Source organism: Festucalex cinctus, chromosome 2 (assembly GCF_051991245.1).
Source record: "Festucalex cinctus isolate MCC-2025b chromosome 2, RoL_Fcin_1.0, whole genome shotgun sequence".
Classification (NCBI taxonomy): domain Eukaryota; kingdom Metazoa; phylum Chordata; class Actinopteri; order Syngnathiformes; family Syngnathidae; genus Festucalex; species Festucalex cinctus.
The window spans coordinates 31,844,068-31,988,246 of record NC_135412.1 but is presented as its reverse complement, the minus strand read 5'-3'; the positions used below and the strand labels follow the sequence as shown (position 1 = coordinate 31,988,246).

At 39.8% G+C, this 144,179-nt stretch overlaps 5 protein-coding genes and 1 long non-coding RNA gene across 9 annotated transcripts in view; 3 read left to right on the top strand and 3 right to left on the bottom strand.

Moving 5' to 3' along the window:
* The window catches only part of ccdc30 (coiled-coil domain containing 30), a 22,055-nt gene extending 10,136 nt beyond the window's left edge, over positions 1-11,919 (bottom strand). For 2 of the 3 annotated variants that reach the window (XM_077514607.1, XM_077514608.1), the window contains exons 1-16: positions 11,816-11,919; positions 11,011-11,195; positions 8,677-8,859; positions 8,204-8,324; positions 7,686-7,876; positions 6,258-6,332; positions 5,680-5,836; positions 5,422-5,493; positions 4,637-4,752; positions 3,860-3,981; positions 3,589-3,781; positions 3,292-3,390; positions 2,285-2,413; positions 2,049-2,186; positions 1,524-1,702; positions 1,164-1,407 (exon numbers count right to left, since the gene is read on the bottom strand). In XM_077514607.1, coding sequence (XP_077370733.1) covers positions 1,164-1,407; positions 1,524-1,702; positions 2,049-2,186; positions 2,285-2,413; positions 3,292-3,390; positions 3,589-3,781; positions 3,860-3,981; positions 4,637-4,752; positions 5,422-5,493; positions 5,680-5,836; positions 6,258-6,332; positions 7,686-7,876; positions 8,204-8,324; positions 8,677-8,859; positions 11,011-11,025 — 2,034 coding nt within the window. In that variant the 5' untranslated portion in view covers positions 11,026-11,195; positions 11,816-11,919. The remainder of the gene's footprint in view (positions 1-1,163; positions 1,408-1,523; positions 1,703-2,048; positions 2,187-2,284; positions 2,414-3,291; positions 3,391-3,588; positions 3,782-3,859; positions 3,982-4,636; positions 4,753-5,421; positions 5,494-5,679; positions 5,837-6,257; positions 6,333-7,685; positions 7,877-8,203; positions 8,325-8,676; positions 8,860-11,010; positions 11,196-11,815) is intronic. The other variant, XM_077514609.1, reaches the window with a different exon arrangement.
* Positions 11,050-18,034, top strand: LOC144014580 (epithelial membrane protein 3-like). Its single transcript, XM_077514617.1, has 7 exons — positions 11,050-11,083; positions 13,864-13,914; positions 15,670-15,904; positions 16,703-16,791; positions 16,881-16,983; positions 17,075-17,215; positions 17,383-18,034. The coding sequence occupies exons 4-7, from the start codon at positions 16,714-16,716 to the stop codon at positions 17,556-17,558; spliced, it is 498 nt and encodes a 165-aa protein (XP_077370743.1). The 5' UTR covers positions 11,050-11,083; positions 13,864-13,914; positions 15,670-15,904; positions 16,703-16,713; the 3' UTR covers positions 17,559-18,034.
* A 1,210-nt stretch (positions 18,035-19,244) lies between these two features.
* zmynd12 (zinc finger, MYND-type containing 12) lies at positions 19,245-29,911 on the top strand. The gene is made up of 8 exons (XM_077514616.1): positions 19,245-19,551; positions 22,593-22,722; positions 25,027-25,198; positions 25,271-25,440; positions 25,519-25,641; positions 25,714-25,807; positions 26,591-26,736; positions 29,618-29,911. Exons 1-8 carry the CDS (start codon positions 19,412-19,414, stop codon positions 29,738-29,740), a joined length of 1,098 nt encoding a protein of 365 aa, XP_077370742.1. The 5' UTR covers positions 19,245-19,411; the 3' UTR covers positions 29,741-29,911.
* Positions 29,912-35,518: 5,607 nt separating this feature from the next.
* rimkla (ribosomal modification protein rimK-like family member A) lies at positions 35,519-56,132 on the bottom strand. Its single transcript, XM_077514606.1, has 5 exons — positions 55,394-56,132; positions 44,418-44,648; positions 42,117-42,203; positions 40,669-40,872; positions 35,519-36,264 (listed from the first exon to the last, which is right to left on the bottom strand). Exons 1-5 carry the CDS (start codon positions 55,554-55,556, stop codon positions 35,762-35,764), a joined length of 1,188 nt encoding a protein of 395 aa, XP_077370732.1. The 5' UTR covers positions 55,557-56,132; the 3' UTR covers positions 35,519-35,761.
* A 4,924-nt stretch (positions 56,133-61,056) lies between these two features.
* LOC144014574 (forkhead box protein J3-like) lies at positions 61,057-143,953 on the top strand. 2 transcript variants are annotated; one of them, XM_077514604.1, is made up of 12 exons: positions 61,057-61,359; positions 77,847-78,347; positions 101,652-101,726; positions 103,915-103,998; positions 118,933-119,038; positions 125,990-126,132; positions 128,972-129,185; positions 132,988-133,212; positions 134,511-134,612; positions 139,619-139,873; positions 140,181-140,309; positions 140,562-143,953. In XM_077514604.1, the coding sequence occupies exons 2-12, from the start codon at positions 77,964-77,966 to the stop codon at positions 140,678-140,680; spliced, it is 1,836 nt and encodes a 611-aa protein (XP_077370730.1). In that variant the 5' UTR covers positions 61,057-61,359; positions 77,847-77,963; the 3' UTR covers positions 140,681-143,953. The 2 variants fall into 2 exon arrangements, with proteins under 2 accessions (XP_077370730.1, XP_077370731.1); XM_077514605.1 differs by lacking the exon at positions 61,057-61,359 and adding an exon at positions 63,901-64,017.
* Positions 112,323-116,432, bottom strand: LOC144014573 (uncharacterized). The gene is made up of 8 exons (XR_013282500.1): positions 116,007-116,432; positions 115,256-115,397; positions 115,053-115,130; positions 114,909-114,979; positions 114,743-114,794; positions 114,566-114,628; positions 113,950-114,129; positions 112,323-112,625 (listed from the first exon to the last, which is right to left on the bottom strand). It is a non-coding gene; the product is annotated as an uncharacterized LOC144014573 (long non-coding RNA).
* Positions 143,954-144,179: the final 226 nt, after the last annotated feature.

Genomic DNA, 144,179 nt, shown 5'->3' with positions numbered 1-144,179 from the left:
TATTTTTTTTCCTGTTTTTCTGAATACTGTATCTTTTTTTTCTGTTTTACTGAATACTTTTTTCTGTCATAAAAAAAAAAAAATATTCAAAAATAAATAAATAAATAATTACTCCGAAAAACAGGGGGAAAAAATTATTCCAAAAAACAGAAAAAAAATATATTCCAAAAAACAGAGCACCAACTTCTGGTTTTCAGAGTAATTTTTTTGGCCCTCTGAACTCCAAATGACTTGTTGCAGACCACTGACCTAGTATATACAACTGGATAGCCGATAGCCCATACACGGCAGTGCAAGCCGTTGAAGACACAGGGCGGCGATCTTGTTACTCCCACGTCGCGAGCAGACTACTGAACTATATGGTATACGTACAGATGAGACATACAGTATACAGCTCGTAGGCAGTTAGTATAAGGCCGGATGCGGGATGGGGGGTTTGTGCCGTGGTGATCACTATTTTTTTTTTAACAAAATGGAACAAAACACCCACCCCGCCTCCGGCCTTACACTAACTGCCTACGAGCTACATATGTTTCATCTGTACGTATAGCATATAGTTTATACAGTAGTCTGCTTGCGAGGTGGGAGTAACAATTTGGCCGCCCTGTGACTTCAATGGCTTGCACTGGCATGTATGTATGGTCTATCGGCTATCCAGTCATACATACAGGTCAGTGGTCTGCAACAGGTCACTTGGAGTTCAGAGGTCCAAAAAAATTACTCTGAAAAACAGAAGTTGGTGCTCTGTTTTTTGGAATAATTTTTCTTTGGTTTTTTTTGAATAATTTTTTCTGTTTTTCTGAATAATATCCCCCCCCTGTTTTTCTGAGTTTTTTTTCCCCCATTTTTCAGAATAATTTTTTCCCCCGTTTTTTGGATTTTTTTTTTTATGACAGAAAAAAACATTCTGTAAAACAGGAAAAAAATATTCAGTATAACAGAAAAAAAAAATTCAGAAAACAGAAAAAAAATTACTCAAAAAAACTAAGCCCCCCCCAAAAAAAAAATGTCAGAAAAACAGTTTAGTGTAGTATTCAGTTCATCAAGTACTGTATAAAACATGCTGGAATATCAATGTGGATCTGTTTATCATCTGATATGAATCGTTCAATATTGTATCAAAATAACTATCAGCTTTGGCGGAGGAAAATCAATACAATTACCTGATCCAAGCATTTGTCTTTGGTCTTCTCCACTGAACCAAAACCTGGGTCTAACTGGGGTGACTTCAAGTTGCTGCTAAGTGCTTCATTAGCCAAATGGACAGGTCCCTGATGCTGCTGCAGTTGTTGTATCTCAAGCTCCAGTTTCTCTCTTTCCCCTTCAACCTCCAGCTTCTTCTGGATGCTGTCGCTCAGCTTGGCCTGCAGCTCAGCAGTCTGCCGCTGCTCAGAGGCCATCTCATCTCTGGGAAAGCCAATATATATAAAGCCAAACAAAAAAGCTTTGGTGGGACATCCTGTCATGTACCAGTAATTTCTCTCCTTTCAGCATTTCCGAGCCATACCTCAAATTCCACCAACCTGAGTGTGTTGTGTTGTGTCTGAAGGCTACTTAGTTCTTTGGTCAGCCGGTCAGCCTGCTCCTGTAGCTGCTCCACCTGTATTCTGTTATCGTGCAGGTCCCTTTGGGTATTATTACTGTTTTTGTGATGTTCCACCTCACTCTGGAGTCGACGGTGAGCTCGCTCCATCTGGGCTATCTGAAAGATATATTAAAGCGTGGTAATTAAATATATATTATGTTAATTATTGAATGCAAATGCTGAGTTGATTGTTTTAAAAGAACCTTGTCTGTACTCAATCATAAATTAGGATGTGAATCTTAGCACAGAATGATATGGCAATCCTAGTGTCCATTTATTAGTTTATAAAAAAAAATTAAATTGGAGGAAGCGCCAGGAAACAGGTTATGCTGTGCTCATGCAACCCTCTGATGAAAAATGGGTTGATTATAAGTTTATGTGGTAGGCTATGTTCTACTGCAGTTCCTTGCAAAAATAGAAAAGCCCACTCTAGTCTACTGTACGAAGACAACAGCTGGCAAACCTTCTCCTCGAGAACAGCCTTTTCCCCTTTGACTTGGTTGAGACCCTTGATAAGAGTTTTCCCTTGTTGGCATTCAGTCGTGAGACTGTTAACCTCAAGTCTTAACTTCTTCAGCTCTCTCTCACCGATCTGCAAAGCCTTGTTTAGAATAAGAAGATGTGTAGTTCTTGTTTCAATTTTTACAAGGTAGGGAAAAAAATCAAACACATACAATTAAGCGATGTAACGTGTGATACCTCCTTGTCTTTTTTTAAGGCAGCCTGAGCTGCACTGAGGTCGAGCTCTAGTTGTTTCCTCCAGTCCTTCTCCTCTGTCAGCCGAGCTTCCAGCAAAGCCATTCTTTCTGAGCCACTGTCCCGTAGGTGCTTGACATACAGCAACAAAGGAGCATGACTCATATATGCTTTCGTTTTTTTACAATGTTAACTTTTCTGCACTAAACTGCCACATGCAGGGTAATTCAGAGTCTTGTCTTGATTCAAACCTTAGTTTCCATAACTTTATGTGAGTGGGTAATTGACAATTATTGGTTCGACTTTTAACCTTTAATTACAAGTCAGTTCATCACTTTTTACACAAATGTTTACCAGAGGTGGGTAAGCCAGATCCAGAAAGTAAAAACCCAGTTTGGCTTTAGTCACAGGAGGTTCTACTTGAATGATTGGTAAGTAACTTGTTTACCTGCTGGTTGATTAGATGCACCTGTGGCTAAAGCCAAACTGTGGCAGGGTTTTTACTTTCTGGACCTGGATTACCCACCTCTGATGTTTACCTGTTGTCCCTCCATTAAACTTTGTGGTGGGATGGGGCAGAAGATGACCCTGTTGTATTTTGGACTTGGATCCAGGATTCATTTTTATGTAACATTTTTTTTTTTTTTTACATTGTCCACAATTTTTCAGTAAATTATATATTTTTAAAAATTTTTATTTTATTTTATTTATTTATTTATTTTTGCAGAAGTGTCCTGTACAGAAAAACAACCAAATACACTGTACATACACTCAAAGCATGCAAGTGTAAAATATCAGCATAAAAATGATAGTTGTTACAGGTACTCAAAATGAAATTGGAAACTGATCAATTAAAATAAGCCCTTAGTCATGTCTTGCTTTAAATGTTAAGGTTTCATATGTTTTTGCACTATGTTCTAATCAGAAAGGAAAGTATATTTAAAAGCCTCAATGGGACTCATTCTACCTCTTTTGTACCTGTTATCACACAGACATTTGGTGTTTCTTACCATCTGTAAGAAGGACTCTGTGGTTTTGACCTCTTCGCCATTCTTTAACAGCTTTTCTTGAGTTTCCTGCTTCTTCAGCTCTGCCTCGAGGTTTTTGATCTGCATGATCAGTTCACATCTATTACTGACCCTGCAAGGAAAAGGCCCTAAACTCCAACCTAAACTCCCTCACAGTGACTAAAGGACTTGCATTACTTGATGTCTGGAAACCTGACTTCCATTAATTCCATCAAAATATTAACCATAATTATAACAATACACAGTATTTTGCAGGGAGGATTTAAAGGACATTATTACCCGTCGATGTAGTCCCTCCAGTTCTCCGTCATGTCGAAGCCTCTCCTCCTTGCTGGCATTCTGGGCCTCGCCAAGCAAAGCCTCCAGCTCCTCGTTCCTTTCCTCCAGCTCCTCCTGCTCCTTGCGTAGTCTTTGGAGTTGACGCTCCAGCTCTCTCACCTGAACTAGTCTGTCCTCGATCACTGCATGACAGCTGACACAGAATGATGATAGGATGAGTCAGTATAATACTATTGACAGATAGACTGTTGTTAAAGAGTTCATTTTTTACCGTTTGTGAGTTGAATCAGATTCTTTAGTTGAAAAACCAGACATGTACAGTTCAATGCAACTGTTGTTTTGCCTGACATCCTCTTTCAGGAAAGCATCTTGGTCTGTGACTCTTGCTTCCAGCTGGGCAAACACAATCACAAGATGCTGTATAATCTCAATTTAACTGGGGATTGACAACGGTGCAGGAGGACTTCGAACCAGTGTAACTAGCCGACAGTGGCATATTGTTAAGATATATGTTTGTACACAATGAGGATGTTGAAAATTTTGACGCTTTGTAACGGAATGGACGACGAATAATTACCCTTCGATCCCCCGAGGTTATTACAACTGCGCTCTAGTGTTGAAGATAAATATACCCGCAAATGCAACACAGGTGTTTGTTGATTATTATTTTATATATATATATATATATATATATATATATATATATATATATATATATATATATATATATATATATATATATATATATATATATATATATATATATATATATATATATATATATATATATATATATATATATATATATATATATATATTGAAGATTTATAATAATAAACTTACGTTTGTGTGAATGCCACAGGTGTAAACTCTTTTAATTTCTGTCTGCTTCAGGAGCTGATATATCAATTATTTAGTTGGTATTGACAATATTGTTGAATTTCCAGGAAAACCAGGTTTTCAGGGGTGATTCCAAAGTCAGTTTGCCAGGCGCTTTAGGCCTTAATGGGTTAAATGGACTTAAAATACAGTATAAAATAATGCTAACCTGCTCAAGAAGACTTTTCTTCTCAGACTCTAAAGAGCACACCATCTCCCTCAGACTTCGGTTGTCAGCATCTAGTCTGTCACTTTGCTCTTTGGCCCGTTGCAGCTTCATCATATCTGGAAAAAAAATTACATCACTATGAACATAGCAAGGGTAATTCAAATGAACCAATGTTTGTTCCCCCCGCCCAAAAATTTAGTTCCAGGACTGGTATCATCCATCCATTTTATTCCACTTATCTGGAGTGGGGTTGAGGGATACAGACATAGTCTTACAAGCATGTCCTGGGTTGTAACTTGTCCCCCTGGGCCTCATGCTCCCCATGGGACGTGCTCAGAACACTTCACCAGGGAGGCGTTCAGGAGGAATCCTAAATACTGTAGATGCCCTATATCTATATGGCTCATATGGCTCTCATATGGCTCTTCTTGATGCGGTGATGCACCAGCTTTACTCTAAGTTTGTAGTTTGGATTGGGAATACCAGTATAACTTTTGTAATACCACTCCTGGAATTTTTCTGACATACCTTGAATAGTACATATTAGACTGTAGACATACAGTATTACTTTGATAATATTAATTATTTACAAAATCAAAGAATAACCCCCCAAAAAAATGGTTCGCCTTCTAGTAACATTCAGATTAAATATTAAACTTTCATGAACACAAACTGTACAGTATAAAACAATTAAGCACCAGATCAATGACAAATACTTTAGCATAAATACATATTTATCTTGCCGCGGTAGCTGAACGTCAGTCACAAAATGTTTACAATCTCACCGCACTGTTTCAGTTTGTCCACTTCTTTCTTCAGAATGTCTAGTTCTTGGAGTGTCTCCTGAAGCTCAGACCCTGAGATTAAAACATTTTAGTTTGTAAGGTACAAATACACTTCTTTTGCTTGCTGATGACTATAGACACAAAACAGTTATAAATAGAAGCAGCCTGGAGAAAGGTAAATTTGCTCAGTGGCTGTACAATCCGCACGACCACACATGGTGACCTGCAATTAATATAGATTGAGTATTTGCAACACACCACAGGGGTCTAGGCTGTTGCTTTTAGCCACATCCAGCTCATTGTTGAGCCTTCGGATTTCCTGATGAGCCATCTCCAGCCTGCTCGATGCCTCCTCCAAGTCACGCTCCAGCCGCCGGCGTTCATTTTGCTCATAGCACAGCTCCTCACTGTGTGCCTGTTGTTGGACGAGACAGGCATTGACAACAGGTGGATTAGACATTAGGCTTGGGAGGAGATTAAGTGTGTGTTGTTGTCAGAGACATGCATTTTGAAGATTGAGTTGAGTTCATCTTCACTGCACGCCTGTAAAGTAGTGAAGGCCATCACATAACATGTTAGAATTCAACTGCACAAGTGCAACAACAAACAGTTCTCATGCTGGCGATTCAGACGTGCCCCTGCAGCCCATCAGTTTCCATCACTTACAAAATACCCCACAATTACGTGTTAGTGAGAAAACCATTACTGTGGTCATGCAGGTGCCAGTAGTAACAAGCAATGCCACAGTGAAGTAAGCCACAGAAGCTACTGGTCACATGGGTGTTTTAAATCATACGTATGTTAGTTGAGTTAGTTAGTCTTGAGGGGGAACCTACAGGGGTAATATTGTTTTTGTTCTGAGCAGACCTGCGCAACCCAAACAGCTTCTTCCATGGAGTCTGGGATGAACCCTGCTAAGACCAAAGACCAACATGTACAGCTGCACGCCAAACAATAAATACAATTAAAAGATTACAAAAGAAACCCGAGGGAGGTTCCACACTGGTTTCTTTGTCCAGCAGAAGACGTTCGCTAAATTCACGAGGTATCTGCGCCTGACCACATTGATCAAAAACATGTGCTTTAACCTGATTCTCAACATACCCACTTAAAGAATCCAAATTATGTTCGAATGCTGAGAAATTATGTTGGAGAGCCTCAAGACAACAGAATATTGTATGAAGTAGGGGTGTGAATTGCCTAGTACCTAACGATTCGATTCGTATCACGATTCACAGGTCAAGATTCGATTCGATACCGATTAATCCCGATACAAATTTATGTCGATTGTTGCAATATTTTAAATTCAAATTTAGAAAAAACTAATCGGTAAACTTGTACAGTATAAGATTTGGATGACAATGTATTATTTATTTATCTGAAACTTCAGTCTTATACAGATGGTAATCTGTTTCATGTTAGAACAGCATTGAAATAAAATATTAAGGCTTAATGTTCATTAATATAATATTCTTCCATGCTTAAGGTGTGAACCCTAACCCAAAGTAAGACGTTTTGTTGAATATTTTTCCATTAAAAATGGAAGTTTAAAAATCGATTCAGCCGCCTATTGAATCGATTCAAGAATTGCAATATCGCGATATATTGCCGAATCGATTTTTTTTTAACACCCCTGGTATGAAGATTAATAAAAAATAAAAAATAAATAAAAAAAATTTTTTTTGAAATTTGTTCCAAGCAAAAGGTGTGACTATATTTAAATGTCTTTTTTTACTCAAGACTAGAATAGGCCCCAGAAGACTGCTACATTTGTGTGGTGGCTACACATCCACTCATTGGTCAAAGATGTTTACTTTAACCATAAACTTGACATACACTTCTACCCACTTACAGAGATTAACAAGTAATTGTGAATTGAAATTGAGTGTGTGATCGCTGAGAGATGTTGAAATGCAAAAAACAAAAAAAAAGTTTAGGAATAGAAATGATGGTAAATACATAATCACACATCGCAGACATTTTAAGATTTAATGCAAAAATGCTCCAATCTGATGAGACCCTTAAGAGAATTACAGTGAAATGGTGACATCTGGTTGCATGAGTTGAGTTCTTATCTTTGGTTGTCAAGGCTCCATTACTTCAAAACTGATTTCTTCTAAATGGTACTTCTATTATGCACCATAAAAATAAGCTGATGACAACAATAATGTCTTCGTGCCTGACAACTGTGTGTGCGTGTGTGTAAGAGACTCACTAAATATAAAGGCCATAAGCAAAACTAGTAAGTAGTGTGTGTTCTTCACCTGTATTGGGACATCCTTTACGTTGCTAGACAAACTCTGCCTTTCCAGCCTTCTCTCGGCAGCCTCGAGCCTCTCCAGGAGTGTTGCCCTCTCCACCAGTAGGTAAGCCACTTGTTCACTGGGGCTGCTCAAGCCTATCTCGCCAAGGTCTTCCTGTGCCAACATCTCTGCCAGCTCTTTGCTCTGAATCTCTAGAAGGTTTTGTCGAACGGGACTGAGAACTAAGACTCTTGGGTATAGTTTTTTGTAAACTGCTCACTAAATGTTTGAATGAAATATGTAATTAATTTGTTGCATATTTATTCAGCTCATAGCTAGAGAACAGCAAGTTCTGCAAATATTAATGAAACACTAAACATTTGGACACATGCATTCAAAAATTCAGTCAAGGACAAATGTAGTTAAACTGTGAAGGTTTTAAGCGTATTTTCAAGCCCATCCAGACAATTCACCTGGAAGCTGACTATCCCTAACATTTTTTTGTAAATAGTGCATGTTCACCAAATGAATGGTCGCACCTTGTTGCTGTCTGATATGATGGAGCTCTTGTTGCAGTTGTTCATTGTCTCTTTCATAGCCAGCAGTTATGCACTCACGCTGCTGCAGCAGACCACGGATATGCGCAACATAGTTGTCCACCTCACAAACAAAAAGACAAATTTCAAAAGTATCAAAAGCAGTCACTAAAAGCAGACAGCTTACCAATTGAGATCATTTAGTAAATCTGTAGCAGCAAATAAATAAACAAAACATGTACCCACAGGAAGAGGTAGGTACTGGTCGGGGAGATCAGACTCATCACTGTTGGGACAAGCGTGTCAGTCCTCCCTCTTGCTGAAATGGAACAGAGGACTGTCCCTCTTGTGGTCCAGTCAGCGATGAGTCTGATCTCTCATACCAGTATCTACTTCTTCCACTGGGTTTGCACTTCAAAGCCTGAACAACTAGACTGAGAATGAACCTAACAGTAACAATGTAAGAAGAGTCTCACCTCCTTCATCTCGTTGGCCTGCTGGGAGCGCAAAGTACGCAGCTCCTGGGCAGACAGCTGCAGCTCGGCTTCAGTGTCGAGGAGCCGCCGCCAAAGGTGGTGCTGGCGCTCCTCCGGACTGGCCCCTGGTGGCAAACCATCCTTCTGGAGCCGTGCAGATATCAGGTCCAGCTCCGTATGTACCTGAGGACGAAGGACAAAGCTGATTTCAGGATTCTTTCACCTAACTTTAAAAAAAAAAAAGTACATAATGCTGGATAAAAGCTAATGCAATAACTTGGAATTGTCTAGTTTTGTATGTGCATGATTTAAATAGTGAATCACGATTTACAAATTCACCCTTTTTTTCTGTGGAATTTATCTTCAGCTAACCACTGACAAACTCAGCTTATTGCATTTTCTTTGCACTTTTGATTACACCCTAAGACAGCAAATGATGCCACCCAAAGTTCTGTGTAATTGAAAAATAGTAACTGGGGTTAGTGATAAAGTTGACTCAGAATTCTAAAACCTCTGTATATTGGGTAGGAGCTAAGTTTAACCCAAGTTGTTAGTGGAAGAAGTTACTTGTATTTTTGCAATGTCTGCTTGTTTTTCCTCTGCCAAATGGCTATAAAAAAAATAAAAAAAAAATAAAAAAACCTCGAGCAAGCAAAAAGCATGCAACTGACAGAGGTCTCGTTATTGCTTGACAATTGCTATTTTATGGGTTGTTAATCAGAGACATACTGTACACAGGGCTGAACCTTTACATTTGACTACTCATTCGCCTACTGATGATGAATCAGTATCAGGAGCAACTGGGGGGTCAGTATCTTGCTAAAGATACTTCAACGTGGCCACAATGGGATGGATTGAACCCACAACGGGGTTGGGAGACAACCACTCTACCACTGAGCCACACATTAAATAACCCTTAAAGCCATTCATTTTCAAGGGTAATGTACATATATATATATATATATATATATATATATATATATATATATATATATATATATATATATATATATATATATATATATATATATATATATATATATATATATATATATATATATATGTATATATATATATATATATATATGTATATATATGTATATATATATATATATATATATATATATATATATATTTCAATAAGATTAATCACCTTACAATTAAAAATTTATTAATTAATTAAAAAGGCTTGTTTATCAACATTTTTTTGCCCACCAAATTTGACCAGTACCTGTTATGTGTGAATTCTTTCAACATTTAATGTTATGAGGACGTCTTCAACATTTTTTGATCCACTGCACGCTCTCATGATCCTTCTCTTTTTCGAAACAGTTAATTGCGTAATTTAAAACGGAAAAGAAAATGACCCCAATATTTTGACATTAACATATATTCTGAATGTCAGACATAAACATTTATTAAATGCGTTACTTTAACACATGTCGTTACAGTGTATTTATTGCTCAAATACTACCTGCTACCTTTAACGTAACCATCCACTGTCAGCTGAAGGATCATCTGTTGTCAAAATTAATAGTGTCATTAATCTGCATTAATTCATACATGATTGTGATAATTTTTTTTGTGATTAATAAATTCATCAACACTTTACGTTTGACAGCACTAATTAAAATGCAAGTGTTTTGTTGTATGTATACATTTTAACCTATTAAGCAGCTATAAACAGTTTTAGGAGGATGCCTTTGTCATTTACTGATGCCTTTTTGCTATTCACGCTAGGGCTTGGTCCTAATCTTCACAAATAGTGGGGGGTTACTGTACTGTATATTACGTACATCCTGGAGGGGGAAAAAAAAAAAAAAAAGTGTCCAACAACAAGGCTGTCAGTCTTGTGGGGAGCTGGCTCCAGGGAGTACATAGGTGATGACTACAACTTCAGAATGGCGTGCCAACACTAAACACCTGTTGTTGAACTCAATACTGTACTTCACAGGCCGCGTAACTCGAGCTGGCCCCTCATGAGGTCCCAGGAATGGCCAGTGACATGTAGCATATTGTCACAAGCTGTGTATCAGATCTCAGGGGCTTGTTGTACTTAAACACTACACAAATGATTCTATATTACCGGAGGAAGGAACCAAATGACAAAATAATATTTTCAAGAGCAGCCAAAAGATAACTATAGTAGTGACCAAGAATACAGGAGTTAACCATAAGGTCCTAGCGGGTGGTGATATTCTTAACAATCGTAAGCAGATGCAATGAGTGTCACAAAAGCTGAATCAGTTATGGGCATTACAACAGAGTGCATGTCATAAGGACAGAAACAAACCAGAGCAGGCTGTGAAAGGCAGGCACAGTTGAAATGTTTACCTCTTTGTGGTCCATGGTGATACATTAAGTTGTATGGAGCAGCATCTGACAGGGATGGAGCGTGGCTTCTGTGGTAGGAGGGAGTGCGGGTCGGGGAACAAGATGGCGATGTTTCCTTGCAAGTTATAGTGTCATGTTCCAAAGTTCTTTTCAAAATTCCTCTTCTGTCCCATCGTTGCTGCAGACTAGAGTATATGAAACATTAATGTAGGACTATGCAGTCCAAAAATCTGTGATCCTTGTTAAAGAGGACTTGATCCAATGCAATGCTTAAAAAGATTGAGATTAGTCCTGACAGATCGACTGAAATGCTGAAGTAGGATTAATACCCAAATGATGTGATAAAGGCAACATGTATTGAAAGTCCTCATTTATTATTATGCAATTTTTGCAACTAATATGGGTTTAAATAGCTTGATTTACTTAAATTTTCAGAATGTCTGACGAGGAGGAACAATTTGGGTTTTTTTTTTTTCTTCCCAGCAAACTAACACCACTGCATTCCTTTTGCCCACGGAAGCTCAGCCAAGAGCTTCATATCCTAAAATCATATTTTAAAACGTAAGTTTGGTTTAATGTAGTACTGTACACGCATTCGGTGTCTGGTTAAGTGCTAGCAAGACTGTAAAGTGAGTTCCAAAGTTTGAATGCTGAGCTAAAGCTAACCCAGCTAACGCTAGTCACAGTAGTCAGACTCTCCTCTCTGGAGTCGGGCTGGCGACCGCCGTGGTAACAGAACACTTGTAAAATAAACACAACACTTGGGAGCCGTGTTTTGCTCGCTGATGTGAAACGTTTTACTCACCCTTCAGCGACAACTTAGAAGCGCAAACGGTTGACGACACGCGTGCTAACGTGAAGCGAAGTCAACTGGCTTCCACGAGCACCTTGGCAACGGAGCGTACCATTATGAACTTGCCGGAGGGGTACCCCTTTTGTCATAGAACACTTTGTTTGTTTGTTTGTTTGTTTGTTTGTTTGTTTGTTTGTTTGTTTGTTTTGTTAAAAACAACAACAAAATGAGTACGGCGTAGCATGGCAAAAATAAAATAAATCAAAACGGGATATACAAGGTGGGCCAAAAGTGGGACTTTATGAACTGATTTAGTTAAGGAAGGGAAGAAGGTCCAATGAATGAATTTGTAGGATGAAAGGGGCACAACGCCAGTTTTAGGGTCGCCAACACAACACATTCGCATTGTAATAAATAAATAAATAAATAAATAAATAAATATAAATGAAATAAAATGCTTTATTAAAGTGTATACATGGGGAATTGAAAGTTTGGGCACCACCTATTTTGCATAAAAAAGCCAAGGGAATAAAAAGTTGTATTTTAACCTTATTGGTCCACATAGATCTTGTTTCCAAAATGCTTCAGGTTTGTCTGTATGTTCATCTGCGAATTAAAACACTGATTTTTGTGGTGAGGTAGTATCTTCTGATTACTCTTCCATGAAGACCATATTTGTACAAGTATCTCTTTATAGTGGAATACAGTTGTGTAGCACAACTCCTCTGTCTGCCAGATATTTCTGGAAGGATCGTGTAGTCAAGCATGTTTTGACTTGCTCTTCTCACAATCCTGTGAGTTTTTCTGTCTGATATTTTTTTGGCCTTCCAGTTCTTGCATTAACTTCCATCGTTCCTGATGACTGCCATTTCTTTATTACATTCCGAACAAAGGATATTGGCATCTGAAAATGCTTCTTTGTTATCGTCTTATAGCCTTCTCCTGCTTTGTGAGAGTCAATTATTTTCAGTTTCAATGTTCAGTTGTTCATGTAGGCTTTTCCTGACATTTCCCCCCCTTTAATCTTCACTGATTGTTAGGGCAAAGTCAGATGAGTCTGAGCGTTTAAAGCCTTTGAGATTGACATCACCCTTTTTTTTTTTTCCAAGCAATGATTGTGAACAAATTTGACATTTTCAGGTCTCAGATTTCCAAAGGGGAAATACATGCTAAAAACTCTGCAGAGTGCCCAAACCTTTGGAAACGCCATTATTATTATTATTATTATTATTATTATTATTATTATTATTATTATTATTATTATTATTATTATTATTTTATTTTTTAAATTTATTTATTTATTTTTTATTTTCTGTTATTTTAAAAGTGTAATGATGGAAATAAAATCTAACTTTTTAAAAACATGTTAGAAGAATGTCTCATTTGTAATTTGATGCATTTTTTAGATTTTTCCATCTTTCCTTAGCTTATTTATGCACAATAATACACATTTCTACTTGGGGTGCCCAAACTTTCGATCCCCACTGTCGCCTACAGTAGTAGCCTACCTAATTAAATTTTGACCCAGTGATGAGCCATCAGCCTAATTTGCCAGCCAGCCAGCCTAAACACTATCAGAGACTCACCTGCATTTATAACCTAAATTATAATATTTGCTCCATTAAACTGCACTAATTTCATCATAGAGTACCGTGGGAAATTGTGAATTTTCCCGTGTTTGGAAATTACATCTTCACCCATCTGTTCTAGTGACAGGCAGAATAATTAAATGATTTTAGATGGCAGATGGCTTGTACAAGGAACAATTAAGCCACCTAACAGATTACTGGTAATAATTTTGTGTTCAAATAAATAGGCCCAGCTTCCACACCGAGTAAGTACATTTGCGAGTAATTTGAAGATCTTTATTCTTACTTTTTTGTGTTGTGTTCGATGATATAAGTTTTGGAAATACTGCACAGTGGGGCTGCTTATTACCGTTGATTTCTCTTTTTTTTTTCAAATTTTTTTTTTTATTTGATTGTTTTGTATTTGTGGCCTCAAAGTGTTTTTCACACAAATATTTGTACTAATTATGACTTTACTATTGTACTATACAGATATGATCAGGTTACGTCGCTGCTGAAAGGGACCTATGTCGTTTCAATCAGGTGAGTGTGCATTGCTGTGTCTGTAGTTTGACTGTTGTATCATTTTCCTTTTCATTTTGTAGTCATTAGACACAAGCTTATGGGTTGATTTGGACATAATGTTTCATGAGTTTTATGAGCTGCTGTACCTCAAGTGACCCTGCTGCTATGTGGTAGATACTGGAGTACAGTTTAAACATATGCTGTGCATGGTTCGTCCCTCCTAAATGTCCTACATCATGTGACCACTGTGACCACAGCGTGTTCAGCATACAGCATACGGTTGAGCTGAGTATACAGTATTTCAATATTTGTAATTATTTGATATATTTTATTGATTGCATTTGGATTTTATTCAACTTATTTAAGTCAATTATATAATGTAAAAATATAGTGTTAGATATTATTTTAATTATTTTATGTACTTATGTTGCTCCCCAGTTTATTAATAATAAAGTGCTCTAAAATTAAAGGGGGAGTTGGCAGGGATTTTTTTGGTTTTGTTTTATTTTTTTAAGAAACCACCGCAACAGAGGAAGAACAACCTATCAGACATAATGTGGGACCGGCGAGATGTCATTGATTTGCCGTGCCTTCTCAGGCACATGCTGATCGCCGACACACTCCGACAGCCGCACACTGACTTAAGGCCTCAGTATGCTTCTGCGAGAGGCTCGCGTGGAGGCGTCACGTCGGAGCTCCGCTCGTGCGTTTGCCTTCCGACTTGTACACATCTGTGTCTGCTGGAGTTTCACACCAAGTCCCGCTGTCGCTATGGCTGGGACGCCACAGAGTGGCGATTCCTGTGCATTTTATGACGGATTCAGGAAGTTCAATTTAATTCAGAAACACGAAACAAAGCCGGGGGGAGAGTAAGTTCATCACCGTGGCAATTAATTATTGCCAATTTGCACCGGTGTCGGCCGTAAACTCGCCAAAACACAACAGCCATGCGCTTAGCGAACACAGTTTTGTTTTGTTTTTTTAAGTTATTGTTGTTTTCCGCCTCTCGTCCCAGGCACATATCCACATGCACAACCGTGGTCTCCGAGCAGGAAGTCGATTTGCGCCGCCATTAGCCTTCACGGAAACTAATTGGGCGGGGGGCGGGGAGAGAGAGAGAGAGAAAAAAAAGAAAAAACGCCATCGAACGGACCAATCAGAAGCGAGCTACGCCCCGCCATCTACGGCGTTCAAGGATTGGCGACGTGTGCACCGCAGCCAGCCACGAGCGACGCGGCACTTAAAATTCATGATCATCAACGTGAGAGCAAACGTGGAGGCAGAAATTAGGCTTTAGCTTGGGTTTCAGGAGCTTTGCTGACTATTTTGTGATATCTACTTCTGGAAAACAAAACAAATACCCATCCCTCATTTGCCAAAAGCTGGGCAGAAGTACAGCCAAGAAACCTCAGGTAACTCAGATGATTCAGAATCAATGCAGAATTAGCATTCTGTGGTTACAACTACACACGTTCATAGTTGCACACTAAATGAAGTGAATTACGGTAATTTAACACTGTAACCTCCCCCTTGAATGTACTTTGCAATATAAATATTTACATTGATGGAAAAAAAAAAAGATTACCTTTGATTGTGGGTCATGGGCATGGGAAAATGTGGGTACACAACATGAGGTAAATTATTTATCAACCAGTTGTAGCAGAATGTACTGTATACAGTAGATTGAGCATGATACCCACTGGACACTATTCTAAATTGACTCTTGTGTTTTTGTGTCATTTCTACATGCTGCCAACGGGTGTGTTGAGCAAGAGTCTTTTTTTAGAGGGAGGTTGCGTTGTCCTGTGGTGTAGACCGAGGCGGAGAAAAAGGGAGCTCTGTTGTGCGCAGAGGAAATGGGCGTTTGCCTTGGAAAATTTGGATGGAGTGAGTGGGAAAAGAAAATGGGCGTGGCAAGCCCAGAAATTAGAGGACCACCTACTAGACACAAGATCACAACAGAGAAGCTGCTCTAGCGGTCTGATTTAGAGCAAGAGCAATAATCAGGGTAAGAACGCATGGTTTTGTTTTTAAAATCTTTTATGGAATGTTGTTTGTACAACTTGCCACATTGATTGATTGATTTATTGAATCAAGGGGCACTACTTTTGTTACTTTAATCTATGTCATTAAAATCCCAAATTGTATTCCCCATTAAATTAACGTTTAATAATCATTTAGTTTTCCTGCATGTTTATTTCTTACAGTGAACTTTTTCATCCCATTACTATTTTTCTGTCCGTTTCAGCCATATTATCACCTTCCATTCCTGTTCCTTTGATGGATGAAATTAGTGTAATGACATAATTTCACCCACCACCCACTCAGAGTGGCCTCTCCTACGATAAAAATCTGCACAAACAATTTCATCCAGTCAGAAATTCTTTTTTCTCTTTATATTTTCTCCTACTTTTTATTTTGTTTTGTGCAAAGAAAACCAAAGACATCTATGTCCAGGTTTAATCAAACCCAAATATAAGTCCACTCAGAGGGGTGGAGGGTGAACTGGGTAAATATTTTGGCCTCGCGTAGAGTTCTATGGCCCTGCCACAGGTTGGCCAACTCACACTCCACCCACATTGAAGTTACAGCAATGAGTGATTATATTGCACTATTTCCTGCGTAGATCTGTACAACCACTCACTATGTTCATTTCTTCACACTTTCCAGTTAATGTTTTTTGCAAAACAGGAATGTCCCTAAACTGCTATTTACTGCAGAACCAACAGACCCGCTAACTTGGTCACACTTGTGCATGCCGAATGCATTTCTCTGCTTGTTGTCATTGATACTATGCTGTTTGCAGACAAAAACAAAATGGCCCTCCTTCTCATGTTTGTGACTTTGCTGCATCTCGTCACCCTGGCCATGCTGTTCATCGCTACCATGGAGAAGGTCAATGTCACAATGCCACAATGTCAATGAGTGTTGATGAACCAAGTTTTGTAAAACCCATCCAATCTTTTTTTTTTTTTTTTTTTAAGTCCTGGTGGGTGTGGGATGAGATGGAGAACTCAGATCTGTGGTACAATTGTCGATACGACAACATCTCAGGAACTTGGTTGTGCGCGTCTTCCAAAGAAACTGGTAACAATATTTTGTTGACCTTGTTCATTAAAAATAAATAAATAAATGGTTTACACAAAACAAAAACAAAAAATCTCTTTGGGTCTCTTAGAGTGGCTTCACGCAGTTCAGGTCTTGATGGTCCTCTCGGTGGTCTTCTCCTCGGTTTCCTTTCTGGTCTTCCTCGGTCAACTTTTCACCATGTCCAAGGGTGGACTCTTTTACTTCACTGGGCTGTGTCAAGTGTTTGCAGGTAAACGTGGAGAGATTGTGTATTTCTTGTACAAATCAAGAATGCTGGCATTTTTCACTTCCACAAAGTGGACAGTTGATTAGTATTTGGTTGAAAACAGCAGCTACTGACCAAACTGCTCAACAGGAGTAAAAATATACTTTACTCATATCGATATCTTTTTTCAGGCCTGACAGCTTTGTCTGCAGTACTCATCTACACATTACACAACAAAGAAATCCTCCAGGACAACAGAGAAGTGACTTCAGGACACTTTGGCTACTGCTTCATCCTAGCCTGGGTGTGTGTGCCTCTCCTGTTGTGCAGCGGCATCATTTACGTCCACTTGCGCAAGAAAGAGTGAACACGCAAAGTCAGCAATAATGGAAAGTACTGACTGGTCACAAATCTGTATTTTTTGCTTTCTGTGCTTTGGTCAATGGAATTTTATTTCTGTGATGTAAATGATAAATTAAGAGTCTATTTTGTTAGCAGAGGATTGTATTCCTCAAAATGTACTCTACAGGAGAGCAGAAGACAAAGAAGAAGTTTGAAATGCTGTATTTTCTTTTATGATAGGTTTTCCATTGATGCAGATACCAATGTGAAAATAACTCATATGTAGTAGTACACACTTTAGAAAGATGCATGCAAATATCTATTTTTATACCTGGATATATATATTTTTTTTAACTGTAGTAATAAATATCGGGCGGCACGGTAGTCGAGTGGTTAGCACGTCCGCTTCCCAGTTCTGAGGTCTCCGGTTCGAGTCCAGGCTCGGACCTTCCTGGGTGGAGTTTGCATGTTCTCCCCGTGCCTGCGTGGGTCTTCTCCGGGTACTCCGGTCTCCTCCCACATTCCAAAGACATGCATGGCAGGTTAATTGGGCGCTCTGAATTGCCCCTAGGTGTGCGTGTGAGTGTGGATGGTTGTTCGTCTCTGTGTGCCCTGCAATTGGTTGGCAACCAGTTCAGGGTGTCCCCCGCCTACTGCCCAGAGCCAGCTGAGATAGGCGCCAGCAGCCCCCGCGACCCTTGTGAGGAATAAGCGGTCAAGAAAATGGATGGATAATAAATATCGTTCAAAGAAACATAATGTCGTTAGTGTTTCCTTTTGACGATGCATCACCACAGTTAAGGCCCAAAGTAAATATAGAATAAGCTCATTTTGATATAATCACAAGAAGGAATAATACAATTTCTAGACATAATGGATAGGGGAAAAAATGTAACGATGCTAGCAGAGTGGTACATAAAACATCGTAGTCATTCTCAGATTCCATGCAAATCTATGAAATTTATACTGTAAGTTATTATTATTATTATTATTATTATTATTATTATCATCATCATCATCATCATCATCATCATCATCATCATCATCATCATCATTATTATTATTATTATTATTATTATTATTATTATTATTATTATTATTATTATTATTATTATTATGAAGGGCACGGTGGATGAGTGGTTAGCACGTCCGCCTCTCAGTACTGAGGACTTGAGTTCCTGGGTGGAGTTTGCATGTTCTGCCTGTGTGGGTCTTCTCCGGGTACTCCGGTCTCCTCCCACATTCCAAAGACATGCACGGCAGGTTGATTTGGGCGCTCCGAATTGTCCCTAGGTGTGATTGTGAGTATGAGTGGTTGTTCGTCTCTGTGTGCCCTGCGATTGGCTGGCAACCAGTCCAGGGTGTCCCCTGCCTCCTGCCCAGAGCCAGCTGAGATAGGCTCCAGCACCCCCCCCCCCACCCCCCCTTGTTGTGAGGAATAAGCGGTCAAGAAAATGGATGGATGGATGGATGGATGGATGGATGGATGGATATTATTAAGAAGAAGAAGAAGGAAAATGGAGTAGGACAACAGAGGGAGAAAGCATCAGTTGGAGCAGGAAACCAGAATCAGACAGTGACACAATAAAGTGTTGAGGAGTGTTGATCGTTACCACGACGACCTCAGACAACGCGCGCATTGGTGGCCTGTTCAAATACACAACAAAGAACACGCATATTGTGATGACGTCAAACACGACAGCATTGTGGATTCACTGAAGCAGATAAAGCCGCTAACACAAACCGGCATCATAAACAAAAGGAATATAATTCGACATCGCATTAACCATTTCCCTAGTTCATTTCGGAAATTTAGGTTGAACTCGGGGATCTCTAAATTGTTGATGTGCGGACGTGTTTTGGGGTCCTGAACGAATCATGGAGTCCAAAACGCAAGACGTCCTACCTTCGACCGAGATCATCCCCCTCGCCTTGCCCAAAAGAACCGAAAAGTTGTGTGAACTATGTCAGAAACGAGCATACTTGCAATGCGCCAGGTGTCGAGTCACCTTCTACTGGTAAGACCAGCAACTATCCGAACATCATCACGACATATAGTGCCTGAAAGCGACACGAGTACAAATTCAGAAAATATCTTTAGAGAGTGGTTGGAATTTTTCTAATGTTTTGATCGTATTTTTATTTAGTTAGTTTACTTATGTGACGCAGTTAAAGACACAATGAATTATTCTGCTCTGTGCTTCCAGCTCAGGCTGATTGTGTAAGTAACGTAACGAAGACGATTAGGGGACATGCACTGGACAGTAAAAATAAACAATAAAAAAATAAATACAAAATAAATAAAAATAAAATGATCTACTTCGTTACATTGCAAGACTGACGCCACAGGCACCCTAGGGTTTGTGACACTAGGTGGCAGTGTTGTCCACGTGGAGACCTTCGCGTCATGTGACTGTCGTTGCCAGAAAACAACTGGAAATGAAATTAGCACATTTTTTTGTTATTCATGTGACTGCTTGCCTCGCTGAGTTTTATGCTGGCCAACACCACACCCGAATGTAAAAGTCTGACCATAAACAAATTAAATGCGAACATGTAAATACATGTGTGAGGTCAGAGCTTTGTGTATTTGTTCGGACTTGTACAACGTTGGCAATTCTACAAATAAAAGTGTTATGAAAAGCACAAACATTTAACCCTATAACTCAGTCATAATAGTAATTTGTTGGATCATTGCGTCATATTTTTTCAAAGATTTACTGTTGCCCTTTGGAGGATATAAAAACTTAAGTGGGACCTTCGTGCCCCACCCCTGCTTGAGTTGTAGCCAGTTGTTATGATGCCCTGGAGTGTTTCCTGTATCCACTGCTGTGATGGACCAAACACAGAGGTCAAATTTCACAAAAGGAGGTTAAAAACAAGCCTATTTGAGAACACATGAGTAGAAAGTATTGCTTTCAAATATAGTACAGAGATACCTAAAAAAATTACTTGCTACTAATATGCAGTGAACGCATCACACCACACCAAACTCAAACACACGCTGTGGACAGTGATGAAATGCTTTATAGCTACGCATTGTTTTTATATTTAGCTTGGAAATGACAGAGCTGTAATTACTTTTCCACTTTATGTGTGCCTCAGGCTTGTCAGTAGCACAAACTTTCTGTCCTTATTTTTACAACTATGACCCAAATAAATATTCTATTGTATGCTGAGTTTACATCAAGTCTGCCAGTACCACAGATGGAGGACACCTGCACAGTCTTGAGTGCTGTCAGCAAACGTTGCTATTGCAAAGATAGTATTCAGTTTTGACTGGGCCTGTTATGAATTATCAGTGTTTCCTGTTGTGAATGCAGTGTTGAATAAGTATGCTGCATGCCGCATCTCGATGTTTTTCAAGTTTACCTTGAAGGATGAACTCTTGAGACTTTTCAGTGATTCACAGTTCTATCCCATTTGACATTGTTTAAGTTAAACTGCATTGCCCTTGTTAGGGCAGATTAGGAGTTACTTTTGGATGTGACGTGGCTAAAGTATTTTGCCTGCTGGCTTCTTCTTCTGTCTCCGGCACAAAGACCGCAGCCCATGTGCTCCGCCAGTGGAAAGAAACACGAGATGCCAAGGCTAGTTGCAGCAGTCTGAAGAAAATTACAGCAGCCGTTCGGCAAAAGCATGCAATTTACTATGATGATACATCTAAAAATGACTCGGTGACTCATACTTCGGGACTCTTGAAGGGGACATTTTATGCAAAATCTTTAATAGCGTTTTTTTTTGTTTTTTTTGTATGAAGTCAGGTGTCCCAGCAAATGTCATTTTAACAACCAAGTTAATCTTTTGTTATCATCTCATTTCAGTCAGTTCTGCCACCTGCTTTCCTGTTCCATATCCTGGTTGTCCATCCATCCATCCATTTTCTTGACCGCTTACTCCTCACAAGGGTCGCGGGGGCTGCTGGCGCCTATCTCAGCTGGCTCTGGGCAGTAGGCGGGGGACACCCTGGACTGGTTGCCAACCAATCGCAGGGCACACAGAGACGAACAACCATCCACACTCACACGCACACCTAGGGACAATTCAGAGCGCCCAATTAACCTGCCATGCATGTCTTTGGAATGTGGGAGGAGACCGGAGAACCCGGAGAAGACCCACGCGGGCACGGGGAGAACATGCAAACTCCACCCAGGAAGGCCGGAGCACAGTATATATATATATACAGTGTATATATATATACAGTATATATATATATATGTATATATATATATATATATATATATATATATATATATATATATATATATATATATATATATATATATATATATATATATATATATATATATTCCAGGGTGTCCCCCGCCTACTGCCCAGAGCCAGCTGAGATAGGCGCCAGCACCCCTCGCGACCCTTGTGAGGAATAAGCGGTCAAGAAGATGGATGGATGGATATATCACTTGCTTGACACAGGGCCTAAATATTGGCTAATTTAATTAAAAATAGGGTTTGTAAAGTGTCCTATAATTCACCAAATATCCTGTTACACCACTACAAACTACCCGAATCTGGTTGCCCAGCATGGCGCATACCAGCCTGCTGAATTCCCCAAAATGCTCAATAGGGCTTGAATCCGCAGGAAAATCCCATTTTTACGCCAGAGGGCACATGTGCTGTGTATGAAAATAGAGCCCTGGTTTCAAGTCATTTGAGGAGAGTTAAAAGGGGAGTTTGCAGTTTGTGTGCACCATGTCCGATGAAGAAATCGAAGGCATGGCCTATAAAGTCTTAATCATTTGCCTCGCACTCGAGCACACTTCGGTCACCGGCATGCACCTGCAGCCTCTCGCTAACGTATTAGTTGGGCTTCAGGAGATTTTCTGACTATTTTGAAAAATCCACCTGCACCTTCATAAATGCATGCCCATATGAATAGACATAGTGAGGTTTGCAGCTCGAGTCATTTGAGGAGGTTGGGGGAGAGCGATTATTGAGGCAAAGCTAAAAACCGCAATCTCCCTCTTTAAAATGAACCTTGAGTCATGTTGTACAACCCTAACCTGCAGGTCTCCTCTCCTGGTTTTCTTTCACTCGACAGTGATGAGGAGCACCAGCAATCTGACTGGATTGGAATCCACAAGAGGATATGCCAGTTGCTCGTTCCCATTCGCACCCCATCGCTTTTTAGTATGCAGCGTGCCCGCCGCATTGAAAATCTACTCAAAACGGTGAGGCCATAACATGCACCTTGGAATGTGATCTGATGCCAAGTAAAAGTATTACATCCCTCGGCCATGAAAAATGTGGTATCTCCTGCCAGAAATTAGTTTTCTGTTTTTCCCTACAGGCTACAGTAAGATCACTGTAGAGTTTAAAAATCATGCACACACGCTTTTCTTCACCTCTGTCCAGTACTGTGGAACCAGTAAATGTCTCCTCACTACTTTCTCTTGAATTTTCTGTTTACCAATTAGTGAAAGTTGTAAGGTCATTGCACAAATCATTGTTGATATTTCTTTGATGGTTCATACACCTGTAGGTAGACACTTTATAACACAAATCATACATTTTAATACTATAATGTGATTTCCATTGTTCGTAATATTTGTTTTAATTACCCTCAAAAATAGAACAATTGGTAAAGTATATTATTATACATTGGTTTTATTATATTTGCAATCCTGAAGATTTTCTTTTGTTTTGGTTGATTTGTGAGCCAGCTCAAATTTGTGTTGAGAAAGAAATGAAATCAGCTTGAAAAGTTGAACATTTTTGTGACAGCTTGTCTGTAAGATTTTATTTATTTATTTATTTATTTATTTATTTAGCACTCCTGCAGCAGCCAACATTAATTTCACTCCCAGCCATTTTTACTGTAGCAACTCCCTTTGCTCCTGGCTGTTTTACTGGATTTTGTCTGATTTTGCAAGGGGCACAAAATATTGTGTTGTTATAAAAACATGGAACCTACCAAAATAAAGATTATATACCATAAGAAAGATTCTTTCATCAGGAAAAAAAATGTGTATTTCTATCATTTTCCATCTTGCAGCAATTAGCATTAGAATATAGCAAGTTTCATCATTATTCCCAAATCTGCTTAGAACTGTGGTGAAATCAGCTTGTTTTAACATGGCCCTGGTTGATCGCGTATAATCTGCTGCCACCTGCTGGCAGTTTTTGTAATAACTACCATTGCTTCAACTGTTCTCTGCAGGAGAAAGGCTGCATCAAAGCCTTTTTTCTCTATGCTCTAGCATAAAAACCCCATAAACATATAAATAAATAAATAAATAAATAAATAAATAAATATGTCTTTGGGACACATAAAACATTTAAAATAGAACATATTTATATATTTTTGGGAGCAAATGAATTAAAACACACTTTGTGCGCGTTGTCTTGTCCGTATGTACTGTTGAACTTAAATATCCTTCTATTCTCTGAACCAGTTATCCTCACTAGGGTCGCTGGTGTGCTGGAGCCTATCCCACCAACCAGTAAGAGTCAGGATACACCCTGAACTAGTCGCCAGCCAATCTCAGACTGTTGAAGTAATCATGCTGTACTATCAACAGTTTTTTTTTTCTTTAAATAGAAAACCTGTTCTCAATGCAATCAAAATGTATTCAGGCCACCTTCTATTGCTTTCACTTTTTTTTTTTTTTTTTTTCTCGGTCTCAACCTTATGCTAAAATCCATCTATCCATTTTCTGCGGTCGTACTGCTTACTCTGCAAATTAAATTAAATGAGAGATAATGAATGGATGTGATAAACACTGACAAAAGGTTTATGGTGGCTGCCTCCTTTCATAACTTGAGCTGAAGTGAGGTTGACTTGTATCGCTCTGTCTCCCACGAGCTGTACCAGACCTGTTTACGACCATAACATTCTCCATGAAAGACTTTAAAGCTCATTTCGATGCAGAAGATACAGTTATGTACTACCACAAACTCTGCTATCACAACAATATTTTGACACACGACATTATAGTGTAGTGATTACTACTGTAGTGACTCCAGCAGTCACTTCTTAACCTGAAACTACTTCTTAAGGTAGATAAATATGTTAGAGGAATTGTTTGAAAAAGTCACCTACACGAGTCACAAAATCCAAGTATTTGGGCATCTAGTTAGACCAAATACTTACATTTAAAACTCATATTGATACACTCAAAAGTAACGAAAAAAAAATGTATTAATGATATTAACTCCAACAAAAAGAAACACAATTCCTGCAAAAGTAAGTACCCAAAAGAAGCAATCATTGCCACATATAAAACTTTACTTCGCTATCTTGCAAAATGACAAAAATTGATTGAGCCCAATCGAGTTCTCAGTGTCTCAAATGAATTAGAGTACCGTCAAATTCTTGTTTGTCCTTAGCGTGTGCGATAGGCTGCCGACCAACCAAAGAGGTACATGCCTCTCGTCCAAAAGTCAGCTGGAACAGGCCCTTGCTCACCCGGCACCCGAATGAGTACTATAAAATAACTTGATGGATGATAAATTGAATTGTATCTCCTGTGCAGAAAGAGCTGATTGAGATTTGTAGGTTGGTGGCGGAGAGCAAGCTGTCTGAGGGGAAGCACGAAGAGGCTGTGCCTGCCGCCCAGGCCTGCCTGCGCTGTTCCGTCGACGTGTACGGCCCCAACACCGTCCAGCTGGTGCCTGCTTACCTGCTGCTAGCTGATGCCAACATGGGTGAGGAGTGCCACCCCTGCTCGTCTCTCGTCTTATACGCCACGTTTGTATTTGTGTGATTGTGCCACTCAGGCATGGGTAATGTGGCCCTGGTGGCGGAGCTCCTGTCCCAAGCGGAGTGGGCGGTGTTGAAGAGTCCGGAATGTGGCTATTCTGTCCACCACCGGCTGCACAGGAGCATGGGCTGCCTCCACACGGCTACGGGTCACTTTGAGGCAGCTCTTTTTCACTTTGCAAACGATGTGCGTGTCGTGTAAACTCAGTCGATGCACATGTTCCATCCTTTTCATGTGAAGCTTTATGTCTGACATGTTTTTAAGATCTATTTTGCTAGTGAGGAGTACGGCCTGGACAGCACCGTGTTGTGTGGCGGTTACTTCCTCATGGCTGATGTGTTTGTCAAAAAGGGGGAGCCTTCTATTGTTCATTCCTTGTACACAGAGGTGATATATAAGCCAAATATGATCAAATTCTGTTCATTTACCTTACAAGTAAATCCGAATGTTTCTCCTTAGGTGGCAGAGACTTGGCACTCTCACCTGGCCAAACTCCTGCAGAGCCACATCCAAATTTTACAGAAGAACCCCGACATGCTGGAGCCTTCATTTGGTGCGTCAACGATGCTCATATGAGTTAAGACAACATTTATTTACTCATGTTTTGTCAAATAGGTTCTGTAGATGGCTCATTGAAGTGGGAAAATTGTTCGTACATGTGAGTGGTTGTTTTGTTTGTCTGTATGTGGACTGACTACCATTACGCCCAAAAGTCAGCTGGGAGCCATAGAGGATATGTGGCAAAAAAAAAAAAAAAGTAATTAAACTGCTCTGTATTAAATATAGAATTCACATAATTAAGAAATAAAAATAGCTTGAAATAATGCTACGTGATGCAAACTAGAGAAAAACAGATACTTAAGTTGTGAATAACACACAAATTGGATCCATACACGGCCAATGAAATTCGGCATACGACATCACAATAACGACACTCCTCTTGCTAACCAACTTCATTGACGTATCACTGAAAAAGAAGGTCAACAGGACTAAATTTAGCTGAGCCGACTTGCTGTGCAACCGGAAGGCTAAAGCTTAGCAGCTTCACGGCACGCATGCTACGAGACCGCCGCTGACACATCTTCGGCTGTGCGGCATCCGTGCTACTAGCCTCTGTCACAGTTGCTGTCCTACATACTGTATGACGCTAAGCTTATTAGCTGCCATACCAGTGGATGCTTCACACAAGAGCACAGCTCAAGGCCCAAAGGGGAACCCCCCCACCAATATGAAACATATATGATTTTTTTAAAGATACATACATATATATATATATATATATATATATGGTGTACAATGCTAAAGTGAATCTCTATCATCCTTCCTTTATAACCAGATAAAGGTCAGCAAGTGGAAGTGGACAAAATTCTGAGGACCATTTTAGTGTTTGAGCAGCACGAAAGCCGAAATGAACCCGCTCACGTGGCTCTGGTTGCCCACTCCTTGGCCATGCTCTCCTTCCTGGGTGGGGATGCCACCAAGGTGAGTCGCCTGCCAAGGTTAGCGGGAGTCAACATACTACTAACACAGTGACACAGTGTCCTATTTACCCCGTGGCGTACTTCCTTACTCGGCCGTCTCCATGTGAGATTATCTGTGATTGTTAAAGCTTTAAGATGAAGTGGGGATTTAGTCGAAGCTGCACTGTGATGTGCACGTTGGGTACACTCTTTTATTATTATTATTATTATTATTATTATTATTATTATTATTATTATTATTATTATTATTATTATTGTTGTGGTACAGAGAGTTTATTTGAATATTTTAGTTTTGATTTAGTTGTTTATTGACATGGAACATTCCATGAAGTTGTTGAATGTTTTTGTAACTGCAAGCTAGAATCCTAACAAAATGAGTCATGCAAATGCAAACATAAATCATGTGAGTTGCATTTCTTGAATTCAGTTGCTGAAATAAATTGTATCCAAAATATTCAAATTTATTGAGATTGAATTCGCTTTTTAGCACGTCCGCTTCCCAGTTCTGAGGTCTCCGGTTCGAGTCCAGGCTCGGACCTTCCTGGGTGGAGTTTGCATGTTCTCCCCGTGACCGCGTGGGTCTTCTCCGGGTACTCCGGTCTCCTCCCACATTCCAAAGACATGCATGGCAGGTTAATTGGGCGCTCCGAATTGTCCCTAGGTGTGCGTGTGAGTGTGGATGGTTGTTCGTCTCTGTGTGCCCTGCGATTGGTTGGCAACCAGTCCAGGGTGTCCCCCGCCTACTGCCCAGAGCCAGCTGAGATAGGCGCCAGCAGCCCCCGCGACCCTTGTGAGGAATAAGCGGTCAAGAAAATGGATGGATGGATGAATTCGCTTTTGAATTGGCTTTCATTAGATTGTAGTTGTACCGATTTAAGTGTCCAGTGACGTAGGAAGGAAATTGTTTGTCTGCTAAATGAGGACGTCCACAGAGCTCAGCACACGTTAGAAGTGTCTTGACCGGTCAGCTGACGTTTACACCTTAGAAAACCTTGTCTGCATTTCTAATTTGCCATTAAGCTTAAGTAGTGTCTGGTACATCTTGCACGTAAGGATAGATGCCAGCCACACAAATAGAACACCTACACTTATGTGTTTGTTGGCTATTACACACTTTGCTTTAGTGTGATTTACTGGGAATTTAGGGTAATTTAAGAGTAAGGTAAAACATATTGTTTTGTTATTAGTCAACATCCATGTGAAATCGATTGATCTCTTCAACCCAAAAGCGAGGGCACTACACTACTTTTATTAATTGCTCCATTTTATTTTGCTCTTCACTCAAGTGGTGGCATATGCAAAGCTTGCTGAGTCATTCTCCCGTCACGTGTGTGACATTTTCAGGACTATTCTGTTTTTCTTCCGGGCTTCAAGCTTAGGCAATAATTAAATTTGAGACCTAAGAAATTATAGTATATTTATTGTGCTGACTATATCATCAGCATATATAAAAAGTTTAACTGATGATGCTTAAATTGAATTTTGTGAACAATATTTAAGATCCCTACAGCCAACCTTCAATTTTGCAAATGTCTTGTTTATTTCCATAAATTCCCATTAATTTGCATAAAGTCACAACTTTTCCAACATTGAAAATCCCCAGAATTTTGCAACCCTACAAGCTACTTTGTTTCAAAGGCGTGTATAGGGATGAAGGGGTGCACCCACTCCAACAAAATGCTGGCATGTATGTGACCAAAAGGGTTGGGAAAGTTTTTTTAATTTTTTTTTTTATAAATTTTTATTTTTTTTAAATAAATGTTATTAAAACACACCCACACACACGATTGAAGAAATAGTTACAGGGAGTCCTTGAGTTACATCAGAGTTCGTGCCTACGAGTCGAATTTCCCCATTAAAGTCAATATTTACATCCAAAATAATTTGCATAAAAAAATCAAAAATACATTAAAATAAAAAAATAAGATGCTGTCCAACTGTCCGATTGAAACCCAAGTATTTTCCGATGTTCGTTGGTGCCTCCTTTCTGCGATCTTTTTATGATGTCCAGCTTCATTTTCATGGTAATTGCTTTTTTTTTTTTTGTCTGGACCAACATTGATGGAAAACGTAGCTTTCTTCTTTGGGGTTATGATGTGGGAAAAAAGAAGGAGAAAAAGCCAAAGATACTCCCACAAGTGCACAAGCGCTAGCACTAGCTAAGGGCTAAATAGCGGACAAGGGGAAAGCACTGCAGGCTATATGCTGGACGATGAGCCAAAATGGTGGACGGGGCGTATCGTTGTAAAGTCGAAACGCCTTAGGTCGAGTGTGCCTTAACTCGAGGACACCCTGTATTTGAATACAATTGTGCCACAGGTCTCAGTCTTCTTTCCACATCTCTTATTGCTCCGAGGGAAAAAAAAAAAAAAAAAGAGGACATGCTACTGTGCTATAATGACCACTTTCCTCCTTTCCAAGTCATAATGTGTGATGACAATGTTGGTCCGAGTGGGACTTCAGACGCCACGGTCACAGTTTTCCTCCATTTGTGGACTGCGGTGCAGGATCTGTCATTTGAAAAGTATAGTGTAGCGAAAAGTGATGCAATCAGATTGAGGATTAAGCTCCGAATTTTACTGTACACTGAATGCCCCACAGACGTTTGAATCCTGAATTCTGTTTGTGTGTCTGTCTCCATCCATCCATCCATCCATCCATCCATCCATCCATCCATCCATCCCAGTGGTGTACATTAGTATAACAAACAACCAAACATACATAACTAGCTGAGCAGGTCGTGTCATCTGAAGGGTAAAAAGTGGGCTGAGCAAAGCAGGCCGGGTCGGATTGCAGCTGATATTACATAAATCAGCTTTCTCTTTCCCGAGTGTGACAGCTGCTGTTGCTGCTGCTTGTCTTTGTGTGTGTGCGTGTGTCAGGCACTGGGATTTGGACGCATGGCGCTGGAAGCGAGCCAGCTGATACCAAACCATGACCTGACAGAGCCCATCCGGGCTCTGCTGCAGCTGCTGAGTAAAGACCCGCAGCTGACTTCCGCCTAGCCCCTACAGCTGACCCACTCAATTCATTTACCCACATTGTCAAGAGTTCTGTGATATATTGTATTCACTTGTTTTTCCTTGCAAAACTGGTCATTTTTTCCCCTTGATTTTGTATTCATGTATCTTATTCAGTACATGATTTATGGTAATTAAAACGTAACATTTCATTCATTGGTGATGTGTATTGTATTTTACCGAGCATTTTGCATGTGTCTCTGAAATTGTTTTCATCCTGTCAATATGGCGTACCACCCACTTTTTAGCATTATGTGTAGTTGTAGTTGGATGTTGTCAAACTTATGTTCCCTTTTGTGAAATCAAAATTTTTTAAAGAAAAAATATTTTGCTGTTTGCATATACATTATCTGCCTGTGCCTGTAGTTAATTTATTAAAGGGGAAGTCTACCATAAACATTTCTTGACAATATGTTGTATATGAAGCCCCACTGGTCTAAATATGGTATTGTGGTTAATATTGTGTTAGTAGAATATGAGCTAAGCAGCAAAATCCAGCAGTTTTTCTATCAGAAGGCGGCCATTTTGCCACTTGCGGTCGACTGAAGATGACATCACAGTTGCTTGGTCTCAGGTAACAACCAATCACAGCTCAGCAGGTGATGGCAAAATGGCCGCCTTCTGATAGAAAACTGCTGAATTTTCCTGCTTAACTCTATTAACTCTAATTCTGCTAACAATATTAACCAGAATACCATATTTAGACTAATGGGGCTGCATAGAGCATAATATTGCCAATATTTTTTTTTGTGTTGACTTCCTCTTTAAATAAAAAGGGGCTTGAAAAATATGCATGTCTAAAAGCAAAATATCCACTTACTACAAAGATAATGAAGTTCAATAAAAAAAAAAAATCTCGCATGATATTGCCAAGTCTCATGGCACCTTGTTATAGTATTGAGTCATACACGTTTGACTATAGTACCAAATATCATGTGAATATTTATTTAAAAGATGTAAATCCACATCACTGGATATTTTTTTTCTAGCAGGCGTTTTCATATTTGCAAACAATTGTTTTGATAGTATGTAGTGAAAAAAAGTGAAAGCGAAGTGAAAACAGGAGGGACATTTTTTTTGGTTCTGAATAATGACTTGTCTTTATTTTCATCTAAAAAAAAAAACAAAAGAAAAAGAAAGAGGGAATTATTTACACCATTTGGAACATTAGTTAACAACTTTTGAGAGCCTTTTGTTGAACACTTTGAGTATGATAAACAGTAAGTCACGGTGAGGGCGTTCGCTTTACATCACGTACCAGTGTAGCACTTCCCAACATCAAACGACCTTTAGCTCATCTTATGCTGCATTCGAGGATGGTCGGAAGTCGGACTTTTCCGAGTTCAAACCAGGAAGTGTGTACGGGAACGCCCCCTTGAACTCGGAAACTCCATTTGAGATGTCGGAAGAAGAAAAAAAGGACCCCGACTTCACCGGCGGACTACAATGTGACGTCACACTGAATGGCAAAACACAATTTACTCGAGTATAAAACTAGATAGCTTTCTTCATTCATAAATATTTTACATAACTCCACGTAACACAACGTACGTGGCAGTATGCCGCTATCTTGCTGTATGAAATTATACGGTCAACTTCTTAACTGTATGGAATGCTCATGAAATAAGATCAAACAATAAATAAAGCTAAATTGCAAAAAGGTAAGTTCTCTAGAGGTAAAAATGAGATTTGAGGACCAAAATAAAAACAATTTATCACTATCCGCCATTTTGGTTGTTTACATTTGCCTCGAACGCTTTCAGGTTGGAACTGGGAAAAAAAACAACAACTCGGATATATCCGACTTTCGACCGTCCTCAAATGCAGCAATAAGTCAGTATTTGTAGACGCTACACACCAACACAAGCGTGTCACCCAAGCATAAACATTGCATTGTTGTAAACCAAACAGTTCAACTCCAGACAGCTATTAATTCCTCCCAATTATTTACATGTAATCATCATCCTGCCACTATGTACTCATATTAGTACTAAATTTATACAGCATGTTTTTTTGGCATTCGGATTCATTTTGAGGAGGCAGTAAAACAATGCAAACGTGGATTTCCTCATATTCCCTTTTTCTCTCTCTTTTTGTTTGTTTGTGCCAAATACACATATTCATCTGTTGGAATGGAATAGTTAACCTTGTGCTCTGCAGTACACCGTGTCCTGACACACACTCTTGAGCCCTAAATGATTGATAAACTAGCCACAATTTCAGTTCACATATATTCTGTCTGCTGGAACTGGCAAAAGAAAGTGGAAAAGACATCTAAACAATGTTATGCTTGAAAATGTTTTCTAATTTCAATGTTTTTCACACCAGTAAACATTCATGGCCTTGATGATTGTGAGGAGGCAATGGTTTGTACCATTATGAAGGATCCTGATAACTTGTAGTGTTATTTAAAGCAGTGGTGGTGAAAATACAGCCGGTGGGCCAAATTATTATAAAAATAAAACATCACAAATGCTCACAATCTATAAAAACAAATCTAGCTTATCTAAAATATACCATCAATTGAAACAAATCATAATCATCCTACTGTAACCAGTGATTCTCAACTGGTGGATGCATGGGGACCCAAAAGTGGGCCACGGAACCATTATGGTCGGGTCACGGTACCGACAAATGTTTTGAAATTATACGTGGCACATACTGTAAGAATTATGTGTAGGGATGGGCGAGTACCGATACCAGGTATTGGTATCGGGGCGATACCAGCCTTTTTTCAAGTACTCGAGTACTCGTGACGCAGACGAGTACAAGCGACCGATGGCAGAGGGGGAAGACGTTAAGTGAGTCCTCCTTGCTTGTAACTGGCGCTAGCTTGCAGCGTTTTTTTCACCAAAACTTCACCGGTTTGGAAATACTTCAAAATTGTGAATCTTAAACTAAAAGAGCATTTTTGTGTTTTATTTTGAGTGTTAAGACTATTTAAGAGTGACTGTGGTGGGTTCTTTTTTGTAAAAATTAAAGGAAATATATTTGTTTAAAAATATCTTTTAGTGATTTTTTTTATTTGTCAAAATGTACTACTGGTTTTCTTTTTTCCTTTCTAAAATGTGCTACTGGTATCAGCAGTTGGTATCGGTTTCGTTGAGTACTGAGGATCTGAGTATCGGTATCGGTCTGAAAAAAAAGTGGTACCGAACATCCCTAATTACGTGACACAATCAGTGTGCATCCCAAGTCAGTGTAGGCCTTTATTTCAGAAATAATTTTGACAGGCATGTGCCTTAATTGTGACAGGAAAAAGGTGGTGCTATTAAAATCTTTCAACACTACCTTTTGCTCATTCCCAGCATTCGACGAATAAAAAAGAACTTTGGCCAGTCCATGAATCATTTTGCCATTAATTGCATCAAGATATGATTAGCTTACTTGTCAATGAAGGATATGCGCTACCATTTGATGTAAACAATGTGGAATGATATGGGCGACATCACAAATCCAAATCAAGAGGACAACAACAAGTGGAGAGAGTAGACTCGTACATGTGCGATGATGTGAGTCGTTCGTGGACGACATCACAGTAGTGTGTGTGTGTGTTGTGATGGAGGGCTTGGGGGTATGCTGGGTTTCCTGGTGTCTCATGAGTTGTTAGCTTTGGCTACACTCCACAAACTTGCTCCCACCCCCTAACCATGAAAAAAAAATATATATATCAGGCTTCACATCAGCTTTGCGTTTTTTTTGTTTTGTTTTTTTAACACATAATTAGTTCACACAAACCACTTGTTTTGTCTTAAAAAAAAAAAAGCATAAATTAGGAATAAAACCAGGAACAATACAGAAGAAGCAAGGGGGAAAAGTGCATGTTAGCCATGATATCCACCACATCTTGCGATACTTTTTCCTCATTGTTGCTTGAGTCATGTTTTTGTCTTGTCTTTTTAGATATGTCTGGTATTTGAAGGTTAGATCCAGGCTGCTTCCCTGAGTTATCGACAAAACGCACAACAATGTCAACACCAAGGGCTACTTTAGTGGAACAAAGTCGCAATTTGATCGCCGCTGATCTAAATCCCTGAAAAATTCATGGGGGGGAAAACAAACAAGAATTGAAAGTATATTCTATTTTGTGTTTGTTGTATATGAAGTTTTTTTTAATTTTTTTTTTTAACAAAAATAATAGATAGTGAAATGAACACCATAATAGCAATTATCACCAAAGTTACATTTAAAAGCACAACAGGGAACTAGCGGGAAGCACAGCAGGTGTGTGAGGTGCAGCATCCTGCCTGATATGTGTTGTATATATTCGTTTTTCTCCAACAATTGTGTGTCATTCTGTGGCAGTGACAGGTCACTTGTTCTTGAGGTATATTTTCTCTTGTAAGGACAAAAAAAAAAGGAAACAAATGCATCTGTTCATCATAAAGTGCTAAACACGAGGGAATTTTTCAAACTTGGCAGACGGCTGCTGCTGGTACAGCTAATTAAAGACACTACATACAAAAACAAAAAGCTCTGCAAATATTTTCAAAATTACAAACAGACAAGCATACTTTATGTACTACTTGAAGCGACTTCAACGTGAGAGTTAAATGCTTTTTGTGTCTTGGGCTTTACATACCATGTGTAAATAGTTCTTGTTTCTTCACTTACACTTTGTTGCGCATGTTGTGCTAAATTGAACGCAAGTAGAAAATGCAGCTGTAAGGGCTGGTGGGGGTGGGAGGGGGTAAACTTCCCTTTTAGACACATTATACATATAACAAGCTCATAAAATTCTAATTTGTGGAATTTTATTTTAGGGCGAGCAAGGCATTCTCTGCTAGTCCAAACACTATCTGAGACACTGACCTACAGATACTTTTTTTTTTTTTAAAGGAGAAGTCAACCTTAAACATTTCCTGACAATAATATGTTATATGTGACCTCACTAGTCAAATTCATTCTGATTAATATTATTTGTGGAATATGAGTTATGAAGTAAAATCCAGCCTTTTTTATCCTTCTCAGGGGGCGGCCATTTTGCCATTTGCTGTGTACTGAAGATGGTGACAGTTGCTCAGGACTCAGGCAACAACCAATCACAGCTCACCTGCTTTTTGAAGCTGAGCTGTGATTGGCTGTTACCTGAGCAACTGTGATGTCATTTTCACGCGACAGTAAGTGGCAAAATGGCCGCTTTCTGATATCGATAACAACTGCTGGATTTTGCTGCTTAACTCATATTCCACTAAAGCAATATTAACCACAATACCAGAGGGGTTGCACAGAACATATTATTGTCAAGGTTTTTTTTTTTTTTTTTTTTACTTCCCCTTTTGTGTCCAATCAGATTTCAGTTGCTATGGCAACCTTATCTGCCTTCACAATCTGTACTGCTGGGTGATGTAGCTCGAATTGTACTAGCATTGGGAATGTTTCTTGAAACAAATTCGCAATGTGTTTGCATGATCATCATCATCATCATCATCTTTAATTCAAGAGTTGATGCAGTACTGTACAATATTTTGGTGAGTACCCCACAAAATGCTTTATTTCCAGTACAGTATTTTAATTTGTTTTTGTCTGTTTAGAATGATGGGTACTGCGTGGTGAGTTCATAATGGCTTTGTAGATTAGTAACCCTCCCCCCCAAAAAATGGTGACCTCGATGAAATTGACCAATATTGCGGGTGGGCGAAAAGTGATGCAACACTGTATTTCTCTCCAAAACACTTGGGAAAACTACAAACTACTTTATTCCACCATATGTGACTCATGTCCCCCCCCCCCCCCCCCCCCCAAATAACCCCCCCAAAAAAATGCAAGGCTTGGGTTAACGCACACTCGAAGCCCATTAGTATGTTAGAACCAAGCAGAAGCAGAGAAAATACTCGAATTAGCCCTTAGGACTGAAAGGGAGTCAGGGGAGCAGCCTCAGATCTTTTGGAGTGAGCTAGTATGAGAAAGAATTTCTGTTTTTGCATTCATCCACATGTATTTGGAAAAGGAATGTGTGTGCGTGTGTGAGTGTGTGTTTGCTGGTGCGCACAGGCGGCTTGCATCTCACTCAGTCAATAGCTTGATCTCGTTGGCGAGCAGCGTATTGAAGTTGTAGGCCGGGTCGGGGAGGTCCGAGCCGGAGGCTTGGCATGGGGGCGACTGGGAGGGCTCGGCCAGCTCGGGGTCGCTCTCGCTGGAAGTGGAGCCCACGCTCATGTTGCACACGGCCTCGGGCAAGGAGCCCCCGACGGCGGGCACAGGGCACACCTCGGGCTCGCTGCTGGTCTCGCTGGTGCTCGACACCACCGACAGCAAGGACATCTTGCGGGTGAGGCGGTTGGGGAGCATGGACAGGGCGTAGTCGGCGACGATGCCCGCCACGTCCATGCCGCACGCCTGGTCGAAGGCGATGAAGCCCACGTTGGCGTTGGCCTCGCACACCACAAAGGAGCCGTTGTTGAGCTGCAGGAGATCGATGCCGCACACGTCCATGCCCAGGATGTTTGACACCTCTGTGGCCAGCTGCTTGCCCTGCTCGCTCAATGGGCACATCATACCCACGCCACCTGGATGTCAGCAATAAAGAAATACATGATAATACATGATTTTTTTACCTCCAAGGATGCCCACTTTTATGCCTTTCTGTTCATCTTATAGTCTCTATCTGTGTTGCAACATGGTGGTGCGGCCATTTTTAAGTCAAGACGCCGAAACAACAGCTCACTATTTTATTTTAATAACCCTGATCTAATAGCCAGGGCGGCACGGTAGTCGAGTGGTTAGCACGTCCGCTTCCCAGTTCTGAGGTCTCCGGTTCGAGTCCAGGCTCGGACCTTCCTGGGTGGAGTTTGCATGTTCTCCCCGTGCCCGCGTGGGTCTTCTCCGGGTACTCCGGTCTCCTCCCACATTCCAAAGACATGCATGGCAGGTTAATTGGGCGCTCCGAATTGTCCCTAGGTGTGCGTGTGAGTGTGGATGGTTGTTCGTCTGTGTGTCCTGCGATTGGTTGGCAACCAGTCCAGGGTGTCCCCCGCCTACTGCCCAGAGCCAGCTGAGATAGGCGCCAGCACCCCCCGTGACCCTTGTGAGGAATAAGCGGTCAAGAAAATGGATGGATGGATGGATGATCTAATAGCCTGTGGAAGTTTTAAATTATATGCTACTAATGTCTCTGATTAATTTAACAACTGTGTTTTGATTTTGTTTTTTGTTTTGTTGTTGTTGTTGTTGTGATGGTCAAGAGGAAATGAATGATGACAAACAAAACTGGAAATGAGTGAGTACATGTGTCTCTATCATGACAATTGTTTAAATATTAGCTGTTAGACTGGGGAACAATTTTGGGGGAAAAAAAATCTGTTGACTGAAATTTTTGTGCTGATTAAAACTAAATGTGGCATTCTGATTCCAAAATTGCAGTTAGTTTATTTTTCTATCACGCCAAGTTTTTTTCTCATTTTCTCATTTCTTCATTATTTTTCATGTGCATAATACCTTTAAAACATTTTTTTTCCACTTGATGTCATCACCTGTGCTGAGGAAATAGGTAACAACCAATCACGGCTCACCTGTTTTATGGGTTTGGTCAACAAACTGAGCCATGAATGGTCGTTAGTCGTTGCCTGTTTCTTCAGCACAGGTTATGTCATCTTCAGTCGACAGTAAGGAGAAAAAAATGTTTTTAAAGGTATTAATTGTTAATGAAAAATAATGAAGTTATTACATTAACAAAATATTAGACAAATAGACAAAATATTATGTTCTTACTGTTGAAAATTCCTCAGAGTCAAGTATCCCTTTAGCTGCCAAATGTAACTCAACAGAAAATGTGTTCCCCATTCTTATTGTTGAGTGAGGAAGGTTAAAAATTGTGCCCACTTTCAACAATTATTTACCATATTTAAGTTTTCATATACCAACTAAGTATTTCTACACTTGTATGACTGACTACATGACTTGTTTGTTAACTCATTCCCTCCCAGCCATTTTCACAGAAGCAGTCCCGTTCGCTTCCGGCTGTTTTACTGGATTTTGACTGATTTTGCAAGGCCCATAGAATATTGTGTTCTATTGCTATAAAAGCATGGAACCAATCAAAAGAAAGATTAAAGTCTCTTCTTTCATCAGGAAAAAAAGTATGTTTCTATCTGTTACCGTTTTGCAGCAATTAGCATTAGAAGATAGATGTTTCATCAGTTTTCACAAATCTATTCAAAATTGTAAGTAATTGAGCTTTTTTTTCTACATGACCCTGGTTGATCTTCTTTGCTCTGCTGCCACCTGCTAGCCGTTTGTGTAATAACTACCATTTCTGCAAACGTTCTTTGCAGTTGAGAGGCTGCATCAAAGCCTTCTGTATGCTGTAGCATAAAAAAACAAAAAAAAAACAACAACAACAACGTATAAATACGTCTTTGGGACACTTAGAACATTTAAAAAAACGTATTTTCACGTTATTGGGAGCAAATGAGTTAAGAATCTTAAAAACATCACAAATGACATCTTAAAAAAAAAAATAATAATAATAATCTTAAAAATATCACTGAGAAAAATCACCTGTATAACTTAGCAAAAGTAAACTTGAACAGATTAACAATTTCCGATCAAATTGAAAGTTGCCCAGAATGGATTGTGTTTAAAATGTAAGATTCTGCTGTGTACTCAAAACTATGAGACAAGAGGATTGATGTAAAATAAATGTAGGGTCATTTAGAACTTATATCGAATGTCACCAGATCCTCATGCAGTCAACAAAATGTCTCATGTAAACACTAATAAACTGATGACAAATGGCCCAAATATGTCACAGCACATTACGACTCCGACTGGACTCCAAACTCTCCTCGCTCTGACAGTGTAAATCACTTGCATAGCTAAGAGGCAGCATCTTGTGGGTAGATTCCGTCTTGTTGATCTGGCCTTGCCTCCAAAAAACATACAATCAAACAGATGGATCATCATGCTTGATACAACAATTGGAAGGATGGTATGACTGTTTCTTATTGTCTTCATAGGAATGCTGAGAGGCAGCTGGTAAATAATTCGATTTGGCACTGATGCAGTCACTGAACAAAATCAGATCAATATTCACCAAGCCTGAACAATAATCAGAACGGGAGAGTTTTCTCCAAGTACATTTTTTTAAACAAATATTTGACTGTGTGAATAATCGATTCTAACAATTAATTTGTTGGTTGTTGACTTTTCCGACCCCTCGGGCGACTATTTTGGAAAAAAAACTACAAACAAGTGAGTTTGAATTCACGCTAAGAAACAAACAACATGAGCCAAAACATTTTGATAGTTTGCTATACACAGAGATAACAATTGAAGGACATACTGTATAATATTGCCTACCTCTCCCAGAACTATGTCACAATTCACAACTCCAAATAGAACCCAGTGCATTATATAAAGTAGCCACGCTTTGCTTGAGGCAACATACAGAGAAGATCTGAAATGGAAAAAAGTGCCAAGTCTTATGGGCTTGCCTTCTTGAAAACACAGAAAAGGTTCCCATATTGGAGCCGGAGGAGAAGCGTAAATAAAAATCCATCATCGTGGCAACTGAACAAAATGAGAACAAATGGGATATTCTTTTTAATTGATCTGTGTTCAGAAATCTAACTCGACTTCAGCTGTACCACTGACAAAGGCACTGAGACATGTCAGAGTAGCGAGTGACTGTGTCCACATGACACTGCTGGGAACATTTTGTTGCTGTTGCTCCCAAAGCGGTTGAGAAAATAACAGAATGAAGATGATCATATGCTATCAAAAACAATGCATTGCTAATTTTTGGTGTTGGTGCATTTAATATAAGAGGACCATGCATGTCGGATTGCTTTTGTGGAGAACATTCAGCGTAGCAGAGCATCTCGGGCAAAGGCGCAAAGTTGAATCACCAGCACAGGAATTGCCTTCAGTCTCTCCTTGACTTCAGCCTCTATCAGAGTTTCAGGAGTACTGCAATTCCGGCTGATAAGAGAGAAGTTGAGGCATGTGGATAAGTCATTTGCACAGAATGCACTGCGCACCAGCAAGCCGTGATACTTAAAACTCCTACACTTGTGGCAGAACTCCACTCTAAAACCACTTCGTGCCATGCATTGTTTTGTGTCAGAGAACCAATGCCTCATTCTTGGATACGCTGATTCTCTTTGCAGCAGCTGTCCCAGTCATAAGTCCATTAAGTCAACAGCATTTCATTTGGCAACGATGCAGATGTGGTCCTCAAGACACCCTTTGTATATGTATCTTGAATTTTTGTCCTTGTTATTAATGAGCACAAACAACGATAAGACACAAACCTAGCTGAATTCACCATGAACTGGGAAGAATGACTTTAAATTTAGATGCAGACCAACCTCCAGCTCTGACTGTAACAGGGTCTGAGTGCCTCTGATTCTGGGATACATCCATCTATCCTCTAGCACCCACAATGGTTGCCCCAAAATCAACAGGAAGTGCCCCAAAATTGAACAGGAAGTGACACAGAAGTGCGCCAAAATCAGTAGGAAGTGACCCGTAAGTGCCCCAAAATTAACAGGAAGTGCCCCAATTTGAACAGAAAATAACCCTTAAGTGCCCCAAAATCAACAGGAAGTGATCCGAAAGTACCACAGAATCACAAAGAAGTGCCCCAAATTGAACAAGAAATGACCCTTGAATGCCCCAAAATCAAAAAGAAGTTTCCCACTGTCCATTTTTCTCATTCCAAAAACCCACAGCTTTCTTAACACTTGGGAATAGACTTTACCAGGTAGTGGAGGAGTGGCCAGTCCCAAACGAAACTTGAAGTACCGGTACTCTGACTAAATCTCATGTCCCCTTGGATTGTGGGGATCCTCAATTCTTTTCCACAGATAACATAAGAACAGTGGAGGATACCTTTTAGAACTGGTCTAGTGCTCTATCATCGCATTGCTGCTGGTACAAGAACATTTGGAAACTGTTGGTTGAAAGCCTACCTAGGGAGCAGTTGCTCTGCATACGTCCGTCGGTGGAGCAGCGTAGCATGGAGCCAATGACCCGGCCGCCCACCAAGACCACGCGTACATCACGCCCATGAGACTCTTTTACATACTCCTGAAACAAGTAGGGGGTGTCATGACGGATCAAGTGGCACAGGTCAGTCAGGTGGTGTTTGTCCCGTGCCAAGAACACAGCCTTGCCTGGATGGGAAAAAAAAAAAAAAAAAAAAAAAAGTGGACAAGGTGCCATGACATTTTTATTAGGCATAACCATTAACCAGACTTTTGTTTTTGACATACAAAAGATTAGACTTTTGAGGAACTTTAAAGTGGTTTGATGTCTTCCTCAAAGCTTCTTTGTTAAATCTGATGACTAAGTCTTTTGTCAGTTCCCCTTCTCTAAACATGGGTTAGGGTGCTTTGCTTAGTGGACTAACAAATGTTTCTCACAGAGGCAAGAAAAAGTCAGTTTTAATTAGCACTTCTTACCAAGGCCTCTGACCCCCCCGGTCCAAAAGCAGGGGCAAATCATGTGAGTGTATGCCCGTGTGTGTGCACGTGTACATGGTGCCGAAGTGACAATCCAAATACGATGACAAGGCAGTACTTGGCTAGCACATCTCAGAGAGAAAGGCATGACGCTGCACTTCACGTGTAGAAAACAAGGCAAGCAAGAAATCACTGCCATAGTTGAGGGTGAACTCATGTCTGGCAATTTGTTCTGTACACAAGCACGAACAATTTTGACATCTACTTCCTTCATTCATTACATTTTTGGAATTCATGTTGGGCCTGAAACTCGTTCGTAAAAATGAAGCAAAGTACATCAACATAGGCCTTTAAAAAAAATATAGTGTTATGATAAGATGACATTATAGGCCAGTGGGAGACTGGAGAGTGGAGAACGAGGAGAAAATATCCGTTAGAAATGTATGGGACGTTTGACCAAACGAGTTCTTCATAGAACTCTCCCTCGCTCTTCTGTCTCCTACTGCCTTCACGTTGAAGAGGGGAAGAACAAGAAACGCAACAAACAGAAAATGTTAGGCTCTGACTAACGGTTGCTTTGTCCAACAATACACCATGATGGCGGCTGGTCCAGCTACTGCCCATTGTTGTTGCACACAATGTCAGAGCCAGTCAAGTGTTGATAACTATGCCAAAGGGCAAAGGGGTCAGCAGACATTGTGGCCGTTTTAGATGGCGCCAAAACATACATAGCTCACTTTGACACCCCCACCAAGAAAATGAAGGAAAACTGTGTTCACTGGGACCAATAATGGTGAACCAAGCAGCAATAAGAGGTACACTTCTGTTCCATTTTTGTTGCAGTACTGAACATTCTGCCAATAAAGTTGATAGAAAGCTGAAGTGAGCTGCCTGCGGCTTCCATTAAACACACATTTGCAAGCCCATTACAGCGAGGCATCATGCATATGTCTTACCTCTGTGGCCACGTGCGTTCTTCACCACCACTGGGTAACCCAGCGGCTCTGCTTCATCAATCATCTTCCGGAAGTTGTCGTGTCCGCCTGAGAAAGACCCACGCGCACACGCAGGCACACACAAGAACAAGATCACACAGGCATGCAACGTGTTAAAATGAGCATCCTTTGATAACAACGTTCACAAATTGCAACTGACTGTGCCAGTAGGGTGGGGGGCGGTGGTGAAACCTGTCGCCATGGCAACAGAAGTGACTCAAAACAGTAGTGTTGTGCTGCTACTAGATGGATGAGATTGGAAGAGAGCGGCTGCTGGAACAGGCTAAAACTACTTTCAGTGCAATTTCGCATGGTGTAAGGCGAAAATGTGCCCAGATAAAATCTAAAAAATATACAAATAAATTGCTAATATTAATAAACATTCTGTCGACCTAGTGTTTAATTCTCTCCTTGTTTTCACATGGCTCACTGCTCAAATCTGGCATCCATTCCATGGAACAGATGTGATCCACTTGGTCACATGGCTTTTTCCAGACACTCTGATTCACATGTTTTCCACCAGAGAGAAAGAGAGAGAGAGAGAGAGAGAGTGAGAGAAAGAGGGAGAGAAAGCAGGGAGAACAAGAGGAGGAGGGGGAGCAGGGGGACAGCTTATTTTATTTTGAAAAGTCATGCGGGGGCACAGGGTCAGGCAGCAGGACTGTTACATAAGATCTGTATCCACTCTGCATGGATTGCCTGGACTACATTGAAGAGAGACCAATGGAATGTAGGCCGAACAACACCCTCTTTCTCTCTGTCTCTTCCGGCCCGAATCAGTGTTTTGCTCTCGTAAAATGTTTGGTTTTCATTTTATTTTGTACAAGGAATGGTGAGACTTGTGCTGTTGCCTGAAATAAGAAAAATTATGTTAAATAAAGCAGGATTCTCTCCATATGAGTGAGCATTCCCAAAGGCACAATTCTTTCATCATTTTAAAAACCTTACTAATTAGTTGAAGACACATGGGAACATCTTTTTGATTGTGTTTCTCATGGTTCTGTTTGACTCTGCAATATTTAACAAAAATCACATTTGATTTGACTGAATGTCCTTAATTGGCTATGGGAAACATTAGCAATTAATAATTTAAATATTTAATTTTCATTGACCTTTTATGTGCAATACATTTTAATTAAATTATTACTTGCGCATATTTATTACTTAGGCATACTTATGACAGATGTTTTCCATATCGTCTTTATTGCTATTTAACTTCTTTGATATTTCTTGTTGTATTGTATTACTTCTTTAGTCTTACTCGATGTTCAATTATCGTATTTAATCTTAATTCTTGTAAATCTTGGGGTATTTTGGGAGACCTGACAATTATCGTAAGTGGAAGAGTGCACAGAGACTCGTGAAAGCACGCTTTCTAAAAACACATTCATTTGGTGACTGAATCGAAAGAAGACGGCACAGTTATCACTGCTCAAATACCATAATTTTTCGACGAGTATCGCAAGACCTCTTCCGTACTTTCGCTTTTCCCATTCCTACGGCGAGTTTTCGTTTTGACACGGTCAATGTGGAGCTTTTTAATTTTCGTATGGCACATGCATTGGCAAAAAGAGGCAGGCCGTACTTGGACTTCAAGTGAAAGTGCGAGTAAGTAAAGTAATTTCTCTCTACTTGTGTGTTACATTATTTTCAGTTTTATGTTGATACGACTTGAAAAGGGCCATATTTCTTATCAAAGGGTCGGACTACCTGGAACATTTTTGGGCCACCTCAATTTCCTATGTTAGGAGCCCGGCTGGCTAAATCTCAAGCCTAGCAGTATTGGTACTCGGTATCAGTGAGTACTCAAAAGGTGAATACTCGTGGTGGTATCGGTCTGAAAGTTGTATTGAACATCCCTAACAAATACATTTCATCGATTTAAGCAGGAATGACAATTTCTCATAAATTGTAATGGAATACTGAGGTATGCTGTCACTGCACTGATTAGATGATCAATAAGTGCGATGGCGTCTGTCCAGGGTCTCACCACTGATCTTAATACAATCTGTGGGAGTCAATAATTGCTTTGACAGACTTCTATTCTGCACCATAAACATCAGAACAAAGGTGGAAGGAAATCAAATCAATCTAACTTGGAGTCCTGTTGAAATGTCTTGTAACAGACAAATGTCTTGGCTAAAAAAAATACAATAGCCTTTCCATCCTGGAAAAGTTGTACATTTGTTATTTTACTTTTTTTTTGTGGACTAAATACGTAATTTGCTACACGTGAGGAAATCACAATGACGCATAGCTTACCATAGGAAAAGGTGTCAGGCAGAGGTATGCCGTGGCCAGCGAGCTCTTGAAAGGTCCAGAACTTGTTGACACAGTTGAGTATGGCCTGAGGACGGTTGATCAGCCGACAGCCCATCTTCTCTAGGTGGCGCAGAACGGTGATGTCGCTGTCTGACTGCACCCATGGCGTGGGCACCCGCACCACCACCACCTGTGGATAAGATGTCACCGTTTCTTGGTCCACTTGGAGGCCTGCAGAGGAACAGATGAGGTATATTCATTCGATGAGAAAAAGTCAGCATGCATTTTTTTACAAGTGAAGCTCAACACTTAACACTTCCAGTGTGGTTCGAGCTTATTAAAAGAATTTTCTTTCTGGCAAGCATGGAAGCACAGACATCATTCAACATCTGTTTTGGCCTCTGTAAACTTGCCACGTTTAAGGAAGAGAGAGAGTGAGTTGTGTAAGGGGCTGGCTGGGGTGAAGTATTGAGGAAGCCATCAGCTCCTGGTGGAAAATGTGACCTTTCCTGGCAGAAGGAGTATGTGAACACGCCACAGTCATCCGTGCCACACAGCTCGAGCTGCCAGTTGGCAGGGTTAAGGACAAGGAAACGGCACTCAGTTACAAGGCTGGCAGTGTTAAGCTGTTTGGAGCCAGCCGTGGCTGATGATATGATTAGCTACAGGCTGTCCTTCTCCGTCTTCTACCCTGTTGTGCTGCCAGATCCTCTCTGAACGTTGGAGAGAAACTTTTTGACTGAAATCCTCATGGCAAATGTTTTTGTATGGTTTTCATCCGTTTGTTCAGGTCAGTCAAAGCATTAACAGATTCAAATTGATTGTCTGGCCTGACAAGAGAGCTGCTTTACTGTGAGCAACACACTGGACGCAGACTCTTTTGTGTTACACATCACACGTCTGACTATGAAAAAAATGGAGGCATGCACTAGGGGCGACTGTTTGGGTGAGTGCCAATAAACAAATCCCACATAATGGGACCTTTCCAACAACCTTAGTGAATGAATTTAGTGTAATAGAAGGAACCGCTTTCAGACAGATGTTACCGAATATGATGTGACGCAACAGATGGGGTGATTCTGTATACGCACGGGTTTCTGCAGGTATCAGCAAATCTAATTTAATGCTTTTTAATCGTGTTTTTAATGCTACTTAAAACGAATTAATTCTAATTAATCCAATTAATTGACATAGAAGTGGACAAATATGGCTACCAAATACAAATGTGGATGTATCTTTCACTTCATTGTTATTTCATAGGAAATCATTCACAAAGTTATTTGAAGTATAAAACGATATACTAAACGGTTAAAAGGAGTGATAGAGTGATAGATTTGTGTTGAGGTAAATTCCTGCCACTAGATGGCATTAGTGTTTCATGTTGGACATTGGTGACAGAAACAGTACATTTATCTCTCTACCAGTCCCCAAAAATGCGTATACTGCATTTGTTTTTTTAACCACATTTATTATTGCTCAATGTTTTATCGTGGTCCCTTTGCACAACAAACATTGTATGTAAAATAAATCATGAACAACAATATTTTTACATCAATTGTGTTAATTTTTTAATGTCTCTGGACATATTTAATGCTTTTCAATGCCATTTAAGCCAAGGCCTTAATTTCAAGCAAAAGCCATTTAATGACTTTCAATGCTTTTTAATGACCCGCAGAAACCCTGTATAAGTGCCACTGGCAACCAATATACTTCTTGTATGACTTGGATTAAATTCCACACAGAGTTCCTGAACTCCTCTGAAGGGAAGAAGCACATTCTTGAACAGATATTTCCTATGTGGTATACTGATAACGCAATCTATCCTTTTCTAATGTCACTTTTGAAGGCCCTTATTGTCTTCCTGTACAGAACCAGTAAAAAGGGGTGTGGTTATGGGGGAGTACAACATTTTATTGCTTTTACAATTCATCATACAGCGGATAACTCCCTTTTACAATATCATTTTAAGAACTTTCTTCGCAATATTTCTGAAAATGAAACATGTCTGTTATGTAATATCAAAGGTTGAGTAGTTTTATTGTATATTAGTGTTATGACAGGTTAGTAAATTTTTGCACTTATGTAACGATGTTTTAGAAATGTTTTCTATATGGTTAATAAAGCTTTCATAATTGTACCTGTTTAATGTACAAAAAGGGAAACTGATATCCTTCGGATGAAACTTGCAGGCGGGCTTTATGAGGACTTAAGATTCCAATGTGGCAAGTTGGCAACATACATTTTTTGAAGAGTGCTCTGCTGGGGCAACAGTACAAGTAGCTGGTGGGGAATACTGGCTGATATTCTTTATATTATTGAGGGCAATTGTGTGCACATTCACAGTACTGTAATAAGAAGGCAGCAGGCAGGAAAGGTCAATGATCTCTTGTGGTCTTAACAACACAGGAGGGGACTAGTGTTGCATGTGAAAGTGTGTGGAAGCCATAAAAACAGCCGCCCCCCTTCTTCTCAAAATCTCTGTACACAAGCAAAAGGATTCATGGTCGACTCTATTCAATACTCTCACACACTGCTCTGATTGTACTGGCACACAGAGCAATGCGAGTGCTGCTACAGTGGGAAGTGTAGAGAGGTGGCATCATAGTGTCGGACAGACACTGTTCTGTGTTTACTGTGCTTTTTTTCTATTTACAAAGGAGCTGTGTCGAGACCAATGAGGCTGGCCATTGATTAATCCTTTTTTTTAATTCATGCGAGGGATCATTTGAATGGACTAGTGGAAAACATTTAAAGTACACATATAATGGTCCACCAATTTTGAGTTACCACATCAAAATTCCAGTTGTGCTTTAGTGACGGGGTGATTTTTTTTATTTTTTATTTTTTTATTGTTATGTTGATATGGTCCACAGATGTTGCTCCAGTTGCAACATAACCCTTGCAACAAGCACTCTGCGCATTCCATTGCAATACACCAACAATCCACAAAGCCATCTCAATATCTTTCCCTTTCATTTTAGCTGAATCGTGGGAGACAAAAGTGGACACTGTTTTGCCAAGAAACAACACATACCAAATTCTGACAAGCAGATCTGTAATATTGCCCCCTTTCAAGATGTGCACTTCGCAGACCAACTGTCACAATCACAATTTCACCCTTGGAATAATGCAGTACAAGTACACTCATTAATTTATTAAGTCTGTATGAATAGAATGAAAAATAAGGAGAAACATAATCATGTGTATTTCTGTAAAATTGCAAAACACTTTTGAATAATTAAGTAGAAAACAGATACAATTTAAATCCCAGGGACATATTTTTTTATGTCTTTTAATACAGTTTGTGTGGTTATGGCTGTGTATTGTGTAACCAATTTCATCTCATGATTCGTCTGTGGCTTATTTTCTTGTATGAACTCATTCAATACCAGCCATTTCCAGACCTTACTTTACCCTCCCACATGGAAAAAGAAAAACACATAAAAGTCATAAAAATACATACCTGGGTTCAAATGCTTGAATTCTTCATCTTGAATGCTAACCCTAACCACACACACGGAGACAAATAAGTATTTTTGTTTCCTTGATATTAATTGAATACACAAACTAGATATTTGCATGCAAATATTTAGGGACTGCAGAACTTCCAACTTGCCAGATCTTATGAGGATGAGAACATCTCGGGGAAGAGGTTGCTATGATGCAGAGGGGCTAGCTTTTCAAAGAGCCAACAACTCAGGATGCAGCTCTCAACAATATGAGTCACAGACAGCTACAAGGTCTTGTTTTCATGTTGTTGCGTGTCATTTGCTGTATGCTCCTGGGTTGTACTTCATCTCCATCAATGTTGGGTATTTCCTCATGAAAAATAATGTGGTGGTGTAAAGTAAGTCGAATTGTGCATGAGGGCATCAAAGCACCACCAATCAACAACGTATACTTTCTTAGTCAAATCATACAAATGATTACTGGCAGAGGCATCATGGTTGACCAAATGACCGCGCCATCTGGTTTGATTTAAAAATTGTCCCTTAGAAAATGGAAATTGACAATCGGTCTGTGCCTACATTAAAGCTGCTCTCTGTAGCAATTTGGCCAAAAATATCTTCACAAAATAGCCTTTTTATGTGACCATTTATGACGGAAGCATCTTCTCAACTCAACTCAACTCAACTTTAGTTATAAAGCACTTTAAAACAAGCATTGCTGTATACAAAGTGCTGTACATGAAACAGAAATCTGTCATGCAGTAAAGAATAAGATGAGAAAACAAGAACAAAGCAAACATTTTAAGCATTTTAGCTGTTCACAATGGGTACTCCTGCAAGACTCTGGCCAATAATTTTCAGACTGGATTCGGGTTTGAGTTTGTGGATATGACGTCATTTGCTCATTGTGTACAGTGTTCCCTCGCTATAATGTGGTTCACTTTTCGCAGTATCGTTGATTTTTTTTTGTGTGCAATTTCGCATGATTTTTTATTTTTTTTTTACAGTAATGTACCTATTTTATAAAATTTATGATGTTTTGAACATTGAGAATATTTAAACAGGGGAAAAATGTAAAAAAGGTAAATGCCTTGATGATAAAAGTGTATGAACTGTGTGGTGAGCGGTTTTAGAGCCTTGAAGCGATACTTGACTCATTGAACAATTTTCAGCAATGAAAAGTTAATATTTTGTCCAGAATGAATTTGATAACTTCATTATTTTTCATGTACAATTAATACCATTAAAAAGTATTTTTTCTCCTTGCTGTTGACTGATGATGACATCACCTCTGCTGAGGAAGTAGGTAACGGCCAATCATGGCTAACATGTTTTCTGACCTGTAATTGGTCATTACCTACATCCTCGGCACAGGTGATGTCATCATCAGTCGACAGCAAGCAGGAAAATTACTTTTTAAAGGTATTAATTGTACATGAAAAATAATGAAGTTACCACATTAATTATCGACAAAATATTAACTTTTTACTGCTGAAAATGGCTCAATGAGTCAGGTATCCCTTTAAAACATTTACATTCGGGTTCGCATTGCGAATGTCACAGCTCACCTTTTTTTCTGGGTTTGGTCATGTGACGTGCAAATCTGGAGGAAATTTGATGTTAATTTCAGTCGACAGCAGGGGGCACTGCTACATAAAATGTCAGCCTCCAAACAGATGGCTTAATCGGCATAACCCCAAACCCTAACCCTAAAATTAACTCAACTCAGCTCAACTCAAATACCTGACAATGACATTGATAAGTGACAACAAGCATAGCAGCCAACAAATTATGGAAATATATTATACTGCTAATCGTGTGAAGGACATTTTACAACATTGTAAGTCTTTAAATTGGTACAAAATTGTACTGGAAGATCCCTGTGTTCATTAATAAATACATGGTGACAAAAACATAATCTCGAGTCTGCTTCAGGCCTATTGTGTGAGATTATGTACTCAGTACATTGTACTGTATGTTGCAGAATGACATTGACGGCACATTTTGGCATTGGGGATTTCTCATCGGAAGGGACTGCTTTGAGTAACAAAAGTATATTTATTAAGGATATTATGTAATATAAATGTTGTGTGTTGGTTGCTGTTAATAATCATTCCCGTCTGTCATCTGACGACATAAGGGTGATGCATTTGTCATCAATTCTGAGCTGCACTTCTCCTCGGATGGCCGTCTAAACAAATCACGAGATGTGAAATGCCTCTCGCCCTGCTGAATGCTGGATATGTCTGCGCATGGCTTCAGGAAGATCATTATTAGTAGCCAAAAGCTAAGGATAGGTACATGTGTATTTTCATGAGTTCTCCTGGCATCAAATTGAAACAATTAACAGCAAAGTGAAACTCAAAAATGTGGCCAGTGAAAGATAAATCATGAGCTTGCAAGTTAATGTGTTATCAGTGACAGCATTGTGACCAAACCTAAAACAGATATCAACTTTTAGTAGATTAGGATGGCTAACTTGTGGAAACCAGTACATCGGCTGACATGTGTTGCGTGATTAACTGACATTATACAGACATGAAAATATAGTTATGCATAGGAAGTTACATGTGGAACAAATTTGTTTTCTGTCAGGCAAAAAAAAAAAAAAAAAGGATTCCTAATAATGTCGTGTGTTGTGTACATATTAGTCACACCAAGTAACATCTCGATGCCAATTGCTGCGGCCTATTTGAATTCCTGGAACGTTGCATCATCTGCATCAGCTGTGCTGCCTGCTCAGTTCTTTAATCCGGCTCACAGAGCATTTACGTCAAAAGTGTTGTAATTGTTGGACTAATTTAGCTGATTATTCCTGAGATTAATTTATTAATAATTTGTATTTTACTCGTTACACATTACATAATTCATTAATTGATTTATTGTAAATACAGATGTAAAATGAACAATTTTACATCTTACATTTATGATTTTTTATTCAATATATTAAATAATTAAAAAAATACTCAGGATATAATTAAATTAAAATGATAATTAGTTTTATTATTAAAATAAAACCCACCCTTAATGCATGTCCATGATATAGGTAAGAGAGGATATTACCCAAAGCTACATCATGTAATGCAATGCAAAACTGAAGACCCCAGTGACAAAGTAAGATTACTCCAAGCACACCCAATCCATTCATGGGCTGGTAATCTGTGGTGTCAGAGCTAATGAGACATTTGCTGTGTGCGCCTGTAAGGATTACAGGTAACCTGCTCCAGTTGTATGCATACAGGTCTAGACGGTGCTCCATTTGGCTGTGAATAACCAAGCTAAACTGTACCACAAGTAGCTTTGCCAAACAGATTATGTTGTTTGTTTGTGTTCTACTTACAGTCTTTCAAGTTTCTATTATGTTAGGCGGAAGGTAATCTTCAAAGGAGATCTATCTCCTGTAATTTTTGGAAAGACACACAAAATTGATTATACCAAGAAAAAGTAATACTGAATGGTTTTCATTCGATCACAATGTACCCGATCTTAAAAAGGCTAATTTATCCATCTGGTTTTGACCTGCTTGAATCAGTTAGATACAAAAGTGGAATTTTACACTCAATCACCGATTGGTTGGATTTATCCAAACACTTTCACATCAGACACAAAAATGTGCTATTGTCAGAAGTTATACGAAAGGTGGAACACCAACACGTTCAGGATGGTGTCAATCTAGGATTTGTTCAGCTTTCAAAACAATTTTAGATGTTGATATTTGAATCAATTCTCTGTTGTCTTACGAGTTAAGGCAGTGGCCAAGGAAACCTCTCATTTTCAAACATTAACTGTCATACAAGATTAAGTAAGTAAGTAAGTACATAAGTAAGTAAGTCAGTGAGTAAGCAAGCAAGTAGATAGTAAATATTAAACGATAACATACTGTAAAACATCTAAACACTTTCTCACACACTGTTAACAACTGACGGCAAGTACTATACAGTAGCATTTTTGTATCGTAGCGCAGCGGCTAACGAGGGAGCACACATTTTTGTAATCCTCTTCGGACACCCCATTTGACTATGTATGTTCTGTTCAACATCTTCTCCCAAGTGTCAAGCTGTGCCAATGGTTGGAGACATCCTTCAAGTGCTAATTGAGACACATTCACATCTATCATCCGGTGACACTCGTCCACTTTGCACTGTGCTGACGAATTCCATGCGTGTCTGTTGGGTGGGATCCTACTGCCACCATCACATGATAAAGTAGGGCTGGGTATTGCCGCAAACCTCACGATACGATACGTATCACGATACAGGGGTCACGATACGATACATACCGCAATACACAGTGTCCAATCACTGGTGAGCTATTTTTGCATTAATTGAAGGCAATTAACTTCAAAGACGCTGCTGGTTTTTATTTTTTAGGTACAACGCAAGCTGCAAAGGCAAACGTTAACTGCCTTAAAGTTAACGAGCAATATCGATTCTGACACCTGTGTATCGATACGTGTATTGTAATGAGGCCCGCAATGATATATTGCCATATTGATTTTTTGAGCACACCCCTATGATAGAGCACGTCAAGGCTCTGAAATATGGTTTTATAATACAGCGGACACCCGCATAGTTTGGGCTTCGGCGATTTTCGCTTTTTTTTATTTATTTATTTTTTTTAACCTATCCTCAGTTATTCACAAAAAAAACCTCACCTATCGATTTTCTCTAACGTGGCACATTAAGTTTGAGAATGTTTATTATCAAGGCAAAATACTGTGATTTATGTATGGCATTTATTGTATTGAACCATCTCATTAATTGGGGATTAAAAAGAAAAACACATCAACCTTACTGTCAGCCGTAAACAGCCACGCCCCTCACCACAAAAAAAAGAAAAGAAAAAGAAAATCAAACTACCGGTAGTTGTTCGTTCAGCCAAACTTCTGCAGCGTAAGGCACAAGGTTGTTAGCAATATAATACAACACGTTCAGACTTACATACAAATTCATGAACGCCATTTCCATAGGAGTGGCTCTAACTGCTGTTAACTAAGGATCCCCTGTACATTAAAAACAATACATTTGCTTTATTGTTTTTTGATGGCGACCTGGACACAACAAGAAATTGTATGTCCTAGGGTGACAAAAATTAGAGACTCACATATCAAGAACAGGGATTCTCAAAATTCTTGTAAGCACCCCTTCATAATGCTAATACCAATTAAACATGATTACCATTTTCATCCCAAAATGCCGTGTATATTTTCTCAACCTAAATATTCAGGACTTGTTTGTGGAATACCTGAAGTCAAAGTCATTAAATTAATTACTTATCCATAGCCACTCGTTGATATGCACCGATTCCACTAACAACATGGCTGAAGTGAACAGCTACTTTTCAAAAGTAATCAGCTGACAACTTAGCAATTTGGTCACTATCCTTTTCTGACCACTCTAGTGACATTTTTAAAAGTCGATTAGTGAGTTTAAATTATGCTAAAAACAGACAAATGGAATGGAAAATCATTCACATTCTTTTCTGTATGATGAGAAAAGATCCCGTTGGAAGACAATCACAGACTCAATTGTGCAAAACATATTCCAAACACAGTCGAGTTGCAAAAGCAGTGATTTATGACATGTCTTTGGACCTGAAGCATGTGCTTCAAATTCACAAATATTTTGCAGACACTTGTACAACTCATACAGTAAAATGAGCGCGAGAAAGACATGTTGTGCATATTCATGGATGTCAGCTTTATGTTATATGTCATTATCATCGGGGCCCACTTGTTCAAAATGAAATTCCCTTTGGCCTAGCCATCTTAAATATGTCCCACTTGATTAAATCAATTTTAATGGGGTCAGTCTGCTCCGGATCCAAATTTTTTTAAATTACAACATCCGGGAAAAAAAAAAAAAGATTGCTATAAATTACACTTAATATCACATTGGAGGGTACTTACGGTCAGGAGTTTATTTTATTTATTTATTTTATGGGAGACTAGCCATCACTCAAAGATGATTTGATGACATAAAAAGCACAGGAAATACCCCATTTCTGGCATTTGCCCCAAAAACAATAACACAAAACAAATATACATTCCATGTCCTTTAAATATTAACTTTAATTTACAACCTTGAAAGATAAGATAAAAAAAAAAAAAAAAGTAGTAGTTGAGGTACTTTGCATTCCTCAACACGAAGTCAATTATTTTATTTATACTTCAATGGTCTTTGGAGTTAACACTAGGGGTGTTGGGAAAAAAAAATCGATTCGGCAATATATCGCAATACTAAAGCACGCAATTCTCGAATCGATTCAATAGGCAGCCAAATTGATTTTTTAACATCTATTTTTGATGAAAACGTCTGACTTTCACACCTTAAGCATGTAAGAATGTTATATTAATGGAGCATTAAGCCTTAATATTTTAGTTCAATGCTGTTCTACTATGAAAAAAGGTTACAACCTGTTTGTTAAATACAGTGGCTCACAGTTATAAAACTGAAGTTTGAGATCAATAAATAATACATTTTCATACAGATTTTACAGTGTACATGTACAAGTTTACTGAATGGTATTTTCTAAATTTGAGTAAAAAAAAAAATCGCAATAGTCGACTTCTAAATTCATATCAGGATTAATCGGTATTGAATCGAATCGTGACCTATGAATCGTGATCGTATCGTATCGTCGGGTACTAGGCAATTCACACCCTAGTTAACACCTTTATAATTTCAACTGTATGGTTTGAAAACCAGTTGAAAAATATCAACACAATTGTGTATAAATTTATTTATTAGACCAAATATAATTTAATTTAAAACAACCATTATGACTGAAATCCATCCATCAATTATCTGAACCAGACCCTAAATCCACCTAACTACTGCGATCAGAATAATCCAGATTTTCAGGATCAAAGAAGATACTCCAATCCTACTTAAAAACTTGTGAACATCACAAACTGGGGGTTTGAACCATATCTAATCTGATTTCAGAATCAAATTTGGTTTTGAATCGAACAAGATATTTTCAATAATTGAGTCCAAAATCCGTTCAGATTACCTCAGAGCTTTTAACAGGCCAATTATTGCTTTCAAATGACTGGACCCCAGTTTGAGAACCACTATCTAAAAAGAAATGGATGGATGGAGTTTGAATCAGCTGCCTGTCGTCGTGGACGTGGAGGGAAAACAATATAGTGTGACCCCTTCTCCTCCCCGATTTCCCACAGCACAATAAATACCGTACGTAAACCACAGCGAATTTCCACAACGCGACGTACAAGCAAAATGATATTTCTGATTTGATTCATAAAGGCCTTTGTTCCGAGTCGCGGCCACAAGAAATCTCATTAGCTACAGCCAGCATCCCCTCGGTGACGAGGCGCTGGGAAAAGTAGGTTAGGCGGTCACACATTTGCTTTCATTCCGCCTCCTTTCTAGCAGGCGTACAATGCTTGCCCGCGAAGCCCCCTCGGTCACTAAACAACTGTTAGCAATTAGCATCGACCTGAAGTAACCGCTTGAAACAAAGAATCACAACTGAATATTACAACAATGTTTTAAATGCATTTACCTAATTGTCCCTCGCTGATGGTGAGGACGATCTGATCCATGAGAAGAGAACGGAATTCCACATCCTCCTCCGCGCAGCGTTCCTTCAATGCCCGGAGGATCTGAACTTGGGGGTACTCCTGGCTGATACGTCGGTCGGTCACGAACCAAAGGCGGGAGCACATTACGGAAGGCTCGTGGTCTCCCGCCCCCCTCCCCAAATAAAAGTAAGTCCAAAAGAGTTGTAGCTGCTGCGCTGGTGGGGAGGAGGGAGGCGGGGGACGCCGGGGGTTGGGCAGCAGTGGAAAATAGCACTGAGATGCTCACACAATGGAGACCTGGCGCGGGTCGAATCACGACCAACCAGCTAGGACGAAGACTCTTTATCACCTTTGTTTCCCCTCATTTGCCGCCATTCAGCAACGCCAAGACCGCAAATGCCGCCCGCGTGAACTTGTCCTTTTAACCGAGCTACGGCCTTGTGGCACGGAACAAGCTCGCCACACGGCGTTTCCGGAGCCTCAGCCGAGTGATGAACTTTCCCCGAAAACGTAGCCTAGGACGCCGCGACTCGCACATTCGTCGGATACCCCTCCAGGGCTGGCCTCCGCGGTGCTCCGTGGGCTGCTATCCACACAGTACTAGTGCTGAAAGTGCACGCCGCTTTATTGTCGTGGAGACAACCCGAACGCGAAGTGTATACAACTCCGCTCCTCCTCGTGCACAGCCAGGGCTGGTCCCAAAATAAATATGATGGAGAGGCCGTCATCCAATCACAAGCCGCATCTAGCGTCCTTGGCCAACGGTCCAAGGGAAGTGTGGGCGTGGTAATGCTATTCAGACCAATGAGATGCGTTTGCGTCACAAGGAGGCCGAGCCTAGTTGAGGGCGCGCAACGTTAAGGCGTCAATCAGTGCGTGAAGGCTCCGGCGCGCGCTCCACCTCCAGAACCGGTTCAGACCAGACATCGCGGTCAGACGAGGATTTGGCCAAAGAATCGACGTTGCCTCCGCCGCCACAGGCAGGAAATCAAAATGCAGTCGACGTAATGCACATTTGCCCAGGTCGTTGCCTTTTGAAGCCAAGAACTTCAAATGATATTTTATTACGTAAAGGCGTTTGCATGCAAGCATGCGGAGAAGGCAAACGGGCTCGACTTTATATTTATTTATTTATTTATTTGACTGTTAACGCCCCAAAAACAGTAGCTACGGAGAATCGTAAGGGCCAAAAGGGGATCATGCTGGTATAAAACCGCTGCGGAGGAGGCGGGGGATGGACCAAGCCTTGCACATCGTTCCTTCTTTCCACAGAAATTTTGCTGCAGGTGCAACATCGCTTCATCTTTGTTGTGTCATCGAAATAACGACCAAGTATATAGCTTATGCTTCTGTCAAGTTCTTAATGAAACATGTTTTGGTTCTATTGAGGGACTACTAAGTGGTCTGCGCATTGCACAACACCAATGTAAAAAACGCTCATCATACGTCGTTTTCTGATGAAGCACATCAACATTTCAAACAGCTTCCTTTGTGTGCGTCGCAACCCTAGACGTTGTAACGGTTTTGTTTCAGACTACAGCGTCCTCTGGTGGTCATTTTACAATTTACAGTAGGTGCATGCAGCAGTGTGAAAGTATTTCCTTTCTTCTGACATGCTTACTTTTTTTTGTTTTTTTTTGTTTAGATCACAAATAAATGTAAATATCAGACACAGATAAATAAACAGAAGTAAACATATAAATGTTTTGTCATTATTATCATTATTATTATTATTATTATTATTATTATTATTATTATTATTATTATTATTATTTTATTTTATTTTTCCTAGGAGAAAAATGTTCAAAGCTACCTGGCCCTGTGTGAAAAAGTACTTGCCTCTTAAACATAATACTGTAACTGTTTGTGCCACCCTCAGCAGCAACAAATGAAATCAAGTGTTTTCGATAATTGGCAAGAGCCATTCACATCTCTGGGGGGTGGGATATCAGCATTTGGATCAGATTCATGTCGAGACTTTACCAATATCGTAATTGTTATTTATTTATTGATTTATTTATTTTCAACCCATTCAGAAGCTGACTTGGTGTCTTTTGGATCGTTGACCCACAGCAGAAACCAAATGTGCTTCACTTTAATGTCACAACCTGACTGCCAAACCTCAGTATTTTCAACTTGCATCCAGGAAATATCCTAAAAATGTTTTCTAATATTATGATGGAATGAAACTTTAAAAAGGCAGTTTTCCATACCACATTGAAAAGCAGCTGCATATCAGTTTATGGAGTGAAAATCATCAGTGGTTGTTGAAGAAATTAAATGCTGACCATTACCATTTAAAAAGAAGGTTCAAGAATGGAATATATGTTCGTGCTGTCAAAGTTAAAGATTTAACGCATTAACTCTGCAATTAAAGCTTTAACTTAAAGCTTTAACTTTGACAGCATTAATTAAATCCATCCATCCATCCATTTTCATGACCGCTCATTCCTCACAAGGGTGGCAGGGGGTGCTGGCGCCTATCTCAGCTGGCTTTGGGCAGTAGGCGGGGGACACCCTGGACTGGTTGCCAGCCAATCGCAGGGCACACAGAGACGAACAACCATCCACACTCACAAGCACACCTAGGGACAATTCGGAGCGCCCAATTAACCTGCCATGCATGTCTTTGGAATGTGGGAGGAGACCAGAGTACCCGGAAAAAACCCACGCGGGCACGGGGAGAACATGCAAACTCCACCCAGGAAGGCCAGAGCCTGGACTCGAACCGGAGTCCTCGGAACTGGGAGGCGGACGTGCTAACCACTCGATCACCGTGCCGCCCATTAATTAAATCTTGCAGTCAAATTTAAGGCGTTAACTCTGGAGATTAATTTGAATTCTTTCAAGTGTGGAAAAATAATTAACTTAGTTAAAATGGGTAGATAGATGGATAAACTCGATTTTTCCTGTCGTGGCCTATAACGTACATGTGCACCCAAACTTGGAAGAATTACTGGCAGGAAGATGGATAAAACACATATTTGTTTGACTTGCTTGCCGCTTGTTGAAGAATTCTTAAGTAATTGCCTCCTTTGGAAAACCAAATTCAAATAGCATATTAGTTGTACTTCTCTGGCGTATCATTGCAGAGCAAAATACCCTGCTGAAGTTACCGCCAGTGCTTCTAGAGTGTGGTGTGGCAGAACTAAACCCGTAAAGGAGAATTTTTTAGAATAGTTTCTATGAAAATAATATAAAATGCTTGTAAAGTTTTTGATTGTTTTGTTCAACAGTTGTATTTTACTAGAAAAATGTTTTCAATGCTAAATTTATTTTAAAATTAAAAGTTTATTATTCAAAGAGTCTCTGAATGTAAAGATACTTTCTATTTCATGATTTTACATTGATGCTATAGCATTTTCAAATGTCCTTATAATCCAGTAGAGGGCAATACCGAGTTGTCTTAAACACACGTACACACACAACGCACTCACATACAAAATATTGTTGCATATTTTAGTTGATCTCTTAAAGTAAATGACAGGCAGCCACACTGAGTGTGAGTCCCAAATACAGCGGGTTGGACTCAGGAAAGGCCACAGTCTGTAAATCCTAAACCAAATACTTTGTTCAAAACGCCAATCCACAATAGGCGAAAGATGGAAAGCAGGGACATGTTTTGCGTATCATAATAGAGCAGTTTCAGATATAGCCTACTTCAGGTTGACTAAACAGTATAACTGCATCATCACAGTATATCATAGTGAAACAGATGCAACCTTGAAGGCTACATACAGTCACATTTGAGCCTGAGACAAAGTGAAAAAAAGTTTTGAAAGGATTTCGTGATAACAGCAGCACTTATTTTGGTCTCATTTTGGTATTTTGACCTTGCATTTCACATTGGCATTAGCTTCTCCTTTTTTTTTTTTTTCTGAAAAAAAGAAAAAAAAGGCATTAGCTTCTCCATCTCATGTTCTCTCGACTTGCTCAGTGTGTTGCATGCTTATTCTTCATCCTCCTTTGGTGATAGCGCTACTTGCTATAAGTGTTGTTTATTTTCTTTTTATTATTTGGATGCTAGGATTGGATATGTATAGGAGAGGATCACACCGCTAGCTGGTGGCAAAATGTGCCAATTGACAATTCTGAACATCTGGGCAAAGAAAATGCTTCCTTTATATTGTATTGCTTTTACCTTTGGCTATCATACAAACCAGGCAGTGTTATAGTAGTCAAATGACATTTCATCACATTTTAAAATCGACACTTTCTTAACCATCTTGGAGCTGACTGGTTAGCGTGACCTGTCCACAAGTGGCCTGCTGCTTCTGACTGGTGACTTGGCTAAACATCAGGCTATTTTCTTTGTCCTGATATAGAGCCTATTGAACATCTGTGGAAGGAACTGTAACATGCACTAACACTTTGTAATTGCACCTATTTCATGAATCATATCTTTATATTGCTCTGTAAGTGTGAGTCTTGTCATTAGACTTGTATGACACTAACAAAGAGTGATATTGATTGTTATTGATTTGAGTGATTGCAGAATGTACAATACATATTAAAAACAGTTAGCTTTCTAGCTAGTCAGAACCCCCCATCCGTCCGTCCGTCCATCCATCCATCCATCCATCCATCCATCCATCCATCCATCCATCCATCCATCCATCCATCCATCCATCCATCCATCCGTCCGTCCGTCTGTCCATCCATCCATCCATCCATCCATCCATCCATCCATCCATCCATCCATCCATCCATCCATCCGTTTTCTAGTAGGATCATGGGAAAGATGCATCTTACCCTAGCTGACTTATGGTTAAGATGTTGGGTATATCCTGGATTGGAAGTGAGCTGGTATAGGCTCCAACTCATCCCAGTGAAAGACAGACAGAACAGTAGATGTATCGAAGAATCAATGACCAAAAAACAGAAAATAGCACACGACTTAATACATAGACTACATACATACATTACTAACATTTTGATAATATACAATATTAAATGAGTGACTGGAGATTGAGGCTATGTTGTAAGAGTAAGCTAGCAGCCACGTTAGCACATTTACTGTTAACGTAGTGGAACATTGAGATGATGCTGATGATTATTTATAATAATAATAATAATAATAATAATAATAATCCATGTTCTTAACTACTCAATCCTCACAAGGGTCGCCTATCCCAGCCGTCTTCGCGCCATAATAATAATAATAATAATGGCAATAATAATAATAATAATAATAATAATAATAATAATAATAATAATGATGATGATGATGATGATGGTGATAATGATAAAAAAAAAAAAATAAAAAAAAAAAATAATAATAATAATAATAATAATAATAATAATACTGCAATTGGTTTGCAACCAGTTCAGGGTGTTCCCGCCTACTGCCCGAAGCCAGCTGGGATAGGCTCCAGCACCCCCCGCGGCCCTTATGAGGAGAAAGCGATTAAGAAAATGGATGGATGGATGAATAATAATAATAATAATAATAATAATAATAATAATAATAATAATAATAATAGTTCGTATTATTGCTATTGTTATTCTAATTATATTTCCCTCATCACAAACGTGTGACTTCATGAATATTAGGGACTAGATATTTTGATGTGCCATCATCTTTCCCATGGAGGTGTATGAATTCATCCAGTCCGTGCTGCGGCTGGCGTTGCAAGTAGTTCCGGTGAATTAGCGGCGGAGTGAAGTCAGGAGAGCGGGTCTTCTCGGGTCTTACCAGCCGACTCGAGTCAGACACGGACCTTGGGCCGAGGCGTCGGTCATGACAGTCGGATGACCACAGTAGCGGCTAGTGACACGCCTGCCGAGCACCGAGCATGCAGCCCCGGTGGTGACAGCAGAGAGCAGAGCAGACGCCAACCGGGAGCTTTTGTCATCGAGTCACGTTGGGAAGTGCAGTACCGCCACAGTCTGGAGCTTCGGAGCCGGTGTGCTTAAATTAAAACCCGGTTCTTGTTTACTTATCACGGTGAGTAGTCTGCGTTGCCAATTTGAAACGGCAGGTGAAAGTAATGATTCGATTGTAGCGGGTCAGGAATACGGCGAGGATTTAGCAAATTGCATGTCACAACATGCATGAATGCATGTAAATCATCGTTTGAACAAAATATGTTTGTCTGCTAAAGTAAACTTCTACAATCTTGCTGTAGCAACCTTGCTGCATTCCAACTGTGTGACTGACGCCTTTGCGGGTCTGCTTCGTAAAACAATTGTACGTTTGCTTTGTACGTTTTGGCAGGTCTAGTAAAATGAACGCCTTGATAGTTACAGTATGCAGGGTTTCTGGGTGAATATGACTATCAAGTTTTTATATTGCTTATGTAGCTCAGTATACAGTCATGGCTATTTTCTAATAGTATAGTAATACTTGTGTAGTAACTTTGTAATAACTGCATAGTACTCATGAAGTAACAATGTAATGACTAATGATATACCCATTCTATAGTGATTACAGTATGCTTGTGCAATAGCACGAGTACTTTTGTAGTACAGTCTTCCCTCGCTATAATGCGGTTCACTTTTCGCAGTCTCGCTGTATCGCGGATTATTTTTTAAGTGCAATTTTGCATATTTTTTTACAGTAATATACCCATTTTATAAAATTTATGAAGGTTTGAACATTGTCAAAGTTTGAACAAGAGAGAAATGTGAGAACATGTAAATGCCTCAATGAGAAAAGTGTATAAATTGTGCGGTCTAACACGACGTGAGGAGGTAGGACTCAGACGCAGATGTAAAGTTGGCCAACAAGGCTGCAGCTTTAATAACACGAAAACCAAAACGCCTCTTAAAGAGGGAAAAAAGGCTGAACAAAAAGAGCTCCACACGGGAGATACAAAAAAGGGCACTCAAAAACAGGGACAACAAAAGGCGCTCCACAAGGGAGGAAAACCAGGGCAAACTAAAGGCGCAAGACAAGGCAAGGCTAGACATCAAACAAGGACTGTGGTACGAGGACTGAGAGGACGCTTCCATGCACTGAGATATGTGACACTTCGGCAACGAGGAGAGAATTCAGGTGGCTTTTATGTCCGGGTTGATTGGGAACAGGTGGTCGTGATCATGGGCGTGGACCGGTAATCAGTGAGGCTGCAGGAAGGGTAAGTGACCTGGGGTGAGATGAGAGTTAGTACTTTCAAAATAAACCGGGAACCTGACTGTGAAAATAAGAGCATGAACCGCCACTCTGGTGGCGGCGTGACACGGTCGGGGATTTTAGAGCCTTAAAACATTTATAAGAGTTGTAAAACATAAAGCAAACTACTTCGCGGATTTCATTTATTGCGGGTATTTTTTGGAACCTAACCCCATAACCCCAGCGGAAAACGAGGGAACACTGTAATCCAAACTAACTGGTTGCTGTAATGACCAGTTTTTGTGCAATACTAGTAATAACACATGACCACATATTGACTACTCTCATTCAAGGGCGCAAATAGTTAATAGCATTAGATTATAAATGGGTACTAGTGTAACAACGACAAATGAGTACCACTCCAAAGACAAGCAAGTACCTGTCATAGTGATGAGATGACTGAGTAGTGGGCAATTGTGCAATAGAGTGTAATAAACTATAGATTACTCCGTATATGGAACACTAGTCCAATAGTCTGTCAATGATTAAAGAGTATTTGTGCTTGGTGACTAATACGATAATGATCTTATGCTTACGCTTGTAATATCATTGTAGTAGTGACTGGCTTATTACTTGCTCGATAGTGTGGTAATGACTACTACTGTATATACTCATGCAGGTGTTGTGATGATTTCTGGATAGTAGTGCAATAGTGTGTTAATTAAATGTTAGTACCATGACAGCAACCAACTGCTTGCGAAAATAAATGGTAATGGAGTAATCGGGCAATAAAGTGTAGTAAACTACTAAGTTATTAAATGTGTACTAATAACAACTCATTAACACTTATGCAGTAACGTAGTAATGACTACTTTCAACTTGTCTATTATGTTCATGACAACTGAATACTTGGGTTGAGAGGTGTCTGATAACTGTTGAGTACTTGTGCTATATAGTAAAGACTACTGAATACAGTACTTGTGTAAAATGTATGTAACGTCAGTAACCATCTAATGTGTAATGCTGGACTACTTGTGGTAGTAACAGAGTAAGTACTGCTTAGTGCTCATCTAGTAATGTGTAAAAACTCATGAGGATCTCGGATTGTTTGTAAAAGTCAGAGGTTTTGAAATCAAAGAATCTCTAAGTCATTTATATTTAATAAAAAAGAAGCTTTAGGTTCATATTTTGTAGTGCATTTACAATTGAAACTATTCAGTGTTGTGTACGTTTATATTCGTCAACTAGAATGTAACTGTTTGCTGCCACAGGCATAATATATTTGTCTAGTACAATTGTCAATTGAAAAGTGTGGAAGAGGGTCACTCCTGTCTGTAAAATTCATGCTGGTAAACCAAGTCAAGTTTATTTGTATGGGGCTTCATCATCAAAGAGTCTCAAAGGATTTCGCAAGCCCACAGTTGATAAATATTAGGCTTATCCTCTGATCTAAACCACTGTAATGACTAATAGATCCCTGTAGATGGCGACGTTGCATCACTTCGGATTTGAGATCAGCACATCTTTTGAGGAGAAGATAAATATTAGGCGGTAGGGGTGTGAATTGCCTAGTACCTGACGTTTTGATCACGATTCATAGGTCACGATTCGATTCAATGCCGATTAATCCCGATATGAATTTACAAGTCGATTGTTGCGATTTTTTTTAACTCAAATTTAGAAAATACCATTCAGTAAACCTGTACATGTACACTGTAAGATTTGTATGAAAATATATTATTTATTGATCGGAAACTTCAGTCTTATAACTAAGCCACTGTATTTAACAAACAGGTTGTAACATTTTTCATGTTTGAACAGCGTTGAAATAAAATATTAAGGCTTAATGTTCCATTAATATAACATTCTTCCATGCTTAAGGTGTGAAATTTAGACGTTTTGTTGAATATTTTTCCATCAAAAATGGATGTTAAAAAATCGATTCGGCTGCCTATTGAATCGATTCGAGAATTGTGTGCTGTAGTATCGCGATATATTGCCGAATTGATTTTTTTTAACACCCCTATTAGGTGGTGAATTGTGGCTTGTTGTGTCAATTATGAGGGAGTGAAATGGCAACACGTTGGAAGTCGAACAAGTTTAGGCACCTCGCACTCAAACACAGCATAAGCATGTGTCGCGGTATGTAGAAGAAAGTGTTTCGCTGCTGCAATTGTGAGAAAAAATGGGGGTGAAGTTCTTGGAGTGAATATTCATTAGTTGAAGGAAAAACACTCGAAGTTGATGCTAACTTCCTGTTAGCATTTGAATGGGATCCTCCCTTCGCTGTTAGCATTACCGCTAGGCTAGCAATGTTTTAAAAAAGAAGCATGTTTTGGATTCAAATATACAGTGGATGTAATTCTTACCGTCATGTGTTTATTTTTACAGTTAACTCCAAGTGATGTGTCAATAAACAGCTAAAGGATGCTTAGGGACAACAGAATAACCAGAATAACATGCTACTACGCACTTGCTAGTTGCTAATGTTACGCAAGCAAAATGGTGCATTGAGGGTACTTTCACAGCAGAAACTTCGGTTTTCTTCGATGATCAGGTTTTAAGGGGAAAATAATCGACCAATTGGCTGATTGTTTTGGCTGATGTTTGAAAGGCAATAATTGGTCGATTATAATCGGTGGTCGATTAATCGGTTGGCCCCTAAAACAAGCCAGTGTTCTACTATTGATTACTACAGAACCAAAAACGCTAGAAACAAACTTTTTTTTTTTTCTGGTGAAAGAAGAGATTTGTTGTATCCTTTTTTCAGAGTTGTATTATGACGATACTTATGTGTTGTTCATGGCGCTGATATGTTGCTCCCCACGTATGTGTTGATGTAATATGGTTACAAAAAGGGGTCGACAACCTCACTGTAGACAATGACAAACACTGCAAAAGAGTCACTGCCGTTAATCTTGCTGCAGCATGGAGATCGAGCTAATGCATCACGCTTTCATATCTGGAAGAAAAAAAAAACACAGACAAGGTGAAGTGTGTGTGCCTGTGTGTGCGATTTTTGTGTGTGGCGGCGTTTAAGAGCGCGCCACGTTCTGGGTTTGGATGCGTCTCTAATTCCTATCAAGATGAGAGCTGTCTGAACAGATCTCTCTCATCATTATTTGCTCTGAGATTTACTTGCGCTCGTAAATGGTGTTGATTGAGGGTAATTTGGCTTTTTAATTGCTCAACAGCTGCCACACTCTCTGCTGATTGCCATTGTAGGCTTTCTCAGTAGATCACTCTTAGACCCCCTAAATGCCTCATTAAAACATTATGCAGAATCGCGTGAAACGTGAAGAGAAGGAACCCTCATAATGTTTGACTGATTTGTGTTTTATCATCGGAAAGGTCGTTGTAATTATCATGGATGTCAGTAAATGCAGTGTGCTAATGACTTTTTGAAAGTTGAATTAAGGGCTATTTGTGGATCCGCTACATGCGTCTCGTTTTCTTCGCTAAAGATGAACTCGGCATGAAACTCTTAATCTGTCACGCCTGTCAAGATATTTCTTTCTCTTGACTTATTCATTATGACTTACACATTCATTTTAGGTGACTTTGCTTCTAAGGAAACGGAAACATGTTTGCGTTAAGACAACAAACTACCCATAAATGTCTTTTGGAGAGAACCTATTTCTGGGCAAACATATATTTGATCTATTTATTTACAACTCTGATCTTTTGCTGATATATGCATGTGATTTCCAAATGTTATCTTTAGACATGTAGACATTTGAACGCCGTGTAGTACAATTTTTTTTCCTCTTTCCGCTGCATCTTGAAGCTTCTGCTTGGTGTGTATCATCTCCTAATTAAAAGCCCAAAATAGACATGTGTTTGATGTGGGTAGCTGCCTTAACCACTGTGCTGACCCATATATCGTACCGCATGTATACTGTCCGCTGTATGTTCTCTTTTAAAGACCTTTTCATGTTTCTACCATTTTCCTTAATGTGCGTATCACCTATTAGTAAGGAATATGTCAGCTGGATAACATACTTAGGAAGAATATCCTTTTAGCATACACCCACACTCTCAGTTGTGTTGCCTGGTGCTGTTTTCTACACTGTTCTTGAACACAACACCAGCTGCCGGAAAAAGTGACTTGTGGTTTTATGGCTTTACAGGACAATTAAGTGAAATTTAAATTTGTATTGTTTGTTTCAAATGTAGAGTAGTGTATAATTTTGCCTGACTAAGGTGTAGTCCACCTTTTGTCCAAAGTCAGCTGGTATCTCCGGTATACTGAACATTATAAACAGCATTAGAAAATGGATGGATAGATTTCATATGCAATCATTTTTCAAACAAATTGTTAAGTCTTTAGCCTGATACTCTGCCGGTCACACTTCAGATTCATCAAAATTAATAACAAATGAACAAATGCAGTGGCATCTGCTGTAAAGGGACATAAATTTGATATAAAAGAAAATGAATGGAATTAGTGCTGCCACTATTTTTAGAATCGATTAATCTATCGATTATTCAATCGATTAATCAACTAATCGGATTTATTTTAATTTTGCATTAAAATGTATTACAAAAACATTCCCCCCGATTACTGTTTATTAATCGATTAATTTTGTCAGCTCTAAATGCACCACAAAGTCAGCTCTGTTGATGTGAAGAGGCTCACGTGCAGGCAATAATCATCTCTGCCAGTGTTTCCCAACCTTTGAGGAGCCAAGGCACAAGTTTAACATTCGAAAATCTCCCAGCACACTATCACCAACACTAGAATTGGCGTATTGTACAATACTTTCTGCTATCTACTAGACGATTATTCAAGTGTTCTGCCTCTGACTACATGTCACTGGAATAAATAGATGAACTTATATATATATATATATATATATATATATATATATATATATATATATATATATATATATATATTATATTATAGTAAATAAATAATCATCTCTGGGCCAACAAATTGAAATTGGAAATTGTCCTTCAGATTTTCACCCTTTAGTTTTTAATAACTAGCAGTTAACGTATTTGTTACAGCACAATTTATGACGTTCACGCCCCAGCAGTAATCCCCTCCTTTTCCTTCCAGTTTGCATCACAAAAGATGAGTAGTTTTATTCAATTTGATCTATTATTATTTTGAGTGTAAAGACCGTTCTAGTTATCTGGTTACGCCAAATTTAAAAGCTAGTGTAATCACATTCCCTTTTTCTTTTTTTTTGTTTGTCTTGATTGAATTTAAATGTTCCACTTTATAGATGACACACATATTGTTTCAGGACAGAATTATTCTTTCTTTCAAGTTTCAACCAGCTTATCTGTACAAAATGATTGTGTGCTTGCCACAAAATAAGTTATTTTCTTCATGCCTTCCATACCTTTTCAAAGGAGCTGTTACAAGGCCCTTTGCTATCTGATGCTACACATCACTGAACATTACAACACCATGTCAATGTTCAATGTCTGTCATTTTGTCTTGTGCTGACTGCTGAGGAAATTACACAACATTTTAATTCCAAAGGAGCAAAACCTTTTACATGGTCAAGAATCCTCTTTGATTCTTTTTGCAAAGCATTTCCAGTTTTCCACTTTTTTATGGTGTGTCAAAGACAAGACAAGGTATGATCCATTTTAAAGGCCTCATTTAGACTAAACAAGGCATGGCAGTGCAAAGATTTCATCATCATGTAAAGCCTGTGTGGAGCATCGTAAACTTTGAGAGTCGTTGCACTCCGCTGGATATGTTTTAATAAGTTGCAATTGTTCGACATTTTGCATGTAAAACAATGTAATTATAAACAACCACAAGAAAGCTGTTGTACTTCTAAAAAAAAAAATGGAAATGACTCTATTATAAAGCGCAACAAAAGCCAAGCTATGCCTTCGAGCCAGGGGCCTCGAGGTTTTGGATGCTTGCTTCCATTATTAATGCTATTCACAAGCCAAACTTTTTAGGTTGTTGCAGATGAGCGCTTTAATCTATTTTTGCTGTAAATTAATGAATTTTTAAAGAGGACTAGTCCTTGTTGAATAAGGCTGGATGGAGGGCTTGTAGTTAGAGCTGTGGTGACGCAGTGCAATAGCCCCCTTTACTGCGCTGCACCATTTCACAAACATCTCTCTCCTGGGACCTTCCGTTGGGGGAGTTTACTGAAATGCTGCATTCCTATGTTTTATTTATGACAAAATATGCCTTGTTAACTTTTTCATTTTTATCAAAATCTCAAATCACGATAGCTTCCCCCACAGCCCCAAGTCTGCTGTAGTAAATCTTCGGGGTCGCTAGCCCTTCTCTACCTCGGCAGATGTTTTCAGGTGTTATGCTCAGCTCTTGGTGAGCTTTTAGTGAGTTAAATGATTTATTCCAGGGCTTCAGAGCTTTACTTTTCTGCTCCCTCAATCAGCTTGTCTTCCAGCAATGATCCTGAGAAAAATGGCTGAGATTGTTTGATACCTCGGCTAAGTGCAAAAGTGGTTTGTTTCCCACCCCTTGTTGGTTGGCTTGTGTAAGTTATTTAGTAGGTTACATTTTGCTGTACTTTAGAACAAAACATATTCACCGCTGTTTGCTCTCAACATCAACTGTGACTTTGCATAACTTTTAATGGAGCTTCTTGTCGTATGTTATTGCAAAACACATTTTATTGGTGCTGATTACGATTTCATTATAAGGCAGTTCTTGCCTGGTCAGTCTTAGACTTGGCTTTGTGTTTTCATTTCATCATTTACCCTAGAAAATTCTGACAGTATAGAGACAGCAAACCTTTCCAGTATTTGAATTACAATTGGGAAATACCTTCATAGTATTATATACCAATATCAATTAACAACAACATCATGTATTAAGTCACTGAACAGATTTTTCCTGTGTGTTGATATGCAGACCTCACCTTGGCGGAGGTCTGCGCGCTACTGAGTGCTTTTCGAATTTCATTTGAGATGCGGTTGGCTTTTCCCAGCTGACAGCTTGCGGTCTTCCGAAATAGCCAATGAAAGAGCTGCCAGACGTTTAAATGTGGATAAATGATCTGCTCCCTCTACTCATTTATTTGGAGTATTGATAGGTCTGACCATTTTCTTGAAGGACTATATGTGAAACATCACATCAATGGTCTTCTTTGAGAAGAATGCAGACAGGAGCGGCTGATAATTACTCCACACAGCATCAGTGAGAGATGACTGCGCCGCCACCATAAGGGCAGCTTGATTCGCTTTCATGTACAAGCAGGGAACCTTTTCACGCTTGCGTGTTTTGGCGCTGAAGCAGAAAGTAATTAAGATGTTCAATACTGCTTTTTGGACTACTTCTTTTGACACATTAGCCCAACCCCTCACAAAGTGCTCCCTTCCCAGAAACCCCTTTTTGCTAGACACGCTCCGGGTGGGTATTTTGTCATTACTTCATTTTCCTCTGAAAATATTTTGATGCTCCTTCCTTTTGCCCCCACCCACCTCTCCCCCTCTCACCCGCCGTCACTCCATTCAAAGTTCTCTCTATTAAAATGCAGAACTGTAAAACCTCTCAGTCTAAAAGCCTGCAAGCAGCAGGGGACTGTTAGCTGTTAGTGATGCATGCGGCTGAGTGAGTACATCACAACTACAAAGTCTAATGGGTGAATACCTTCAATCACTCACACACCCTCAACTCTTTATAAAGAGACAATGTTTAGAGTTGGGAGAGCTCCAGCTACAGTATGGAGGCCAATCTGTTTCGAAAAGTAAGCGTAAAATTACTACCTTTTCCTGCGAATCAAAGCCCAAATCCTTGCTCCCGTCTGCTGAGTTATGCTTGTAATTAGTCAGAAGAATTAACAGCTAATGACTCACAACTGACAAGTTGCTAAAGCTAACTTCTGAATAGAAAATATGAAATTCCATGTGACTTTCTTTTTGATAAATTCTCAGTTCTAATTTTTTTGAATATCACAAAAACCCGACATTTGAACTGGAGTGTGTATTTTTATATCTATTCTACTGTATCAATTCGTGTCAATGTTTGGCGAGTCCAGGGATGGAGGACAAAAGGAGTTAATGATATAGTGCATGTAGACGATGCCAAGAGAAGATACAAAACCTTTTGCATCTTTACTAGGGCTGAGAAAGTTAAAGCGTTAATAGATTAATTAATCACAGAAAAATGTTGCATTATTCACGTATTAACGCATAATAATCGCACTATTATTATTTTTTTGACCGCATTTGAGCCTTGAACGTACCCGTGAATGGTTACATTGAAGGCTGCGCAGGTCAGTGATTATTAAATGCACGCCATTTTCTACACCTGTTGTTCCAAAATGAGCGGGGTGACTCCAGTTGGTGTGCTCGGTGGTAAATTTTGCTTTAAAAAAACACCCCGACGGGACTTTAGATAAAACAAAAGTAATTTGCATTTAATTAATTAATAATTGTTGAATTGCACCCAGTTGATATGATGCTGTTACCAAGTTTACGTCCGCATTCAGCATGTTCTTTGCAATATACAGTAATTGCGGAATTGCACCCAATTGATATGATGCTGTTATGTTTTGAGCAATACACGCATGCATGCAATTGCGTACATGCATTTAATTGTTTACAAATGACATTCAGAGCTTCTGAGGCTGTTGTGAGACGCAGTTGGAATTAGAGAAAAAAAGGCACCATGTTGAGGTCAGCCCAGTCACCGTGGGTCCAGTTGACCGAGTCGACTAGGTAATTGGTTACGTTTCGCTCATCCAGCAGGGGTCCCTCTGCCTACAAGTCAAGCGTATCCCCCTCCACTCATTACTCATCAACTCGACGACTGGTCAGCCATGCTGTGTGAAGCAACACCGTGCCGCCATCCAGACTAACTTCCTGATAACAGACACTGCAGCGCAGCAGGTTTGCAGCTCGAGTCTCCTTTTAATGAGGAGAAATTAAGTACTTGTTGTTGCGTCACTACCTCCTCTCAACCCCACCTACAGTACATTTCATCACAGCTGCTAGCAATTATACCTTTCCTCCAGCAGTGTTCATCATTCATCAATTAAGATAACTTCCTGGGTTGATATCCCTATCTGGACCTTGAGGATGAGCTTGGGCCTTATCGGATGTTTCTTACGTGTTCTCTGAGATGGCTGCCAAATATTTGTGTTAAAAAAAAAGTATTTATTTATTTATGTATTTATTAAATTTGCAATTAACAAGATTCTTGCTGGAAGTATTTCCCTTTTTCCTGCTCCCAGTATATTGCCTTTCAAGGGGTATTGATTGAAAGAGATGCAGGGGTGGTATTTCTCTCCCGAGGCAGGCTTACGGTATCTAAATTATCCAACCTTGATCATAGTCAGTGAGTATGAATGGGAAACGTGTGGACCAATCGGCTTTTTGTTGTGTGCAAGGACACATGAAGGTTAGTGTGTGGGATGCAAAATGAAGGTTCAGAGTACGCATTGATATCCTTCAGAGGCGAACTGCTATTTACTGTGTCTGTTGACACACTCATTTGGCACCAAAATTTAGCTTTACCTGTATGCATCCATCAAAATTGAAGCAGAAAGTATTGATATTTCAAAAGTGTTGTGAATGTCAGGTGTCAATTTTTAAAAGGCAATTTGCCACAAAACGTTGCAATTCTGGTCAATATGCCATAGTACGGTTCTGATCCGTATGTCCTGATCGAGAAAGTACGAAAGTCAATAGCAAGTAATTGTTTGTGCCTGCAAGAACATGTTTTATTTTTTTGTATTTTTTGGGAGGAGGGGTTCATACTAGTGGTGGTCGGCGTATACTTGATATGCGAATGAGGCACGTTAAACAAGTTGGGGACGTTGGTGGCGTTTATGTATGGCAAAGGAGACGAGTGTCTCCATTCCTCCGGAGGCTTGGAATTCCTCCCAGGCTGTCCCCCCTTTCTCATTTGGCAGGCACTTGTGAAAACAATTCCCCAGCTTTTAGTCATTCTGCAGATCCAATTGCCATTTCCACTCTGGAGGCACCGAGAGTGAGAGGCAATCCAGATTGACAGAACACACAGCGAGACCGAGAGAAGAGTTGAAATCAGGTTGGACAGATGCCGAGGCTAGTTGAGCGCTTGCACAATATTAATATCTCATGAAGGCTGGCTGGCTGGCTGGCGGAGCGAGCTCACCGTCTTGTGTGGTTCTCTCTTTGTGCGTTGTAGCCGCACCGGGTATTGCAGAGGCTAACTGAAGGAGTCTACTGTTCACTTTGGTGACTTCCCCAGATGTTTTGGTCCTGAGGAAGATGCAAATCCATGGGAAGAGTAAGACCTTTTGGTAGACAGTCCCAGTTATCTCTTGCCTTACATTTTTTTGGTCAATGGAATAGTTATTCCATCCATCCATCCATCTATACAATATCCAAACCACTTATTCTCATGAGGGTTGCTCTTACAAGTTAAAAATCCAGGCATATATGAAGTCACCATTGGAAACAAATGCTTGAGTCATTGATTAGCTGGTAGTAAGGTTCCCTGTTTACCTTTTGGCAACCTGACCACAGTCTGTCACTGACCAATCACTACACAACCCAGAGACTTAACTGTCGACAATAATTCTGCTTGTCTGCTGACTGTCATAACTACAACATAGGGTACGGTTTGTTATGTGTCATAGTACAAGGGTTGGCAGATGAATAAATAAAAGTAACATTGTGTAGAATTGAAGAGATTTGCTCTAAATCTGCATGGGATGTTTTCTACAGACATGAATGAGTTCAAAACATTTGACTGAAGAAAAGAAGCAGGGAAACTGTATGTTTCACGTTTAAATATAATATACTATTATATTGCTGTCTTTATTCTTCTGCACCATTATTCATTTCTGCCTTAGTCTATGGGGTGTTTAAAAGAACGCCATGGTGGGAACAAGTTGTTCGGAGGAGCCATTTAACAGTGACGGTCCACGTTGTCCGCTAGATCAACTTGTGAGGTCCTGTTCTCTTTGTTATTGGTACCAAGAAATAACACAGCATCTCATTGCATCCTGAAAATCCTGATTTGGTAAATACTGTAGCTAGCATTTTGTTATGCGTAGGGGTGGGTGATATGGCCAACGAATTATATCACGATATTTCAAAGAAATTTGCGGTGACGATATTTTTGACGATATTGGGAATAATTACTGAACAAGAGATTTGTGATTGACACTTCAGAATAATAGCACTTTTATTGCAGCAACAATATTTAAGCCACCATTTTTTTCTATAATTGAAATGTAAACAAAGTGCAAATATACCAACTGTAATGGAATAAAATGGAAATAAAAACAGGCCAGATAGTGTTTACCCTGCGAATTGTAACATAACTGCTTAAAGGACATTTACTTATACATACTCTTAACTTTATGGCAACAGTTTTCCTGCACGATTTGCAAACAATTGTTTTTTCGTTGTTGTTTTTTTTTTAGCATTATATCTGACCTGTTGTAGCAAAACAACGAAGCTCAGCTCACTCTCACTTTGTCGAAGACGCGACAGAACTGGTTGCAGCTTTTGCAACACGCTCCTACATTGTTTTTTGTACAGCAGCGAACGACGCGTGTACGTCGAAGTTCAAGACGTATAATATTACTAGAGGTGTCAGTCGATTTACATTTTTTAATTGTAATTAATCGCATGTCTTCAATAATTAACTGATGATTAATCGCACATTTTATATCTCAATTTATATCTAAATTTACAATGAAATGTACAATTTCTCCCCCCAATTTAAATATGATTTTATTTTTTAGTCATTGATACAGTAATTTCATAGCAATTCAATATAAAAAAAGTTAAAAAATAAAATATGTACTGTACTGTAAAAACAAAGCAAAATGTGACCGATTTGTGTTGGTCATTTTTCTGTCACTACAACATGGCATAATTGCATGTGTAAGACAATGGTGACAGCTCAGTGCATTTTTCTTTTCATTTAGGAGTTGCCTAATTTTAACATGAAGTAACTTGTGAAATTATGCACATTTTTTAAAACTGTAAAATACAACACATCCCCACTATTTGCAGCACTGGTACTTTTGTCTGTCTAAAATAGGTGCTGCATGAATTCTCAAATGAATCGAAAATCCTTGTGAATCGTGAATCGAATGGAATCGGGCCCTTGTGAATTGAATCAAATCGATCCTGGAAATCTGAATCGATACACAGCCCTAGTCGTTAATCGAGTGTTAAAAAAATTAGTGCCGTTAAAGGTACTTTAAGTTAACGAGATAATAATGCGATAATTTTGACACCCATAAATGTTACGCATTACGTCATCACGTCAATTTCGCGATATGTCAAATTTTTATCACCTAAAAAAATACACCGGTAATATCGCAGATGATATTTTTTGGAACACCCCTAGTTATGCGTTAAAGGGGCTGTCTGCCGGTTTCACTCAGGAAAATGCACTTTTTAAATAAAAGCACGCACGGATTATTATTATTTTTTTCACTCACTCATTCACACATGTAAGCTTCTGTGAGTGAGTGAGTGAGTGAGTGAGTGAGTGAGCTTTCAAATTGCCGCGGGAGTGACGTCACGCAGCCAACACGTTCGCCCAGCCCCGTTTCCGACACGCCACCCCCTGCTCTGCGATTGGCTGGAGTGGTGTAAACACTGTCTTTCCACAGAAACGGCCCGCTGTTTACAAAACAAACACAAAATGGCAAAATACAGGCTGGGGGTGTGGGGGTTTAGGACAAAATCACCCCCACATGTGATGAAAAGCCCATATCTATAAATTGAGAAGTAGTTTGTTTGTTTGTCCTGTATTTAAAAAGTGCATTTTCCTGAGTGAAACCGGCAGACAGCCCTTTTAAATACGGAGCTAACTGCTAAACTTCTTACGACTGAAACAACCACCACCACAAGTTATGTATTCATTGCCGTTTTGTTTTTCAGTTAAGCTGATTTTAGTAGTTCCTTTAGTCCCAGGATACTTTTCAGAAGTGGGGGGCACGTGTCTGGGAACAACTCATTACATTTGGGTTCAAACCCAGTAATGTTTTGTCACTTTTGTTGACATGTCAAGATTCCAGGCAGATTTTCTCAGTGAATAATACATGCATGAATTTAGACAGACTAGGCAGCTTTTTCTCCCAGGTCTTGTTCAGAAGCCTCTATCCATTTCCCTCTGTCAATTTAGTGCGTAAAATCCATGCATCTTTGTTCATCACAGTAGTAGTGCAACAAATTGTTAATTGTATTGTTAATGAACTCGATAAAGTAAACATCACAAACACATTTTGGCAGTCTGCCATTCCAGGCATGTCCCCGTTCCTGTATGGTAATCTGATTCACGGCGTAATGAACAAACTAAAATAGACTAGACAAAGTACATTTCGGTAGTTTTCAGTAATTAAGGACCGTGCACTGAAAAATAGAAGGATGCAAGGGCAACTTTGACATTGTCCGAATTTATTAAACACTCTTAAACCACCAATAAGTCAAGCAATTATGTATTACAATTATTTTGGCATTTGTTGTTATTTTCATACCTGTAAATTTCCCAGGGGGAGCCATCCCAAAGGGATCAATAATGTCAAGTCTAAATCTAAGTTTAAGGTGATAAGGTAAACAGTTTTGGATTTTTCATGATTTGGGGTGGCCCACAGCCCTGAATCCCACGAGAGTAGCTCCGTCCCTGCCCTGAACAGATCTCCACATTCAAAACCAAAGCAAGAGTAATTGGTAATTAGATGACAGTTTTTAAAGCAATGTTTACTTGAGGATTTTAGTTAATCATTAATGTGATAAGTTCACATAGAAAAAAATAAAGTGGAGGAAACTTCTTCTGTTTCTGAAACGGAAATATCTTAATTCATGAGGCAGCATAAAGAGAAATACTGCATATTGTTACTATTTTAGTTGTAGTTTCTTTGGATATCTAGAACATATCTATAAATTGAATTTATTATTAGTAGTACAGTAAGCCTAGGGTTGCAAGAAGTTTTATATATATATATATATATATATATATATATATATATATATATATATATATATATATATATATATATATATATATATATATTAGGGCTGTCAAAGTTAAAGCGTTAATAGATTAATTAATCACAGAAAAATGTCGCATTAATCACGTATTAACGCATATAAATCGCTTTTTTTTTTTACCGCACTTGAGCCTTGAACGTAACCGCGGATGGTTACATTGAAGGCTGCGCAGGTCAGTGATAAGGTCAATGCACGGCATTTCCTACGCCTGTTGTTCCAAAATGAGCGGGGTGACTCCAGTTGGTGTGCTCGGTGGTAAATTTCGCTTTAAAAAAACACCCTGACGGGGACTTTAGATAAAACAAAAGTAATTTGCGTTTAATGAATTAATAATTGCTGAATTGCACCCAATTGATATGATGCTGTTACGTTTTGAGCAATACACGCATGCATGCAATTGCGTACATGCATTTTATCAATGTTTGCAAATGACATTCAGATAATAAAATGCGGTAATGTCAAAATATTACGGTATTTTGTATTTATTTTATATTACGCAAATACGCAAGTAATTTAGCTGATTAATCGTGATTAATCAAAATTAAAAAGTGTGATTAATCAATTTTAATAGTTCGACAGCACTAATATATATATATACATATATATATGTATATATATATATTAGGGGTGTGAATTGCCTAGTACCTGACGATTCGATTCGTATCACGATTCACAGGTCACGATTTGATTCGATACCGATTAATCCCGATACGAATGGTCACGATTCGATACCGATTAATCCCGATACGAATTTATAAGTCGATTGTTGCGATTTTTTTCCATTCATATTTAGAAAATACTAATCAGTAAGCTTGTAGAGTGTAAGATTTATATGAAAATGTATTATTTATTTATCTGAAATTTCAGTCTTATAGAGGTTGTAATCTGTTTCATGTTTGAACAGCATTAAAATAAAATATTAAGGCTTAATGTGCCGTTCATATAACATTCTTCCATGCTCAAGGTGTGAATCCTAAAAAAAAAAAAAAATCGATTCTGCCGATTATTGAATCGATTCGAGAATCGCGCGATGTAGTATCGCGATATATCGCCGAATCGATTTTTTTAACACCCCTAATATATATATATATATATATATATATATATATATATATATATATATATATATATATATATATATATATATATATATATATATATATATATATATATATATATATATATATATATATATATATATATATATATATATATATATATATATATATATATATGCTGAGGGATGCTATAAAATTGACGATGGGCCTCAAATGGTCCATGGGCTGTAATTTGGACACCACTGATCTCAAGAATATCACCCACTCCGAGTTGAAGGGTATTATTTATGATCAAAGACTAAGTGTCCATGGCTGCCTTAAACATGGTCTGTATAACACACAGCACTGTTTTCTATTCTTATCATACAGATGTGATCCAAGGTTGCAGCACCTCACCTAATCACAGAGCCCATCAGGAGAGTGTCCATAAAGCAACGTTGCTAAGCTGTCTACCTTGCACTTTGCCCTTTCGACCCCCCCATCACCATGACCTCTGAACTGGAAAGTAGCCTGACCTCAATGGACTGGCTTCCACAGCTTGGCATGAGGGCGGCCATCCAAAAAACTGACACAGATGTGGGGGTACTTCACCACGGTCACTATCATGGTCATCACCACCACCACCACCATCTTGGTCTCCATCATGGACATCATGGGCTGGGAAAGAAAATCACCCAGCTGGACCCAGGAACAACTTTGGACCAGGAAGAAAGTAGTCAACAAAGAGACGGTAAACCGCCATACAGCTACGCAAGCCTCATCACCTTTGCCATCAATGGCTCGCCTCGCAAACGCATGACCCTCAGTGAGATCTACCAGTGGATCTGTGACAACTTCCCCTACTACAGAGAGGCAGGCAGTGGCTGGAAGGTAAGAAGGAAGTGGAACACAATTTTGTTATGAAACTGGGGAGAAAATGTGGTAATGTTACAGTCACCAAGGAAGGGATATTTTCATTGCATGGCTTTGTCCTTGTGATTATTAATTTGTGCTGCTGTTTTTCATTTATCCACTAGATATATTTCATGCTAGGTAGAGGATTAACTTATTGCACTTCATCGAGAAGCTATATATTTGATCAAAAATATAAATGTTATCATAGCTGTCATATTCAAATGAAAGATGAAATGTCTCTGCAGCCAGGATCAGAATCTGCGATGCCACACCAAGTTTCATGTGGCTTTGATTCCATCAATTTTCCATAGTGTTCACTTGTCCTCATCAGGGTCATGGGTGAGCTCGCTTGTCCTCATTAAGGTTGTGGGTGAGGGTGTGGATCTCAGATGACTTTGGGCGACAGGCAGGACCCTGGACTCGCCAATCAAATGCTGGGCCCATGTAAGCAAACAAGCAGTCACACTTTTTCAATGAATGGAGCCCTATTGACTAGGAACCAGTGCATGGTGCGCACTGCCCCTCGCCCAAAATCAGGTGGGATAGGCTCACTCGCTAGCCTAATCCCTAAAGAAGAAAAGCGGGACAGGAAATGGATGGATGGCATGTTTTCGAAATATGGGCATTAAATCATGCACACTGTCACTTTCACAGACAATTATATTTCTGTCAGGTCACATGAGAATTTGTTGTGCTTAAGCTGTATTGTATTTCATGTTGTTCCTTTGAATCCAGAAGAGGCCACTGGTGATAATTTAGTGGTTCACATAGCAGAATTTTATGCAGTTAATGTGGGATCTCTTCTCACCCTGGCAAGCAGTCAAGTTATCCTCTGGGATAGACTCCTGTTCTTGCTGTGCTGAATAGAACAAGTGCTATAGAAATTGGATGGCTGGATAATTCCAGACAAAACTCTTATCTTCATTTAGAAACTATTAACCTCATAGCTGTTTACAAAGATTTGGTAGATGTTAGCGGACGTTGGCAGTCCCTGAGTGCTCTTGTTGCTCTTTCACTATCACAGTGACTAACATTCTTGAATCCCAATTATACAAGATAGCAGGCTAATTAGGTAGCTAATTAACATCAATTCTGCAACCTTCTTGTCATAAGACAAAGAAACAACCCTCACACTGAAAACTTTGGAGGTCATTAAGGCTGATGAGAAGTTAAGAAGTCGCAGTCTGTGCCGCCACGGTTTCTTATCGACATTGTGATGTAGGATCTTCACTTTTGGAGCAATTAGCTCTTGAGAAGGTGAACAAAAGGAAGATGACACCAATTATTTTAATGCTTAAATTTAACATTGCTGATACTCAAGTTTGTTTGTTTTTTCGTGGTAGTAGTTACTTGAAATTACATTTCAGCTATTTAGTTAGTTATTTGCTGCAATAACTTATGTTAAGAGCTCGACTCTGATTAAATTAGGGCATTTTTATCGCAGCCACATTTTTTAAGCAATGTACTTTAGCTACTGTAAAGCTTTCTCATGTGGGAAAGGAGAACCACGGTGACTGACAGACGTTTTAGCCTTTTACTGAAGTAATAGCAGCCAAGCAATCATCCTATGGACTCAGATCACATGACAATTTTTTTTTTCTTTGCTTCCATCCTAATATAGAATTATTTTTTTCTTCACTTGAGGCACGGTGTGGACCTCAGGTGACACTGAATTGACAGATTGCCGCTATCGACCACAGCTAGCACCCAGAACTTAAACACTCACATGCAGACTCACTAACCTGACGTCTCACACCAACCGTTGAAGCACCCTCCTCCAGAGGAAAAATACCATTTCAATTCCAAAATATAGGTAAATACAAGTACAAAAAGGTAGGGGTGTATAGCACTCTGCATATGTGATGTTGCCTGTACCTGCAGCAGGAAAAATAGACTTTATTAATGCACTGAAAAATAACATTATTTTTTTTGTCATTCAATGAAAGCAGGTAAATTCGAACAATTATTTGCATGAAATACTGTAATGTAGAATGTTTAACTAAACTAACCTTCACTGTAGTCTTTCCACTGAGTGATGTTGACTAAGCTTTCTAGGAACTACCAACTAATTTATATGTTTAGATGGAACCTTTTCTCCTCATTATTCCACCTGTCTTCCTCTGACATATCTCTCCTTTTCGTATGCTTTCACCGATTGTTCCCAGTCTGTAATCTTCAATGCGCTGTTTCCCGCCTGTGTGAAGATGCATGCCAGTAGCGGTGACACAAGCCAGCTTGACTTGGCACATCTTCTTACCTCCAATGCAGAATTCACTCAATTTGTTTCCTATTAAGCAAGTGAGGATAGAGCTTATTGAGACCTTTTAGGCTTTCTGTCAGTGCAGCTTATGACTTCCCCCTTTCTCCAATTGTATTTGCGTGCCAGAATGTTTTGGGATCCCATAATTACACCTCACTGATTTGCGTGCGAGGCTGCATTCTAGTAGCATCATTACAGCCGCACACTCGTGGCGGCGGATTTACTTTCACACGCTCTCGCATTCGCCCGTGAGATTGCTGCAACAAATTTAAGGCAAGGAACATAACCCATCGAGAGAGGGATGCTTTCCATTGAGGTCATTGCCATATAAATAATGCACATTACGTTTTTATGTTAGCATAGAATTAATAGAATATGCTGCTTAGAGTAGATTTAGATATTTGTAAAGAGCTCCCGCTATACTCACACTCTCTTTGCTGTTGGTTTATGGTGGGCGAGCCAGTGTGCAATTTTTTATTTTTTTTTTAAATTTTAACTTTGGGTCGATTGCTGTGACTAGAAACGGTCTGAGAGAAAGTTATAGGGAAGGTGTTATAATTTTGGCAGATGCATGATTTTTTTATTTTTTTTCCTTTTGCACATACAACAGTAAAAGGTTTATAAAATAAAGCTTATTCATCTATTTTTGATCAGGGCCTTTTGTTTTATTTCATAATTCTAAGTGTTACATCATTTATTTTTGGTGGTTAAAAAAACACTGGTCAAATGATATGTTTCACAGATAACATGATGTAACCATACAATGTATATTATACACGCTTTTAATATGCTTGTATCAATGTCGTGCAATACTTTTACAAACTTTGTCACAAATTGCCAACAGAAAAGCACATGGACAGCCGTTTGACCGTACACTAGCCAATGCAGTGCATTCTGGAACTTGTCATATGAGCGCCGTTTTGTAAGGTACGATAACTAGCTAGATAATGCAGATGTTAAATGATATTTTGTGGTAAATCTAAATCTACTTCTCAGTATTAGAAAACTGTGTAAGAAAATAATAGCATATTTAAGTTAACAGTACAATGCTTCCCCGCTACAGTATTTTGTAGTTGTCTGTCACGCCCACACTATTATTCACGCTGATTATATTCGATACTACATGCGGATATTCTTTTTACATACATTTCAGCCATATGAACACTTCTGTTTTAGTTTAAATTACAAAGAAAAATCCACAAGTCCAAATTTGAAGTTGGCATGTCTTCAGTGTAGTACCACGTTATGCTACAACATCCAGGGTAACACTGGGGTATACTGGGAGTGATGCAACATAATTAAGAGCACGAAGTAGAGGTAGAGGGAAGGTTTCTGTTAAGATTCCGGTGCGACCGGAGAGTGGATCCCAGAATACAGAGGAGTAAGCGAGAGGTTTTATTCACCAAAACACGTGAATATGAACATAAAGCGCTGGACACAGCCAGGAAACGGTTAGCCAGAAAAAGGTTAACAAAAGGTGCTTGCAAATTGCAAGGAGGGAAATTAACACAACACAAAAAGACCCGAAGGCTACAAACCGCAAACACAAGAAACAACTTACTATAGCTATGAAACACGCCACATAAAAGTGGGGACAAAAAGAGACATAGCAAAACTTACGTAGATGAAAATCGAGAATCTTGGACTATAATAATTAGCGAAGGCGAAAAACAGTAGAAACACTAGACGATGGCTGTGAGCAGACGGAGCAACGACCCGACAGTGGCTGCAAGGAGTCCCAGTCCTTATGAAGGCCTAATAGGTGATGCACTGCAGGTGTGGTGCAGGGGACACGCCCCTCTCATTAATCAGGCACTGTGAGACAAGGAAAACACACAGAGAACCCAGCAACATGACAGTACCCCCCCCTCAACGGACGCCTCTTGGCGGACCACCTGGTTTTTCCAGATGTGCCGCATGGAACACACGCAGGAGGGACAGATCCAGGATCCAGGAGCGGGGAATCCACTGCCGCTCCTCAGGACCGTAGCCTTCCCAGTCGACCAGGTACTGGAACCCCCTGCCCCGAGCTCTAGAGTCCAAAATCTCCTTCACCGTGTAGATCGGGTCACCATCCAGAGTACGTGGAGCGGGAGGTGGAGCCGCCGGGGGGTTCAAGGCACTGGAGGATACCGGTTTGAGCAGAGACACGTGAAAGACAGGATGTACCTTTAGGGTCGGTGGAAGTCGCAGCTTCACAGAGACTGGGTTCATGACGGCCTCCACCTCGAACGGACCCACGAACCTCGGTCCTAACTTCTTGGCCCCACCGGCCAGCCTGAGATCCCGTGACGACAGCCAGACCATGTCACCCGGCCTGTAGACAGGGGCCGGTCGACGGCGACGATCCGCCACCTGGCGGTTGCGCTGAGCAGTGCGAGAGAGAGCCGCACGGGCCTCCCGCCAGACCCGATGGGCTCGCTTCAGGTGCAATTGAATTGAGGGGAGGACCACCTGCCCTTCTTGGGAAGGGTACAGCGGAGGCTGATAGCCATGGGCAACATAGAAGGGTGATTGACCAGTGGCAGAGGAAACCTGAGTGTTGTGGGCGTATTCAACCCAAGGCAAATGAATTGTCCAAGTAGTGGGATTATACTGGCATACGCACCGCAACATCGCTTCGAGGTCTTGGTTGGTTCTCTCAGTTTGTCCATTGGATTGCGGGTGGTATCCAGATGACAGGCTGTAGGTGGCCCCCAGGGACTTGCAGAACCTTTTCCAAACTTGAGAAACAAACTGTGGTCCACGATCTGACACAATATCCTGTGGTATGCCATGCAGACGGAAAACATGCTTCACCAGTAAACGCGAGGTCTCCAAAGCGGATGGCAGCCGGGATAATGCGACGAAATGAGCAGACTTAGAGAATCTGTCCACAATAGTCAGGACCACGGAAGATCCCCGGGAGACCGGGAGGCCAGTCACAAAATCCAGAGCAATGTGTGACCATGGTCGAGACGGCACTGGCAGGGGATGGAGCAAGCCCGATGGAGGCTGGTGAGAAGCCTTTCCACATGCGCAGGCGGCGCATGCCTTAACGTAGTCCAGAACATCCTGCCTGAGAGAGGGCCACCAGAATCTTTGGGAAATAACCTCTCGCGTACGAGTCGCTCCAGGATGACAGGCCACCCTCGACTCGTGCCCCCACTGCAGGACCTCTCGTCGTAGTACGTCAGGAACAAAGAATAGACCTGCTGGGCATTCCACAGGCACAGGTAAGTCTCGTAGAGCCTCCACCACCTTTTCCTCAATCCTCCAGTGCAGCGCCCCCACCACGCAGTGGACCGGAAGGATAGTCTCATCCTCAGTAGCCTCTCCACGGCTAGAGTCAAACATCCTAGAGAGGGCGTCTGGCTTCTTGTTTTTAGTGCCCTGTCTATAAGTGATAACAAAGTCAAAGCGTGTGAAAAGAAGCGCCCACCTGGCCTGTCCGGGATTCATCCGCTTGGCAGTTCGCAGATATTCCAGGTTACGGTGGTTTGTGAACACTGTGAATGGTTCCTTAGCTCCTTCCAAAAGGTGACGCCATTCCTGAAGTGACCCCCACAAGGCGCCCGTTGAGGTCGTAAACCCTACGTTCCTTCGGTAAGGCTGTAGGCTCGTAACCCAGGGCCGCTATTACACTTGGATCAACAAAATTATCGTCTGCCCCGGAATCGACCGGGGCCACCACCTTAATTCTTTTACAATTAAAAGCGACCTCTCCCGGGAGCTCAAGTCTCTTAGTCTCAGGGGAATGCGTGATTGAGGCAGCACGGTTGTACTCACACGGTGTTTTGGTGTGTGACACTATGGTTGACTTGGGTCCGTCTGTAGCCTGCTGACTGCCCATCCTGACCAGTCGTGTGGAGTGACGAGCCGACAGCTGAGGACACTGTGCCACCAGATGGCCCCGCAATCCGCAGTAGTAGCATGCTCCAGATCGGGCCCGGCGTCTCCTCTCCTCAGCCCGAAGTCGGCCAGCTCCCAGTTGCATGGGTTCCTGCCCCGCCTCGGGGAGTGCCCACACTGGGGCTGCAGCAACAACCTGAGAGCCGACGTCACCAACATGTCCATGCCTGGCAGGGTTGGCTGATTCAGACGAGCGTTCCAAGTCCTTCTCCCGCTGTCTCTCCCGGATCCTGTTATCAAAGTGAATGGATAGAGCAATGAGCTCCTCCAAGCTTCCAGTTTCGTCCCGTAAGGCCAGTTAATCTTTAACGCGAGAATTGAGTCCACGACGGAAAATAACACACATGGAGGGCTCATTAAAGCAGCTCTCAGCGGCCAGCGAGCGGAACGTAATAGCATAGTCAGCTACGGAATGGTGGCCCTGAGTACAGTCCACGAGCTGATTACCGGCCTCCCTACCTCGAATAGGATGGTCAAACACGCGGCGTAACTCGGCAGAAAACAGAGCAAAAGATGCTTTTAGGTCCGGACGAGTGTTGCTCACGGCCATGGCCCAGGTTGCCGCTCGGCCAGTCAAAAGACTCATCACGAAAGCCACTCGCGAGTTGTCGCTATGATAGGTGAGTGGCTGTTGTTCGAAAATTAGGGAGCAGTGATGAAGAAAGGTGCCGCAATCCCCAGGCTCCCCCCCATAGCGTGACGGATGTGCGAGATTTGGCTCCCTGTGTTACCGGTGGGTTGGCGGGACCGACAGCAGCGGAGGCGTCTGTTCTGCCGCCAGCCCCCAACTGTCCAACCTGGGCACCGACTTCCTCCAGCCGGTGGGCCAGCAAGGTGACCATCTCCCAGAGCTCAGAGATGGTGGACTCCTGCTGACTCACTCGGCGATTTTGGCTGGCCAATGCGTGACGGACCTCCTTGTGTTCTGTAGGATCCATGGTCGGGTCGTTCTGTTAAGATTCCGGTGCGACCGGAGAGTGGATCCCAGAATCACAGAACACAGAGGAGTAAGCGAGAGGTTTTATTCACCAAAACACGTGAATATGAACATAAAGCGCTGGACACAGCCAGGAAAAAGGTTAACAAAAGGTGCTTGCAAATTGCAAGGAGGGAAATTAACACAACACAAAAAGACCCGAAGGCTACAAACCACAAACACAAGAAAGCTAGTGATGTGCTTCTCGGGTCGAATCCCTGAAGCGTGTGCCGAGTAATGCAGATGAGTGGTTCATGAACGGCGTGTCAATGCGTGTGTTGATGACGTACGTGGTGACGTTTGAAGCCCCACGAAGCAGGTGTACCACGTGACTGATTCAGGAAATGATTCGCTAGGTTTGAGTGTAGTTCGAAATAAAAGCGGCAAAGAAACGCTATGGATTCCCCTTCACTTTTTGTGTTTTCGGGTCCCTTATTGCGCTACTTTTTTTGCTTTTGGCATTCGATTTGACGAGCTTCTTTTTGCGATGGAACCAGCAAGAAAGAGATTTTCCCTTGTTTAGGAGCACTTTGAGCAGATCTCACCTCAGAAGGTAATGCACTGTAATTACGGTACTATTTTAACAGATTCCAATAATAAAATAAAATAAAATGTGACAACACATAAAATTCACATTTTTCTGTTCACAGTTGAAAGTCCCCTTCAGTACTGGGAATCACAGAAATATACGCGTCCAATTCTATACAAACTTGCTATCTCATATCGATGCACCCCTGCTTCATCAGTACCATGTGAAAGAGTTTTTTTCCAAAGCAGGTGAAATTCTCTGCAAAAAAAAGAAACCGCCTGAGTCCAAAAACTTCGGAAAAAAATCGTTTTTAAATAAAAATGAATAAGCACTTTATTTTACCTCCTTATTTCACATTTTCACTTGTTGCATAAGCACAAACATAGACAAAGTAACACAGAACAATTCATGTTAAAACACTCTTCAAATATATATTCTTTTGTATTTAGAGCATGATTTACACCCCACCATTTTATTGCATGCACCAAGCATGTTATACATTTTTCTGTCCACATGATGGCGTAGTCGAGGAAATGAATCATCTTGAAGCCCCTACGTGTGTGTGAAGCATTTCACTACAGGGCTTCACTGCTTTACGGGGCTTCATTTTGCCATCACTAAAGAAAGCAACAACTTACTATAGCTATGAAACACGCCACATAAAAGTGGGAACAAAAAGAGACGTAGCTAAACTTACGTAGATGAAAATCGAGAATCTTGGACTATAATAATTAGCGAAGGCGAAAAACAGTAGAAACACTAGACGATGGCTGCGAGCAGACGGAGCAACGACCCGACAGTGGCTGCAAGGAGTCCCAGTCCTTATGAAGGCCTAATAGGTGATGCACTGCAGGTGTGGTGCAGGGGACACGCCCCTCTCATTAATCAGGCACTGTGAGACAAGGAAAACACACTGAGAGCCCAGCAACATGACAGTTTCCAATTTACTCCTTCTGACTCTCATATTTGTTGTTATTCTCACATTGATGCAGCGAGAATGCATGCCTGTGATTATTGTTGTATGTTCTGTTTGTATGTGTTACTGCTCCATGGGTGTTAAAGTAGCAGTTTTTCAAGGTTTCTACTTATTGTAACATCTACAGGTATGTGTTTCACATCATATGTTGGCATTTAGCTCGCAGTTTTATTTAAACATTAAATGGTTTAGTTGAAATTTCCCGTGATCTAGTCGACAATGTTAAATTATCTTTAATTTTATGTGTCAGTTTTACATTAACTTCATTTGGGAGTAACAGCTAAACATCCTGATGCAAGAGAGTGTACAGTGTACACTAGAGGTGTGAATTGCCTAGTACCTGACGATTCGATTCGTATCACGATTCACAGGTCACGATTCGATTCGATACCGATTAATCCCGATACGAATTTATAAGTCGATTGTTGTGATTTTTTTCATTCAAATTTAGAAAATACTAATCAGTAAGCTTGTAGAGTGTAAGATTTATATGAAAATGTATTATTTATTTATCTGAAATTTCAGTCTTATAGAGGTTGTAATATGTTTCATGTTTGAACAGCATTAAAATAAAATATTAAGGCTTAATGTTCCGTTCATATAACATTCTTCCATGCTCAAGGTGTGAATCCTAAAAAAAAAAAAAAAAAAAAAAAAAAAAATTCTGCCGATTATTGAATCGATTCGAGAATCGCGCGATGTAGTATCGCGATATATCGCCGAATCGATTTTTTTTTTTTAAACACCCCTAGTGTACACCATCCCTGCCTCGATGTTAATTCATAACCACTGCAATATGTAAGTTAGGAGAGTGTGTGACCAGGTGTTAAGGACTACTACAGGTATTAAAAATGTGTTTTGATACATTTAGGTCTGTTTTAATAAGTCTAAATGTGTTTAAAGCCTGTGAAAGAGGTCATACTATACAACAAATTACATGCTGTCTCTACTGTTCATCACAGACTTCTCACTTGTGGACCTGTAACACATCTACGCGTTAAAAGTGGCTTCAATGTATTTCTATCACAAGTTGTGTGATGACATTTTGGTGTGCCTGATACAGTCTAAAATACGCCCGTGCTAGTAAGTGTAAGTGACTCACCTCTGTTGATAGCAGATGTTCACACAGGCAGCAGTTTGCCGTCATTGCTACTATATACACATACGTACTGTATCAAAGTGGCATGCTAGAACTGTGATTGAATGCATGCAAAAAAAAACAAAAAAACAAAGCTCAACAATTGAAGGCCAGAAGAGGAGTGTACGTAAGGAAGAGGGAATGTGTTGTCAGGCAGCCTTGTTTCATACGAGCAACTCTAACTGTCATTGGGAAGGTTATGTAAGTTTGGGTCATTCCAGTTCAGGTGATTGCTGTCAGCTGTATACACACAAACACATACACACACATGGGTGGCATGTTGCCCAGACATCTTGAACTCACACGTGCACACATGTAGAAAGACATGTTCTAAATGTGCCAACTCAAGGCACGCATGCTGTTTTTCCCCCCATACCACCACATGCTTTGTATATTTTCACCCATTAAGTCATCCTCTTCCACACACACGATTGTGCACCCTCCCAGGTAAGCAGAGTATACGTGTGTAGTCTGCAGATTACACATGGGGAGCTCAGCAGGAGAGAGAAAATTGGGGCGGGAGGAGCGGAGACTGTCAGTGAGTAGAGGAGACTTTTACTACCCAGCACACGCGCTCCGTCTGCTCTGTATGATAATGCGAGGGTGCAGGAGAGACAGAGTTGAAACCAGGACGACACACTCTCGCCACATACAAATTCATGTAATGGCCACTTGTGTTAGCTGTTATTACCATGACGCTTTATAAGGCCATGATATTTGACTTATAGGTGTCGAATGAATGGGAAATGTTCTTTTTAGGCTGTGTTCACACTAGTCCCCCCCAACAGTCTTGCTCCTTTGGTCAGGTATGAACACAGCAACCAATTCCAACTGTCAAATGAACCAATCATGTTTAACCCTCAATTACATGACAGTGCCTTAACCACAGGTAGTAAACAGATGTAACTGCTGACTTAACCATCTTTGATTTAGCATGCTGTTTGATAGCAGCATTTTGTCAGGACTGCACAAAAGGTCCTCTTGACGTGCGCTGGCAAAGAGCCGAGCGCACGTCCGGTAGATTGTTCAGATAATAGTTAAAAAATGATCAACGAAGAGACCAATTATGTTTTTTTAGTAATGCTGTTTCAGTCCCTTCAACAAACTGAAGGCAAACTAATGTATGAAGCCAACAACAGTTTGGGACCAGAGAAAGCCAACTGTGTGTGTAAGCACCCTAAAAACAGCGTCTTTGCTAAACAACACCCTGAAAACACAGATTGGTCAGTCACAGGGTCAAACAGATGCTTGTCAGCTCTCTTTTCAATTTAGTCAAACTTTTTTGTTTTTCAGTATCTTTTTATGTTCTTGTTTTTGTTCATGTGATGTGCTAGAAACACTTGTACCAGTGACATACACATTATCTAGATTGATAAGAAGAAAATGTACTTTTTTTTTGTAGTTCTGTTTCCAGAAATAAACAGTAGCCCATACTGTATACATGCAAGCTCCAGATACAGCTTTTCGGACCCACATACTAGTTATGAGCATCCCTCAGAAATCTAGAGGCACACCTTTTGTCTGCTTCAAGGTAAACATGGTATCAGATTCTGACGGTATGATAACCTTGAACAGAAATAATGTGGTTTAATGGTATCACAATATGTTTGTGTATTGTGTACATAAAATTTTTCCCATTGAATGCACTCCGTATACACTGTAAGTATATGTGAAAAGAAAATAATCAAACAGTAGAAGTACTAATTTTTCAGAAAGTAAGTACCTACTTTTCTGCTCTTCTCTGCTTTGTAAAATAATGTGAGATTGGAAACAAACTTATGTTAGCCATACTAGTGAGCTAGTAATCCTTGGTAAATTTTACACTGCACAATTTTCCCATGGCCTCACTGGTCTCCCTCCCGCCTATTTCTTATTTTAGCACAGTGCAATAACAGTAGGCAACTGGACACTTAATTAGGGTCCGACCGATTTAGGTTTTTGAGGTTGATGCCTTTTTTTTTTTTTTTTTTTTTAATACAATTTCTGAATACAGATTAATTGGCAGATTAATTTAAATAATATATATCAATCCATCCATTTTCTTGACCGCTTATTCCTCACAAGGGTCGCGGGGGGTGCTGGAGCCTATCTCAGCTGGCTCTGGGCAGTACACCCTGGACTGGTTGCCAGCCAACCGCAGATATATAATACATAAAATAGAAATTTTTCCTACAATGTATTTCAATGGGTGTCAATTATATGGCAATCTTCGCTATTCACGGGCAAGTCTGGTACCTATTACTTGTGAATAGCGGGCCTCAAATGTAAATACTTTAAGTTGTGTGAAATACTGCGATTGGCTGGCAACCAGTTCAGGGTGTCCCCCGCCTACTGCCCAAAGCCAGCTGAGATGGGCTCCACCCCCCCGCGAACCTTGTGAAGAATAAGCTGTCAAGAAAATGGATGGATGGATGGATTGTGTGAAATAGTGACATCCAGGCCACTTCCTTGCACAACATGCATTGCTAACCTAAGCATTGTGAAAATTTGTATTTTATTTTTGAATGACAGGTTCGTAGAATGACCTTAACAATAAATTTCATTATAAATTTAGGGGGGCGGCGCGGTGGTTGACTGGTTAGCACGTCCGCCTCCCAGTACTGAGGACGCAAGATCAAGTCCAGGCTTTGGCCTTCCTGGGTGGAGTTTGCATGTTCTCCTCGTGCCTGCGTGGGTCTTTTCTGGGTACTCCAGTCTCCTCCCACATTCCAAAGACACGCATGGCGCTTCGAATTGTCCCTAGGTGTGCTTGTGTGTGATCGTCTCTGTGTGCCCTGCGATTGGTTGGCAACCAGTTCAGGGTGTACCCCGCCTTCTGCCCGAAGCCAGATGGGATAGGCTCCAGCACCCCCGTGACCCTTGTGAGGAGTAAGCGGTACAGAAAATGGATGGATGGATAAATTTAGGGATACAGTGGCACTCGTGAACAACTGCTTTAAATGATTTGAGTATATAAAGGTCAAACTAATAATTCGGCTGATATTTGAAGGGCCATAATTGGCTGACCGATTACTCGGTCGGGTCCTACAGTAAAGTATAAATGCATAGATAGATGGCACTCTTGAGCTACAGCATTAGCCTTATTTGCAGTCTGCTGACTAACCTGCTCTCGACCCACATCCTCCATCGCCTCAAACTAGCTTGCATGCAACCGAGTCTAATTGCCTGCAAATTAACATGAGTTAATGTGCTGTAGTAAAGGGCAGCGCTACAATGGCCTTTGGCCTTTGGCGGTGCGCGCAGCCTACGTCACTGCATCATCACCTGATATGAATCAGCAGCAAGGCATTATTCTGCCTGCCATCCTCTCCTCGCGTCTCTGCGGGAGATCTGCAGCGGAGCACAGCGGAGGTCGGCGCACACTGTCAAGTGTACTCGCATTTGGAGGAAGGTTGCTGGGAGTCATTGTGGCTCTTTAGCCGCACAAAGCCTCCTCAGGTCTCTTGAGCGCAACTTAAATATCATTGCAATGTTGTTATTCTGTGTTTCGACGACACACAGACAACAGTACAGTATTATGTAGAGTGCATGATTGTGCACGTTTGGAGCTCAGAGTGCACAATGGCAGTTGTCCTTAACATGGATTGCTTGCTGTAAATGTGCAGCTGCTGATGCACTATTGTTTCCTGCAATGTAGCCAGGGTACAGGTTTATGGCTGAATGTGATTGGCCAGCATAAAGAAGAGTATAATAATCATAATGATAATAATAATAAGAAGAATGATGATGATTATGATCATAATGATGATGATAATAATAATGGTGAGCAGGATGATGATGATGATGATAATAATAATAATAATAATAATAATAATAATAATAAATGGTCAGTCATAATGTTCATCTGGGTACTGACTAAAACTGTGTATTCACTGTAAACTGAATTTGCATAGATTTTGTCTTTTGGTGTTTTTGTTGTTGTTGTTGTTGTTGTCATTCTTCATCATCAAGCATTTATCAAGTTTACTGCTTACTTAATAAAAATTCCATCCAAACCACTGCGAACGATAACGTTATGTGACACATCACAGTATAGTCCATGCACTTACGCTCTCTAACCAACCTAAATGTTGACCTGCGTGTGGTGTCTTTTGCTCCAAATCCCAATCAGAATTGTCCAGAATTCTATAAAAAAAAAAGCAACACATACCGCACTGCTTTATATGCCAACATTCCCAGTCTTTATGCCATGTTGGTAGTGTCTGCTGGCCAGATGTTTGAATGTGTGTGCGTGTGCGTATGTGTGTGTTTGCAACCATGCAATGTGAGTTACCTTTTAAAACAGTGAGAGCAATGCAGCGTGTAGGCCAGTATCATTTAAGGCAAATGGGTAGCTGTCTTTTGTTGATAAACTGCTCCTTAAAGTAGCCATGGCAACCCAGATGAGCCAGCCATTGATTGCCAGACAGTTTTTTGAACAATTTTAGATATGCTGTGTAACAGTCATATATGACAGTGTTAAGGCATGAACGGGTGCTTTGGCAACATGCTTGAAGTAGCTATAGCCTTATAAAAAGTATTTGTCCATATTTTGTGTCATTCTGTCTTTGAATTTCCATTTCAAAAAATTTCAAATTCTTTTCTAGGATACTACAACTGAAAGATTCCCATCTTCTACATGTGGTGACATCATTCGTAATGAGGCAATAAGATCCCTCCACCACCAGGCACCTTTTAAATATATAACGGTAAATTCCCTTTGATGGACAAACTGGCAGATATCTCCATATAGAGTCGCACGCAACATATAGCAATTATATTTCGACGTGAAAACACTGTTAGAGTTTTTAATTACATACTAATCACTATTAGCAGTCTCAGACTTTAGTTCTTAATTAAAACAGAGGATTTTTTAAACTTATCTCTTCAAGGATTTGGCACCCATCCAACCAAGCATCTCCATCTTAAAGGAGCCAGGCGTCTAGCTCCATCCATATGGCTAATAATAGTCTAAGCCTGATATTTGCCAACCCGCTGGAATGCAACAATTATACTGCAGCTTATTTGCCATTGTTGCTTTTATTTCTCTTGAAGGGTGACTGGTTAACTTCTTATTCTACTTTTAGGCACTAATGAGATTAAAATATCTTCTTTTTAGTGCATAAACAATCACAAATACAGCTGTTTACACTTGGATTAACCATTTGGCTTTTGTGCTTTAGGTAGTAATGTTATTCAAGGTAATATTTGCCTTAAAGGGGCATGAATAAAGATTCAGAGTTTTTGCACATTTGCGACCCCTCTGGCGAAACGTGGAATGGACCCCAGCGACGTGCACACGGCCAGGAGCGTGCGCGACTTTTCGGGCACCAGCAAACCTCCAAGTTAATCGAACAAACGTAAACACGGAGCACAACGCCTTTTTCATAGGCTTAATAATGTCTAGAGGTAAGAAACATATTCATCTTCAAGTTACTTTGTATGTGAAAGTCATTTTGAGTGACAAAAGATTCCGTCCAAACGTAAATAGTGCATTCCCGTGAATCCGATGACATTGAGGATAGCAGTGCGTTGCTAATATCATATATGCCCAAGTGCGGAGACATTAGTTAGCGACCGTGTGGCAGTTTTATTCTGCACTGCTAATCATAAATAGACCCTATCATATTTCCGTTACGAAGTCTTACCTTTTTAGCAAAAAGTCAGCAAGCTGTGGGTCCCGTTTCATCCCCAGGATAGCTCTTAGCTCTCTCCACCTGACGAACGCTGCTCCTGTATTTATCCGCGTCCTCCCGTGACGCTGGTCTGAAAGTTTTTTACTTCTCTTTGTCTTCCGTGGCGTCTCCACAAGGGATTGAGACGTATCGGGTGCAGGTCTCTTCAAGTCCATCTTGAATTAGCTGTTCTGTCCGTGAAGCGTGAACAATCGCGAGAGCTAACACGGACAATAGCGTGTACGCGCATGACGTCATGCTCAGAGCCACAGTTAAAGTTTCCCGCCCGAACGCTCCAACATTTTTTCCTTTTACAGAAAAATAGGGGCAACAGTCATTGTGCCACAGTCTTGCCTCCTGTCCATTATACAATTCTTAAAACGTGCGGGTGAAAAATATGGTTATTTTACCACACAAATTTGAGTCTAATCTTGCATCGTGCACCTTTTAAAGTGGATGTCAACACAAACATTTTCTTTACGATGTTTGTACACTCACTAGTCTAAACACCTGTTTTTATCCATCTCAGACTGAGGCCATTTAGTCACTTGCTGTCGACTAAAAATGAGAAAATGGCCGCCCACTGTGACTGATAAAAAATATGTTTGCGAAGTAGTTCTCCTTCGGGTATCAATAGCAGAAAGATTGTGCCAAAACGTGTCAGCCTCCTGTAAGGTGCCACGTGACCTATGCATGCAATATAATTAACCATTGCTAGATTTAGGATTATAAAAAAAAAAAAAAGAAGGTATTTTGTTGTGATTGAACATGTTTTTCCCACATATTATTGAAATTTACAGTGGATTTCTTTATATATTTTTTTTTATTATTATTATTATTATTTTTTTGATTTCTTATGTGAATTAATTATCACGTCACCTCTAGATGGCACTAAATTCTACACACTGTTCTTTATGGCATATAATTCACCAATGCATTTTTTCAAACTTAGCCATCATAAAGTAATTATTTTGTGCCGCCATTTGAGCCCTGAAGTCATGGATATGATCGGCATTGTCAAATTAAATTCTTTTTGGATTTCAGGCTTCCTAAAAAGTTCCTCCATCTGACAGGCACTTAGGCAGGTTTTTATACTCCTACTTACCTGGTTGATTTTGTTTATTTTTGCCAAATCTAGAAACAGCTTGTCTTATCACAAGTTCACAAACTCACTGTTGCATTGTCTTCATACTTTTATTCAATATGAATGAAAGCCAAACCTGTCAGGCAAAGTTTTGGGGATGCAGAGTACAATCACACATCTCCGGTTCTCATCCTTCCTCCTCCTCGCTCTCTCGCCTCCTCTTACGGAACGTTGCTGACAGAAACTGTCACTTCACCAGCGTGTTTTTGCTCGACACAACTATCAGCAGGAAGCGCGCCACCGTGACCTCTCGCTGCCCTGCAACCCAGATTGGTCCCGCTGTTATTTTGGAAAGACTGCGTTGGTATAAAGGCTGAGAGCATTTGTCTTTTTAAATCGGCTAAGCTGATGTGACACAAGCAGGATGGTTGCTAGCCTGTGAACTTCTTTCCAATTTTTGGCAGCACAAGACACGAGTTTCCAAGTAGGAAGGCTGCAGCCATGAAAGAGTTGCAAAAGAAGTGAAGGCTTGTAAAATAGTTCAAAAGGAATTATGTGTTCATTTACAAACTTTTTAATTGGACATTTTTCCTCGGCCCTTGAAGGGTTATTATTAATATATATATTTTTTTAATATGAAACAGTCAGACATGGGATTGTCTCGTTTTGGATTACAAATTTGTACACGTTCTGCCGTGGGGGTGTGAATTCTTGAGCTAAAACGGTTTAACCACAAGTTTAGGTAACAGGGTAGTCTTGAAGTTCGAACGCCTCAAAAGTTGAACAATTCGGATTTGACAACAATTTTAGTGATATTCCCCAATAGGGGTGTGAATTGCCTAGTACCTGACGATTCGATCCGTATCACGATTCATAGGTCACGATTCGATCCGATACCGATTAATCCCGATATGAATTTACAAGTCGATTGTTGCGATTTATTTTTTATTTTTTTTACTCAAATTTAGAAAATACCATTCAGTAAACCTATACATGTACACTGTAAGATTTGTATGAAAATGTATTATTTATTGATCTGAAACTTCAGTCTTACAACTGTGAGCCACTCTATTTAACAAACAGGTTGTAACATTTGTCATGTTTGAACAGCGTTGAAATAAAATATTAAGGCTTAATGTTCCATTAATATAACATTCTTCCATGCTTAAGGTGTGAAATTTAGACGTTTTGTTGAATATTTTTCCATCAAAAATGGATGTGAAAAAAACGATTCGGCTGCCTATTGAATCGATTCGAGAATTGCGTGCTGTAGTATCACGATATATTGCTGAATCGTTTTTTTTTTAACATCCTTATAGTTTATACTGTACAATTCTTTTGGGTAGGGCATGATAAAACAAGATATCAGGCTACCTCAGGACTCATTCCAGCCAGCATGTATGGATGAACAGCTTGTGTGTGTTTTTCTTTTTCCTTTGGCTTTTTGAGGTTTCTTGTCATTGTTAGTGTAGAAGTAGAAGAAGAACCTGAGACGCTGTCAAGATGAATATCCACTGGCATTAGCTTGAAATAAGCAAATCTGAATTGAAAACAGAAAAGACACTGGTGATTTCTCAGTATTAGTGTCCACTTTCAGACCGGACCAAATAGTTGGTAATAACTTTTCTAGACCCCTGTACAACATGTGGTCAGGTACAGAAGGCTTACATGGTTAAGATGAGAAGGCTAAGGCAGGGAAGTCAGCGGAAGGGTTGACAACGGGAGATCAATCCGATAAAAACTGATGGAAAGTCTTAAATAAAAGCACAATGTGACACCCAGCAAGGTGAGCAGAGTGACGAATGAGGTGGGAGTGGGTGACTGGAAGAGTGGAGCAGTGGTGGTTATAATAATGGCCACATGAAGCCACGTGGCTTATAGAATAACTAAATAAATAAATAAGTAAATAAATAAAAGGTTGATTTCTTAATTGACAGGCACAAAGACCCTGCTGCTGACCTTGACTTTGATTTGAACTCTTTCATTTGTGATGGACATTTTGCGGCCTTGGACAGTGTTTCCATGGGAATATTCACTACAATTAGTCCATTTCTGAGGAATGTGTGGAGGAATGAAGTTTATGAAATTTATCAAATCAACGCACACACTACAAACACACCCCCACACGCATGCCCCCCCCCCCCCCCCCCCCCCCCCCCACACACACACCCATACATGGGCTTATGAATGTTGGAGCGGTGGGGGCTTTATTTTATTTATTTATTTTTAGTTAGAAAGAAGTATTTTCTCCTCTGTGCTTGGACTTTCTTTGTCTTTGGAAATAATCTCTCAGGTTTTGGCGAAAAAAAACAAACAAAAAAACAAACTTTCTTATGATGCTGAGAAGGCAGCAACCGTGTATAGCTTGTATATATTATGTAATGCTGCCTCTCCCTGTACTGTAGGGATCCTCAATGAAATTTGTAATTGAATTTTTATTTATTATACACTATTATAATATACGATTTCGCAAATGTGGGGTATTGCTGCGCTTCTAAATTGAGCAAAGTTGAGAAGGAAAAAAGATGCATAAAGTACTGTAATGCCATTAACGGCATATTCTGTTCAAGAGCCCTGTTTTTTACTCCAACTTTGCCTATCAGCTTGTATCTTCCCTTCAGTGTAGAGTGTTCGGGGCAAACACACCACCGTTTCTTGGGTGGGGGAGGGGTGGAGTGGTGCCATGCACGAGCTTAACACAGAGGCTGCAGTTACGCTTTAGGCCAAAGGGGCCAGTCGCAAGTAAAAAAGTTACCAACTGCACAATGCTCCTTTAAGAAATGAAATCATAGATAAAATACTGTTAAATGTTATGATTTTTACAATGAACTGGGCACTGTACAGATTAGTCCATTCCACAATGAGGTCGAGAGCTTGACGCAGACTAGACTAGAATAAAAACGAGTCTGTCACTTAAATAGATTGTGAATGTGTAGCTTTGGTCAGTGAGGAGAACCAGTAAAAAGGAAAAAATATTCAGGCTACAGCAGGATTTTCGGCTTGTACTATCAAAGTGGAAGGAAAGTGAGTAATCATTCCAACATACACAAAGAGGTCCTTGATATCTGGAAACAGTGCAAAGTCCCATCGGAGGGACGGACTGGGAACAAAATTGGTGGCGGCTGGCCAGAAAATGGCCTGGTGTGGGTACCACGTGATCGGCCAGCAAGATCGTATCGGCGTCCTTCAGTAGCTTGCACACCTGCTGATGATGATATGATACAGGATTACTACACCAAGCAAGAGGATTTTTTTTTTCCCCCTGGCTGGACATACCATCATTCGACCCTGACTGAAGTCCATGCTCTTGTGTTCAAACTATCATGGATGTTACACTTATGGGCAGTATTGTCTGTGAACATTGATTTTTCAATTTCCTTCTTCTGTGTTTAAAAAAAAATAAAAATACTGAAAAATTATGAATGACGTCTTTAGCGACTAGTCAATGATTAGTATCAACTTGAAAAAGTCCGACAGTCCCAGCTGCTCATGATCATTGCTTGATGCTAGCGAGGCTATTCCGTCTGCTCTCGGGGGATTTTTATGCACTAAAAATACTCTAGTGAATAGTAATATTTGCTTGTTGTCTGGCTCCACACACTTTGTTAAACCCCTGCATATTATGTTTTGTGCTTTGCGTACAAAATGCAATGAAATCACTAAACCACATGAAATCACTAGTTCAGTCAATGCTTCATTTTTTTTTTTTTCCTGTACCTGTACCTGACAAAATCTTGAAAATGTCTACTGAGAAACATCACGTTTATCTATAACCTTGTAAGGTATTTTTAGTTATGTGCATATGACTAATTGTTTCACACACCTGATTATGAACACATTTGTGATACAACAAATATTCAGATTTTAAACACAAATGTATCTTATAAGGGGACTTCTGTGAAGGGGATAGAAGGGCCTATTTCAATAATCTGAATATGTATTATTCAAGCGTGCGTCACTCCATCATTATTAGGATATAATAAGGTGCCTGGGTGATGCTGAGAACCCAAGAGACTGTGTTTTTACAAGTTTTTTATTTTTTATTTTTAAGTATTGTGCAATATCATGTGAAAACTAGTTCTTTGTGTTCACTTATCATATCAGGTAATACTGCCACAGAAATGATTAATTGTAATCTAAACATTGTCAACACTATGTTATTGTCAATAGTAAAATGAATTAGCAATGTCAATATTCTCAGGGAGAATAATTAAAAAACATGTTTCTATCACAACCCAAAAGAAAAGGTTGAAACAGAAAATAAACATTTAGAAAATGTCAAGCACAATATTAATTTAATACAATTGAAAGCATGCCAGTAATTACGTCAACTTTTCTTTTTTGCTTGAAAATTAATAGCAGTAATTTTCTTTTATTATTGAGGCAACTAGTGAAGGCGAAAAAAATATTCCAACAATGACAATAAATATGTACACAATACTTCACTGAACATGGAGATTATCATGCTCCTAACATATTTACCTAAACATATGCAGTACAGTATGTCGTGTTGCCCCTCTGATACTCAACCGGTTTAACTTGAGTCTTGCTCAAGTGACCTGCTATCTTGCAGCAGCTACGTACTCACACTGCAAGCGTTGTGCCTATGGCAAAATATCCCTCTGGTTTTCTAAACCAGAATTCTCCCTGTCTGCATGCTTGCTGTATATGCACACACATGAGCCTGCAAACAGTACTTGAATTGATCGTTTTCTTTAGCTGATCACATGCAAAGCTCACAATCACGCACACGCATACACAACCTCCACCCCAAAGAGTGTCCCCAAAACCTGACTTTTTGTCACACATCACATTATATCACATTGCATTTTGTCAAAAAGTCAGCCATGCTTGTCAAACGTGCCTTATGTAACCAACCTCCTCAAGTCCAGGAGCCCGCACCCCTCAGCAAGCCGCATTAAGCAGCACCAGCACCCGCGACTTGCTATGCACACAGTCATCATTAATAGTGGGGGGAAGCTCCTCTAGTTCCAAACACAAGCTGTCCGGGAACCTGGTTTAATTTATTCACAAAAGAAATAATCATAATTTATTTCCGTTATAAAACCATTACTGTTTCTATCCACTTGCATTGCACTAAAAGGGACACAGACCGACCAAATCTGTCAGATTGTGCTCCAACTACCGGGCTGGAGTGGAATAGTATTGTTTTTTGCACAATTTCTCAATCTAACAGGTCAAACGTGTTTGTCATTTAGGATTGTTCGGCCACAGGACTGTGCTCTACTCAGTGCTAATGCTGAGAATCTCAACCTGCCATTTTTTTGTCCTCCTGGAGGAGCATTTTATGACACAGGTGGACCAGGCTGTTCTCTTCTACTTAATACAGAGACTCAAACAAAGGCTGTGTGGAAGAAGTGGGGATATGTAGTGGAGAAATTCCTCCTCCTCCTCCCCAGTGGTATTAATTAGCAACACTAGATGAGTGGAGAAAAGGAGCCTGAAGGGAGAACAGGTTCATGCCAGGTTAGCCTGCAATGATATGAGTTTTCTTTTGCGCTATCACTTTCTCGCTTTCTTTTTTTTTTTAAATCACAGATTATGAAATTTATCAATGCTTTGCCACAGAAATGATGGAACCGGTGAAGTCATGTCTAGCTTTCTCAGCATTGTCTTTATTGTACAGTAATTGACCAAAAGTCACTGGTATTGTGATGATACATGGATGACTTCCATTCAGCTAGTATGGCATCTATTTTGGATGTGATTGTAAATGTTTGTCTGTTTCTATGGTGATTGGCGACCAATCTATGGTGTAGCAGAGATGCCGACTGTTATGGATTGTCCGTATTTTGTCACGGAAATCACTGAACGATAACTCATTCCACCCATAACACTGATTGTTACAGATATTTACAAAAATCAAGGGTCACATTGCTGAAATAGTTTGAAAATGGACAAAAAGGGTTAGTTAGCAGATAATTGTGATGTATGTATAGAACATGCCAATTGTTCTGCTGGTAGTCTCCAGTAAAATAGCACTCATGCATGCACAGTGACCGCTAGCAATTAAGTCTTTAGCTAGCGGCTCAAGGCTAACCCTAATTGTCGCTAGCCTTGACGGATTCACAATAAGCAGCTAGGAACAAGCCTTTAAAAAATATAAATGTATGCGCGTGTTCGTGTGTGTGTGTGCATTGTTCATTGGAAAGTCAGTGATAAGTAAATTTTTGAATAATGTTTTGATTAATTTGCTAATTATGTATGTATGTATGTATGTATGTAGTGCAATAACCGTCACATGCTCATTGCTCAGTCTCATGTGTCTGGTGTAGCCTGCTTCACTTGTGACCCTGAACAGGATAAGCCTTTTTCTCGCATCCCAAAATATGCTACAGGCACATTAAATGTGTTTTCAAAATTGCGATACTTTCCATCTTCTAACCTCACTGATGCCTGTGTGGCTGTGTGGGTGGACTACACAAAAGCCAATGATGACTCAATGTTGGAGACATCTTGCGTCAATTTTGGTCAAGTGGCCTCATCCCAAAATGTAATCATCCGTTGAGATTGACGATATTGACCAGCCTCCGGAGTAACAAGGAAAATCACATCTACAACCTCACAGTGATGCTTAGAATTCTCTTACCCATTTGAGGCCGTGCAATATTTCGCGAATGTAGCCTACTTATTGAGCAAGTGCAAATGTAATATGTACTGTGTTAATGATAAGAATTTTTTTTTTTCCGCTGCTGCCGGGTCACTTCTATTCAAAACATTCCTTTCCCTCTCTCTCTCTCTCTCTCTGCAGAATTCAATACGACATAACCTGTCCTTGAACAAGTGTTTTCTGAAAGTGCCTCGCTCCAAAGATGATCCCGGCAAAGTAAGTCAGTTTTCACCATGGCCGTCGTTACTTTTTAGGTGTTTGGCCACCCTCGTGCCACATTTGTGCACTTGTCGGGGGTGTGCCATGCTGCTGGGATTTTGGGGCCATTGAAAAATGAATTAAGAAGGAAGAATGTGTAAATAATTCAGAGTGAATCCTTGAGCTTGAGTGGAGGTCTGCAAAGACACAAAGCGAGCGGCTCCTCCTTGATTAGCCCGGCTCGGACCTGACCGGCACCTTAATTCACACCGCGGATCGAAGTGGTCGATAGCTCAACACGGTGGGAGAGAACTTGAATGTAACATGGGCTGTTTGAAGCCATTGAGGGAGGCGAGAAGCTAAATCATGCATGTGCTTACGTTAATTGGCTGTGTACTGTTCAGTGATGTGGGACTGAGAGACAGGGGGAGAAAAAAGATGAGGGAGTGGAGGGAGATGTGTGTGCGTGTACATGTATGTGTGCGCGTATGCGGCCTGGATCAACCTCCTGAAATTCCGTGTCTGCTGCTCTGGACCTCTTTGGGAGTCAAGGAGAGAAAATGAAAGGGAGATTCCGGGAGGAAATCAAGGAGCAAATTGATTTACTCCTCGCTCTCATTGTTTACTTGGGAGATGTTGCCATGCGGCTTGAGCGTTGTTTATGAAGGATGGAAATCTGAGGAACTTGGTTGCAGACGTGGAAGAACATGGCACACCCTCTTTCCCCAGCATATTCACCCAAAAATAATACAATTTATGAACGTGTTTTTTCCAATGAAAGCATCACACAAACCTGTTAAACACTTTTTTCCCCCAAAAACTCTTCACTTTTGCATGTAAATTGAATTAAAACAACACATACCTATATATTGCTAAAAATGTATGCAAAAGTGGGGAAAGGAAGGAAGGAAGGAAGTAGGGCTGGGCAATAAATCAAATTAATTCGATACATCGTCATTTTAAAAAATCGAATCGTTGAAAATTTGCTAAATCATGAAATCGAATTTTGTCTTCTGGATGATTAAAAGCTGTTGTTATTATGTTCTGTTACATCCAAATGCAGAAAACAGGTGAGCCGTGATTGGTTGTTACCTGAGCCCTAAGCAACTGTGATGTCATTTTCAGTCGACAGCAAGTGTCAAAATGGCCGCCCCCTGAGATGGCTAAAAACACATACAACATATTGTAAATACATTTTTTGGGTTGACTTTCCTTTAATCTCACGCCATCCCTGGTGGGCACACGAGCTCAGGGATCAGGGATTGAGCCCCTGAACACGAATTTGACATAAAATGGCTCTGATTCCTTCATGAAAAATGCTACATTTTTGTCAAATCTAAACTTCAATCATAGACAAAATCATAAAGAACCAAAAGATGTAATCATATTGGCCTGTTTTTTTCTTAATTATTATTTAACTTTGTGTCATATTTTGCTGACACAAGCGTCCAATTCATTCTCATAGTATAAAAATTGAAAAATATTATTGTACCAGTAATTAAATGTCAGGGTAACCTGTTTGACATCTATTAAACACGACACAAAAAGGAGAGAAGACACTCAGTTCAGGGCTCGCGAGGAGAGAGGAGAGGAACTGACTGATACAATTCACTTCTGCACTCTCTGAAGATTCCTCTCCTCACCCTCTCTATTTATTTGGTTTTCTACGCCCTTTCCACGCCCCTAGTTACATGGGTGTTCCAACCGTAAAAATGCAAATGAAAGGCGTAGTTGGAACACAGTGTTCTTGTTTGTCTATGTGTTGTGCATGTGAGTGGAAGATTGCTGAGTACATTTGTGGTCAAGTTTGGAATCATTTCTTAACAGAAAACAGGTGACCTCAGCAGACTGGCTCGAACCAGTCTGCTGCATTAGATGCTGTGGTTCTTCAGCTTTTGAGTCATCTTCAAATAGCTAGGCTACGTGAATGTGAGTGGGAGCAGAGCAAAGCATTCTTCATTGCAAGCAGAAGCAATTCTTCTTTGCGAGCAAAGCAGTCTTCATTGCAAGCAGGAGCAGTCCTTCATGGCAGCAAATATATGATAAAATAACATTTATGGCTAGGCTATGTGAATATGAGTGCAAAGCAAAGCATTCTTCATTGCAAGCAGAAGCAGTTCTTCATTGCAGCAAATGTACGATAACTTATTATTTACAAGTATTCCTACATTAAACATAACTTTCCTCTCCTGGCATCCTCCTGCAGGGTTCTTACTGGGCCATAGACACCAACCCTAAAGATGACGCTGCACCCAGCAGGCCAAAGAAGAGGCCGCGCTCTGGAGAAAGGGTAAGTTGTGTTTTCACTTGTCTATTATGAAATGCAAGCGCTGGGATTGGTATTGTACAGAATACAACATCGCACAATAATCATCATTCACGCCACATAAGCAAAAGTCATATTAACTGTAGTGTACATTGCCCTTGGCAAACTTGCTACAACGATGCACTTGACGGTTAAGGTCACTGTGACCTCACATGCAATACATTTCTCATGAAGGCGTTCTAATTCCATTACATTTGGAAGCAGCTTTCACCTCAAAGTAATTTTGTTTCTGGATGCTTCTTCTTTTTTTCCAGCTTATGTTAAACAAGCAAGAGGCTGCATTTTTTTTTTAAAATGAAGGAATACCTTTATTAATCCCAGAGAGGGGATATTCAGTTCTGTCGATGTTTTGCTTAAACATGAACGTGCTACACTCACGCAGTTCAGTAATACAAACCTTATCGTCTCGGAAAAAATAAAAACATAAAATGGAATTTTACAGACAAAGTGTTTGATGTCTGGATGCACTGTAATATAATATTGACAAAACAGTTGCTTTGCTTTGTTTGAGTGACATTGACATCCCCACCTACACGGTTCAGCCACACATTTACTGTAAAATGGAAGAGCTTTAAAAACAACTCTATCTTGATAAAAGGTATTAATACTCCTTTTTGATTGACACATTCCAACAGACTTTCATTGAACATTATGTTAATTTGTGTGGTTGTGGTTTCCACTGGTATATCTTAGGTAGAAAACCAAGAAAATCACAATATTAGAAACAGCTCTTGGTACAACATAGTGCATCTGTATACCTGTGCAACAACCCAAATAATAAACATATACAGAAGTAAAATTTTAAATGACTACCCCTCTGTCTGCTGTGAAAGCAGATTTTTGGCAGCAACTATTTTCTGGAATCCCCTTAGACTGTGTATGTAGTCAGAACGCTGTTCATGACTATATTGCACGTCATCTAGCAACTTAGCAAGTGTGGCATCTCATATGCACACCTTACTTGAGTGGCACGCTATTTTCTTTCAGATCAAGCAGGGTTGACCCAGATGTAAGTGTGCGCTAATTGCAGGCTGGTAGACTTGTTCCGTGCTCAAGACGCCACAGAAAACAGCAGGTACAAGCGTCTGAGTAGATGCAAGGGGGAATGAAAATGGGTTTTGGGGAAAGTGATTGACAGCAGCTGCGGCTATAAATATATGTAACCCTGCATCAACCCAGCAGACTGCGGCTGGTTGAGTCGTGAACTCGTGAATGTGAATACAAAGCAAGCAGAGCGAGCTCTCCATTCCAGACGTCAACTCGTTCTCTGGGTATGCTCTGATTATTGTATCTTGTAAAGATAATTAGCACGCTCCTCAGCGCACCAAAAGCCTCGATTTGATGTAGTGCAGTCAACTACATGTCAAATTGGTATTCCTTTTCGACCACCTTCACAGAACTGTGATCGATGAGCTGAGTATGAAGTGTCACAATCAGTCAATTCCCTCTCTGAAAAAGTCCATTACTGTACCTTTAGTGCTATATGTGTGTGTCATGTTGTTACTATAGACACAAGTATTATATATTTGTGATGTTGTCTTCCATGGATTTCTAGCTAAATTCTGCTTTAACATGTACAGTTGTTCTTGTAAGTTCACATACATTCAGGGTATAACTTAAGAGCACAACTGTATGGTGAGAAAAATGCCCATAAAATCCAAAATACTGTGGCAATTGTGATATTTTCAGAGGTTGAAGTGGACATGAGTAGAGATGTGCATGTGAATTTTGGTGACGATTCATAGCATTTTTGTGTCATTAGGTGACGTTTAGCTTTTGTGCATGTAGCTGTGCTTAACTATACCTAATGGATATGTATACTTATGAGCACAACTGGATGTTGGTCCTGTTATATTGTCTTAAACTAGAATGCATTGTGATTGTGATAGACGGATGTTTATTTGTTTTTTTAATATTGTCTTTACTATATCAAGGTTTTTGGCGCAGAAACTGTTGAAAAGTTTTTGTTTTTCCCCCAGTTACCGTACTACCTTAACCACTTCGGACTCATGGATGATTGCAGTGGACATGACATATTTTCGTGTTTAAACCAATAAAAATGCATAATTTGGATGATGTCAACACTTTTGGTTCATGATTGGATCCTGGCTAACTAATTACAATCGCAAGTTGATTTGCATTTTGTTCATGTTAAAAATGTTACATACTTTATAAGCTTGGTAAGTTTACAACACGTTTAAGCCATACTATCCTGGCGTCCACTCTAACAAATAAAAACATGAGATAACCCCCCAAAAATGTTTCCATATACCACTTCTGTTGCATTATCAGATAGGGCTACAATCAGGTGGTGACGGTCATGAGTGACCTGTGCAAACACTTTTTTTTCCAAAATCAACTTTCGCAGCTGCTTTTAAAGCCCAATAATGTCATTTGACGCCTGTTTTACCCACACACATTTTTGTAGACTACATTGCTGCTACAGTTCACTTCCTCCCATATCCCAAGATAATGAGACATTTTGGGTCGGCATAACATTGGCCTATATGTGTACAGCTACCAAGTGACTGCATTAATTGGCCCGGTTGGTTGAAGTGGATGAGTGGTTGCGGGTTAGAAGACGCTGTGGATGAATGGAGCGTTTTCAACACGGGTCGACGCTAGACATAAATGGTTGCACTGCTAGTAAAGCACATGACACAAATCCTCACGAACTCTTCTCTGTGCAAGGCGTCTGTGGTAAAGAGCGATCCAGAAATTAAACTTTAATCGGCCTGAAGAAAGTAACTGCGAGTCTTCATTGTATAATTGTCTTCAGTGATATGGCGCCAGTTGAAACGGTGTCTCGAGTGAATTTTCCGTTTCGTTGCCTTTTGAGTGCGCCCACAGTGTCGAGTTTAAATTCTACTACCCTTGTCAACATGCTGCCTGAAACAATTGCGTAGTTAGACCATTGGTTCTCAAATGGACCCCATTTTCTTGTTGTAGCTAAGTCTCCACTTTAATTAAGTACAATTAAGAAAAAGTACTGTTCAAGACTAACCTTTCAAAAGCGATGTGTATCATAATTTAACTATGTATGTTCAAAGTGCCCTTCAGAGCACCTTATTAAGAAACTGTTGATGGCCATGACAACTGCAAATACAGAATGTACTCTTAAAAATCGATGTCTGTAACAATGAAATGTCAAATGTCTGATACTTTATTCATCCAATGAGGGGCTTTTAATTGTCACAACTATATTACACAAACACTCGCATGTAGTACAACCAATAAAATACAACAAAAAATGAAGATCTGCATTAAGGAAGGATTCAGTCTAAAGTAAAGAAGAAAAAATGTTGACGTTGTATGTTCATATTTGGTAAAGTCTAATTATGCTGCAGCAATATTTTTACAGTAAGTGCAAAAAATAAAGTACATTATTAATGACAATGTTGAATTTACACACTGTCTATGAAACATTTTTTCATAGTTTGCCTGAGTAGATGTGCCAGGGCAATGTGAAGGGAAGATATTTGGGGGTGCACCGCCCCATTAAACCCACTTTATTTGGGACAGGCTGGCTGTAGCACTTGAATTGGGAGGCAAGGACAGAGTGACATCACAACCAATTAGTGGTGCAGTAAGCATGACTGACATTTTGTCCAACGATGTTAGGGGCAGACGGACAAGAAGGTGGGACAAATCACAGGGCGACAGAAGAAAGCAGGAAATTATTTGCCGACTAGATGCTTAAATGTAAAAATTGGATAAGTCCTAGTAAAAGAGGACATGTAGTCACCTTGAAAGAACTGGGCTCGTGTACCTTCAGCATTGAAAAAAAATCACAAGGCAGGCTAAATTTCATTACCTCACAGTGGTTTTAGTTTTGTACTATCAATGTCTGCCTACCTAACACACCCATACACAAACACACACACACACACACACACACACACACACACACACTGCCATTTCATTAAAGAAAACCATGCAACTCTTTAATCATAGCTCGTCTCGTGCACTCTTTTCATCGTTTGTCTCTGTCTGTGTTGCTGAGTCTTGATCATTATCTCTCGCTGTCTGTCTGCCTGTGTGTGTCTGTGTGTGTGTGGGGGGGGGCCTGCATACCTGCCTGCTCGCATCTCCGGCGGGAGGCATTCAGGCTTCAGGCGGGATTGCAGTGACAAAATATGCAATCAGACTTTTTGAAGGTAAAAGACAGAGGAGGCAGGAGAAATGACGGGAAGGGGCGAAAGGAGAGCATCCAGAGAGAAATTAGACGATGAGACGGAGAGGAAAAAGTCACACTGCAAGGGGAACTAGATAACAAGGAGATGAGGGAGCGGAGGGAGAGTATTCCAGTCTTATGTTCCAGTTAATTACCACACAAGGCCTCAGGCTGCCTTTAGACATATTTTCTTCACCGGGGATTTTTTTTTCTTTTAAATTACAAACATTAATTAATTCCGAGGCTTGTCATCTCGTCTTATATGGATGGGCCCTTCGACCCCTTTTCTTACGCCTCGCTTACACCGCTGGCAGACACACCGCGGGCTGTCACATGGGCTGAGGCGAGGCAGGAGGGTTTTAAGTGCAAAGCGTTATCATCAGGAAAGGGGGGGGGGGGAAGGTCTGCTAAATATGTCTGGCTGTTTCTTCGCTTTAAGTCATCAGGATGCAAGGCTAAACAGCGGCTGCATGCATGCATTGTCTAAATGTGTAGACAGGCAGCCTACCTGCATCTCTCAGCTTAATCACGCTCTTTATTTGCTTCTCTCTGGGCCTGTCTGCCACCACTCAATTATCTCTCTTCCCTTCTTCCACTCCCCTCCGCATCCCGTCGCCGTCTGCTTTGTAACTGCCTCCACCAGGGAGACAGCATCCTGTTTCTTTGGGAGTTTATCATAAATTAAAGATTGCATTGTTACCAACCAATCCTCTTACTGTAAGCAGTTTGGGAAGGCAGCACAGAAAGCAGCGTTGAACCCTAAAAGGAGTCAGGCTCGAAAAAATATAATCCACCTTTTTCTCTTTTTTTTGAGTGTCAAATTTTCCCCTCATTGATCTTTGGCTAGTTCCTTGTAGCCTCAAATTCCTTTAACCCTTCCGCAGCTCTCCGAGGACACAAAGCAATGAACTCTGCCGAATACATTCGCCACGCTTGAATAATGCATGAGGATGCCTTGATGCATCTCAGTGCGTGTGATGTGTCCACTTTGTGGGTCGCTTAAGTGTCCGGCAATTTAAATGAAGCGCGCCTCAAATAGTTCACACAGTTGAAGCCGCTGGCGCTCTGGTGATTCAGGAGGCTCCCGACGTAATCATAAATTTGCAACATTCGGACATTTCTCATAAGCAATGTCACATTTCATTTCCTCCCTCATTTTTACTCTCACCCTCCTCTGCATATTTCTCATTAACAGAGATAATATTTGACCTATGCTTTAATGTATGAGTAAACGGAAGAAACACACAATTCAAGGACCGGACACATACAAAAGATCACGGTCGCATAGGAAATATGTACAGGGGGTACCATCAAGTTCCAACACCCAAAAGTTGGTAAAAAATTTGGTGAACCATCAGATTACCTCAATGGTGTCCAAGCTGCGGCCCGGGGGCCATGTGCAGCCCGCCCACTGTTTTTTGGTGGCCACGGCTTACACAAAAAATGTTTCACATGGCTCATAATGCTATTTAAAAAAATAATAATAATAAAAAATAAATAAAAAAAATAAAATAAAAAAATAAAAAGGGGGTGGTTTAAAAGTGTCACTGTCAAAAAAAAAAATGGGGGATGTGCTTGATGCATACTAACTGTCACGTGAGGTGCAGAATTTGGACCCAAAAACAGACAGGATATTGGAGTTGAAAATCTGAGTTTTTTTCCCTTTTAGTTATTGTAGAAACCGACTCTTATTTCTTTACTTGTAAATGTTTTAAACTAAGTGTTCTGTTATCGTGTTTAAACGTTAGTAATTTTTGTAAGCTACTTTTGTTTTCTCTGCTTTGCTTCTGAATGTCGTTAACTGTTGTGCTTGTTGACGCTTGTAGATGTTGTCTCTTTACTTGTGTACAGTATGGAATGTGCTATAGAAATAAATCTGCCTGGCCTTACTTTGCCTTTATATACAAAAATACCAAGTAATGACAAAGAGCAGGGCTGGATGCAGATCGCCTCGAAAAAAAAAAACACTTGACCAAGAAACCTTGACGAAGAAAACTTTACTAAGAAACCTTTGGGCGGGTTGCAGAAGACTTGGAAGACAGACCTGGCAGCACCTTGCATGGCAACAGCTGACCACTGGTGTGTGAATGTGTGTGAATGGGTGAATGTGATGCATTGTAATGTGCTTTGGGCACCATATGGTGTAGTTAAAGCACTATATAAAAAGTAGTCCATCTATCATTTACAGCTACACTGAGACACCGTGACCTCCGAGTCCTGGCAAACGTGTCATTGAACAACTCCAGTTAGGGCAATGCACAGTTCATATGACAGAATAAAGACCTATATGTGACAAAATAAGGGTGAGATATACAGGACCATAGCGACTGCATAGTAACTGACAACATCACAAGGACCCAAACTATGGATCCAATCCAAAACTCAATCACAACACTACTACTACTAAATATTTTCTAGATATGCAAGGACACATCTACAGCTAAAATAATAATGGATCTCTGTGGAGAATAAAAAGATCTGTTTAATTTCTTACAGATAATTGCAGTGAAATAATTCACAATTTTTATGTGTTGATAAATATGAATCAAAATCTTTGCAGTGCGTGGCTGTGGAGGGCCTCATGACTGGGTTTGCCTTGGGCCCCCAAATGACTAAATACGCACCTGGACCGCGTATCATGCAAGCTGCCAGCGCAAACTTACAAAACCTAATTCCAACGAGCATCAAAGGATTAACTCTGGCTGTGTTGAGCTTTTTCTTTTGGCTTTTTGTGGCGCTTATTCAAAATGAATGCCTGAGGTCTGAGAAGACAAACTTGATTAGAGGATAGAAATACCCACTTGAATATTTCGTAAAATATGCAGACTCACATTTGAAGCTAAATAATTTTGTCCAGTCTTAGCAAGAGTTTTCGAGTCACAATAGTTTAAGATGGTTTTGCTCCATTGCCATTTGTTGAGAGGACTGCAACTCTAACTTTTTGTCAACTAAGGTCTTGTTGATGTTTTGTGACTGGTCTCATGCATTTGAGTCTATTGTACTGTTTGACATGTTAATGTATGCTTTGTTAGCTTCTCACACTATCAGCTAGCTAACAAATTGTAGATTGTTTTATGTGTGTTGTATTTGAATGCTTTACTATACATTGTTTCCAAATCATATTTTGGTTCCTTGTTAACACCACATATTGTCCATTTCCCCCCCAACTATTGTTTTTTTATGGGGTTTTATAGAAAACTAAAACTTACTGTAATGCCCTTGGATGTGGGAACCCAGATAGCAAAATGTGGTTGAATCAACGTTGAAATATAGTTCGGCTTAAGTGTTGAATCTACGTTGAGATCTAAAGTTTAAATTATACAGAAAGCGCAAGGTTGATAAAATGTTGAGTCAACGTTTGCTTTCCAACCATATATCACTCAATATCAATGTCGTTTCAACCATAATCTAAATGAGAATCTACATGCATCTTTGGTTGATTTTACATTGAATTCTAACGTTTAAATTAAACAGAAAGCGCAGGGTTGATAAAATGTTGAGTCAACGTTTGCTTTTCAACCATAAATCACACAATATCAATGTCGTTTCAACCATCATCTAAATCAGAATCTACATGTATCTTTGGTTGATTTTACATTGAATTCTAACATTTAAATTATACAGAAAGTGCAAGGTTGATAAAATGTTGAGTCAACGTTTGCTTTGTAACCATATATCACACAATATCAATGTCGTTTCAACTATCATCTAAATCAGAACCTACATGCATTTTTATAGTGAATTAATGTGAGGAATAAATGTTTTAAGTTAATCATCATTTACATTGGAATTTACATCTAAATGTACATTATTATTATTACTATTATCATGCACATTAATATAGAACTACTTTTTTAAACTAACAAAAAATATTGGGTTAGTCCACTAGAAAAAAAAAAGTTACCGTATGTTTTTCACCTAGTGTTTCTGCAGATGTCTTACAACTTACTTGGATGTATTATTAGCTTGTTGATTTCCTTAACCATACTTCCCCATATGTATGAAAATCTTAGGACAGAAAATATGTTTAATATTCAAACATTTATTAGAAATCAAAACACAGTACTTTGTAACTGAATTCTGGGGAGAATGGAGGCAAAGAAAATAACACCCGTTTGGCTTCTGCCTCAAATAATGTTTGTTTTTATTGTATTATTCTTTTTCTTGACAAAGGAATGAAATAAACATGAAATGAACTGTAGGAACATCAGTGTATAAAGCGGTAACCATTTCACTTTGACTGTACGTCAGTCCATAAAAAGACACACTAAATTTTGACTTGCGTTCGCAGTTGCGTCCAAGGCACTAGCATTGCTTGGGATGCCACCGTTACGCTCATGAGCAAAACGCAGCCAATGCTTGACAGTAACACCAAAGTCCTGCTGAGTCAGTGTACGGTCAAGCTGTCGAGCAGCAACTGAAAGACAAGATTACAAAAGAGAAGAGAGTTAGTATCCAATACAATTTATTGTTTTAGAAAAAAAGCTGTTCTGTTGTTACAGTAACTATCAGTAAGTATTAAGTAACACTTTTTTGTTGAATTTGACAATGTTGGTAAATACATGCGATGTCAATATAAAAACCACTGTAGATTTATTTTAGTTAACTCATTCACTCCCAAAGACGTATTTATACGTTTTTTAGGTTTTTGTTTGCTAGAGTTTTTGTATGAAGGCTTTGATGCAGTTTCTGACCTGAAGTGGAAGCTTAAAGCGATGGTAGTTATTACAAGGGAGTGAATGAGTTAATTAGGACAATTACAGAATGTTGAATGTGCAATGTAACTAGCTACTAGCATGAAAGTGTGTCGTGTATAGTTAGGTACATTGTTTATTTTATTTTCTAGTTTTACTACGACTTAAAGAGGGTAATGGTCAGAGGCCATTGTTCAAATTAATAGCACAAAAGGAAAATGAAGTCTGGTTATTTGGAACGTCGTTAACTCGCTGTCTAGCTGGTGAAATTTAGAAGCTTCGGAGCGAGGACAGCATAAAGATGAAAAGGTAAGGGGAGTAGCGGTGAAGAAAAAAAAAATACTGATTTTTACTGAGCTAAAGAAAATAATGTTGACATAATTTATTAGAAATGATTGACTTGTTTTGATAGCCACTGCTGTTGCAGGCAAACCTCGTGTTCCAATAAAATATTTTGCAAATATATCGAGTTGCGTATGCCTAAGCCAGGTCATGCTGCACCTCCACAAATAATGGTGCGACTAAATCCTGTGCTGTGCGAGCAACCAAAAATGTGACTCGCACCAGTGCTAGTAGTGGAAAAGTTAGTGTAGAGCCCTGGCCTGATGGAGTCCATCTTGACTGCAATATATTAATGAAAAGACAAAGATACATATACTAATTGCTGTTTTTGTGAAGTATCAATGATGTTTTTTTTTTTTTCCATTGATTTCGGAATTGACCATTCTCTAATTAATAGATAAATAATGTCTATGTGGAGCCGCACTTTTAAAATGTGTCTTTTCTTAGTGTTTTTTTTTTTTAAAGCTTTTTCTGGGAATTTTCAGTCATTCAAAAATATTTTTGGACAATTCAAAACAATTTTTCAGTTATACAAAAATGTTTTCGGAGAGTCAAACCCTTATTACGAGGTTTCGGGTATTGGAAGGATTCTGACTCCATACCCCAGGTGGAGTGATTTTACACAACAAAAGAAAGCAGCTCAGAACATTCTGCTCAAAAACAACTCTGTCTTGTAATAAGTAGTTTACATAGGCGATAACTCACCAAACATACAGTCTTGCATCACTGTCTCCTTGAATGCCTTCTTGCCAATGCAACACTTGTCTTGCTTCCCTGCCCAGTTGTATTCATTTAACAGCCCAGGGCATTTGTCATCACAGTTGCCATCATCCGTCTGATTAGGTTGTCCGAATTGGTGCCTTCAACGACAGCCAGGTGATTAATCTATGAGAGACGACATTATTATTATTATTAATTTAATTTTTGCACTCAACTTTTGTTGATAGAATTCTCCCGATGCCTGAAGATTTTACTTTTAAGTAAATTACATAACCTTTACTAAATTTTGCAATATTCATATACATCACCCCCTCTCCACCCCCCAGATGACTAACTAAATAACTAAATGACTAAAACTGAAAATAAAAATAATACATTTATATTTCATTTTTGAATTGTATATTTTTCATCCGTTTTTACTTTCACTTTTAGTAATTTATTTATTTATTTATTTAGTCATTTATTTATTTTGAATTTTGGCAGTTTTGGTCCTCCATAATTATGCCTTACAAATTGGTAAAAAAAATTAAAATAAAATAAAAAAAGTGTGCTAAGATTTATGATGATTTGGTTCTACAACAGTGACCTTTGAAAAACTTACCAACTACGAATACAGTATTTCCCTTTCTTCCGGTTGGTCCCCAAGCACCGCAAAAAGGGTTGCCTGAAACAAACAGAAGACCCTGTTCAACATTTTTTTTCACAATGTGATTGTGTTCTTTCATAATCATAGTAGTTATTATTACTCACAACTTAAATTAACAATGGGTCTAGGTACCTGTTGTAGAGCTGTAATTGTGTTTGTAGTCTTGAAAAAGTGAGTTGTGCACCTAAACAATATCAACAACACAGCATGTAAGTTTCAAACTTACTGTACAAGTCAGCAATGTGTTACCGCAATAATATCATCACAATCATGTAGTACAGTGCGCAGAATCATTTACCTGTCTTGCGCTACTCCTCAGAATGGATTTTGTGGACAGAACATTTTGAAGAAACACTCAGAGCCTGAAACCTGAGCACAACCGATATTCTATTAATTATTATGTTATCTTATATTATGAATTCTGAAAACATACCAACATTACCTTAAAAAAATTTGCACTTTGCCCTCTTCCTCCTTATAGGTAAGACAGACCTCTGCATGTTCTCCTTCCCCATTAAACCTGTGCCAAGTTATATTCTCTGTCACTAATTTCAACATTTGGATGTGGTGAAAGGTAGTTCACCTAAGCTTTCTTCAGATTCTTAGAAATGAATATTTTGAGTGTTTGTTCACTTGTTTACTTACCAAAGAGGTTCACCAAGCTCTGGCCAAGGTACAACATGCCTTCTTAGTTTGAATAAGTAGTAAATTACTAATTAGCCATCTGGTTTCGAAGACGCTGGCACCACCTGTACGCCATGTGACTCGTCAAAACAGCACAAGTAACCTGTACATCAACAGACAACAAATGATATTAAAAGCAACAAAGTACAACATTTACACCTTTGTTTTATTACAGTGTGAAAAAAATGTGTTCATTATAGGCTCAATAATTAGTAATTACTAAAAAAATACTTTTACTTCCCTCAACAAATAAATATCCTGAAGCATGATTCGACTAGATTTCGTGATGAATTAAGTTATATACAGAAGTTAAACAAATTACAGATAAACCTTACATTACTATACAAGTGGACTTAATTTACTTTAAAAACTAAACCTAAAAGAAAACGCTATTCAATGTTCTATCTTCAACTGTTAAACCAGCCTGTTGAAAACGACTGAAAAAAGATACATTCTTCATGTAAACGCTCCTGTAGCGCTTCAGTGTAGTTCGTTAGCTTACTAGCATATCAGCAACATAGCACACAGATAGGCTTGTAGTAACTCTCATTGTTAAGAGGCCGTCGGAATTAGCAACTTAGCTTCAACGTTTAGGATCATTCGAAACAATTTCTTCACTAAAACCACCTCTAAAGACCAATATGCTTAGCGACCCAACTGACAATGGACATGGTGATACATATTTGTTTTATTTAATGTAACTTTTACCGACCTGAAACACAGAACGTCGACGTTTGGATTCCCGCTCTTAGCACGGCTGTCGGCAATTTGAAATTCTTCTTCTTCTACGCTGTGTATGACTGTGTGTGTCAGTCTGGTTAGTAGCATGTCCCGCCATCTAGTGGCGTACTGTGGAACAGCGATCCAATAACGTTAGAAAGTACAGTAGATATTTAAATCAACTCGATGAAATTAAAATTGTATGAGATATATAATAGATTTTTAAAACATAACCTGGGAAATGTGTGTAACGCATAAGTCATTCCTCTTTTGTATTTTTTTAATATAATATTATGCACACAATGTACATATCACACAGCACTATAAAAAATACATAATTCAAGCTCTGCATATTTTACAATACAAGCTGAATATTATCCCAGAACAATGTAATATTTGGTGCTAGTGATAATTTGGTACCTTTTTATATGATTTATACTCGCAGAGTTGCGTCTCAATAAAATAGCTTCATTACAATATTGCCCCCTAAAAGCTTTACCTCTGAATCAGATTTCCACTAAATGTAAATAAATATCTCTTTCATATGAATATTCATAGTTGTTTTTATTTTAGAATTGTTAGACTTAAAGTTTATGCGTTGCAGGTTGAAACAAAACTGGTCAGATAAAATGAGATTTTCTCTGATCAGCCAGTGAGTGCACCTAACTAAATATTATGGCATTGAAACTATTAACGGGAAAATTTAGATAACCACACACGCACGCACGCACACACCAATGTCTGTGAAGTCAATTCAGTAGTTGTGTCAATATGAAGCCATAAAATATCAAATGTAAAACATAGGAAAATTAAATACTTACCCTTGAATCGCTACAAAGAAATGGTGAACGCACGTTCGAAGAACTTCTCTCTGGAAGCTTCATGAAAGTTCGTTCACAGAATTCACACACAAACTTTGATTGTTTGACCAGAAACATATTGAAATGTCTGTGTGATGATGTATTAAAATTCTTCTTAACATCTGTTATGCAAATAAGTATGTGTAAAAAAATGTGTGTAGAAAAAATAAATAAATCTGAAACTGCATTTAAGAGTGGGACAAGACTGGCAATAAATATGTGGCCCAGAGTTGTAAATTGATAGCTGGGCCAGATGCGTCACACAGCAACTGGCCCACATCCTGTTTGCCAGAGTCAAGCCAGTGCCACCTTTGCTGCTCCTGGGCCATGTTCGGCCCACATGCCTTATGCCAGTGTCGACTGAATGCCACCTGTGCCGGACTTATGCCGGATGTGGGCACATATTTTTGATGACTGGGCTGAAATGCACAAACTAGAAACTCTAACGTGTACAGTTTATTTGGTGGAAATGCCAGGTGTTTCGAGTACATTCAAATAATTTACAAGTTTTGCAAATACAGTGTTCCCTCGTTTTCCGCTGGGGTTAGGTACCAAAAAATACCCGCAATAAATGAAATCCGCAAAGTAGTTAGCTTTATGTTTTATATTTATTATAAATGTTTAAAGACTCTAACACCCCCCACCCACCAACCTGTCCCCAAAATACTTCCCCTCCCCCTCTCCTAGTCAATTTCTCAGCTGAAGGGAAAAAAAAAACAAGAAGGGCAAACATAGATTCAACGTTAATTAAACATTGACCTTTCAAACGTTTTAATTCAACCAAAATACAACGTTGATTCAATGTTATCTTTTAAACACAAACTTCAATGTTAACATAATGCTGTTGAATCAATGTTGATTGACCAATCAATCTTCAACCGTAACCAAAAATCATCCATTTTAACCCTAATTCAACGTTGAATAAACATCTTTTGCTATCTGGGAAATGAACCACAGTTGCCGATGCACTCTTTGGCTTTTTTTTATTTTATTTTATTTTATTTTTTTTGAACACCGAATGAACAGTAAAAAAAAAAAGAAAGAGTAAGAGCATTTACACAGAAGCTGCTGCTGGCACAGCTTTCCCACTATCACATGCCAACCTAACAGGCCCCGCCTCTTAAATGAACATCATTGTTCACAGATACTGTACTACATTAGGTATAGTCATACAATATTGGGGTACAGTATTAGTATTCGTAGTACAGTATTTTATGATTGCAATTTTTTTAAAAGTTTTTTTTAATTAAGACATGTTTATAATACGTTTAATTGTTTTTTTTAAATATGGTCACTTGGGACACTATTTTCACAGACAGTTCAGGCTTAAAAACTGGTGCATCTTGATTTTCGTACTGCGGCAAGTCTAGTTTTATAATGCCTGTGAATTTGTCAGACCATGCTGTGTACCGGCGGACTAATGGCGTTTTCTATTACACCCCCCCATGACAATTTGTTGGCAGAAAATAGACCAGTTCAAAATTTAACCATTAGCCAGCGAAGTTGCAAAAGGATGGGGGTAATGTGATGGAAGGAGGAGCTTTATGTGATGGAACATGCAGCTTCTCTTGGACCAGTTGAAGCTTGGGGAGGGACTTGCGAGGGAGACCGAAGAGGAGAGAGTTGCAAAAGTAAAGATGGGAGGTGACAAAGCTGTGGATGAGGATAGAGGCGTTCAGGGTGGTGAAGGAGGGGCGGAGTCGGTTGATGCCGCGTAGGTGGAATTAAGCTGCCTGGGTTGTTATTGATATGCGAATGGAATGATAGTGAGCTGTCAAGGACGACTCTCTGATATCCAACTTGATGAAGGTTGTAGCATAACTTATGAAAGAAACCACCACATAGTATTGTAATTAATTAAACATACGTTGTGCGGTAGGATGCTACATTTTGCTAATTTTGAATGGGCTTATTCTCTACCTCTCTCCTTGCAAAGTACTAAACGTTTTGTCTTTCCTTTAAATTAGTAGAGCAGTAAACTTGTAAAAAAAAAAAAAAAAAAATACACGGATCTAATGATAATTAAAAAATTTGACATTTTTCCTTCTCTCATTACAGGCGTCAACCCCTTACAGCTTGGAGTCGGAGTCGCTGCGGATGGACTGTATTATGTCAGGTGGAACATCGCCCACTTTGGCCATCAATGCGGTGACAAACAAGGTAGGTGTGCTTTTAACCCTAGAAAGCCTGAACCATATGAGAGAACATTTTGGTTCTTTGTAAAAGTGATCCTTTTGAAGAAACAAACACAATTTTGGGGGTAAAATTAACTTCCACATATGACTTTTGATTTTCATATTTGATACATCCGGTCACAATGCTTTAAATTTGTACATTTATAACTGTCAAAAATATAATAATAAACAGACACAACAAACATTAGTATTTCCAAAAATCAGAAAGAACATTTCCTACTATTAATAAGTATAGGTGTCTCTCGCTTCTAGGGATGGGTACCGAAGACGATACTTTTGTGGTATGGACCGATTGGGATCGGTACTTCCGCGCACCGACTCACGTAAAATTAAATGGTGCCATGTTTCGGTACTGAAACACGTCGTTTTAAGTTGTGACTGTGCGGGAGTATGAGTTGACTATTTTCCATGGTGCACTTCAACGCAACATTATATGCAAATTACGTACTCGGCATACTGACACTACCCACTCGCGGGAGCCTAGCCGGTCTGGAGCCGCGGGGTCGGCGGAAGCGACTGGCAGCGAGCGGAAGCCCCGGTGGCAGCTCGGCTGAGAGCCGACCGCCCAACCGCACCGAATAGAATCATGACAGAAGGTAAACGTCTTCACCATCGTTAAGGTATATAGTAGAGATCGACCGATATGCTTTTTTCAGGGCCGATACCGATTCCGATTATCGGTAGTCAAGGAGGCAGATAACCGATATTTGAAGCCGATATTCATTTGCAGTAAAAGTTAAAATGTTGGCACCAAATTTTTGAATAATGCAAACCCTAACCGTTCTTTACAATGGATTCTCACACTACACTTTTCATTTTACATCCTTCTATCTGCAATAAGACGTTGGTGGCGGGGGGAGTTAAATGTGGGGGCCAATGTGACATTACCTTTTATAGCATTTGGGATACTTGTAGTTTTATTCTATAAATGTTATATTTTTATATTTTGAAGTAATAGGAGGAACCCTGTCATTCAAAATGTGCATCAGCTGTGGCATTACTTATTACTACAGCAAAAATAAATAAAAAAATTCCATGAGAAAAACTATTCATCCCTGAACACCATACAGTTCTTGTAGACCTTATTATGATTATTGTTATTGTTACCATATAGACAGTTTTGATAAGCTGAGGATCTTAAATCGAGAACAGCAATATCATGCTACTCCTCTCTACAAGAGAACTGTCAAAAGACACTTCATCATGTAGTTTACTGCCACTTAGGATGCCCCAATCAACGCAGAAAAAGGGTTGAGTAAAATAACTTGGTTATAATAATAGTAAGAATAACTTGGTTAAACAGACATTGTTGCGGTGGACCGCTGCCAGTTTCTGCTGTTTAATGTGTTTTACACTTATAGACACGTGTGTGTATATGGGCCCACTATTCTCTCACTACTGTACTGTACTGTATCACTTAATGGCACAGATGTACTTGTCTAAGTAATAACTGGGCTGCAACATTGCTAATTCACATTAACAAGCACTATCTTAGCTGTCCACATGAATAGTTACTAACACACGAGAAAGTTATACAACACACCAAACATGAGCTCATTATTCAAAGTATGATGCACGTAACGAAATTACATCACTGAACATTAATTGCAGCCGTGTACGGCCGTAGATGTTACATATTAGTGGCATCCATTGAGAGGATAATGTCCCAAATGACGGCAGACATGACGTGAAAAGAGAGACAAAACGAGCAAATAAGCACACTATACTTTAGTGCACTTCTCTACTAATGCCAAACATACGGAAGAGGACACGTTCGTGTAGTTAAACGGTGTTTGAGACACTTAATTTGTTACGGAGCGGACTTTAACGAGGTGCACAACGAGCTGTCAATCAAATCGACGTCGAAGCTTAAGGCACACAATGGCAAACCAGTGCGACAAATAAACACAATATAAAGTAACTAAACGCTATTTAGTGTCATTGTGGCATCTCACTGCATAATAACCGCTATGCAACAAGTAGTGGACTTGACCCAGAATGCAATGTGTGCGTCACGAGAGGTAAATATAATGACGTTACTCTACTCTTAACATGGAACTAGACAATATAATAATGACAACTGTTAATATTTGGAACCTTTCTAACAAACATTATTTACTTAATTAAGTGCAAATGTGTGTGATTCCCTCCCCGAGTAGTTCAAGTAGCGAATTAGCTACTGGGTGTTAGCCTACATGCTAAGCTGAACACACCACTGTTAGCTAGCGGGGATTCAATGCAAGGCAATGCAGCTCCATTCATATAGTGCATTTAATACACAACATAATTCAATGTGTTTAGCTTATCATGGTGAAACGATCGGCGGAGTCTCTTCTCTTTGAACTTACCTTCGAAGCATGTGTCTGTCCCGTTGTGTCCGTGGGTGCGTGTGTGACCGGCTACTGTGATACACGGCATACACTTACTGATTGGTTCTGGCTCTTGCACGGCTAACCAATCAAATGCTGCTATGGGCGTTACATTGCTGGAGTTGGACTCCATAACAGACAGAGACGCTCTGGGCTGCATTCGAAGCGAAAAGACGGAGTTTTAAATGGATCGCTCATATCGGCCGTCAGATTAATAAAACAGACCGATACCGATATGTACCAATATGTCAAATATCGGCCCCGATTATCGGCCCGACCGATTATCGGTCGATCTCTAGTATATAGACATTGTAATTTGGATGTACAGTACTACATAATTACTATCGCGAAAGCTTGTGGCCAAAATGTAGCGAGCATTACAGACCACCTCGGGTGCAATCAAATGATTAATTTAAACCCAATTACTCTCTTTGTTCACGTAATGTTCCCTTCCAACTGTTATTTTTTTTACTGTATTGAGTGCAAAGTGGGTTGGAACTTCGAACTCATTGCGCTGCGTGTGGCAGCCTTTGTGTTCTAGAAAAAACAACTGCACAAAAAACAAAGATAACATCAATTATTATTTTATATATTTACTGTTTAACTTCGTTCTTGTGTTATTCATTCCATAGAACTTTGCTTTACACTTTTTTGTAATAATTTATCTGTACAAGTTATACTTAAGTAATTGTAAAATGTTATACATTTATTTTTTTACTATTCCTCTCTGGCTCATTTGTTTTACATTTTATTTGTCAAATTTTATATATTGAAAAGTAATTGTTAAATTGATTAGAAAAAATACTGTTAAATAAAGATGAACATTTATTACATCCAAATAAATAAATACAATAAAAAAAATTAAAAAAAATGAAAACAAGAACACAAAAGTCACGAAAATTGGTACCGTTGAGTACCGGTATCGATCCCAGGTACCGAGTATCGGAACAGTATCGGTTCAAATGTGAAAGGTACCCATCCCTACTCCCTTCTCAATTGGGGACCTTGCAAGGTCGCTGGAAAAGCCATCAGCTGGGTGATAATGCCCACTAATGGATTATCCATGTAATGCATGTGTCAGATCAAATACGTCAGGGATTTAATGGGGAAAACAAAATCATACTCATAAAACAGAGGGCTCAAAATGTATTGTATTTATGATACGTTTGGCTTTATAGGGTTAAAATGTGTGAAAAACAAGCCAACCATTTTCAAAAGTGCACACCACTGTGGCAACAAGTGATGATCCAAATGGTCATACTGGAGAAAAATATCAGGGAACTGCCGAAGTCTTACTGCTTTGATTATGAGCAGCAACAACCGGTCTGTTTCATAGATTTTCACTTTTGCCCTCTACCTAATACAATGAAGCACACACAGAGTCAGAGAAGCTGACCTGGGTGAGGCCCTGTTGTGTGTGCGTGTGCGCGTGTGTGTCAGGGTCAGAGGACACTCAAGAATACGCACCCCCATGCAGAAACACGCATGCAGTGACGGTGTGTGGTAACTGACACCTGACCTCGATCAAAGAGAGAATTTGTGCCGTAGCAGCAGCAGCTTTCACAACACGTCGTGTGTTTGGACCTGTTGTGAGGGTCTTGACGTTTTCCATCTTCATCCACACGGGTCTTGACCCTTGACACTTTCCAGACTTTTTCACTTAGGAAACACATAATTTCTCAACTCTTAGGGTTCAAATCTGAGTTTTATTTTTCTCAAGTGTTTCGACACGATGTTATGATACAAAACTATTCTCCTAATCAAAACACGCATTGGGAAAGGTTAAAAGGCGTGCTTGTAAACAGCAGTGGTGGTGATATGCCAAAAGTTTTCTTGTCTTTATTTGTTCCCTGTAATTGACTGGCAACCAGTCCAGGGAAGTTGTCAAGTCAACTTGCCACGACCCACTATGGGATAGGACGTATAGGAAATGGACGAAGGGAAGGAAATTTAATACACGCCGAGACAGATGTGTAGCGACTACTTACTTGCTGGTGTCTGACAAAAAAGTGGTGCACTTCTTAATTAATGTAATGCACCAAGTGCAAATAATAAGATTTATGGCTTGATGACTACTTTGGAAAACTGAATCTTCAATTCTTTTACACCTCCAATTATCATTATGTGATTGACTTGAGTTGCGACCGAATCCAAATGGTTACACATCATGGAATTGAGTGGCCTAACTGAATGAACTTTCTCCAGTTTAGTTCATACACGGCCAAGTCGGTGATGAAACCTGACAATAAAAAGCTCATGGTGAGAACCAGACAAAGATGTAAGCATTAAGAGATTATTGCTTCCCTTGCGCAGTTCAGTATGTCACACAGCTGCCAATTCACAATGATCTTCAAGGACAGCTTGTCGTAGACGCTGACGCACTTTGCCGTGACAGTGATCCAGTGATTGGAAGGATGATGCCCACGTCACTGGTCCTCTCCTTCATCCTGACAGACAGGTGGCCACGAATGTGTCACACATTCGTCAAGTGGCATTTGCATCTAAGCACATCGAAAGACAAATCTCTTACCACAGTTGCAGCAAATAAATATCAGTCACTGACTCCTGCACAGTAGCCCTTAGCACAGTCTTGGGTGTACCCCAACTCACGCCATAAGTCAGCTGTATAGTCTCCAGCCCATTCCATGACCTTGAAAATCATCAGCAAAATAGACAGTGAACAGATTGATGGCATTCTGTTTATATGCAAACCTGAAAATGCCCTCATAAATCACTTGACTGTACATTCCTGTTGTGACAAGGCCCATACTTCAAAATACTTGACTGAGTGGCGCACTGCAAGAGACTTTGATGTACTTGTTGTCTCACTCAGAGGCTTTGTCTCTCATTTGTCTGAACAATTAAATGTAGCCCGAAGGCTCTGCTGACGCTGTGTTACACAACTCTGACAACGCAACCAAACAAGATTTGGGATTCAATGCAATCCTGAGGCATTGCTTTTTAAAAGCTTTCCAATCGGTCCCCACCAGATAAAACAGAAACTGTAGAGGTAACTGTGGTTAAACATGTTAGAATGCAATAGACACAATAAAATTACAATAGAAAAAGATATTCTGCGCCGCAAGACAAGTCAGGGCAAGGCAGCTTTATTTCGTGCATTTCATTAAAAGTACATTTAAAAGCCATTTGACAAAGTACAGACATAAAAGTTTACGTAGTAAAATTATTAAAAGAATGAAAAATGCAAGAAAGCAGGACTTAAAATCATTCATTCATTCATTCATTCCTTCCTTTTGTGTGCAGCATCACAGCTAAATGCTCCTTCACCATGTTTGTTTTCAACTCTGGGCTACACTAATCGAGTAGCCCTGAATGCAGAGCCGTAGTAATGCAGAGCCGCAGTACGAGGCATGGTGCCACGCACACGGATTTCACAAAATGGTTTGAACAATTACAAAATTAAATAAATACAAAATCGCAGATTGAATGAGGCACCGTCTCATGACATGAAGTTATTTTTTTTAAAAACATTATGGAGCATCGAAAATTACAAACACTCAACTCTGTAAGTCGAGGCGGAGCTAACTAAACGGTTTGACGGAAGAGGAAGTGCAGTACTACATGTCCCCAGCTAGAGAGTTTACCTGGACGGTTGAGGTTAGTATTTAGGTTTCATAAAGTTTTTAATTGTCGTTGTTTAATAAAGTTTTCAAACAATAGTGTAAGTGTGATGTCATAAGATGGCACACAGCCTCCAGGGAAATAATTTAACAAGAAAGAAAGAAAGAAAGAAAGAAAGAAAGAAAGAAAGAAAGAAAGAAAGAAAGAAAGAAAGAAGAAGGCGCTTTGAGGTTGAGAATCCATGTGGGTGGAGTCAAATGATGACAATGAGCCACGCCCCGAACTGCACTCTGCATCCAGGGCTTCCATCCATCCATTTCCTAAACCGCTTGCTCCTCACAAGGGCGGCGGGTGCTGGAGTCTATCCCAGCCGGCTTCGGGCAGTAGGCGGGGTACTTAACTGGTTGCCAGCCAATCGCAGGGCACACAGAGATGAACAACCATCCACACACACAAGCACACCTAGGGACAATTCAGAGCGCCCAATCAACCTGCCATGCATGTCTTTGGAATGTGGGAGGAGACCGGAGTACCCGGAGAAGACCCACGCAGGCATGGGGGGAACATGCAAACTCCACCCAGGAAAGTTAGAGCCCGGACCCGATCTTGCATCCTCAGTACTGGGAGGCGGATGTGCTAACTAACCACTCAGCGCATCCAGGGCTTACTTGCACTAATTGAGCTGAGTATTCAGACCTCAGAGCCCTACTGGGTTTATATTCCATCAACTTTTTTTTAATGTACTCAGTGATTTATAGACCAGTAGCCAAACTTTATCAAGACTTTAGAATTGGAGAATAAGGATGATTATTATCAGAAAAAGAAGCTTTCGGCTTTTCCATGTCAGGAGTTGCAACTTCGAGTCACTTGCATGATATATTTGACAGTTTTTACACTGGAGGTCATTGATTGTCTGTTTAAATAAAATAATATTTGTGTGTCTGTTTGTGTGCATGTGCGTGCAGGTAGCACTGTACAGCCCAGAAGCAGACGACTGCGAGAGTCCCAGCAGCCTGAGCAACAGTCTGTCTGAGAAGAGCATGACATCCATCAACCTGAACAACATGAATTCTACTGTGAGCAGTGGCAGCAGTATGCACAGCTACACACCGGTAGGACATTATTCTTTGTTACAGGATTACCGCAAAATAGCATTTTCACTGTATTTCCTGTTGATTCAGTTCAAGCATTCACATTTAGATGCATGGAAAGAGTCAACGCATGCATCATTTCTCACTCATGATGCTGTGCTGGCATGATATTACAGTACTATATTTTTGTGGTGGCTGCCCCTTCTAAATAAATAACATTAACTTTAAGTCCAAAAACACTTTTATCGCAAAGTAGATGTAGCACTCAAGAAGAATATCTGTTCACCGCATTTGCCTTGTAACAGTCACTCACTTTTTTTTTTACCATCTATCCCCGCTCACCTCCCCCCTGCATGGAGTAAAGGTCAGTGCAATCTCATCTATGGCATTAACCTCTCATTCCACAAGGCCATATTTTGTTTTCCACAACCCCGCCACCCTGTTGCCGTCCAACGCCATCATTTCACACCTCATCTGTGGTCTGGCCGGACGGGCTCAGGGGTTAGTTGGGCCTCATTACCTGTCGTAGGTGATCCCCTTCTGGCTGACTGTGATTACTGATGGCAGAGAGCGTGCAGGCAACGATGTGCTTGAAGGAAAGTCCGCTATTATTGGCTGGAGGTGGAATGCGAGCAGGATGCGTCACGATAAGTGGGTTTCAAATTGAAAAGGGATAAAAGCAAAGTGCTTTTGTCGAAGGGTTGATGTTGAGGAAGATGACAGCTTGGATGAGGGGAGTAAGTCAGCAGAAAGACAGTCTGCATTCGATTGAAGAACAAATGGCCTTTTTTTTGTCAGTCACCACTGAAATACAGCTCTCACAGGGGATAGGGACCAGGCTCGTCCTTGGATAGTGAAAATCTGTGAATAATTGACACCCCACAAAAAGAGCTGGTCATTTCCTGTGGATGCCGTAAGACGGCGGCAAAGCACTTCAAATAAAGACTGGTTTTCCATTTAGATTGTGAATTATTTACCGTGGTCTGTAATGACACAAAGAATAATCAGCAAGTATAAACACCGTGCATGTAGCATGCACACAGCCAGGACCCCATTTTACATAAACAACTGTATTCAGTTGTTCAGTTATTCAAATCAAACAAAGCACCTTCACATGAGGCTCATCAGTAGTAACGAGCATACTAGCATACCACAAATAGTTTTAGAGTAATATTTACACTTGGTAGAGAGTAAAATAAAGAATTGGAAAAAATTAGGGCTGTCAAAGTTAAAGCATTAATAGATTAATTAATCACAGAAAAATGTCGCATAATCACACTATTTATTTATTTTTTTTACCGTACTTGAGCCTTGAACGTAACCGCGGATGGTTACATTGAAGGCTGCGCAGGTCAGTGATAAGGTCAATGCACGGCATTTCCTACGCCTGTTGTTCCAAAATGAGCGGGTGACTCCAGTTGGTATGCTCGGTGGTAAATTTCGCTTTATAAAAAAACACCCTGACGGGACTTTAGATAAAACAAAAGTAATTTACGTTTAATTAATTAATAATTGCTGAATTGCACCCATTGATATGACGCTCTTACGTTTTGAGCAATACACGCATGCATGCATGCATGCATTTGTATACATGCATTTAATCAATGTTTGCAAATGACATTCAGATAATAAAATGCGTTAATGTCTAAATATTACGGTATTTTGTATTTATTTTACAATTACGTGAATACTCGGGGTGTGAATTGCCTAGTACCTGACGATTCGATTCGTATCACGATTCATAGGTCACGATTCGATTCGATACCGATTAATCCCGATACAAATTTCCGAGTCGATTTTTGCGATATTTTTTTACATTCAAATTTAGAAAATACTAATCAGTAAACTTGTACAGTGTAAGATTTGTATGAAAATATTTATTTATCTGAAACGTCAGTCTTATACAGGTTGTAATCTGTTTCATGTTTGAACAGCATTGAAATAAAATATTACGGCTTAATGTTCCATTAATGTAACAATCTTCCATGCTTAGTGTGAATCCTAACCCTAAGTAAGACGTTTTGTTGAATATTTTTCCATCAAAAATGGATGTTTAAAAATCGATTCGGCCGCCTATTGAATCGATTCGAGAATTGTGCGATGTAATATCGTGATATATTGGCAAATCGATTTTTTAAACACCCCTAGTGAATACGCAAGTAATTTAGCTGAGTAATCGTGATTGATCAAATTAAAAAGTGTGATTAATCTGATTAAAAATGTTAATTTTTTGACAGCATTAAAAAAAAACAAATAAATAAAAGTGACTCAAGGGTGAAGGAATGAACTCACGACCTTCAGCTTGGGAGACAGCCGATCTACTCCCTGAGCTAGGTAGCTCCTGCTTTCTGTTAGTATATCGCTTGTACCAGCTACAGCTGATTCTATGGAAGCTTCCTCCAAGAGACCAAAATCGATGTCATTGGTCCCTTGGAGAAAAGCAAACAGTAGGGGGGGCATAGCTTGGGTGGTAGTGTGGCAGTCTCCTAAGCTGAAGGTCGTGAGTTTGTTCTTCAACCCTTGACCCGTGAATTTTATGTTTTTTTTCTTTTAATTTTTTATTTTACTCTCTTCCTAGTGTAAATCTTAGCCTACTCTATACCTGAGTCTATTTGGTCCCTCTCTAAATAGAGTAAAATATACACTACAGAATTTACTGTGTAGTCATTTAAGTGTTTGGCGATCAAATAAATAAAGATAGGCAATTATGACAATCATTTTTAGCAGGGCTCAGTTACTCTCATTGTTGCTGTTTGTGGCAGGGCGATCCCCCATTAGTGGTGATTTACTGTAATTTTACAAAAATCTCTCCACCTATTAACTAACAGTAATACGTCATTTCTTCCTGTACCTCCCACAGGTCAGTAGTCACTCTGAGCCTTCGTCCCAGTCCTTGAGTCTTCAGCAGGCTACCCAGCCCACGCGGCCTCCCCCTCCTCCTCCACAACCCCAGTACGCTCTGCCCGTGCCGGAGTCACGGGACAAGCACGTCTGCTTCTCGGACTTCGAGGACCTCAGCGCCTCCTTCCGAAGCCTGTACAAGTGCGTCTTTGAGCAGCCGTTCTCGCAGCAAGGTGGGTGTCAACGCTCGTCTTGTCCGCCGGTTTACATTTTATCTGCTTGTGTTTGCCTGTTGGACGTCTGCACTTCAACTCGTTCACAGAAGAAGAAGGCGAAGAAGGGGGCAAAAACGCTGCATGTCAGGCTCCCTGCACATAATTAACTGTCAAGCTTAAGCTCTTGAAATTGATGTGCAACTTTAATATTGCTTTCACAGCACGGGAAGTGTTGCTGCATTAACCTCCCAGCACACACTGCCCCTGCCTCTATTGTATTTTAATAAACAAACAATCTGCTGTTCCGCATATCTGCATTTTACGGCCCGCTCAGTCAAACGAACAAAGGCAATTAAGAGCGAAGAATTCATCGGAAGGCGAGAAAAAGACAAACACATCTGCAGCTTTGATAGAAGCTAATTAGATAGCTTCTAAAGTTTGTGAAGCATCTCGCTAATTGCTTCCTGAAGCTTTCAGGTCACTCGGCCTCCTCCCACTTGGGCCTTCCCTGCATCCCACCACCCTCTGATCAACCTCCCCTTCCGCTCTCTACATTTCTCCAGAGGCATGAATCCTCTTGTTGCAAGGAGCGTAATGTGCTCTGCTGGACTCACGAAGAGGTTTCCTCCCATTTGTGGTTTGAAATGCACATACAGGAAAGATGCAATGGAATTCTTCCACATCTAAGGACATAAAAATATGAAATTTCAAATAACTAATCCAAATGTGGACAAAATAGCTCGAGGAAAGCAGTGACTGTCGACTATAAATCCAATGTATCATCAAAGACAGTAATTGCATCTATCAAATCCACTGTTAAATTAAAAAAGGTATTTATTTAATCTTGAAAGCCGTAAGATGAAGACATAAAACGGAGCAGTCAGAATATACACCACAAAAAGTTTGGTAGTAAAAAAAAAAAAAAAATGGATGAAAGGACATTGAAACGACGAGCAAGTTGGCAGAGAGCAAAGGGGATAAAAGAGTGAATAAAACAAAAACACTTTTATAGGCAGGTAAAGCGAAACGACTCTCACGTTCCCACTCGAGGACTCGTCACACTCCTCATGAACTGAAAAAGGAGCCGCCGTCCTCTTGTTTCACTTCAGTGATCTTTGACGAGGTCTGAGGCGTGCAGTTCAGACAAACTGTCGTCAGCACTGCGATGGGCGAGGACGCCAGTCGCCAACAGGTCAGCAAGCTGATGTTCATGTGTCAAGTGAGCCACGTCGACAAAGATTTGATCATATTTGGGGCAGAATCACACAAGACATCATGAAATGTGTGCGAGACATTCCACGAGCGGTTTTATCGGAGCCTATACGTCAAGGGTGTCCAAACTTTTTCATTTGAGGGCCACATACAGAAAATCAGAAAGGACACAAGGGCCACATCATCTTATGAAGAGAAATTGTGTTTAGTCCTAAAAATTGCACCAATAATTTATTTGTGCTTTTGCATATTTAGAAAAACATTACGGTATATAAACCAATTTATTTGTAATATGGCAGTAGGGTTATTATAGTTTTGGAATTTTTCATTTGAGTTAGTTTTTATTAGTTTTCAGGGTGGTTCTGTTAGTTTTTATTAGTTTAGCTCGTTAAAAAATGCTTAATTCTAGTTTAGTTTGCTAGTTTCAGTATTAGTATTATATTATATTATATTTTTGTTATGTTTATTTTATTTGAACTGAGTCAAATGCCATTTTTAGCTTATGTCGCGGGCCGCTGAAAAATGCACGGCGGGCCGCAAATGGCCCCCGGGCCGTAGTTTGGACGTCACTGCTATACGTGCTAAGGGAGAAGCTATGTATTTATTTTACAGTTTACATTTATGCTAATATAACAAGGTATGTCACAATCTGAAAAAGTCAGCTTCTGACCCTTCATACCATACATACTTTTTTGCTTAAAAACAAAAATGTAAATTAATTAATTTTGCAGTAAGGATTTAAGTAAGATAAACTTTTGAGTTTTTCTTTTTTATGGGGTTATTTTCTACCTTGTTTCTCTGGAATCTAAATCTGTTTTGATCACTGATATCAATCTTAGGCAAGTTTGCTGATTAGTTTTCCATATGAGCCTACATCAAGGAAAAGTACTTCACGCAAGGCTGCGACAACAGTAAAGAGGTGGCAGAGTGATGTTTTGGGCTGGAATAATGCCAAGTGAGTTGGTTGGCACCTTTAGGAGGACTGAAGGTACCACAATTACGAAGTCCAGACCATGTCAAGCCATGGTATAAAAAGAAGAACCATGCCATCTGCAGTAACATAATTTGCATGCAATGCAATTTTTTTTTTTATATAACCTATTTGTTTTTTGTTTTGAAAATTGTTGTCCATAATGACTGGGACCCTTGTATTTTGTGTAATTGTAGTGTAATTTTGGGGAAAAAAGAACTTTTGTTCAATAAATATATAAACAAAATATTTACTTTAATTTAGGATAATAAACAAAAACATACCTAATTTGGAAAATATTATACACTTATAAGTAGTGTTGTTCCAATATCGTTTTTTGGCCCCCGATACCGATTCCAATACCCAGCTTCGCAGTATCGGCCGATACCGATACCATACCGATACCTAAGGTTTTTTTTCCTCAACATGAAAAAGCTGTCCTGCCATTGGTTCAGAGTATTCAAGGGCCAATAGTATATCTTAGATCGGCATGCAGTGAACATGTCACATATCAGTGAATATCGTGCACGAGCAAGACACAAGATGCTGTATCCAAAATCCTCTATTAGCTTTGGAATTAATGTTATCGGCATGTTACTTGTGAGTAGTCACTGATACCGATACCCCTGTTTTAATGTAGTATCGGCGCCTCTGTCGATGCCAGTATCTGTATTGGAACAACACTACTTATAAGTAGGGATTGTTCAATACACCTTTTTTTTTTCAGATTTGCACTCAACTCTTGTGTAGTCACCAATAGTATCAATTTTGATACATAAAATCCCCCTCCCCCCAAAAAAGCAACGACAGATAATTTTAAAGAAAGACCTACATATGCCAGTATAGCATCTTCCCTTAAAAAAGTGTGACATGAATGGCAATTTTTAATTTCTAGTTTGTGATCGTAAAACCACCACAAGCGGTATCGGTTGCCGTTGCGGGTACCGATACCTTGAAATAAGGCCTGGTATCGGTACTCGTCCACTTAAAAAATTGATGAGAACCTCCTTAGGAGACATCACAAGTAAAATTGAACACTCTTGGCTACACAGTATAAGAAATAGCAGATTAAATATGATACTATTGTTTAAAAGGTTGGCTTAGCTTGACGTAGTTTACCTTTTGTGCACATATTTGTGCAATATACACAGAGAAATTAAAGGGAAGAAAGAAAGAATTCAGTCTAACAAATAACCTTTAATGGTCCAAAGGAGAGCACGTACCTCCGTCCAATTTGGATCCAAACCAAATTGCAAAATTCATCTTCTAGCTGTGCTGAGAGTACTGGAGAACCTCGTTCTCATCCGTTGTTGTCTGCTTCCGACTGATGCATACAATGCATTGCTGTTATCTGTGTTTCTCACAGAACCATTTTGAAGAACAGGTCAAGCCCGTATTGCGCAGCGGAAACACACATGCGGTCATTGCAGTTCAGTCAACATATTTTGACAGTTATTTCCAGCCCTGTTTTAATTTGCCTCAAAGTAGCTATAGGATTGTCTTTAGAACGTGGGTGAACGTCTCAATCGAAACTCTATTTAGGTGTCAATTTATAATTCATCATGATTAGGACACAGTATTTTTCATGTCTTTGTTGGTGATGTCAAACCTGAATATGTTGTTTGGTGTTCCTGACAGCTTTGATGGTTATGCCCGGGGACTCGAACCATTCGACTCGGACGGCCTGCTCTTATCAACACTCACCTGGTGCAGGGAATGGCAGCGGCAGCGGCGGGAGTGGCAACCACCATCATCAACACAACCATCACCACGCCCACCACCCTCAGCATCATCTGTCCACCCATGGCCAGCACCCATCTCTCTCCCACCACAGTCACAGTGGACAGAGCTGCCCCACGACAGGTGAGGCCGACAAGGTCTAGTTGTATGTCTGTCTGTCTGTCTGTCATCACTGCTTTATTGTTACATTTGAGGGTCGCCAGCCGGAAAGTAGACACGTAAACAAACATGATGATATTAGCTTAGTGCAGTTGCTGTGCTCAGTTGTGGATGTTGTAGTATTATACATTTTTCTTCACCAGTGCCTTTTCATTTTCTCACCTTGAATAAAATTCAGCTCCTCTCCATGTACTCTGTATGAGTATATATTTAATGCTCATGAAAAAACTGTACTCGAATAGTATAATTTATAATAAGGAATACAAACAAGTCTATTTAGAGAGGCTGACATGCATGTCAACTGTCGTCCAACCTGGCTGGGTAAAATGCAACTCTGCACATCACTTTTTTCCCACTATTGTTTCCGAAGTCAGTTTCACATCTTTCACAGCGAAAATAAAAATAAACTGGAACCGCTCTGTGGAGCTTGTTTCTCTCCATATCTTTTTACTGATCCTTGTAAAAGCAACACTGCCTGGCAGTGCACGTTATTGACTGTTTCATATTTAATAAATATTGATGCCACTCAGTGCCAAGCAGTAATTCTACCCTTATTCCAATGCCACGGTGGGGTTCGTGTTATCTCTCAGTGTGTCTTTCTGAACGCGTTCATTGCTTTTAGATTGCTCTCCTCCCTCTGTCACGTCTCACAGAGGTTCATATAACCGGGATACATACGTGTGAGGCTTTCACCAACACGGTTCCTTCTCATAATATTCCTGCTCTTCTGCATCACCTCATTCTGTGCGTGTGTGTCTGCATGCATGTGTGTTTTCAAGAAAGCCTTTTGACGGGCACATTGGCAACTATTGCCACATTATATATAAATCTCAGTTTGCAGTTTTCTCCTCTAAGCTGAGGATGAATGTGAGCTATCCGCCCGTCTTTGCTCTGAGGCCTGAGCATCTATTGTTCTGTTTGTGGTGGTGGGAAGCAGCTTCACCTTTTCATTTTGCACAAAGGCACAGAGCTGTGACTGGAATATGTCTGTGTGGAGCTGCGCCTCCTTGTGGTTTACTCTGGAACTGATGTCAGAACAGGACCGCAAAAAGATAGCGATAATAAACATATATACAATGTTTCTACAAAGTGGGGAAAATGGGAGAAAAAAACAAATATACATAAAATATTTTTTGTAATTGAAAATATATTGAAAAAAATGGGGGCAGGGGGGTGTCAACGAAGAGGTGAATCCCCAGGTGCTGAACCGCAAATATGTTGATCATATTATTCACACGTCTTTACCTTGGCCTTTCTTCCAGGCATGACTTCAGATTGGTACCCAAATCTGGACTGGCTGAAGGAAAGCTGCCGCATCGCAACCAGCTACAATTGGGCTGATGTAGACCTCTCTCCATTTCAAGGTAAACACGTTCACACTGACAGGATTAGAATATACAGTATAAGAATATTCAATATGGTAATAGCATACCAGCAAAACTATGTGCCTTTCTTCAGATTTCATCATCAGAATTGTTCATATTTTTTCCTTAGTCACTTCATAAATTGTTGGTCGAAAATCGGGGAATAGGGTCTGTGAATAGCAAAAATCTTTGTATAATTGACGGCAATTGAAATAGATTGGGGAGAAAAATAAATAAATACATAAAAAATCAGCCCTAAAAAAAGGCAAGGCAAGTTTTATTGTATAGCACATGTCTGTCATATAAAAGACAACTCCATATGCTTTAAAGACAACACTAAAAAGCATCAACAAACACAGTTAACAGCATTCAGAAACAAAGAAGAGAAAACGAAAGTAGGTTACAAAATGTACTAAAAGAACAAACATTGACAATGTTAAAAGATAGGCAGCACATTTTAAAAATATTTAGCATAAGGAAGTTGTAAAAAAATAAAAATAAATAAATAAATAAATACGTAAAGTAATAAAAAAAAACGATGAATGAAACATGAGAAATGTATAAAATACCTTAATCAAAGGTATGTGAAAAAAGCAAAGAGAGGAGCCAGCTGAGGTGGCTCGGGCATCTGGTTCGGATGCCTCCTGGACGCCTCCCTGTGGAGGTGTTCCGGGCATGTCCCACCGGCGGGAGGCCCCGTGGACGACCCAGGACACGCTGGAGAGACTGTCTCTTGGCTGGCCTTGGAACGCCTTGGGATCCCGCCGGAGGAGCTGGTTGAAGTGGCTGGGGAGAGGGAAGTCTGGGTTTCCCTCCTAAAGCTGCTGCCCCTGCGACCCGACCTCGGATAAGTGGAAGAAGATGGATGGATGGATGGATGGATGGATATTCTACAGCTGACTGGGAGCCAGTGTGAATCTTTAAGGGCTGGAGTCATACGTTCTGATCTCTTTGTTTTGGTCAGAACTCGAGCTGCAGCATTCTGAATGAGCTGCAATTGTCTGATGTTCTTTTGAGAGAGTCCAGTCAGAAAAACATTACAGTAATCGAGTCTGCTGGAAATAAAAGCATGGATAAGCTTCTCTTGGTCTGCTTGGAGAATGCAGTCCTTCAGTCAGAGATATTTTTTAAGAAATGTTTTTCAAGTTAGATCTTCAAAAAACTTTCGATATATGTTCGCCTTGAACGCCATGGGTGGATAAAAAATGTTTGTTTGTGTTTGTTTGTTTGTTTGTTTGTTTGTTTGTTTTTTAAAATCTGGGAATATGGCCATCCACAGGTGCTGAAAAGCAAGTACAAGGACACACAACAACAACAAAAAAACACTGAAACTGATGTCACTTCACTTTATATCTTCTATGTAAATAATGTGAATTATGGCTCAATCAGTGAAAAAAAAATCACTATTGGAAGTGATTTAAGTACCAGAGGAAGCAGAGAGGTGTTTCTTAAGCAATACTGACACCTAATGGCCACCGTATGTACAGTATAGCTTGAGAATTGTTGGACTACTTATGTACTACATGCTTAGCTGGAAGCCATTTACTTTACACTTAATGTTGTGAAATATTATCATGTTTTGGCATCTTAGTTGGGAGTAGCTTTAAAAAAGGATTTAGAGCTTAAACTACTAATATAGGCAATTGTTTTAAAAAAATATGAGTGAGAGAAGTATACTATTTGTGAATTTTGGGGAAATTTTGACGTTTGTGGGGGGTGGGGGTTGCTGGGTTTCAAATTTAGGTGGGGGCATTCAAATCTCCTTCAGCTTCCTTCACTGTATACAGTGCATCCAGAAATTATTCACAGTGCTTCACATGTTTCCACATTTTACTATTTTACATTCAGCCTCATTACAAAATGGAATAAATGATTTTTAGCCCCTCAGAGCTCTACGCACAAAAACCATCATCCATCTATCCATCCATTTTCTGAACCGCTTATTCCTCACAAGGATCGCGGGGGGTGCTGGAGCCTATCTCAGCTGGCTATGGGCTGTAGGCGGGGGACACCCTGAACTGGTTGCCAGCCAATCGCAGGGCACACGGAGACAAACAACCATCCACACTCACAAGCACACCTAGGGACAATTCGGAGCACCCAATTAACCTGCCATGCATGTCTTTGGAATGTGGGAGGAGGCCGGAGTGCCCAGAGAAGACCCACGCAGACACTGGGAGAACATGCAAACTCCACCCAGGAAGGTCCGAGCCTGGACTCGAACCCGAGTCCTCAGTACTGGGATGCGGACGTGCTAAACCCCATCATGACAATGTGAAAAAAGTTTTAAAAAAATTGTGAATTTGTTACAAATAGTTACAAAAAAAAGAAATCACATGTACCTAATTATTAATATGTATGAAATGTAGAAAAAGTGAAGTGATGTGAGTACTTTGTAGATGCACTCGATGCTCACTGAGGTGATCTCTGACAGGATTTGCTCAAGTTTTTGGTGAGTTATGATGAATAGTGCCCCTGACATTTTTGGTTCAACTTCAAATAGCACTACTACTTTGGATGATTCAAACTAACTGATCATTTACTGCATCCGCATTTAGAATTGGTTCACTTTTTATGAATCTCATTCGCTATTGTGATTTTACTATGATGGAGTTTCCATATAGCCTGGCCCTTGAGGCGCAATATTATAACAATGTAATGGTGCTGGCCTAATAAAGGTTATTAGCCTGTATCTGAGTGGTTGCTACCTCCTGTCCACACACACCTAGACATACACACGCACACGCCTTCACACCCGCACACCAATTCCACCTCTCTTTCGCTCTCTCAGTTGTGCGATGTAAATAATCTAATTAAGGCCGTCTCAGTAACAGCCTCTTACCCTGGTCAGTGCACAAAGCCGGCAACATCCACGCACGACTGGATGATGACAGCTGGTCCCATAACACCATCATCTCTCTTTCCTGCTGCGCTTGACCCCACTCACACTCCCGTCACGCCATCCGGCAAGCCTGTATATAACCCTTGAAGAGCGGGACGCTCCGATGGGACCAAGCATGAGCACTTTACAATAAGCGTGTGCGTAGTGGACAAATAAAATCTCAGTGTTGGGAGAATATGAGCCGCTCCATCAATTTAAATGAGAAATCAGTGAGTGATCAACATGTTTGGGGTTTGTAGTATAATAAGGTTATGCTTTAATCCACTTTATTTCCACATGCCATTCATTCCGAAAGATGTCATCAAATCAACAGCCATTTGTGCTGTCCTTGTGGCTGCTCAATTGAGTTTCTAATCTCTGCCACTTGTCCTTGTCAGGGGTTGTGAGCATGCTGGAGCCTATCCCATCTGACTTTGGGTTAATACTTTTATATTTCATCTCAACTCATTTACTCGCAGCCATTTTCAGTGGTATCTCTACTTACGAAATTAATTGGTTCTGGAAGAAAGTTCTTAAGTAGAAAATTTTGTAAGTAGAGACCCATTTTCTATGTAAATGCCCTAATCCGTTCCAAGCCGCCCAAAATTCAGACAAATGTTTTATAAAGCATAAAAATGCATCAAAACATGTAACAAATATGTTACAATTAGATTATTGCACAATAAATGAGAGTTGCCATAATGTAAAAAAATAAAATAAAAAAAAAGAAGAATAAGAATAAGAATAGAGTAAAGAATAAAAATGATGGTCATTTACCTATTTAACTCATTCACTCCCAGCCATTTTCACAGAAGCAGTCCCGTTCGCTCCCAGTTGTTTTACTGGATTTTGACTGATTTTGCAAGGCTCACAGAATATTGTGTTCTATTGCTATAAAAGCATGGAACCAATCAAAAGAAAGATTAAAGTCTCTTCTTTCATCAGGAAAAAAAAGTATGTTTCTATCTGTTTCCGTTTTGCAGCAATTAGCAATAGAAGAGAGCTAAGTTTCATCGGTTTTCACAAATCTATTCGAAATTGTAAGTAATTGAGGGTTTTTTTCTACATGGCCCTGGTTGATCTCCTTTGCTCTGCTGCCACCTGCTGGCCGTTTGTGTAATAACTACCATTTCTGCAACCGTTCTTTGCAGTTGAGAGGCTGCATCAAAGCCTTCTGTATGCTCTAGCATAAAAAACAAAAACAAAAAACGTATAAATACGTCTTTGGGACACTTAGAACATTAAAAAAAAAAAAAAAACGTTATTTACACGTTATTGGGAGCAAATGAGTTAAAATCTGTCCTCATCGTTTTTTGCCCTCTTTGGTTCATGTTCTCTCTCAGAAGTGTTTTTTACCTGGTGTTTTGTTAAGAAAGGATCCAAGGATGTTTGCTTTTTTTTTTTTTCTTTTTTTTTCTTTTTTTTTTTATATATATATATATATGATATCATATATCATCATAGTGAGCGATCGCCCAACTGGTGGACACTTTGTCTGGGTGATTCTTTCCAACGAATTCCGAAACTTCATGGAAACTTCAGATACGGCGAGGCATCTTTTTTCCAAAAAAGGCCCGTCTCGTCGTGAATTAAAAACTTACCTCTATTATCTATTTATTTTACACATATAGATACATGCGGTATGCTAAGGTAAGCAGTAGCAGCCCATATTGTATTTTTACCTTTCGTATCCTGAAACTTCTTTCGTAACAATAGGCAATATTTTCCTGTTGAGGAGTTTCGTAACTTGAAAATTTCGTATGAAGGGACGTTCCTAAGTAGAGGTACCACTTTATTTGTATCTGTTTCCGTTTTAAAGCAATTAGTGTCAGAATATAGCTAAGTTTAATAAATATACACATTCCTGGTGAAATCACTGACAAAAAGAGCCTGTTGCAACATGGCCCTGGCTGATCTCTTGTACTCCGCTGCCACCTACTGGCCATTTTTTAAAATAACTGTCATTGCTTTAAGCCACCTCTTCATGTCAGAAGCTGCATCAAAGTGTTGCCTTTTTGGACAAAGTATTAAAAAAACAATTTTACACATTTTTGAGATTGAATGAGTTAAAGACTTGAATAATGGTTTATTTTTCCTTCTCGCCTTCTCTGTGCATCTGTGGCAGGCCTGAAGGAGAGCATGCGTCAAGCCGAGCTCAACAACTGGTCCCTGGATGCCTCTCAGATCGCCGACCTGTGTTCGTCCGTCAACCAGTTCTTCACGGCCACGGGCGTCATCCCCCCTCAGGGCACCGCCCTCTCCCAACCTCAGGTCGCACACCCTGTGGCGCCCAGGGCGCCGCAGCACCCGGCTCAGCCGCACGGCACCATGCACCCCAAGGCCAGCCAGCACAATCAGCACGGGCAAATCATTCGAACAGGTTGGTACAAATACAAGTGAAGTTGTCTATTGGTGCTGTTCCGCATGTGACAATTGGATGTGAAGGCAGGACGTCAGGCTCGTTTTTTTGCTATGCTCAGTGGAGTTGAATTACAATCACGTCTTGCTGTGCCATTGTGACCGTGTTACACATTCACAAGGGAGTTGTGGCTATTACTCACAGTTGACTGCTGGGAAATTATGGCAGCGGAATCTTTCAGCATGCACAATAAATGTGAGTCTGTGTTGTGTGCAAACCCGAATGCTAATGTGTTAGTCATTGGGCCTTATTGTACGTACGCCCACAGGGAACATGTACATGGACTCCAGACAGAACATTCCATCTCTGATGGGCCCACCTGGATACCCCCACATGCCTCCCATTAGCAGCACGGCTCCCACCATGACGGTTGACTCCTCCATTACACTCTTACCAGGTGTGTGTGTGTGTGTGTGTGTGTGTGTGTGTGTGTGTGTGTATGTTGATACTAGTGTTAAGATAACAAATCAATTCAAATCAATAGTGACTATGATTGTAAATTATCCGAAAAGTACAAACCATTCTATTCTTTAATCTGGTCCACCAAGCATTACCATGATCAAAAGATGTGAAATATTGTAATGTTGTAATTTTCCCCAAAATTGGTGAATTAAAATATATTTTGTCTTTGCGTCTGCCTCGTGTCCAGGCCATCACAGCCAACTGAGCCAGCAGCAGCAGATGTTGCCTCCAGGACACTTCCAGGTAAGACGCATGCTGGCTACTGACGACATCCAGGATGACTTCGACTGGGACTCCATCGTGTGAACAGGAGGTCAGAGACAAGCAGTGATGACGGCAACGCAGGTACGAGACTGGCCCATCAAAAACACTGAAGACAATCCAAAAGAATGGAGTATTTTTTTTCGGGGGGACGGAACTGGAGACAATCAGTTAACAAGTGGACCAAGTTGTAAAGCGACGCTGATCAAATTGTCTAATCATGAGTCACCCCTCTCTTGTGTTAACATGGGTGGCAAGACTTAAAGGTGTCAAAATATCATCTGTGAAATGTTTGCTATTGTTTTCATCCGTTCATTATCAAGGAGTATTTGGGCCACACTGAAACTAACACCAACAACAAAACCCCGACAGATGCTCCATATATAGGGAGAAATTTTTGTAATAAGAATAATAAGAATAATAATAATACATTGACTTCCCTCATTAAATTCTAATTTTATTGTCATTTTGTTTTGCCTTTTTTTGTAAAAAAGAAAAAAAAGAAAAAGAAAAAAAAAGATTCTAGAAAAAAAAAATGTAATCTTGTTCATAAAATCATCCATATTATACACCACCACCCAAAAATATGTATCTTCTGGGATTTAAAACATATTATTATTACATACATATACATATTATTACTATTATTATTATTATTATTATTATTATTATATTATTAATTATGCGGTGTCAAGGCTATGAAGTGTGGTGGAGGACCCAAGTGCAGGAGGTGGACGAGTCAGGGAGGCAGAGGTGTTCAAAAGGAGTAAATTTAATCAAACAAAACTAAAGTGGCAAACAGAGTTTGGTGACTAAGAATAACAAAATACAGAAGGAAAGAACTATACAAGCCAAGACTTAACAATGGCAGCATGGACGTGTGGAAACAAGAACAATGAACCGACAAGAACTGAAGTGAAAACCGATAACTAAGTACACACACTAATTGAGCATGATTAGACACAGCTGGGCAAGACACAAGTGGAAGGGGGTGCTGATTGGTTGAAACATGAGGAAGGGCAGGCAAACACAGGTGGACATGGCAAGGCTTAACAAGACTAGGGAAGACAAGGAAAGCAGAACATAAACATGACAAACTCAAAACTAGAAATTCAACAAAAACAAAGCAAAACCCACCCCAAACAGAACCAAAACATGACATGCGGTTGTGAAGCGGTTGGGACGAGGATCAGCACCTCCAAATCCGAGACCATGGTCCTCAGTCGGAAAAGGGTGGCGTGTCCTCTTCGGGTCGGAGATGAGATCCTGCCCCAAGTGGAGGAGTTTAAGTATCTTGGGGTCTTGTTCACGAGTGAGGGCAGAATGAAGCGGGAGATCGACAGGCGGATCGGTGCAGCGTCTGCAGTGATGCGGACTCTGTATCGGTCCGTTGTGGTGAAGAAAGAGCTGAGCCAAAAGGCGAAGCTCTCGATTTACCGGTCATTCTACGTTCCAACCCTCACCTAAGGTCACGAGCTCTGGGTCGTGACCGAAAGAACGAGATCCCGGATACAAGCGGCCGAAATGAGTTTCCTCCGCAGGATGTCCGGGCTCTCCCTCAGAGATAGGGTGAGAAGCTCGGTCTTCCGGGAGGGACTCGGAGTCGAGCCGCTGCTCCTCCGCATTGAGAGGAGCCAGCTGAGGTGGGTCGGGCATCTGGAGAGGTGTTCCGGGCATGTCCCACCGGCGGGAGGCGCTGGAGAGACTTTGGAATCCCGCCGGAGGAGCTGGTTGAAGTGGCTGGGGAGCGGGAGGTCTGGGTTTCCCTCCTAAAGCTGCTGCCCCCGCGACCCGACCTCGGATAAGCGGAAGAAGATGGATGGATGGATTATTAATTAATTAATTTGTTTATTTATGTATTTATTTATTTATTTATTTTACAAAATCCAACTTATTCTTGAAAACCGACAACTCTTCTCATAATATGAGTGTTGTGCAGGAAAAAAAAAAAAGATACCACTTTATTCTCTGAAAAAAAATTCATGAAATAATGTGATTTCATTTTTTAAATATACATAAATATAGCCTGTAAAAATACAATTTCAGTCTCATAATGACGTGTTTTTGTCTGTAAAGAATAAAACTAAAGACTTCACATATTTTCCCCATTTTTTTCCTAGTACTATTGCTACTTCAATATAAGTATACAGTTAGTACTTGTTTTTTCCTTTCGGTGTGGCCCAAATATATCTTCATAGTTTCCAGCTGCAATTCTTGAACACATTTTCCTGAACAGAAGGATATTTATATCTTCTCTCTTTCAAAATCAACGACTTGAAATGTTTTTCTTGTTTGTAATTTCTCTGTAATGAATCTCTTACCTGGTATCTTTATGAAGACACATTGAAGAGTGTATGGCTTGGGCGCCACCTCCTGGTCAATATGAGCATCGCAACACATCGTCTCAGAATTATTCTATGCACACAATCAGTTCTCCGTTCCCAAAGCGCTTATGGATTTAGTTTTTTTTTGTCGTTTTTGTCATATTGTTTGTTTGTAATAGTCCATGCTGTCATGTTCTCAGGGTAGTTCAATGATTCATCATTTTAAGCCATTAATGTGTCGTAAAGTGACTGCAGCATTCAGTTCTTGATGGCCCCTGACAACTGTGACGTTTGTCATCTTAAAGCAAAACAAATGCAGTGAAATACGCTCATGCAACACTCAGCAACATTAAATTCACATTTGTTTGTTTTTTTTAAGATCATATTCTTCATGCTTATTTATGACAAAGGCCCGACATGACTTATTTAGATGAAGACATGCATTTTTTTGCACAAATGTTAAGCATCTTGCAGAATAATGAAACAAAAAAGGATGATGCTTTGACTTTGAGGACAATTTTGATCAAGATGTGAGGAAACAGCTGTTTTTTTTCTTTTGTTTTTCTTCCTCCATTGTGATTTAGTCAGTGTGAAAAAGTGTTTTTCTTGAGTGTACAGCTCCACATTGCTCGAAAAGTCCAAGTGGTCTTTGGAGGGGGAAAGAAAAAAGCTGAATCTTTAATATTGTCATTATTGCCATTGATGCTATATTACAGTGACCAGCATTATATAACTTGTATGTGTGTGCGTTGTTGTCCTTTTGTAAATAGCACTAAGTTTCTTCTCTGTTTTCCCGTAAGAAAAAGAAAGAAAAATGCAGACTGGTGAAAAGAACAAAGTATTTTTGTTAATTGTCCTTGAAGGAGACACTGTGTGTAAATAACGTCATATTGTACATATGTGATTTTGGTGTGTTATAAATCATAATCTGTGTATGCTTCAGCGGTTGTTTCAGTGTTTATTAAAATGTAATTGACAGTTTTTACTGCCCTAACCTTGCTTCTGCTGTTGTTACTTCATTTTCATTGCTGAGGGGTGTAATTTTTAAAAATTCTAGATATATAACAGCATTTACAGATTCATTATAGATACACATAGATAAAAAAAAAAACAATAACAATAAATATTTTCTGGGAATTCTTAAAAATTGTCCTCCAACATAATGTTTACTTTGTAGACATTGTTTCAATGTATTTATTTACTTCATTTTGGTAACTATA

Bases quoted from the DNA above. Each gene is read 5' to 3' on its own strand.
- LOC144014580 (XM_077514617.1), top strand. From the start codon at position 16,714: ATGGCCCTCCTTCTCATGTTTGTGACTTTGCTGCATCTCGTCACCCTG. The intron at 16,792-16,880 runs GTCAATGTCACA...TTTTTTTTTAAG, and splicing joins TCATCGCTACCATGGAGAAG to TCCTGGTGGGTGTGGGATGA. The intron at 17,216-17,382 runs GTAAACGTGGAG...ATCTTTTTTCAG, and splicing joins GCTGTGTCAAGTGTTTGCAG to GCCTGACAGCTTTGTCTGCA.
- zmynd12 (XM_077514616.1), top strand. From the start codon at position 19,412: ATGGAGTCCAAAACGCAAGACGTCCTACCTTCGACCGAGATCATCCCC. The intron at 25,642-25,713 runs GTGATATATAAG...GTTTCTCCTTAG, and splicing joins TTCATTCCTTGTACACAGAG to GTGGCAGAGACTTGGCACTC. The intron at 25,808-26,590 runs GTGCGTCAACGA...CTTTATAACCAG, and splicing joins CATGCTGGAGCCTTCATTTG to ATAAAGGTCAGCAAGTGGAA.
- rimkla (XM_077514606.1), bottom strand. From the start codon at position 55,556: ATGTGCTCCCGCCTTTGGTTCGTGACCGACCGACGTATCAGCCAGGAG. The intron at 40,873-42,116 runs GTAAGACATATG...TTTCCCATCCAG, and splicing joins GAACGCACGTGGCCACAGAG to GCAAGGCTGTGTTCTTGGCA. The intron at 36,265-40,668 runs GTAGGCTTTCAA...GCTGACATCCAG, and splicing joins GCAGAGCAACTGCTCCCTAG to GTGGCGTGGGTATGATGTGC.
- LOC144014574 (XM_077514604.1), top strand. From the start codon at position 77,964: ATGACCTCTGAACTGGAAAGTAGCCTGACCTCAATGGACTGGCTTCCA. The intron at 103,999-118,932 runs GTAAGTTGTGTT...CTCTCATTACAG, and splicing joins GGCCGCGCTCTGGAGAAAGG to GCGTCAACCCCTTACAGCTT. The intron at 134,613-139,618 runs GTAAACACGTTC...CATCTGTGGCAG, and splicing joins AGACCTCTCTCCATTTCAAG to GCCTGAAGGAGAGCATGCGT.